The 104,680-nt window shown below is 47.8% G+C and overlaps 9 protein-coding genes and 1 long non-coding RNA gene across 18 annotated transcripts; 6 read left to right on the top strand and 4 right to left on the bottom strand.

The window, feature by feature from the left end:
• Positions 1-25,522: 25,522 nt before the first annotated feature.
• On the top strand, positions 25,523-29,423 carry tomm20b (translocase of outer mitochondrial membrane 20b). Its single transcript, XM_046376552.1, has 5 exons — positions 25,523-26,107; positions 28,156-28,202; positions 28,380-28,461; positions 28,569-28,711; positions 28,873-29,423. The coding sequence occupies exons 1-5, from the start codon at positions 25,984-25,986 to the stop codon at positions 28,915-28,917; spliced, it is 441 nt and encodes a 146-aa protein (XP_046232508.1). The 5' UTR covers positions 25,523-25,983; the 3' UTR covers positions 28,918-29,423.
• Positions 29,424-29,843: 420 nt separating this feature from the next.
• Positions 29,844-33,184, bottom strand: rbm34 (RNA binding motif protein 34). Its single transcript, XM_046376540.1, has 11 exons — positions 32,963-33,184; positions 32,550-32,709; positions 32,315-32,436; positions 31,973-32,180; positions 31,607-31,666; positions 31,477-31,520; positions 31,312-31,395; positions 31,171-31,234; positions 31,041-31,083; positions 30,842-30,960; positions 29,844-30,477 (listed from the first exon to the last, which is right to left on the bottom strand). The coding sequence occupies exons 1-11, from the start codon at positions 32,983-32,985 to the stop codon at positions 30,097-30,099; spliced, it is 1,308 nt and encodes a 435-aa protein (XP_046232496.1). The 5' UTR covers positions 32,986-33,184; the 3' UTR covers positions 29,844-30,096.
• Positions 33,185-33,240: 56 nt separating this feature from the next.
• On the top strand, positions 33,241-38,279 carry tbce (tubulin folding cofactor E). Of its 3 annotated transcripts, XM_046376518.1 has the most exons (18): positions 33,242-33,472; positions 33,791-33,799; positions 33,902-34,028; positions 34,140-34,224; positions 34,470-34,622; positions 34,720-34,805; positions 35,142-35,241; positions 35,322-35,424; positions 35,584-35,660; positions 35,760-35,852; positions 36,250-36,314; positions 36,399-36,463; positions 36,539-36,691; positions 36,764-36,902; positions 36,986-37,054; positions 37,149-37,208; positions 37,291-37,382; positions 37,578-38,279. In XM_046376518.1, exons 3-18 carry the CDS (start codon positions 33,911-33,913, stop codon positions 37,671-37,673), a joined length of 1,554 nt encoding a protein of 517 aa, XP_046232474.1. In that variant the 5' UTR covers positions 33,242-33,472; positions 33,791-33,799; positions 33,902-33,910; the 3' UTR covers positions 37,674-38,279. The 3 variants fall into 3 exon arrangements, with proteins under 3 accessions (XP_046232483.1, XP_046232474.1, XP_046232470.1); XM_046376527.1 differs by lacking the exon at positions 33,791-33,799 and having other exon boundaries at positions 33,241-33,472; positions 37,581-38,279; XM_046376514.1 differs by lacking the exon at positions 33,791-33,799 and having other exon boundaries at positions 33,243-33,472.
• A 1,278-nt stretch (positions 38,280-39,557) lies between these two features.
• LOC124052385 (nidogen-1-like) lies at positions 39,558-60,646 on the bottom strand. The gene is made up of 20 exons (XM_046376564.1): positions 60,273-60,646; positions 53,747-54,049; positions 52,682-52,911; positions 51,800-52,458; positions 51,553-51,693; positions 51,095-51,346; positions 50,718-50,918; positions 50,332-50,565; positions 48,955-49,092; positions 48,633-48,761; positions 48,268-48,411; positions 47,023-47,151; positions 45,028-45,267; positions 44,767-44,939; positions 43,648-43,774; positions 43,254-43,425; positions 43,004-43,161; positions 42,760-42,883; positions 42,385-42,497; positions 39,558-41,302 (listed from the first exon to the last, which is right to left on the bottom strand). Exons 1-20 carry the CDS (start codon positions 60,468-60,470, stop codon positions 41,178-41,180), a joined length of 3,990 nt encoding a protein of 1,329 aa, XP_046232520.1. The 5' UTR covers positions 60,471-60,646; the 3' UTR covers positions 39,558-41,177.
• A 2,531-nt stretch (positions 60,647-63,177) lies between these two features.
• Positions 63,178-67,457, top strand: gpr137bb (G protein-coupled receptor 137Bb). The gene is made up of 7 exons (XM_046376631.1): positions 63,178-63,699; positions 65,055-65,104; positions 65,268-65,490; positions 65,725-65,874; positions 65,964-66,092; positions 66,748-66,869; positions 66,980-67,457. The coding sequence occupies exons 1-7, from the start codon at positions 63,298-63,300 to the stop codon at positions 67,098-67,100; spliced, it is 1,197 nt and encodes a 398-aa protein (XP_046232587.1). The 5' UTR covers positions 63,178-63,297; the 3' UTR covers positions 67,101-67,457.
• Positions 67,458-69,282: 1,825 nt separating this feature from the next.
• On the bottom strand, positions 69,283-82,534 carry ero1b (endoplasmic reticulum oxidoreductase 1 beta). 2 transcript variants are annotated; one of them, XM_046376610.1, is made up of 16 exons: positions 82,070-82,534; positions 79,743-79,862; positions 78,890-78,973; positions 78,651-78,692; positions 77,445-77,527; positions 77,063-77,136; positions 76,718-76,838; positions 76,460-76,506; positions 76,018-76,029; positions 75,907-75,933; positions 75,647-75,739; positions 75,316-75,562; positions 73,968-74,037; positions 73,761-73,847; positions 73,401-73,534; positions 69,283-73,214 (listed from the first exon to the last, which is right to left on the bottom strand). In XM_046376610.1, the coding sequence occupies exons 1-16, from the start codon at positions 82,235-82,237 to the stop codon at positions 73,154-73,156; spliced, it is 1,470 nt and encodes a 489-aa protein (XP_046232566.1). In that variant the 5' UTR covers positions 82,238-82,534; the 3' UTR covers positions 69,283-73,153. The 2 variants fall into 2 exon arrangements, with proteins under 2 accessions (XP_046232566.1, XP_046232574.1); XM_046376618.1 differs by lacking the exon at positions 82,070-82,534 and adding an exon at positions 81,078-81,719.
• Positions 79,765-85,360, top strand: LOC124052389 (E3 ubiquitin-protein ligase TRIM39-like). 3 transcript variants are annotated; one of them, XM_046376588.1, is made up of 3 exons: positions 79,765-79,929; positions 83,168-83,355; positions 83,583-85,360. In XM_046376588.1, the coding sequence occupies exon 3, from the start codon at positions 83,592-83,594 to the stop codon at positions 85,230-85,232; it is 1,641 nt and encodes a 546-aa protein (XP_046232544.1). In that variant the 5' UTR covers positions 79,765-79,929; positions 83,168-83,355; positions 83,583-83,591; the 3' UTR covers positions 85,233-85,360. The 3 variants fall into 3 exon arrangements, with proteins under 3 accessions (XP_046232544.1, XP_046232553.1, XP_046232535.1); XM_046376597.1 differs by lacking the exon at positions 79,765-79,929 and having other exon boundaries at positions 82,669-83,380; XM_046376579.1 differs by lacking the exon at positions 79,765-79,929 and having other exon boundaries at positions 82,669-83,355.
• Positions 85,361-87,203: 1,843 nt separating this feature from the next.
• Positions 87,204-94,613, top strand: LOC124052435 (E3 ubiquitin-protein ligase TRIM39-like). The gene is made up of 3 exons (XM_046376673.1): positions 87,204-87,374; positions 87,757-89,318; positions 92,321-94,613. Exon 3 carries the CDS (start codon positions 92,330-92,332, stop codon positions 93,992-93,994), a length of 1,665 nt encoding a protein of 554 aa, XP_046232629.1. The 5' UTR covers positions 87,204-87,374; positions 87,757-89,318; positions 92,321-92,329; the 3' UTR covers positions 93,995-94,613.
• LOC124052442 lies at positions 89,954-92,030 on the bottom strand. Of its 2 annotated transcripts, none has more exons than XR_006841997.1 (3): positions 91,661-92,030; positions 91,146-91,231; positions 89,954-90,095 (listed from the first exon to the last, which is right to left on the bottom strand). It is a non-coding gene; the product is annotated as an uncharacterized LOC124052442 (long non-coding RNA). The 2 variants fall into 2 exon arrangements; XR_006841996.1 differs by having other exon boundaries at positions 91,610-92,030.
• A 216-nt stretch (positions 94,614-94,829) lies between the features above and the next one.
• Positions 94,830-103,940, top strand: gtpbp2b (GTP binding protein 2b). 3 transcript variants are annotated; one of them, XM_046376651.1, is made up of 12 exons: positions 94,830-94,951; positions 96,138-96,164; positions 97,254-97,438; positions 97,709-97,820; positions 98,549-98,746; positions 99,071-99,245; positions 100,046-100,265; positions 100,911-101,046; positions 101,135-101,193; positions 101,294-101,465; positions 101,693-101,857; positions 101,957-103,940. In XM_046376651.1, exons 1-12 carry the CDS (start codon positions 94,892-94,894, stop codon positions 102,149-102,151), a joined length of 1,704 nt encoding a protein of 567 aa, XP_046232607.1. In that variant the 5' UTR covers positions 94,830-94,891; the 3' UTR covers positions 102,152-103,940. The 3 variants fall into 3 exon arrangements, with proteins under 3 accessions (XP_046232607.1, XP_046232600.1, XP_046232616.1); XM_046376644.1 differs by having other exon boundaries at positions 94,833-95,266; XM_046376660.1 differs by lacking the exon at positions 94,830-94,951 and adding an exon at positions 95,277-96,007.
• Positions 103,941-104,680: the final 740 nt, after the last annotated feature.

Raw genomic sequence — 104,680 nt, forward strand, 5'->3', positions numbered from 1 at the left:
CTCGTCCCGCCGCTTCTCTGATGATTACTGCTTTTTATCATCTTCACGCATGAGCTCGACCTCGGAGCTTCTGCTGCCACGTTCATGAACATCGAGATGTGGTTTTGGAGTCCGACTCAAACCGACTCCCGGCTTGAGTCCCTCGTGTTGGTGGATCGCCAGCCGATGGCGGCGTGTGTGTTTGCCCTCTGAGCTTCCACGGGATGCTGTTCATCCGTCGTCATTATTTGGTCTCCTGATAACACGAGCGAGTGCAGCGTTGTGTGAATGTGAGCTCAGTGAGGTTGTGATGGAGGCCGAGCAGCAGCTCCGACGGACGCCAGAGGACACAAGACGGTGAAACCGAACCCAACGGCCGCTTCCTCCTCGTGCGCCGTGAACTCAGCTTTCTGTCACACTGCGGTTTGAGGAAAAAAAGCCCAACGCTAACCAACTTCTGTCTCACTTCCTGTAGTAAAACGGTCGCCTGCTCAGCCGAGCAACAACAACCAAAACAGGAAGAGAGAGCCGAGCAGCATGACAAGGCACATTAATGAAGCAACACGCCTCCAAATGTCAACAACACGAGAGGGACGTCGTCTGAGCTCGCCGAGAAGGTCCATGAACACTCAGCTTTTAGCATTTGTGTTTAGTCACAGGTTGAAACTGCCCTTCGTTTCCTGTCTTCGTGATGCTTGACCGACTTGTTCAGCTCTCAGAGGGATAATCTGAGCACCTTCAGTGATGCGAAGTTGCGGTTGCTCGGTTGCCTTGCAGTGCTGCGGCGTGACGTGAAGCTGGACCGGGACGTGTCCGACCGCAGCACCGTTCGATCAGGCTGTTTTGCTTTTGATTCGTCCCTGCTGGACGGATTAGCTTCAGCAGCGCCTTTGCTCAGCGTTATCCTCCGTAAGCCCTCCTGGATTACCTGCCGCTGAGGTCGGCCTGAGGTCAGTCTGAGGCAACACGGGTCGGAGGTGAGCCAAAGGCCGGGAATCGATCCCCGTCTGTCACTCTGGAACGAGTGGGGAAAGGACGAGCGGCTCCGTCTTAAAAAATATAAACTCAAAGTCCACTGCTGTTAACAGGCAGTGCTGAACCCAGAACAGGGACTTTCTGGGGCCAGAAACTTTGGCAAAGGAACTAAATTTAGTTCTTCGTTCCTCAAAGTACACATGAGGTTCCTGGCAAACAGTGAAAAAATAAACAAGGACCAGCACGCAAACATTTCCAAACCCTGACTACTCCAACTACTACACCCGTGTACCCACGCACACCCGTGTACCCACGTACACCCGTGTACCCACGCACACCCGTGTACCCACGCACACCCGTGTACCCACGCACACCCGTGTACCCACGCACACCCGTGTACCAGCCTGTGAAGAAGGTTCTCACTAAACACATTTTTCCACCTTGACTCGGTGCTCATCATGCTTTCCTCACAGGTTTTGTGATGAGTAACATAAAATCTCTTTTCTCGGGTTAGTGCATAATTAATAATTGAATAATAAATGTCGTCCTCCGACAGCTCAGCACCTCTTGACAAAGTTATTTAGTAGCATAAAGTCTTCAGCGTGTTCGTGTGAAAGTGAAACAAGAAGTGAGCTCACAGACGTCTGCAGCTGCTCCACTGACAAGTAAAGATGGCCGACGCGTCTTCACTTCCTCCTACTGTGCAGAATGAAGCCAAAACATCCCTGATACGATGCTATCTTGCTCTGGTGATGTCATTTGGAGCCAGAGTGTGTGAGCCGCGGCGTCGGGTTCCCGTCTGCACTCCTTTCTGAACACCTGAGCGAACCTCAGCGTGATCAGAACTACCGAAAATGACAGGAACCACCTTTGAGTGCTTTGAGTTTTAAGTTTGGCTCGTGTCCCATCTGCTAACATGGAGGGGGAGGAGCTTATGAGCTGTACTGCAGCCAGCCACCAGGGGGCGAGCAGACGTTTGGATTTCACGTTGCACATGTTCACATACAGCCGATGAGCTGCTCCTCTCTGCTGCGGGCCACATTTTCCTGCAACTCTATTTTAAGTATATTTTAATGCTAAAACTTAAGTAACATTTTAAATGTTTTACTGTCCACAGTGTGGGATTGCTGCTTGTGGAAAAGCGGAGTACTTCTCCCCCCGCTGCACTGTAGTACCGACTGTCTGACATCCATTTTATGCCCGAGGGCAGAGTGAATATTCATTGTTAGCTGTAAGTCAAACGTTTTAACCTCTCTGCGACAAACAGGATGTCGTCTTCCTCCTCCTCACACTCGTCACACAGAGGAAGTGAGAGACGTAGTAAAGAAGTGAGAGTGTTTCAGAGGTGAGTCCATGACTTCAGCTCAGGCTTGACGGTTGCAGGGTTTTCAAATACGGAAGGAAACGTCAGTGTTGTCAGCAGATGACAGTGTGGTCGAGGTGTGTGTTACACACTCTGTACTGCATCCTGTACAGTCAAACCACAGCGAGCGCGGTGGACTTGCACAACAACGACTGCAGCTCAGCGTGCAGCCGCTCAGCTTCAACCCCATCAGCAACGCGAAAGAGGAAGTTTAACTGAATAAAGTCACGCCGTGTCCACAGCTCAGACTCTTTACTGACGACAGATTCAACAGCACAAACAACATGCTGGTGATGAAGCTGTAGGTGGACGTCTTGTCTCGAGGGGTTCACCCTCTGGAGACCAGGTATGGCCTCAGGATGTTTACAGACATACAACACTGTATGGACAAAAGTATTGGGCCAGCTGCCCATCACACCAACAGGGACTGTAATGACGTCTCATTGTAAACACACAGACAGCTTTGCAGCTCTAACAGCTTCCACTCTTCTGTGAAGGCTTTCCACAACATGTTGGAGTGTTTCTGTGGGAATTTGTGCCCATTCATGCAGTAGAGCATTTGTGAGGTCACACACTGATGTTGGACCAAAAGCTCCCGTGTGCGGCGTCGCTTCCTGAATCAGCTCAGCTCTCTTATTACTTATTTTATTTATTATGTTATTGATCGATTCAGGCTGTCGACTCTCTCGAGTTTGCTTCCTGGAAAGACGGCGGTGGGCGCTGACGGAGAGGAGGTGACCCTGAGGGCGTTGACTCGAGAAGTCCACAAAACAAAAACAAAGACCTTAATGTGTTCCAGTGCCTGAGAAGAGCTGCTGTCCAGGTCTACAACTGGAGTCCTGTTGGTCCTGCAGGAATGAAGCTGTTAGCTGATGATTAGTGTGTGTGTGTGTGTGTGTGTGTGTGTGTGTGTGTGTGTGTGTGTGTGTGTGTGTGTGTGTGTGTCCTGACTGGACATCAGGAACTAATTCAGGAGTCTGAGTCAGGACAAGATTTGCTGTCTTTCAGATGTGGTTGTTGTGGTTGTTGTGACAGTAAAGAGCAGAGAGCTGATTGGTCCGCCCAGCGTGTGATGTCATCATGATGCAGCGCGGTCTCACGTGTGTCAGGCCGTCTCTGTTTTTTCATTCGCAGTGCGTTTCGAATCGGAGACGCCTGATGAAAGTGTGATGCAAACGCAGCTCAGCGTCCTGCTCCAGGCTCACCTGGCAGAACCTCACCGCCTCCACGACGTCTGAGGCCGACACGCTTCGCTCGCCGTCTTCTCGTTTCACATCCACTTCCATCCCTTTGAGGTTTGTCTGACTGAAGCTCGCTCTAATCGGTTCTGTCAGACCTCTCGGCCTCGTTCACTTCTGTTTGTGTCCAATCGGCCGATTCGGTACGTCGGCATCAAAACGTTTCTAAAAGAGCTTCTAAGAAGAGCTCGAATCTGAGCTGAAGACAAGACGAGCGGTCGATGGACGAGTGGGTCGGCGGCGGCGGCGGAGGAGTGTCATCCGCGTGAGCCGCCCGCTGACTTCCTGTGACACCAGTGCAGTTTGTAAACTCAAAGCTTCATTCAGAAAAGGAAACCATGTGCAGGCAGGAAGTAAAATGAAAATGTCTGCCGGCCTGTGGATGACGCTCACATCACATGGGGACGTGTCCTCCAGGTGGACACACTTCACTCTGAGGGGACAGTCGGGTCTTTTCTCATCAGTGAAACAAATAACATTTTACTGAGTCACGAAGAGGCTGTTCAGTGAGACACCTGTGAGGTGTGTTTGTCCTTGTCAGACTTTTAGTCCCTCAGAGGGGGACGCCAGGGGAGAGACGGGGGACTCAGACAGTCCCAGACTGCAGTGTGGCTCACTTCTCCCAGCTCTCCCACTTTCCTCACCTCCACCTCCCTCCTTTTATCATTCGTCTTCTCTTCTCCGTCCTTTCGTCTTTTGTTCAGCCATCATGTCCTTCCTTCCTGTCTCTCTCTGTCGTCCATTTCCTCCCGGCCTCCGTGTCTTCATCGCTCCTCCTGCCATCTTTTCATTCCTCCCTCCCCTCACTTTTCCCTCTGTCCTCCTCCTCCTCCTCCCTCCATCCTTTCTTCCCACTCATGTTTTCAAAGTGAGGACCTTCCTTCAAAGGCCTGTGTGTGTGTGTGTGTGTGTGTGTGTGTGTGTGTGTGTGTGTTTGTTCAGATGTAGGGTGACAGCGGACATGAAAGTCCAGCTGGACGCCTCGATGAACCCATGACACCAACCTGCTAGTATCACCGAGCTGTGTGTGTGTGTGTGTGTGCACTCAGCAGGTGGTTTGTGTGTCACATTCCCAAAGAATATAAAGTCTCTGTGTGCTTACCGTGTGAAGTTAGTGGTTTGTTTGTTTAAACCTTGATGTGGTGCGTTCAGGGTCAGGCTTCAGGCTGGGATCTGAGTCTCTCGACACAGAGACAGGAGACATGATGAACCAGGACAAAACTTACAACCGGGACGCTGAAGCCAGTAAAGCGACTTGTGAAAGGCGGCTCAGCAGCTGCAGCCGAGTCGTCGCCGTTACGACCGATCGATCAGCAGCTCGTGTGCGGCAGTAAACGTGACAGATGTTTCATTCAGACTGTTAACGAACGAGCGGTCAGTGAAGGTGAACGGCAGCAGGATGAATCTGGTGTGCTGCACCACAGACGGTTTAAAGATCAGGACTGGAAGTGTGACGGATTCATGTGGTTTATTTGATGTAACTTTGTGTTTTAATTAGTGGCAACAAGGTTATAGAAAACTGCAACGTTTCTGTCGCTCGGGTGCCTCAGGGAGCCCGGGGCCACGTACCCGCTGAGTCCGGCCCTGCGTCAAAGCATTCAAACATTGATAGAATCTTTCTGGGCTGCTGGCGGTTTGGAAAACGCGGTCGTGTTGTCATGGTGACAGCTGATCTTTGGCTGCTACAGTGGAGCGCTGTGAGCTGTGGAGGAGGAGGAGGAGGAAGTGGAGGTGGAGGACGTGGAGGAGGAGGAGGAGGAAGTGGAGGTGGAGGAGGTGGGGAGGGATGGAGGGGTTTAGTGGCGTCCTCTGGCCGTCCTGCTGTTCATCAAATTTAAACGAGCTCATAAATCTGAACGACAGGAAGTGACTTCGCAGTGTTCGAGGTCCAAGCTGGTCGGGTTTAAGCGGCGGGGGACTTAAGCGATGAGCGCGAGCGGTCGGCGCTGTGGGAGCACTTCGGCGCTGGCAGGTTTACGACCCGGCTGCTGCGGCCTTCTGTTGGAGGTCTGGACGGGCGGAGGGCGGAGTCCATCAGCGCCGTGATTGATGCCTCAGGAGCAGTTTGGACCAGCAGAGCTGCAGTTCACCTTGACTCCGGGAGAGACACAGAGACAACGTGTCACTTCCTGTGTGGTCAGAGGGAGAACTGGATTTTTCTGTTTTTTTTAATCTCACAGTCGTTAAGGTCATTTAAGTTCTGCTCGTTTGACGCTGATGCACCAACTTGCAATGTAACTGCAGAAATACTCCAGTGAAGTACAAGTACCTCAGGTACAGCACAAACGTATGTGCTTCCATTCCATCGCTGGCCCAGAAACGCAGCAGAGCACACGGAACGAAATACGTTTAATAAAATACGGTTTTTAAACCTGGCCTTGTTTTGTGAGGAAGGAGAAGCGTTCAGCTCATCCGTGAGACTTCAGTCCGACGCGTCCACTGTTCCAGGACTCATGGGAGATCTGGAGCCCGAGCCAAGTGAGCGTTTGGACAGAGTCCACGCCGCCCGCCGGAGAGATGTTTTCTCTCGGCGGGGCGTTCAGAAACACGACACAGTTCCCGTTTTGTTTTTGTTTTGCGGAGAGAAACCGAAGAGCGGCGGGCTCGCGGGCCGGGTCAGAGGTCAGCAGGCCAGATAACGGCGCCGTCTCTTTGACAAACACAAACACGAGGCAGATGGAGATTCGTTTCTCTGCTCTCAGGAGCCAGGATCTTTTCCAACGGCGCTCCATCGGCGGGACTATAAATATCCCTGTTATTCCAGTTATTATACTGTTGTTACTGGACGCTCTGAGCGCAGAGAAAAATGTCCTTTTTTTATCCTGCAGGACTGTAACTCATTTCTCAGCAGAGCTAATGAGGGAACTGTGGGAACTGAACTCAGACCAGCATACGGACTGATGTTAGAGGAATCCATCACACACTCTGAGTCATGTGTAAACTCTGCAAACGCCGATTGTTCCTCATCACTTTAATGTCTCTGTGGGACGACAGGAAGCTGACTGATGTTTCCTTCAGTCCTGAGCTGCTAATCAGTCCCGGTAAAATAAATTATTATCACTTTAATAGAAGTGAAAACATTTGGAGCACGTAATCATTTTCAACACTCAAGTTACCAGCAATAATTCTGTCTCAGGCCACCGTCTGGACTGGACCCTGAACATCCGCCCTGGATGGTGGCCTCTTCTGGCCTGACTTCTTCTGTACGCCACACTGACTCGGTTGCCAGGTTATTAGCTACGGCTAAAGCTAAGTCAGACTGACCAGGCAGTAAATCCTCCTTCATGAAGCCTCCCACGTTCAGTTTGTGTGTTTGCTCGCTGAAACTCCTGCATGCTAGCTGGCTAACACAGCAGAGCGCCTGTCAGACTGCTATACGCCGAGCTAGCTAACCGATTATTCATTTCCCGTCCTTGTCAAGTTCCTAGCGAACAACAAGGTGCGGTTAATGTGAGGGGCAGGGATGTTTGAGTCTCCATCCAACAGCACAAACCTTCCGCTGAATGAAGTTTGGATGTTCTCTTCACTAAAACCCGTTGGTCAAATGGCCCCAAAGAGGCCCCACCCGTCTGCTGTCGGACATGTCGCTCCTGCGGTCACAAACAGCCGCTCGCCGTCCGTCAGCTGGCGGCAGGTCGATGTTGCCATGGGGACGGCATTGATTTCACTGGCTGTGTTGACAAGATCCTCGTTTGCTCAGCTGTTGGAGACGTGCAGGACACGTCGATGACGTCTCCGTTTCTGTTTATCAGCTCTTGATAAGATCAGCACTCAGCGGCGGGTCGCACGAAATCATTTCTAAATGTAAATGTTTGATTCTGTGAGCCTGCATGAAAGAAAACATTACGTTCACCTGAGACACTGAGACACTTTATCATCTCATTATCATAAAGATGTGCAATATGATAATGAGATAAGACGGAAAAGCACTGAGTGAAGAGTGAAACACGATAAAGCAGCAGATAACACTGAGCTAAAACACAATAATGCAGTCGAAACTGCAGTGCAGCACCCAGACGAACAGTTCAATAATATAATAATCAATATCTGATTTTAAAAAGCGGAGAGAAAGGAGACGTTTGAACCTTTTTGAGGTCCTCATGTTGTGTCACGGTTGGTTTGGACCCGACAACACAAACAAACGACACACGGACATGACTGCTGTGTGTACAGTTCAGTGCTGCAAACGCCATCAGAACACAAGTCAGCTTCACACCTGGACGACAGGTGAGCAGACAGTAAGAAGCAGGCGTGTTTGGGTGAGTTTCCAGCAGATTGTGGGGGGTTGGGGGCAGCACAGGTCAAAGGTCAGCGTGTCAGCAGGTGAGCGTCCACATCAGACTCAAAGACGCTGCCGGTTCGTCCTTGTTGCCACCGAGACTCTCAGACAGCCTCCCTCCTCCTCACCCCGCTTCCTCCTCCTCCTCCTCCTCCTCGGGCATCTCATCTGTCTCGCGATTGGGTGTGATTCTGGCTGGTAACCATGGCGACAGTTGCCGGGGCCAGCCAGCAGCAAAGGACTGTTGAAGGACAGTGGATGGAGAGAGGAGGGGCACGTGATGCATTTGGGGTGGTGGAGGGCGGGGATGAGCATGCAGACAGCCAGCTGTGTCCTCTGAGGCAGGCCACAGGTGTGTGTGTGTGTGTGTGTGTGTGAAACAAATGAGATGATCCACAGGGACGCGTCACAGTGCTGCCGCTGGTCCCTCTTTGTCTGTCGTCCCCTCGTCTCCTAAAGCGCGTCCTCCACCATCACACTGGAGCAGATTTTCTATTTAAAGATTCTTATTTTCATCAAAGAGCCTGAAGTCACCATGCTGTTGGAAAAGAACCATGACTTCCATCCTCACACACACACACACTCACACACACACTCACACACACACACACTCACACACACACTCACACACACACACACTCACACACACACACACACACACACACACTCACTCACTCACACACACACACACACTCACTCACACACACACTCACACTCACACACTCACACACACACACACACACACACACACACACACACACACACACTCACTCACACACACACTCACACTCACACACTCACACACACACACACACACACACACACACACACACTCACACACACACACACACACACACACACACACTCACTCACTCACTCACTCACACACACACACACACTCACACTCACACACACACAGAGTTAATGTGTATTTTGTATTTCAGGGCAAACAAATGCAATCAGTGACGTCAAGTGAAAAGTCGTATTGAACTGTGAAGTCAAACGGACTCCTTTTATTTCCACGCTGAAGGCAGAGCCAGATGTCACATTTCATCATTTCCATATTGTTATCTGTGATGTTGGGCTCCTCAGAGAAGCCAGCAGCGACGTGTCCGTATTCGAGCTCTGGCACAGCTTTAGTGAGTGAGAAGTTTTGAACATTTTTTAATCCTCCAGGAAATGCAACGTCCGTCTGCTCAGCCGCCATTTTGTGTTAAATTTCCAAGAAGGTGTGTGTGCAGACATCACATTCCCCTCAGCTTTAATAACTTTGGCGTTTCTCTGACTTTTCATCTTTGGTTTCTGACCTGTGAGACGTGTTCCCGTCAGCCTGAGCTGTGCTTTGTGTTCAGGTCACTTCATCTGTGTGGATCAGTTAAAATGTCAGTGTGAACCCGGGACAGGAAGTCTGAGAAGTTAGCTTCAGGTCACCTTTCTAATGAGGATTCTCCTTCATCAGGAGCACAGACACTGACACTGACGCAGACACTGACACTGACACAGACACAGACACTGATGCTGACACTGACGCAGACACTGACACTGACACAGACACTGACACTGATGCTGACACTGACGCAGACACTGACACAGACACAGACACTGATGCTGACAGAGACGCAGACGCAGACGCAGACGCAGACACTGACACAGACACAGACGCAGACACAAACACTGACACTGACACAGACACTAACGCAGACACTGACAGACACAGACACAGACACAGACACTGATGCTGACCCTGACGCAGACACTGACACTGACACTGACGCAGACACAGACACAGACACAGACACAGACACAGACACAGACACAGACACTGACACAGACACAGACACAGACACTGATGCTGACACTGACGCAGACACTGACACAGACACTGACACAGACACTGACACAGACACAGACTCTGACACAGACACAGACACAGACACAGACGCAGACACAAACACTGACACTGACACAGACACAGACACAGACACAGACACTGACACAGACACTGATGCTGACAGAGACGCAGACGCAGACGCAGACGCAGACACAAACACTGACACTGACACAGACACTAACGCAGACACTGACACTGACAGACACAGACACAGACACTGATGCTGACACTGACGCAGACACTGACGCAGACACTGACACTGACACTGACACAGACACTGATGCTGACAGAGACGCAGACGCAGACACTGACACTGACACAGACACAGACACAGACACAGACACAGACGCTGACAGACACAGACACAGACACTGATGCTGACACTGACGCAGACACTGACACTGACACTGACACTGACGCAGACACTGACACAGACACAGACACAGACACTGATGCTGACAGAGACGCAGACACTGACACTGACACTGACACTGACGCAGACACTGACACAGACACAGACACTGATGCTGACAGAGACGCAGACGCAGACACAAACACTGACACTGACGCAGACACTGACACTGACCCAGACACAGACGCAGACACTGACACTGACACTGACACTGACGCAGACACTGACACAGACACAGACACTGATGCTGACAGAGACGCAGACGCAGACACAAACACTGACACTGACGCAGACACTGACACTGACCCAGACACAGACACAGACACTGGCACTGACGCTGACACTAACGCAGACACTAACACTGACGCAGACACTGACACTGACCCAGACACAGACACTGACACTAACGCAGACACTGACACAGACACAGACACTGATGCTGACAGAGACGCAGACGCAGACACAAACACTGACACTGACGCAGACACTGACACTGACGCAGACACTGACACACAGACGCACTGTCACTGTGAGCATGTTAGCATGTTCAGTTAGCATATAGCTGAAAGCGTCAGTGCACCTCAGTCTCACAGCTGGTGGTCCAGCTGCTTCATGACAAAACTCCCGAATCCGTCATTTTCTGTTTGAGATAAGCCACAGCACAGATTGTCCCATCACAGACACCGTACTTCTGTCTGCAGCACAGCTGGAGTGGGCCACAGGTGTCAGTTGACGTGCATCAGAGTTTGGAGTACTGACGCATGTCCAGAAGATTCCTCATGTTTACTAGGTTTACCAGTCTAAACAGGAACATCTCCTCAGACTGAACCCTAACAGCAAGCCGTCAGCGCTTCAGTAGAGATGCTGCGACACGCATGACGAGTCCGCTGAGACGTCACATCCTGACAGGCAGCCATCACTGAGGCTCGACATGATGAAAAAGCGTCTCTGCAGTCAGAAATGGCAGCTTGTGGCAGCTCGAGTCGATAAGTGATGGTCCACAGGAGACGGTGGTCTCTGAAGTCCTCAGAGAGCAGCAGCAGCATGTTAATGTCTCCCTTAAAACTCTTCATGCTTCAGTTTGACGCTCGATGGCGTTATGAGCACAGACGTTATGTGTCAGTGTCAAACTCAGCGCTCACAGCTTTGACAGCATGCTGGTGTGCGTGTGCGTGTGTGTGTGCGTGTGTGTGTGTGTGTGTGTGTGTGTGTGTGCGCGCGTGGGGGGGCTTCGCTGTATGTTTAGTCACATCATACCTTTAACTTTAAATGGGTTTGAATCATTCGTTTCATTTGCCACAGACACAGGTGTTGCACCTGACCCACTCCAGACACTTTGGTGCTGTCACACTAAATGAATGCACCTGCTGTTGGAGAAATCTGTTCAGCCAATAATCAATCTGTGTGAGCCAGGTACGTATATATTAACGCAAATAATCCATACACCATTTTACCTTTTAATCTGTACAATATATTGGTTTATGATGCCTGCAAAATGAATTCAACCAACAACCAGCAACACTGGCATTTAGCTGATGTCTGTCTGGCTACAGACGCATTTAGCACAGGTAAATCCAACTAAACAGGTGTGTTAGCTTGCTAGCATTTGTTGATTAGCACTCGTGTAGCGCTGATGGTGAAGGATGAGCTCATGAAAAATCAAAGATTTACCTGTCAGTTCGTATGACTTAATGACTTGGTGACTTCAGCCTGACGCGACTGGTGCTGCTCTGGGATCAGTTCTGAGCAGAGCAGCAGCATGTTTGTTTTCTCATTGACTGAATTTCTGCTCAGTCTCTGTGGGCTTTCTGTTTTGCTATCAGTGCTCAGAAGGGAAGAGAGCCCATCCAATCCCACACACACACACACACACACACACACACACACACACACACACCACTCCACCATTTACTGTTCCCACCGAACACTGTGTTCCCACTTCCACTGTAAGCGCTCTGTGTTTGTGTGGGAGTCCATTTGTAGACTTCTATAAATAGGTTGACTGTGGTTTCTGCTCCACTTGCAGTTTGGTGTTTTGGTTCCAACCAGAACACTTGGATGTAAAAGTGAAGAAAAATAATTTGGTTTTCATTCAGTGTCTCAGTGGCTGGTGGTACGTGCCAAAACAGTGATTTGCAATATCTGTATGCTAACATGTGATGCTGCACGTTAGCATTTTACTGTGTTTCAGTGAGTCTGAGCAGGAGGTTGTGCTAACATGCTAATGTTATCTTTATACTGACAGATTTTAACAAAGAGTTGTTATAGACCATTTAGCTATCTCCGCTATGCTGCCATAATGTCATAATCACCACTACAAAAAGCATAATAAATGGGACAGCTGGCTAAACCATCGTACAAATCTGTAATTGACCATTAGCTAGGTGGGCTGTGGCTAGCAGAATGATATGACAATGATCGGACAATGAGTGAAAGTCAATTTCACTGGTTGTTTTGGTAAAAAGACTGACTGCCGTGAGACGAGTCCTCCGTCACGTCACAGGCTAAACGCTGACAGTGGAAAATGGAGGCGGCTCAGCAGCTGCTCACGTACTGATCACATGTCCATGTTATGTCAGAGGAAACCCGAGGAGCCGCGAGCGGAGGGCCGACGTGGGATTCGTCACACCTGTCGGGGATCAGGTGCTTCCTCCCTCGTGTCTCATGTGTCCTGTGTGTAGCTGCATGTGGGGGTTGGTTTACCTGTCAGGGCGTGGTACACGTGTGCTCTGACCCCACATAGGTAGAGTTAGGTTTCACCTGTCATTTCAGTTTGTATGTCTTTTATTTTTTATGATTTGTGAGCAAAGTTTGCCCTCATTTTGTGACATCGACCTCCCTTTGGAGGCCCTCAACGATAACGTGGAAACGCCGTGATCTGATCCCAACAACGCGTTAGCATGTAGTGCTGTTCTGTATCGTCTGGGAGGCTGCCAGTAACTCAGATGTCCCACCACTTTAAAGAAGGACACACCTTCCCCAGTTAAATTTGTTAAATTCAGTTTCCCAAAGCTGAACCTCAGACTGTTATGACATCCTGTGTTTGTCGTTAGCAAGCCAGCTAATTGCAGGTGTCGTGTTACGTTACATTTCCGGACAATGAGTGTCAGCTTAAAGGCTTGGAGTTTCATCTGCTGGGGGAGCAACACAGTTTGTCGGGGGATTCGAGGACAGCCGTCGTCTCTCTTATCACACTTTGACATTAAAACTCATCTGAAAATGTGGAGAGGAATCCGTTTCCTCAGTGTGGCTGATGTGTTGCGACTGACAGCGCAAAGAAGATGAAATAAAGTCAAAAGCTTTTTAGTTCTGTAAATTAATCTTCTTATGAGGCACATAGAAGAAAGAGCACAGCTGGAGCAGGACAAAGCAAAAGCTTCAATGTACTCGCTTTCTTCTTCAAGGAAGAGGAAAGACTTCTCTGTCCTGCTGGGCCACACTGACGATGAGGAGACGTCGGAGTCTCGGTTAGGGGCCACAGGCCCTTTCAAACCAGTTCATTTAGTGATTAATTCTACTGCTGGGACAGAACAGCATATAAGCTTCAGGGACATTTGTCTTCAACATCAGCTGTTTATTTCACATGCTGAATCGGACAGCAGCTTGTTCTTTGTGCCTTAGCTCATATTTTAGCACAGTTTCCGTGCCAGCATGATGGATTCTTTGCACTCGTCCGTGGACTCGACACGCTGTTAACGAGGCATGTAATTTATCTCTTCACTGATGCCTGATACACACACTTGTTTGTTTTTTGAACAAATTAATAACTTCGCTTACAAAACAGGACAAATTATTTCAAGTTTCTAAAGTTTACCCTCACTGAACAACTCACATAAATTTTGTGCTTTTTGTAGGAGACGAGCTGATTTGCTCAGCCACAGGTTTTATTCTGGATTATGAGCATGCGTTGCTCGATCTTTGTCACGTTTTAAACTGTTCCCCAATCTTGAGCGTAGAGGAAGCGGATCAGAAAATGGTCATATTGATAACTGATGGAGGTACTGCCGAACAACAGGAAAGTTCTAACCGGACAGGTTGCTGTTTGACTGTTATCATTTCAGGATGCATCGCAGTCACAGTTAAATTCAGTTTTGGTGGCAGAAGTACAAGCAGTGTAAACCTCAGCTGTAAAACGGACACCGCTGAGGTTATTTTTAGGTTTTTGGTGAAGCGGCCCTTAAAATGATGAGTTTGAAGTGCAGAGAACATGTTAGTATGAAGTCAGAGTCTCGGAGTGTTCGTCCCTCGTGTTTCGTGACACACAGGCGGCCTCCCTGCAGACATCTGGGAACCGTTTGTTCGCGCTCGTGTTTATTTACGCTCGCTGACAAATGGATGTCGAGCTTTGATACGCCGCCGCCGTGTGTTGACCAGTAATGTACATACACATTCAGTGTGGCCTCTGGAATGTTTCACTGTGTGATTTATGTGATTATGGCAGCATTTATAAATCACAGAACCACCCACGTTTAATGTATGTTTTCACTGGTGCTTTGAACATTCATGTGCTCGCTATGTTGCAACTGAATTCTGCCACCTTAAGTTGATTTGTATGTAAGGGCGTTGAAAAACTATAATCAATACATTTTTTGTTTCCACATTTACATTCTGATATCCATATTCCAAACAATATGCTTATATTTGATCTCGTCCCTGTAGCTGCAAAAATGTCTAACAATTAATTGGAAATCTGAATATCTCTGTACAAAGCCTCACAGGTGAAATGTTGTATTTAAAACCATGATTATCAAACCTGAGTGAGTTTCTGATGAGTTTCTTCGTCCAGTCAGAAACACAAACTCTTTATCTTTGATTGGTGACGGTGAAGTCGTGTTGGAGCCGGCGATGAACACTGCAGGGCCTCGCAGATGCTGGTGTGCATCGATAAAAGCTGATAAGCTGGACGATAGCTGACGAGGTTTCTTTGACTTTGTGGTTTCTCGGTGTCGTGGCATCCGTTCTGCCAGCTTGACTCAACATGAGCATGACTCAGCGCTGAGTCATACAAACAAACCAAACTGTATGGCTTCGTGATTTGAGTTTATGTGCCACAGGACGACTTCTATAAGAACTGGCATCATGGGATTGCCAGTGGATGGCTAACAGCCCTGCTAACAACAAATACGGTCACAGGAAATGGATAAAGACTAGCAGAAGACATTCGGTGTCCGGGTTACCATTGTGGTTTTATTTTACAAGGTCTCCAAAAAGACGCCGCAGCTCAAGGCTGAACTAGGAAGGGATGTGAGTGCATGTGGCCCTCAGTGGGACGGCTGACAGTTAGCTTCTGGGCAAAAGAAACCAAGTATCTCACATGCAGCGCTCCAGAGATATTTAACATCAACAAAGTTATGTGGTATACAACAGCAGTGAGCCCAGAGTTAGCGTCTGTGGCGTCCAGACAGCGAGACAGTATGCCGTTGCAATAACCTTCTATTTCGCAAAGACTTTAGCTGTGGTGTGATTGCAAATAAAATCATTTCTTCAGCATCCTTTAGGCAATAAAGCATTGAAGAATGTTGCATGACACCACTTCATGGGGAGACGAGGAGGCTGAAGTCTGGACACAAGTAAGACCCTCACTGTGTTTCTGCAAAAGTGAACGGAGGAAACAAAAGGGTCCCTTTGATTCCTACTCTAACTTCATTTATTCTTCTATTCCCTCCTCTGTGGCTTCTCTTAATTTTGCTTGTTCCAGTTCAGTCCATCTGACTCTCTTTAACTGGGATGTTGCCTCCTTTTCATCATTACATGACACTCACAGCACAGCACAGACAACATAACAACTCAAAGCTGGGCTCTGCTGCCAGTGTTCAGGCATCATAAGCCGTTTTTCATGCTCCAATCAGACTGGCTGTGGGCGCTGCAGTCCAGTGAGTGTGGTCGCCGTGCCGATTGGAAGACTCTGTTTATGTGTGTGTACGTTTGTGTGGTTTGGTTGTGCGTGTTTATGTGTGCGTAGCAGGGGAATAACATTCCTCGGTATTACCACATGGATGATAAGTGCAGTTCAGACAGTCCACATGACCTCCAGCGAGCGCTGCCTGCCAGCGGTCAGTCATGAGGACGGTGGAGGCTCCACCAGAAAATACTACCAGAGACAGGAGGGAGCTGAAAAATCCAGATCCAGAGGAGGAACTCAAGCCACACATGCTGTAAATCTAAAGGAGACTGAACTGTACCTTAGCAGTCTTTGCTTCTCCACATGCTGATGGGGGAAATACTCCTGATTTTTCCACGTTCTTTTTTAATCATCATTTCAAAAGCGCAAGAGCACAACTGTAATGTAAGCTGTTAGCATAGTTAGAATTAACTGTATATAAAGATGGACAACACGAGAGCTGTCTAAAAATAGAGCTAGATCACTGGATCGCCCCCTGGTGGCTGGCTGCAGTACAGCTCATAAGCCCCTCCTCCTCAATGTTAGCAGATGGGACATGAGACAAACTAAAAGCTCAAAGAACACATCAAATGAATTTTTCCCAAAGATGGTTTCTGCCATTTTAGGTAGTTCTTATCACACTGATGTTTGTTCAAGTGTTCATTTTTCTGATCAGTTTGGTTTTAATTAGTTACTTGATGCTATAAAAAGGGGCTGAAATGTTATGACAGACAGCTCAGTGCTGCTCCTGATTGGCTCAGATGGGTGTGTGGACAAGAACTCGATACAGAAGCTTCACTGCTGCACAGACTCTGGCTCCAAATGACATCACCAGAACAAAATGGCAGCGCTTGTATCAGGGATGTTTTGTCTTCTGTTTTGTACACTGGGAGGATTTGGAGACGCCTCAGCCATTTTTATTTGGTATTAATGGTAGTAAACCACAGTGGGTAATCGAATGTTATTTCCAAAGCCAAGAGATCATTAGCAAACTAATGCTCCAGATAAAAACAAAAAACAAATGACTGTCAACAAATGAAGTCATGACCTCATATCTCAAGAGAATGGACCATATTCACACGGCGGCCATTTTCCTTCCTATTGCCAGATTTTAATATTGTAGGGTCTTTTTATGCAAACATGTGGCTTCACTGAATGTGGTGTACATACCCAGTGTACAACCTCCATTCAAATGAATGGGCCGCCATCTTGGAACACAGAATTCATGACACACGCCAGGGCATTCACGCTGCTCTGTTCCCCTCGTCTACAGTTATTGACGACAGAACGACAGAACAAAACCGATTCAAAGTCCTCGTGTTTCATAATGGCTCGATGATTTTACCCATCGACATGACCCCCAGACCCCTTGAAAACAAGCTCTTATTGTTCTGTCACTGAGCCGCGCCCTCGAGTCAACATGCTGACGTCTCTCCGTGAGACAAACTGCACACCTGAGAGGCATTATTCAGTGGCGGACTGTTTGCATAAACATGTCTGATTGACTGAATGTTGGCCGTGGGGTCGTGTTGGTGCTGCTGGTGCAGAGCCTGCGCTGCTCGGCTGAGGGGCTGCTGGGGTCAGCAGGGACACTGAGTAAAGCAGCCCGTGAACTCGTCTGACCGACAGCAGGAGGTGAAGCTCACATGATGGAGTCAGTGTTTATAAGAGGTGAAATATATGAGCTTATTGCAGCCTCCCGTGAAGCTTCGTGAGCAAACAAGTTTATATTCTTGTTTTGGTCTTACAGCAGCAGCTGGAAGGGTGTGATCGATAACCCCCCAGTGAGTGATGTCAGCGTACTGTTAAACACACTCTTTCTGGTGTTTTTCTCTGTGTGCAGCAGGTAAACAGGCTGCAGACGTCATCCATGTGTGTGTGTGTGTGTGTGTGTGTGTGTGTGTCCTCCCAGCAGACAGCAGCTCTGTGGGGTTTTCTGTGTCTGGAGGCAGCGGGTGAGCAGATTCTGCTCGGTAACCCGTCGTCATGGAAAAGACACGCGTGCTGTGATTGGTGCAGAGCTGCAGCTGGAGGTGTGTGGGGCGTCTTCAGCCAGACAGATGAGCGGGTCAGCTGTGTTATGTACCGGCTGAGAAGGTGCTTTATTAGCATGTTGAACAAGCTACAGTGGACGGACAGATGAAGGTGGCAACAGATCAGCAAAACCTTGACGTTTGCGTAACCTCCTGACCTGACAAACGCTCAGCCCAACTTCACGCTGTGATTTGCGATTGGTTCAGCTTTGTAAAACTTCTCTCTCTCAGCTCTGCCTTTTCCTTTTTCATTATGATTGCTGTCACTTTCATGTAAATAACTGAGGTCAGTGCTGTGAACGTTCCAGGAGAGACAGTCTGGAAACATTAGAACATCTCCTCCCTCTCCAGCAGGCTGTTTGAAACTATTTTAAACAGTTTCGATTTCCAAACCACTTCTTTTCTCATCTAACCACGCACTTATGCTCTCGTTTTGGTGTCATGTCTCTTTGCTCATGCTGACATCCCTCACTTACTGTGTCCTCCAGGATCGACCAGGGGAGCCTTTAATGCAATCACTGCTGCTGTAATTTCATTCTCTCTCTCTCTGTTGGTGGGTGGATGAGAGTGAAAGGGGGCGCCGCACCTGGAGGATCCATAATAATGTGAGAGTGTAGGTTAAAAATAGCCGAGGACAAGGACACATGACTCTGTCCTCCTGCAGCAGGGAGGCCTGTGGTTTACATTTAAACCTCCTGTTGCTCTGGGACACCAGCGGATGGTGTGGGTTTGTTCCCTTGGAAGACACCACTTTGAACCCAGCGCTGGATTCTTCGATAAGACGCGGCGGATTGAAGTCAGATGTGCGGCGCAGTTGGTGGTTCGTCAGCCCTGATGAATAAATGAGAGGTTTCAGTGTTTCGTAACGAGCGCCGGAGGATGTGGACTGGAGCGTTGTCTCCAAGTGAGAAGACCTTAAAGTGCAACAGGTTGAAAAGGAGAGAAAAAGAAGACGGGGATAAAAGACATAAACATGCACCCACTGGTCACTTGACCAGGTAATCCAATCAGTTTTCTATTTCTGATGTGCCTCTCAGGTATGTACAGCATCAGGCAGCCAGACACATTCGACGGTTTGCGTCTCGTTTGCGTAATTAAAGCATCGTCTTACTGTTCATTTCAGCTGATGCAGGCGTTTCATTTCAAGGCCTTGACTGGCTGATCCCAAGTCCTGCTGATCTCATCCAGGTGTAGCTTTAACTGAGCTTTGGCAGAACACAACCCCAAGTCAACTTTAAAAGGGGAAATTTTGCCAAAAAGCCTGATATGTTTCCTGTCTTCAAAAGATCTTTTTCCATTATGTGTTGGAGAAGAGCCATCATTCAGGTCCATCCTGTATTCATGCCGTCTCATGGGTTTCCTCACAGTTTGGACAGTTCATATGTAGTTCCATACATGACCCTGATAAGACTGACCCCCGTCTCTGTGGCTTCCACCACAGCAGGACATTTTTGTCTTATTTCTCTACCTGGATGAACGTCACAAGTCAGAAAACTTTCTGAGTGAAAGTGAAAGTGAAGACTCGTTAGCCTGCCTGGGATCAGCATACGTTCACTTTTAGATGAGTCTCAGCCTTCGCCAAAGACTGGAGTTTGGAGGGCGTCCCAGCAATGAAGGAAAAATCTCACATCCTGCCTGCCAGCAACCAGAGCTAACAGTCAGATTCCTCTTTTGTCCCTTTTGTCTTTAATAAATCTCCTCAGACCAAACAGAGTCCAAGAATTACACTTGGCACATCTGAGTCGGGCTGGAAAGGTTTCAGCTGTAGACCGTAAGCTTTCAGTCAATCTGACAGACCTCCCTAATCATCCAGATCTGAGTGCCCCCCGTCCCTCCTCCTCTCGCCCTCTTGAGGAACAGTTAACTCCTCCTGGGCTTTGAGTTTTGTGTGTGTGAGAGCTCAAAGCATTCGTCTATCTGGCCCGTAACAAAAACAGGACGGAGCTGTGTAATCGGAGAAGAGAGTCGCGGTCATTGAAGCTTCTCCATGAGGCCAAAATGAGAAACAAATGGCTGCTTCTCTGTTAGCCATCGCTGCTGGCTCGTATCCCGGACTCCTCGTCCTCTGGAAGCTGGCGTCTGTTCCCCTCAGCAGCATAAAAAAAATCTGCATCAGCACAAAGAAAAAACACAAAACTCCTCAGTCCACAAGCTTTCACATCATGTGTTCACCCTGCCTGATCGGGTAGGACCCATCTCGTCTGCTCCAGGGTCCTGCCGAGACCAAGAGGCCAGCGGTTTTAGAGGGCATGTGATAGATGGAGAAATGAGCTTGTTACACTTTTCTTTGACCTTTATTTAACCAGTCAAGTCATTAAGAACAAATTCTCATTTTAAATGGCGACCTGCCAAAAAAGGCAAAGCCGGTGCGCCGAGGGACGGTTGGGCTGGGCCTCAATGAGAAACATCAAAATCTGAAAAGCCGCAGTACACGTCCAGCCACTGCTTACGTCCAATCACAGCCGGCATCACACGAGACAACGAGCCTTACGTAAATCAGAGAGCAGACAAAAGTTTCAGGCAAGACGAAGAGGGAGAACAGCAAACACAAGCAGCAAAACATCAAAAAGTACGTACGACACGATCCAAGTCTGAACAAAGCACACAGAATCACACACTGAAACCTCCTGATTGCACCAGTACGCCTTCACAAGGTAACTATTTACTCTGACACATGTAAAGATGGCTGGTGACGAATGTTGGCTCGGTTTGGTTCCCTGACTGGCAGGAGAGCCGATCGGGTCTGCTGATCACAGGGTTGATTATGGAGTTGCTGTTGGCAGACTGAGGAGTAAAGCTGATTTGTGAGGCTGCAGGTACCGTCTGGTGGATCTCAGGGGGTCAGAGGTCACTGTGTCAGGCTGTCGTGAGAGGCGTGTGACTCACACAGCACAGAAGAAAGGATTTGAGGAATACTTTAAGCTTTCCCTGAGTCACTCGGGCCAAATAAGTCATCCAAGGCCAAAAAAAGGTTGATTTGTGGCGTGTTAACGGGTCGTGCGGGACAGGAAACCCAAACAATAAACCTTTGAAGGAAATGGAAGTGGACTCAGTCATGAGGAGGCGACAGTTCATGCTTTCAGTTTTTCCTGGCCGCGTTTCCTCCCTGGACGGCTGAATGAAACGCTTCCACGTCCGGCAGCAACTGCACAGCCAAATGTCCTCATTTCGTCGGAAACCAGCAGTGGAGGCGTGATGTGCGGCGCCTCAGGGTTTAGCAGTCAGATGGTGCCATCAGATTACCTGAGCTCCTTCACCTGGTTGTGTGCGGACGGGCAGGAGGTTCTGTACTCTCGCTAAGAGCCTTCCCTCGCCGTGACCTTTAAGGACAGGAACCCCCTGACAGACGGCTGGCAAACAAACACGTTAAGGTGCTTACGCTCCTCCGGCTTCTCTTCTGACACTCATTCAGCCGTTGAGCTGAACGACTCCTGACAGTCGCCCGGTCGCCACTCAGCGTGTCTCACCTCGCCGCCTGATAGCCTCGCTGATGGCTTGAGATGTGTAACCGTGGTAACCCGTGTCAGCGTCAGCGTCAGCGTCAGCGATGAGCTAGCAAAGTGATCTCGCTTCAGTGATCTCGCTGCTTATCATCTTCTGATATTATTGACGGAAACAGTTTGGCACCGTGTGCTTCTGGTTTCATACGAAGGTTTTGAACATCCTGATCAGCATGTGAGCTTGGTGTCCAGAACCAGCCGTCACTGGCCAGAGGACATCTTCCCCCGGAGATGGAGGGGCCACAGTGGGACTCGTTTCTCACTGGACCTGGACCTTGGTTCGGTCGGGCCAGACAAACAGAAGAAATGAGACGTTCTCACGTTCAAGCTGTGCTCAGAGCAGAACCAGTGAAGCTTTGAGCTCAGTCTCATCCTTCACTGAACAGGTGGGAACCCAGTGAGGGATCAGCTGACTAAGAAACATTCATGGAATAAAACAGAAAAACAAAATGAATGTCTTTGATTTCTGAATTCAGATCCATTCAGTTAAAGAGTGTGTGTGTGTGTGTGTGTGTGTGTGTGTGTGTCACAGTGAGGTCATTCGGGGTGGAATACTTTGTACTGGAAATCTGTAATCCAGTGTAATCTTGCTCAGGCTTGGAAGAACATGTTACTCAACAGAGCCTGACTGACTAACTGCAGACATTTTAACATGGGGGTCTATGGATGATTGCTTTGCTTTTGGAGCCAGTGACAGTTGGCCGTTTGAGCTGCAGTTTTTGTCTCTTCTTCACTGGCTTCAGTTCTCATGCCTACAGGCTGCTTCCCTCTCAGGCTCAGCTCAGTTGAACAGTCTGGACCCGACTTTGTCAGCCTCGGTTGTACTTACAGCTGAACTCTTGTGTGCACCTGTGCTAAAATTAGCATGTTGTCACATCTGCAGTATGCTAGCATGTACAATGTAAAATTATAAGTGGTACATGCACTGACAGATAAGATTTTTGGTACAGCGCAGAGTAAAGAAACAAGAACCTGAAAAATACGACGTTACAAACATGCATGCTAACGTGCTGAAGTTTAGCACGTTAGCATGAAACGCATGAAAAAACGTAGAATCTGTTCTTTCCTCCACTCCGTTCACCTGCACTTCATCATATCCAGAGTCCGGTTTGAGCCCATCATCATCAGGTGACTGCGGCCTAATCGACTCAGTTTATTGTGCACACGACCATGAAAATATTATTTGTTCACGCAGAATGAAGCAGCGACTGACCTCCTGACTGAACTGGTTTTAACTGGTACAAAGAACTGACCTCCTGACTGAGCTCCTCTAATCACTGCCATGTGCTGCGCACAGGTCAGAGGTCACAGGGATGCTAACATGCTGCACTAGCAGGTTCTCATTAGCCAGAAAGGTCAGCGTGGGCAGAGAAAAGGTCTGTTTTGTCCCAGAGGACTGTGGGTAGGGAGGAGGACCAGAGTCAGACGGTGACGTTGTGAGAACTGGACTACATGAATCTCTTTTTTACGTTAACGGCTAAAAAGGTCAAAAGTCAACCTGCAGGGAAACCGCAGGGACCACTGTATATTCTGCTGTCTCACACACACACACACTCACACACACAAAGTCTTTTCTCTGGCTAAATCTGGGTGGGAGGTTACGAGGTCAAACTCTGCATTCCTCAGCAGCAGTGTGTGGTTTAGACACACACACACACACACACTCACACACACACACTGTGGCTGGGAAGAAGAATTTGTCGTCCCATCGCAGACTCGTTGATGTGGATGAAGGCTGAACCATCGTTAGACACATGAGCTCACGGTAACTAACAGAGCCTACAGCTAACACAGCCTACAGCTAACAGAGCCCACAGCTAACAGAGCCTACAGCTAACAGAGCCCACAGCTAACACAGCCTACAGCTAACACAGCCTACAGCTAACAGAGCCTACAGCTAACACAGCCTACAGCTAACAGAGCCCACAGCTAACACAGCCTACAGCTAACAGAGCCCACAGCTAACAGAGCCCACAGCTAACACAGCCTACAGCTAACAGAGCCCACAGCTAACAGAGCCCACAGCTAACACAGCCTACAGCTAACACAGCCCACAGCTAACACAGCCTACAGCTAACAGAGCCTACAGCTAACAGAGCCCACAGCTAACACAGCTCACAGCTAACACAGCCCACAGCTAACAGAGCCCACAGCTAACGCAGCCCACAGCTAACGCAGCCTACAGCTAACACAGCCTACAGCTAACACAGCCCACAGCTAACACAGCCTACAGCTAACAGAGCCCACAGCTAACAGCGCCGTGAACAGTAGCTGTCAATCCGCTGCCTCACAAATTTTAGAAGTTACACAAGTTGTCAAACAATATGAAATGACTCCAGACAACACAGATTACAATGAGTGTGTGATCTGGTTTTGAACCTGAATAGAAGATGGTGAGATAGCATGTAGCCTCTACACACACACACACATGCAAACACGCACACACACAGAGGATTACACCAACATGGCAAATCCAAACAACAGCTTGTTTAGAGGAGCTCCATCACTTCCTGTTAACAACAATCCTTCACTTTAAAATCCCCCTGAGACTCTTTGATCCCTCTCTGCTTTTCACACCCAGACTGAGAGACCAGGACCCCCCAACACCCACAATCCTGCAGACTGAAGCTGAGACGGCTATTTGTGTGTGTGTGTGTGTGTGTGTGTGTGTGCGAAGATCCCACACTCTGCAGTGTGTGAGCCCACCCATACTCACTCACCCTGACATCATCATCATCATCCTCCTGATCAACCCCAGTTTGTTTGCGAGGGGCCTACGTTTCCCACAGTGCAAAGCGGCCCTGTTTGGTTTTACTTAATGGAAATTCTCATTACTTCAGACTGCTTGTTTGTTTGATCACACTTTCTAACCTTGAGTTCACATGTCAGTGTGTTAGTCTGCAGGCCTGATGACACACACCCACACACACACACACACACTCTTAACGCGTGGCCTGGCAGTGTTTGTATTCTCGTTGACGAGCTCCGTTCTGTGGACGCTGTGGCGCTCGGACTCTTTGTCTCAGCAGCTTCAGCCATGCTAACGGTCCTCAGTGGAGGCTTCACACAGAGAGCCGCCATCTGTGGAGAGCAGGACACTGCCAAAGCAAACACACACACACACACACCAGAACAGGCTGAAAGATACCTTCAGAGCACACTGACAGTGTTTGCTGAAAACAAAGGAATATTTATTATATTCCCAGTGTGGAATAAGATCTGTGTCCTGCTGTGCTTTGCTGGACCACCTTGTGCTGTTTTTCTGCCTGTGCACCCACAAACGTGTCCGAAGGCAAAAGTGTAACTCGTGTTCCACTAATGCGAAGGGAAAATTAATGAGGTCTTATCTTGTAATGATGATTTAAATGACATAATTATCACAGCTTCTTAAACCGGGTCTGATAATCCGGGTCGACGGGTTCTGTGAGCGCAGGATGTTTTCTGGCTTCAGTCTGATGCAGTGCGAGGGCTCTCCCATGATGCCACGGGACAGTATGGATGAAACCATCCAGGCGAATGTGTGTGTGTGTGTGTGTGTGTGTGTGTGTGTGTGTGTGTTCATTCATGCTGCTGCACGAGCTGCTGACTGTCTGTTTGAGTCTTTCACACCATCAGGCCTCCAAATATCAAGACATTGCAGCCTGACAGGATGCAGACTCTGCAGTGTGTGTGTGTGTGTGTGTGTGTGTGTGTGTGTGTGTGTGTGTGTGTGTGTGTGCACTGTGATGGACCAACAGCTACCCCTGCTGGCAGACAGGAGTCCCTGCAGGCGTCCTCAGCCTGCTGTACCCATAATGCCACAGGGCACAGGAACATATGTAACACCTTGACTTGAATCTGTGTCCATCACCTGCTGCAGAAACAAACTGCAGACCAGTCCAGGGTCCAGTCCGGGACAGGCTCCAGACCCCCCTCGACCCTGACGGATCAGCATGTGTACCAAAATGCATGAAATATATGACTGTTGTTTTAAATGGATTTTATTTATTTAAAGAATCAGTTCAGCCAAGTGACAAACATTTTCTCACATAGTTTTTAATCACACACGATCAGGTTTCTGTGTGCTTCTGTGATGTTGGTGCAAAGAGACTCGGTGTGTCCGAATAATTATTAAATTATAAATTATGTGAACTGCAGTCATTTTCAGGGTGAATGGATCAACTTTTCACTGAAGTGTCATGATTGGGTTGATACTGTGATAAAGTGATAATGTTGGCTGTTTCACAGCTTCTTTAATAGTGAAAATATTTTTAATCCAATTCACATTTCAGTCAGGCAGTCGACAGACGGCTACAAGCTGTCAAACGGCGGGGGCCTTCGGGGTCCTTCCTGCTCTGAGCCGCTGCGCCAGCCTCCTGACATAAACCGCCCGCCGGAGGAAACACGATAAATTAAGCCGAAATCGTCCTGTTGCCGAGCGGGTCCAGCAGTCATGATGGACGGCAGGACGAGCGCGATAGCCGCGGGGGTTTGCGGGGCTTTGTTCGTCGCTTACTGCATCTACTTCGACAAGAAGAGACGGAGCGACCCCGACTTCAAGAACAGGCTGCGAGAACGTGAGTGTTGACCTCTTCTTCCTCCTCTCCCTCACCTTCATCATCCTGCGGCCCGGTGTGGTGCGGCTCGGCTCGGTTTAGCCTGATGGTTAATGCTGTCACATTACGTTGTCCCGGTGCAACCCGTTTTGGCTTGTTTGATGAAGCGCACATGGCGAACCCCGTTCATTTGTCAGACATGTTGGCGTCCTGTCAGTAGATGACTAATGAACAGACTTGGTGGTAATGAAGACCTCACACGAGTCCACAGGGTCCGCGGGTTAATTCGGCTTCAGCTCCTCCAACCAAGACCCACCAGCTAAAAGAGGCTGAGCTGTGCTTCAGAGGAGAGTTGAGCGCTCGCCTTATGTTAAAACATAAAAAGTCTAAATGGGATTTGGAATGTGTGGTGAGCGCTGGGTGTAGCATTTGGTCATTTTCCTTCGGCCCTGTAGGAAAGAGTTATAAATGTTTATGAAATAAATGAATGGCTTTGCCATCTTTTCTAGCCTCCACACTGTCTGCTGCAGTCTGTCGTGAGTTTTATTGTCAGACTGAGTGATAAAGTGAAGACCTACTCATCAATATTCTCACATTAGGCGACTTCGTGCCATGTTATACTTGCTGTTCACCTTGTACACGCTGACAAGGTCGCGTTAAACTGGCAGAATTTTCACTGGAGTTTGGTGGGACTTTGTTTTTTGTAAATCGTGTTTATCCTGGGTGGATTTGCTACTGTTGTATTGTTTGTATTCCAAACACTGTGTCTAACTCGGTTACATGCCGTCACAGTGTGAGCCTTGCTTAAGGGCACTTTGGCAGACCACACACCTGACCAGCACAGTCAGCATTGCCGCTCCAGGCGTCCAGCCAATCAGAGATTAGGGTGTCACTCAGGGAACCGTGACAGTTCAGGCTTTAATGAGGGACCGTAAACACGCCGGTCTTTGTCGTCTGTCGCTTTGAACAGAGCCTCCAGGTCCTGAAGGGCTTGTGGTTTCTGGAGTATTTCCACTGTCCGGTCAAAGCAGGTGACTCATGAACAAGAAGAGTCCATCCTGGTGTTGGATGGTCTCATAAGTCTCTTCTTTTCTTAACCACAACTGAATCACGCAACTTTACCTGAAAGTTTAAAGGTGCAGTCTGTAAGATATGACCAGAATTATCTAATTGTGATGCAGAAGCTGAGACCGTGTCTCCGTCCCAGTCTGGTGTCCGGCTGTGTTCCCTGACAGGAAGCCGGTCCAGCTAACAGTAGCTTTAGCTGCAGCTAAAGCTAACTTCAGCAGCTGGCGGTTACTCTGCTGATCTGCTGCCTCCCACATGTTTGGGGCAGCTGTGGTTGAGAGGTTGGAGAAGCGGCTTGTGATTGGAAAGTCGCTGGTTCGATTCCCCCACCGGACGGGCAGGACAAATTTGAGTGTGGTGGAGTGATAATGTCCCCACCCCCCATTAGCTGGCTGATGTACCCTTGAGCAAGGCACTGCTCACTGTGCTGCCCACTGCTCCTGTGTGTGTTTCACTGCATGTTGCATATCTCAAGGAAATTCAATCGAATGCAACTGGACTTAGTTATTTGTCTTTGAAGACGTTTCACCTCTCATCCAAGAGGCTTCATCAGTTCATGCTCGCTTGACTAGGCTGGGACTAGTCCGGACTAGCTGGTGTGGAGACCCAGGTATTTAACCTCTGTGGAGGCCTTCACATGGCCAGTGGTATCATAGGCTTGTTTAGTGCCCCATTGTGTGTCTTCAAAGACAAATAACTAAGTCCAGTTGCATTCGATTGAATTTCCTTGAGATAACCATGACCTGGATGAATGGGAATATTCACAGGCTTATTGCATGTTGCATGTGTGTGTGTTTCAGTCAGTGATGGGTTAAATGCAGAGAAGTCATTTCCCAGCTTGCGATTAATAAAGTAACTTAAATTAAAATGTTTGGTGGAAGTTGCTGTAAAGCAAAACAAAAACTAAAATCTGTGGTTGGAGCAGTTGTGTGCTGCTGAGTCGGTGGTGATTTTATGTAGTAAAACAGGAATATTTGAACTCTTTTGTGTTTGTGTTGCAGGGAGGAGAAAGCAGAAGGCAGCCAAAGAGAAAGCTGGCCTGGCCAAGGTGAGTCTCTTCACCTGAGGATTTTCTGCTTAAAACCTGGCTGGTGTCACGTGATGACAGTCTGCTTTGAATGTGTAATAATATTTCTGGTATTAATATTTTTAGGCTTTTATCTTTACAAATGAAACCTCTTTGAGTGTCAGATGTGTGATCGGCTGAATGTTGTTTGTCCTGCAGCTCCCGGACCTGAAGGACGCTGAGGCGGTGCAGAAGTTCTTCCTGGAGGAGATCCAGCTCGGGGAGGAGCTGCTGGCTCAGGGTAACGCCCCCGCACGCGCCGCACGCGAACGCGACTCCCAGTTAGCGGTGAACGTCCTGTCCTCGTATGTACTCACGTGGTGTTTGTGTCTGTGCTCGGCCCCACAGGAGACTATGAGAAGGGCGTGGACCACCTGACCAACGCCATCGCGGTGTGCGGTCAGCCTCAGCAGCTGCTGCAGGTGCTGCAGCAGACTCTGCCGCCGCCCGTCTTCCAGATGCTGCTCACCAAACTGCCCACCATCAGCCAGGTGAACACTTCATTGGTTTCTGCTGCTGCTCGCTGAGGGCTCTGCTGGATCCACCAATCCCAGACGCCTGCCTGAATCCAGAATCTGCTTGTGATTGGTTACGTCTTTCTCTCGCTGTTTGATTCAAACTGAACCGAAGCGTTTGTCTTGTGCTCCCGCAGCGTATCGTGAGCGCACAGAGTCTGAGCGAGGACGACATCGAGTGAGGTCACCCGCCGCCGCCTCTTCCATCACGACCTGCCAGCGCCGCGGCCTCCACCGCTCCGGCCGACGTCCATCACTTCCCATCAAGGCGTCCTAAAGGGAATTAGTTTTTTATTCCTGGTTTATCCTCGTCGGTAGTGTTTGTTTGTTTGTTTGTTGTTTTTTTTTTTTTTTTTTTACTTATGTGACCCCTTGTGGGGTGTGAATGAGTATCTCAGTCACAAAGCGCGGCTCCAGTCCGCCATCGTTAGGTACGTAGTCATTAACTGGACTGAAGACGGTAATCGGCTCCTCCGTCAGGGTGGAGCAGCGACACGTGACGCGAGCAGCTTCACGGCGATCACGCGTCTCTTCTCTGCTCGGATGCTTCAGTATTTATTGTTTTGTCGTCAGTCGTCTTTCTGTTCGCTCCAGACTCAAACGCTTTTTAAAAAGTGATGAAGTGTTTTGTTCTTTTTAAAGAGGAAGGCCCTCTTTAGGAAAAAAATAAAAACATGAACAAACCACAGAGTTGTCTCAACTTTATTTAAAAAAGTCAGACTTCAGGGCTTCCTGCCGGGTCACATGAAGACTGAGCCGGTGGTCCGGTCTGAGCGGGTCTCGCACAGGACCTTCAGTCCGTCTGGTTCACAAGCACCCGGACAGGAAGAGCTGACGTTTGTGTTACAAAGGGCTTCCTGGCAGAAAGACCTGAAGCCAAACTTCTCAGTCTGTTTTCCCTCCCACTTTTTGTGTTGCTGCTCAGTCCTACCAGGAAACGTTAGCTTAGCTTAGCATGAGGACAGGAAGCAGGAGAAGGCAGCCAGCCTGGTACAACAGCTTTACTGCAGTAAACTTGTGTTTACTGTAACTCGACCTGAAGTCGCTCACTTTGATTGATCTCTTCAGTTTGTTGGCTTTTATTTAATATTATCTGTGAACGCTTTGCACTCAGAAACTGCAGATTTTGACACTTTGATGGAAAATGTGATCTTTGTACCAAGTAATTCTGACACAAACAGAAAATCTATTTTAACACAACTGGAACTCCAGACAAAATAATCCAACATGACAGAATGGTTAAAAAGTTCTAAATGATGTGATTCACCTCGGTTTTGTTAATGATGGTTTTACAGACAGGAAGTCACCGAGTCAGTAATGTCCAGGACCTCCTTACATGTGGAGTCTCAGTTAAACGTGGATCAGATGTGAACATTCTTGTTTGGCTTCGGTTTCTTCTTCAGTCCCTTCTTTTTAGTCTTTTTGCTTGGATCCACCATCTCCCCTTTGAAGGAGGTGCAACTGCTGGTCTGCTGACCTGCAGAGAATTTCTTTTGAGACTTGAACCCTCCCCGACCGGCTCCTCTCTCCTGGCCCAGACGCTTGGCCGGGCCTCTGCTGGGGCCCTTTGCGGGGCCCCTGCTGGAACCCTTAGCGGGGCCTCTGCCGACCCTTCCTGCGGTTCCTCTGCTGTCAGTTTTATTCTTCTGCTTCTCCTTCTTCACCGACCTCTTCACCCGGATGGACCTGCCCTCCAGTTTGGTGCCGTCCAGTTTCAACGCCAGCTGCACCGAGTCGGCGCTCTGCGACAGGAAGTCAAACAAGTACAGAACTGAACTCTCACGTTTCAAATCACAGCCGCGTGCAATATGAACACACAAAGACCAGCTGGAAAACACCTGACCCTCATCGCTTCTGTTCCTGCACCACAATGAAACTTCCGTCACACACTTTTTACATGTACGACAGTCAAAGTGAGAACATGAGGTGTTGGAAAACCTGGACTGCAGTACGGATCCAACCGCAGGGCTCTAATAAACACGAGTCACTTCCTGTTTCTGGTTATTGGCTACCTGTGCAGTAAAAACTCTGTCGCACAGAGTCTGTCCAGCTACATCTGTGAGGTCAAAGGTCAGGAAGAGGACAGCGGGACTCGAGTGGTCGTACCTCAAACAGGACGTAGCCGAATCCTTTTCCCAGTCCCGAGTTCTGGTCTCGTACCAGCCGCACGGCCTCCACCGCGCCGCACTCCTCAAAGTGCCGCCGAAAAGCCAGTTCACTGATCTCTGAACACACACACACACACACACAGGTTAACGTCAACACCAACATGTCCGCTCGGCGTGGACACTGCAGAGAGACTCACCGAACGAAAGATTCCCCACGAACGCCGAGCGTTTGTGATCGTGCTGCAAGACAACAACGACGAGGTCATCGAACGCGTTTCAGTTTCACAAAAACTCGAGCAGATTTTCGTCAGGTGGGCTGAGACTCACCGAGGAGCTGCCGGTCACTCGGTCCACCCGGATGTGGAAGTCCTTCTCGATCTCCGTGCCGTTCCTGTCCGCAGAGACACGCGTATTAAACGATGGACTGGAATGACATGCAGATGTGCACAGCTGCTGCGGGTGTCTCACCTCTCCAAGGCCTTCGCGACCGCCTCCTCGTCTCTGAACACCACGTAGGCGTTCATGCTTTGCTTTTTGGGATGAATTTTGCGTCTGCGAAGTAAAGAGAAGCTCTTTCATCTGAAGGGAAGCTGACGGGAACACGAGGAGTTCGACACTCAGTGGGAAACTTACTGAATCACCGCGACCTTCCGGGACATGGACGGATCCTCTCGGACCTGCGGGGAGCAAACACATGGTGAGTGAACCTGAACCTGAGCAGAACCAGCAGCTTCTCACAGCACTGAGGTGAGTGCGTGTTTACCACAGAGCGAAACCGGATGGACTCGATGGCTCCTTTGTCCCTGAAGAGGCTCTGCAGGGTCTGACAAGCAAACAAACAAACAAACAACACGTTCCTGAGCTGTGCTGGAACAATCAATCAACAAATCAGGTTTAAAAAGGTTTTAAAAACAGCAGAGAAGCTGTGGGGGCGAACACCTGAACACATCTGAGACCTGCTCCCCCACTGAGGGCAGCGACGTCACAAACCAGCAGCAGTTTGACGGCTGATCCGAGTTCAGCGTCTCCACACCTTCATGAAGTGAACTCATGGAGAAGCACGAGACCAGCTGAGACCAGCTGAGATGTTTTGGTTTAAATGAAACCGATCGGCTCTCTCGTGTTCTACCTTCTTGGTGCAGCCGACGGGCAGGTTGCCGACGAACACGGTCCTCTTCCTCTTCACCGCCTCCTCCTGCTTCCTGTCCCTCAGCTTCTGCCTCTTCATCACCCACCGCTCCACGTCGTTCTCTCCATCCGGCTCCACCTTCTTCTTCCTCTTCTTCGCTGGTGTCTGCCGTGTCTCGTCCTCGTCTGCGTTCTGTAAACCGACCTCCCTGAAACCGCCGGACGAGCAGGAGACGCAGGAGACGAGGACGGAGAGAAATGAGACGAGTCAAAGTCACAACAACAAAGAGAAGACTGTGATCCAACAGAGGACAGAAGCTGAGGTCCGCTTTTCGCTGCTCACCTGTCCGCCAGCCTCAGGTCGGCTTCTGATTTCTCCCTGAGCAGCTTCTTCTTCCTCTTCTGACCTTTGACCTCTGGAGTTTCCTTCTGCGGCTCCTTCGCCTCGGTGCTCCTCTGAACAGGCTGCACAATAACCAAACAAACGAGCACACAGAACCGGTTAATGTCCGCCGACGTCATTCTGGACTCTGTGGTTCCACGAGGCCTCCGGTGAGACCGGAGACCGTGCGGCTCACCTCGGGTGCAGGCCGGAACAGAAGCGGTGCAGCCGGTGCGGCGGTGCTGAATAAAGCCGACAGCGAGGACCCGCAGGCCGCAGAGCTCTTCTCGGTCAAACTGCCTGACACCTGACCCACCACGTAGTCCGTGGACTCGGGTCCCGAAGACGCCTGTCCGCTGAGGACAGAAGGCGACTGGTGAGACTTACAGTAAGCAAATGGACTTCTGAGAGCCGAGATTCAAACCTGAACTGAGGCTTTGGAGTTGAGCTGCAGGACTGTGAACGACCCCGCAGCTTAAATAAAAGGTTCTACATGAACTGGGAGGCGACTTGTGTGCAGTGACCCTGAAGAGTTTGTCGTCCTGAACTTCTACCCTTTTGTTAAAATACACAAGCTTAAAAAATAATTTAACAAACGTGTAAACAAACCTCTGGTCACGTGTCTTCTTCATGGCTTCTTTCAGATTCCCCCCGCGTCACTCGGAGACCGACTTCCGGATTCTTCTGTACGTTGGAACAAATAATTTCTCAGGTTAAGTGCAACATTTACATTAGTTTATACGACTAATCCGTTTCATGAGTTACAGCACGTCCACACGTTGTCCTCCCAACACACAGCCGTCCCGCTGCCACTTGTTTCCCACGCTGAACACGGTCACAGCGGCACAAAGGTTCCGCTTACATTTCCTGGGGAAACGTTGACTTGCCCACCGGGCAGAAGGCTTCGGGTCTTTGACAGAATTATACAGACTCAAATTAACGTGTGAACACGAGTGTATATGGAACTTTGTTTTCTTTGATATCTGCGAAAGGTTCGTGGGACTTGAGTGCAACGTCGAAATAGGTCACTTCCGGTGAACCAGATACGTGACAAGTTTGGGTGCGGAAGCTAGCTGAGAAGCTGAAACACGTCTGGAGCTGCACCTTGAAACCGCACAGGTAAGACCCCCGCCCGTTTTTATTTTGATTTTCACATTTGGGAGGTAAAATGTTCTCCTGGTGAGAAATATCGCCACAGATTAAAGGTAAACAGTGAAGTGAAAAGCTAGTAAACAGCCATATGCTTACTCAGTGTGGGGTTTTGCCCTGGGACCTGTTTGTCTCTGATGCACACCTGTAAAGTGTCTTGAGATAGCTGTGTTATGAATCGGCACTTTAAATAAAACTGAATTGAATGGAATTGAAGCAGAACGTCACAAAAAGGCGACACGTGACGTCGGACTGTTTACTCATTTATGTTTCTTATTTATTGTACAGTCCAGTTTGGTGAGCGAGTTTTGGTTTCGTTGATGAGTTAACTGAGCTCATTCATGTCGTCGTGTTCAGATAAAACCTGAGGATGAAACGAGTCTGACTGTGTGTCAACAGGAGGCTTCGATGGGGGTGGGCCAGACGGATCCGGATCAGGTTCCGGCTGACGCGGTGGGCAGGCGGGTGTCCTGTGGCAAGGAGCGCGCCACGGTGCGGTACGTGGGCCCGGTGCCGCCCACAGCCGGTAAGACCGACTGCTGAACGCGCCGTGCCCAGTTTCAGAGAGACCAGGACCCAGCAGGTCCTGACACACTAACATTAACGTGTGTGTGTGTGTGTGTGTGTGTGTGTTCAGGCTTGTGGCTCGGTGTGGAGTGGGATCATCCAGAAAGAGGCAAACACGACGGCAGCCATGATGGAGTCCAGTACTTCACGTGCAGGTGAAGCCCAGCGGCTTTCACTTCTGTGTTTCATTTGGTCCGTTTGTTTTTCCAGATGAATATTTTAATCCGCGTTTATGTGATGGAGTACTTCAGTACCCGAACTTCCTTTTGCTGCTCATACTTAAGTACTTGTCCTTCCTGGTGTGTCCCTGACGTCCTCGTGGACTGAAATCAAACTAAACTCGAGAGCTGCTTCCTGTAAGTTGTGCCCGTGTGACCGGCGTGGACCCGTTTGTTCGCAGACATCCTACGGGAGGCTCCTTCGTCCGCCCGGCCAAGGTGAGCTTCGGCCTGGACTTCCTGAGCGCCATGTGTCAGCGGTACGAGGTGAGCCGGGAGGAGGTGCTGAGCGAGGCCTCCGGCAGGTGCGACTGGTGGGCGGTGGAGGAGCGCAGGTGAGTCGTCATGGCGACAGCGGGGCCAGAGGCTGTGAAGTGAAGCATCCTGGGTCGTCAGCGCTGCTCTGAGCGTCTGCTCTTCATGTCTCAACAGGAACGAGGAGCTTCCGTCTTTGCTGCTGTCTTCCTCCGAGGTGAACGGGCCCGGCGCCGCTGGAGACATCCGGAAAACAACGCCGAGTATCCTTTTCGCGACTGCTCGTGAGGTCTGATTGGTTCAGCTGGATTTCCGTTGTAGACGTAGCAGGCGACAGCACAGCCACGTGTGACGAAGAGCTGAAACGATCGGTTTATTAGTCGATCATCGATTTACTGATAATTTGAGTCATTTTTCAAGCACATAAAAAAGCCCCAAAATACCTTTTGGTTTTGAAAGATTGAGCCAAAAGCAGGTCCACAGCCCAGGACAGCAGCAGCAGAAGGTGAGGTGGGCGGGGCTGTCGGGTGGAGGTGGAGGTGGAGGTGCTGTGTCACTCTGTGACAGAGGTGAAGTCCTTCCTTAACGCCAGCGACCAGACGTGAAGTGGTTGGACCTGACGAGGACTCTGCTGTCCTGCTGGGACGACGTGGCTGCCATCAGCACACAGCTGGAGCATCTGGAAACACTGCATCTCAGGTGTGTGTGTGTGTGTGTGTGTGTGTCAGTCTGCTTCCTGTCACTCCACTCTTCTTCATGTTGTTGATTGTTTGTTTCAGCTTCAACAAGCTGCGTCTGCCCTCGGAGGTCGCCGCTCACCGCCAGGCGTTCAGCGGGCTGCGAGTCCTCGGCCTGAACGGCTGTGACCTCACCTGGCCACAGGTGTGTGTGTGTGTGTGTGTGTGTTTTCAGGGCTGATGATCCCATGCTTCTGTTTGCTGACATGAATGTTTTTGTTATTCGTCTCACTCTTTGTGCTGCTGAGGAAAGTCCAGACTGACAGGAAGTAAACCGAACTCGTGTGTGTTTCTCTGTGGTCAGATCCTGCAGTGCGCCCCCATGTGGCCTCAGCTGGAGGAACTCAGCGTGGAAGGAAATGACATCACAGAGCTGCAGAGGTAACGCCGACACCTGGGCTTCATGTGTGTGTGAGACGCGTTCACACACGCTGACACACTAACAGACGTGTGTGTGTGTGTGTTTTCGATGCCTCCCAGACCTGACGGAGTCCTGCAGTCCCTGAAGACCCTCAGTCTGTCCGGTAATCCGGTGGTGCAGGACTCTGTGCTGAGCCTGTCCGCTCTGCCCAGGTACGGCACACAGCTACACCCTCCGACACCACACACACTCCACACCACCCTGACGGCGGGCCCGGCGGGAGGCGGGGACTGAGGGAGGTGTTTAAAGCTTAGAGGAGACACGACTGATCTCAGCTGGTCCTCCTCCCTCATGAGTATTTGAAAACGTAGTTCTTACTTGAGCAGTTGAAGACGCCTCGGCTCGTTTGGCTTTTCTGAATGCTGGACTGCGATTGGCTTCTCGTCTGTGACGTCACAGATTGTGCTCGTAGGCTCCGCCTCTTAAATAAGCTGTGAGAACCCTGAACGTGTTTCGGTGTCGTGTCGTAAAGAAAGCCTGAAAGCCTGTTTGTTCGTCTCAGTTCGACTGACGTGTCGTGGTTTCTTGTGTTGGTTCGCTGACCGGCAGGCTGGAGTCCCTGAAGCTGTGTGAGACCGGACTGTCCGACCTTCGGTTTGACGACGCGGCGCCCGGTAAAGATTCAAGCACTCGAGTGACGATTGGACGATTGCTGAGCTGAACGTGTTTGATGACGCTGCAGGTGTTCTTGTGTGCAGGACAGCTGACGGCCATGTTCCCAGCACTGACGTCCCTGAACCTGGACTCCAACAGCATCACTCAGGTCAGTGCGTGAAGACCGAGTCTGTCGGACCCCCGAGGAGTCCGGTCCTGACCCTCCCGTGTCTCCCTCCCTCAGTGGTCTGTGGTGGACGAGTTGGCGAAGCTGCCCGCTTTGGTGAAGCTTTCCTGTCGTCGTAACCGCCTGGTGAGCCATGACGGAAACCCCGAAACGGCCACTCAGATGATCGTCGCCAAACTGGGACGGCTGGTCTTCCTCAACGGCTGCGAGGTGAGCTGAACCTCCGTGTGGGCGTGTGCGTGTGTGTCTGCGTGTGTGTGTGACTGCTGTGGTTTCCATCAGATCCACCCGGAGGAGAGGAGGGGGGCGGAGCTCGACTACATCAAGATGTTCGGAGAGGAGTGGCTGAAGGCGGGTGGGAGGAGTCAGCTCAGCAGCCAGTTTGTCTGTCAGCACCCTCGTTACCTGAGCCTCATCGACAGTAAGCCACGCCCACAGCTGTTGCTTTTCTGCTCAGTTCAGTGAGGATGACGGTGATGAAGGTCACCTCGTCCTGTGTTTCAGAGTACGGAGCTCCAGAGGAAAGCGAGGTGAAGAAGCTGAAGCCGTTTGCCCTGAAGAATCAGCTGTTAAGTTAGTCCCGCCTCCTGCTGCTGTCTGCTCTCTGATTGGTTCAGGCGCGTTCAGTAAACATGTTGATGTGATGTTTTCTTGTCCTCCCCACCAGAGGTCACGTTTGTGTTTCCCGATGACGCCGAGAGGAAGCCCATCGAGAAGAAACTTCCAGGTAAAACAGCAGAAACGTTTTCAGGATTTTCTCGCGTGTTGAGCTTGCGTCCGTGCTGAGCGCCGTGTGGTCTGTCCTGCAGCCTCCATGGACATCCAGAAGGTGAAGGGTCTCCTGCACAGACTGCTGAAGGTTCCTGTTGCAGATCTGAAGCTCAGCTACACCACCGCCGAGGTAAGACGTCCTGTCCCCGATGACGTTTGCTCCCTCTGCAGCCATTTTGGCGTCCTGACCAAACGGCGTTGGGCGCCTCCTGTCAGAGGAGCACGTAAATCAGCACTTTCAATAAACGCTTTCAGATCATCATCATCACTTCCTGCTGTTTGTTTCCACCGGCGAGCCGGAATAAAAGGACTCCTGTCTTTGCAGAAGGAGGGGACCGAGTTTGAGATCAGCAATGTCATGAAGAGTCTGCACTTTTACGCCGTAAAGGATGGAGACCAGGTGTTGGTCCGCTGGTCCTGACTTGGACCAGGCCCAGACCAGGCCTGGACCACAGCAGAAGCCTCCAGGACTGAACTTGAGCTGCTTCTGCTTTGGACTGAGGACACAGAGACTCACACTTCGTCTGAAGATCTCCAGTGTCCACCAGGTCAGGACTGAGACCTGCAGCTGCACAAACACAAACATGTAATGTGGATTGTTTTGCTGTGTGAACAGAAGTTCCACGTTAGCACTACAATCATTAAACTGTGCTGAACCGCCTAATCATCCAGCTCAGCGTCTCCTCGCCCTCGCCGACTTGTATTCAGCTTTCAAGATGGCGGCGTAGCAGATTGCTGAGCTGACGGGGTGATAAGTAGAGCCTGTTTCATGCTAGTGAGACCAACTAGCAGCTGAATGAGAGCAGGCCTTCAGCCGTGAACTTTGAGATGACCATGTGTGTGATACTTCTTAATGTTCCTGCAGGTGGCGCTGCACAGCGAGGAAGTCTAGAAAATTTAAAAGAAGAGAAAATCAGAACACTGCTTTATGTTTCCTCCATTTTGTCTGAAGCTTAACAGCCTTAATGCCAACACAACAAAAATAAAACGTGACTCAGCACACAGAAGTAAAGATGAATAAAACTGATGAGCACTGTTTGTCTCTCAGTCCTACTAAGAACCAGCAGGGGGCAGCAGAGCCTCAAACACAGTGTGGCTCAGAAAAGGACTACCGTAATTTCCAGACTATAAGCCCCTACTTTTTTCACGCGCTTTAACTCTGCGGTTTAAACGACGATGCGACTAATTTACGGATTTTGCCTCGAGACGAAAGTGACATTGAGAGCGACAACGAAAGAGAGACTGACAGCGTGGACACCTGCGGCTTATAGACAATTGTGACCTATATATGTACAAGCTTTTTTTCTTTTTAAATTTAGTGGGTGCGGCTTATATTCAGGTGCGCTCAATAGACTGGAAGTTACGGTAATTCACTTCATTATTAGCACATCATTTGTTTCTGTGGATCGGATTAACGTCATGCCTCTGCACCAGCACATCTCAGTGTTATACTTCATACTCAGCTACATGTGTTTCACACCTGTAGTTACTTTACAGTTTCAGGTATCAACACAACATATAAACTAACTCAATGACTCATGGCTCAACCTACACAGCAGTAAGTAAATAACAAGATGGTAAAATATTTCAATTAGTGACTTGTATTTAAAAGCCAAAATAGTCTTGAAAAATGCTCAGTTTCCTCCTGTTTGATCAGTGAGCTACCATTTGAGGAAATGCCTGAACTTTTTGAGAGCCACAGACAGGAAGACAAACACAACAGATTTATCCTTTTTAAAGTCACAAGGCACACGGTATATCAAAGTACACAATACAGTTCTTACTGTAACCCAAGCAGGCACGAGGACGAGAAGTTTGGGACGTTCCTCGGGACATTTTGACTCGTTTTTCTTCCTGTTGTGTGAACTTGCTGTGAATCCAAGATGGCCGCCGTCCTCCATGATGGAGCCAAGCAGGAGGATGAGCGTTCGAGACTCAGGACATGTTTTCATGTTAGGGGTGGACTGATCCCAGGAGTCACAGTTAGATGACCTCATGGGCTCATGAATATTCTCAGAAGCAGAGTACATTAAGGAATATTACGCTGCTTTTAACAGAAAGTACCACCATCAGGAATGATTTTAGTTTTTATCAGATCAAACCCAAATTCTGTGGTCTTGTACGTCCTAAATAAAGAAAACATGGAGGTTTAGATCGACAGAGCAGACTGAAGCCTCACATGTTCCCTCTGTGGTTAACGGATGGTCAGCACATCCAGAGTCTGAATGATGAGGTCAGTTTGACGACACCAGAACGTCTTTTTAAATCAAACGATTTCTGTATCTGAGGATTACAAACACAACAGTTTTGTTGTTGTTTTTTTATTATTAAAACAGTTTTATTTATTTTTGATGAGAACAGATTCACTTCAGTGACTGGAAGTTTTCACCGTCAAACTGATGTTTACATGAAAAGTCCATACAGGAGCTGCAACACAGTGAACGCCTGCAAACACCTTCATCATCATCATCATCATCATCATCAGGCACCAGTAAAAAAAAAAATAATCAGAGAAAATGGTCTGCATATCAGGTCATTATTTACAAGTTCATATAAAAAATACACTGTGAGCACAAACAACAGAATAAATCTGATAAGAATTAAGAAATTACTGAACTCGTGGATCAAACCAGGACGGGTCCCTGGCTCGGACTGGTCCACATACGAACGTATGAGTCAGCTTTGTGAGGAGAAAGAAAATGATTGTACAGGAAGGCTAAAATACAGAATAATCACAGATTTCGTCTTCATATGTTACGTTTCATATGTCCTTTTAAAATGTGATCTGGTCAGATTGTACCTTTTTCATTTTTCCTTTGGCTTCGTTAACGTCTCAGGTTTGACTTTCATTCACCACATCAACGAGTTTCACTGGATGAAAAGCTTAGACCTTTTCAACAGGCAGCGCCTGAAACCCTCTTTTACAGAAAATTAGCATTCGATTAGCATCTCTTAATATTCTGTAACTAATAGGAGCTTTTGTGGACTACTTCATCCAAACAAAGGAGCTGCTTTAATCTCAGAGAATAAACTGTTTTCCATAAATTTCCAACTTTAATCTTAATTTTTCAGTGTATTAGAATTTAGATCAGTATTTTCTCTTTAGCTTTTAGCTCAACAGTCTCCATGAGCCTCCTCTGCAGCACTTTGGATTTGCTGGCTCAGGATCTTCCTTCAAACTGTTCCAAAACACAGTTGGATTAACTGAAAAACGATGTCTGCGTTTGGGTTCCTGTAGGCGGCCATCTTGTATCTGTGGCCGCCCAACAAGATGGCAGAAGGACCGACTGAGTTCTCCTTCAGCAGACTGTGATCGTGCGATTGTCTGTCACTGTGAGGTAAAACCGCTCAGAGTTCAACATCTTGTCAAGAAATCCTCTGAGTTTTCTATACAACAAAATTTCATTTTCAGAAACCTTTAAGGCATTTTAATGTCAAACGTTTTCAAGGGTTTTCGAGGTTCCTGCAAACCCTTCGCTCAAGTACTGGAGCTTACAGACGTTTACGAGAAATAAATCCGATTGTTGTTCGCAGGCGTCCTTAACAAAACATAAGAAATCAATAAGGAACGACTACAAAAATAAAAACAAATCATTCAGTACCTTTTCAAAGATCTGATCAGCCAAAGTGTTTCTGTTTACCTGCCGTCTTTATAAAATCCACCTAAGTCTGAGTCGCTTTTTCTCACTTTGGAATGAGACTTATTAGAAACAGAAACAAACGACATCTGAATTCAAAAAGGAAGGAAGTTGATGATGTCACTGGAGGACCTGAAGTGTGACATCATAAACACATTGAGGTCTGAACAGAAAAATGATTGTAGAAACGTTCAATTCAAGTAAGAAGAGTAGAAAACACCAAAATTCAGTTAAGTGTGTTTTGTTTTTTGTCTCCCGGCGGCGGCGTTAGCGTCGCTGTGCACACCTCACAGGTTCCTCTCCTCACATCGGCCGCCGGCGTCGTCGCCATCCGGGCAGCGGCAGGTGAACCCGCCGAGCCGCGGCAGGCACAGGTGGGAACAGCCGCCGTTGTTGGAGCAGTAGTTGTAGGCTAACGGTGGAGAAGGAAACAATGTTAGCAAGTTTTTAATACGGTTCATTTAGAGAATTGACCTGTTAGCATGTTAGCATGCTAACAGGCCGAGTGCTGCATTCTTAATGTCAGCATGTCCGCGCCAGGCTCGATTTAAAGAGAAAGACGCGACAGCCATTTTGATAATTGGCTGTTGACATGATGTGCTGAGCTATGATGTCAAATATCGGATATTTTGAATCATTTTTGTGGTTTTTTTGGTGTAAATATGAACTTTTGCTCTTGTATCTCAACTGTCTGCAGACCAAAGGATTAACCAAAGAAATTACTGCCAGATCAAACAGACGTGAGCGGCAGCCCTGACGGTCACATGCGACCTGTGAGGCCAAATCTGATTTTTCTTTTTGTTCTTGTTAAAGGCTGCGTTCACACTGAGTGAAGTGAATCTCCGTCAGCACTGCAGCTGATGATTATTTTCAGCAGCGGTTAATCTCAATTCATCTCAAAGTCACGTCTTCTGGTTTCCTCTTTTGTCCAGCCAACAGTCAAAAACCCAGAGATTCCTCACTTACTGTCAGAAAGAAAAGCTGCAAGTCCTGACAAAAAGCTGGAACCAGAAAATGTTTGACATTTTTTCTTGAAAAATGTTTAAAGTGTTTACTGTTACTTAGAAAGCAGCAGGTGAACACCGACAGCCGTACAGCTCAGGGCTCAGAGCCAGATGTGAGTCTCCATATCCACAGCTGGCTCCCCTGAGGTCACATCACCACACAGTTCCCACGCTTATACCCAACCACACGCCGAACGTGTCTGGAACCAATTAGTGCAGCCGCTCACAACATTTTCTGTGTGGTCAAACACTTGGAGCTGCTTTTTCTCTCTCTTGAGTGAGAGGTGCTACAAATAAAACGTCTTCCTCTTCTTCTCCTGTTTTATCAGACGTTTGCTTCCAGTCTCTAAGCTAAGCTAAGCTAAGCCAGGCTAACCACATCTTGGCCTTCCTGTGTGGTCGTTTCCTACAGACCGACAAAGCTGAACACGTCTCACGATTCCTCGCGTCCTTTCTGATTTCGTTTCCCGCCACCGGATTGGAGTCGTACCTTGTGGACACTGCGCTGGCGTCGTGGTGATGCCGTACAGCCGCGAGCGTTTCTGCGGCAGAAACTCTTCGGTCTCTTTCTCTGTCTGACGGTCCACAGCGACCACCGCCTCCCTGAAGAATCACAAGCACAAACAAATCACGCCGGCGTTTACCCGCAGAGATCACACGGCCAAATTAACTCCGCCGTCAAACACGCTGAACGCTTTAATGTGACAGTCCAGTCAAACAGTTTATTTCACATCCACTCAGACTCCATTACTGTTTAGTTTCAGTCGTGGGGGATGTTGAGTTCAGCCTCGTGCTTTAACAACACTGTGTGTGTGTGTGTGTGTGTGTGTGTGTGTGTGTGTGTGAGTGTGTGTGTGTGTTTTACCTCCTCCAGTCGGTGTAGTAAAGGTTCCTTCCAAAAGAGACGAGAGCGAAGGGATACTGGATGCCCTCCACGATGGGCCTCCTCAGCCTGCGGTGAGGATCCATACACTCCACCTTACGAGTACCTGCAGAGCCATCAATCAGTCAATCGATCAGTGTCCATCAGTGAGGGACACATGTCTGAGAAGACACCTGGACGGACAACACCACACAGGTGCTTCAGGTTACTGCCAGGTGCGCCTCACCTGCATCGGCCCAGCACAGCTGCTGGTTGTCAGGGTCAAAGGTCAGACCGTTGGGAAGTCCCAGGTCGTCCTTCACCAGGACGGTGCGGTCCGTCCCGTCCATGTTGGACATCTCGATTTTAGGTCCGTCTCTGTTCCAGTCTGCCCAGTACAGCCGTCTGCACCAACAGGACAGAAGCAGTTAGAGTGAAGGTCCTGCTGCGATCGCTTCAACGAGCATCAAAAAACGGTCGGCCTCTCCAACACTCACCCGTACGCCGGGTTGGCGACGATGGGTCGGGGGTTGACCAGATCGGTGTCAAACAGGACGCGGCGCTGGCTGCCGTCCAGTTTGGAAACCTCCACGGTGTCTCGCATGGAGTCGGTCCAGAAGAGGAGACGAGACACGTGGTCGATGGCGATGCCTTCAGGACTCTGCAGGTCTGAGGACAGAGAGAAGACGGCTACTGATGGACCTTTGATTAAACCTTTAAAATGACGGTTTTCAAATCACAAAAGGGACGGCGAGCTGAGACTGGTGGATGTCAACAACTCTGTTGGACACTTGGCTCAGTGACAGCCTTGTTGTGTGTCAGTAACTGGACTCATGCCCACTTCCTGTCGTCTTTGCACTCCCTGTGGCGGTGGCTTGAAGTCTGCCGTACCTTTGGTGACGACCGGACTGATGTCCCCCCCGCTCAGACTGGCCCGGCTGATGGCCGGCCCGGTGATGTCGGTCCAGTAAACCGTCTTCTCCACGCAGTCGTAAGCCACGGCGATGACCACCCGATCCTGCGGGAAGCACGGGGAGAGACAGACGCTTTCATTCTTCTGGAAACGCTTTCAAAGAGTCTTTTGTCTGAATCGACAGGACGTCAGCGACCCGTCGGGCTCGAAGACGCCGACGCTGAGCTTTGTGTCCCGCTGCCAAACATCAACACCCCGAGCCTCATAACAGAGAAGAAAAAAGTCCTGAAATCCGTTCAGAACAATTAGAGGATTGTGTCAGAGCAACCAGAAGTGCTTCGACCACATGCACCACAAACAGCGACGCTGCGTTTAAGGTCCACACGTGTGAGGACCAAATGTCGTCAACAGGAAAAACTCTGCAAAGTCAAGAAACTTTGGCCGCTTCAGACTTCTACAAGGAGCTCGTCTGGGTTTCAGTTTGCTTGAGTTCCCAAATCTCAGAATTTAGACTTTCCTGAAAATGAATTCTGCTTTGAAATGAGCCTGCGGTTAAAGGAACAGTCCAACATTTTGGGATATGGAGTTTCATGTCCGTTTGTCCAGTATAGAGAAACACCAAGGACATGTTTAGCCTAGCTTAGCATAAAGGCTGCTAGCACAGCTCAATCACAAGGGAAACAAGCTAAAGCTGGTGGACTTTCCTCATGGTTAGCTAATGTTAGCATTTAGTCTTTGTTTAGTACAGAACAGCTGACTCAGCTGACGTCTTGTTTCTTTGTTTTTTCCGTCATTTTATTTATTTACTTACTCAAATAATTTGATCTGAATCTGATGAGGATTTGATAAGAAACAGAATCACTAATCAGAACCAGGATTTCCACTGACGGCTGACACTTCCTGTTAACACGTTTTAACACACGAAGTTCGTCCATCCTGTCGTTTTCCAGGTTTGACTTTATGTGATTGTTTTATTGTTAAATTTCCTGTCAGGAAAGAAGACGGTGCGTGTGAAACCTGCTGATGCTTTCCGGACGTTTGTTGTGGTGCAGGACAGATGTGGCTGTGAGGTGAAACCGACTCTCATGTTGTCTTACGGGGATGTGCAGCAGAGGTTTGGCCTCCTCCTTCTTCATGTTGTATCCGTCCAGAGGAACGTGTTCGATCTTCCCGCTCTGAGCGAACAGCAGATGTGTACCCGGAGCGACAGGGTGAACGTCAGGCCGCGGCGTCGGACCCACCGGGGGAGGAGTCACTGCCTGGTTAATACCTGAGCAGGAGAGCAGAGTTTATTGTTCAGGTGAGGCAGATGCGTCCCTGAAAAGACAAACTTTCTGATGAGGCCTGAGTGGACTCACACAGGGGCGTGTTGCCGGGTCCGGTGCGGGTGTTGGGGATCTCCTGGCCGTCGGCGTCCACGCACCAGCACTGCCGGATGCTGGTGTGGCACTGCGTGGGCTCGTAGGCTCCGTGCTCGTCACACTGAGGGACGTACTGACTGACGGCCGGCCGCGGGCGGAAGAAAGAGAAGAGACCGGAGCCGGAGGTGGCGGCCTGGGCGCTCTCTCTGTGCCGCTCACACGGAGTCTTCTCTCGCTCTGGAGACACAGAAGAAAAGTCAGAGTGAGACTTCATTAAACACATGAAGATCTCTGCTAAAGAGGACTAAAATGATTTACTCTTGTTCTGTGAGAGCATGATGAGACTGTGTCTGCGTGGACAGGATTAGCCTAGCTTAGCATGAAGACTGACGCAGGGGGAAACAGCTCGACCGACTCTTATTTTCTTTTTCAGAGATCCTTTATTGACTCATGTGGGAGGAGGGTTTACTCGGGACAGATTTGAGAAACAGAACTTTGTTTCGGAGTGGACAGGATTTCTGTCTTCTGCTGCTGAATCCCATCAGAACTCTGAACACGCTGAATTTGTCTCATTCTAACCTTGCAAAAAGCTGCCAGGATAAAATCGAACTGTTGCTGTGACGATCATCTGGTGACTCGTTGTTTTTGTGTTTAAGTTTGTTTCCAGTTTACTGGTGAACGTCAATGTGAATGTTAAGAATCACTTAATTTTAAAGACGAATCTGAAAATGTGAGTGACGGTTCAGATCGGTTGGAGTCTTGATAGTCCAACAAACAGCAGCAGTGCTGGAACAACAGAACTGAATTGTGGATTTGTGAGATAAAGGAAGTGAACAGGAAGTGTTCACTCAGCAGCTCTTATGACTGATTAACTGAGTCTTTGGGCTTTGGACAAGAAGCTTGAAGACGTCTGTTTAGTCTCTAGCAAACTGAAATGAGAATTTATTCTTTATTTCTTTATTCTTTATTCTATTTTCTTTATGTTTTATAGACTAAACAACTGGCCATGAAAAACTCGTCAGATTAGTTATTAAAGAAAACAGTCGTTGGCTGCAGGGACGTGACAGCACCAGTGAGAATCGTTACAGCACAGAAAACATTTGTTAGCTTCATGCTAACACCAGAATAAAAGCTGAGACTGAAGAGTTCAGGTTTATCCTGCAGCGTCCACGTCCTTCAGCCGCAAAGCTCTGATTGGTCGACTGCTGGGAAAATGGATTAATGATCAAAAGACTTTTGTGTCAAATGTTTGAGCCAAATCTTTGTTGTTTTTGTTTTAATGTCCTCTTATCACATTGTGTGTTCAGTTTCCTCCTGCCTGTGGACGGCTTTCTGTACGTGGCAGCTGCAGATAAATACGTGTCTCCGTCTCTGCGGTCTCATCCAGGGGCCACGGCGACTTCTGGACGAGCCTCCTGCAACCTTATCCTCAAGGCTATCAGCAAGACGAACCACAGGGCAGCCATAACAGTCTGACGGGCGGCGGGCGTCCTCGCCGCGCCTGCCGGCAATCAGCCCGGGAAAAACCACAAACAACGAGGAGCCCCTGAGAGCGAGACGGACGGGGATCAAAGACGGGACAGAGCGGAGTGCTCACAGGAAGAGAGACGCTGCGGCAAGTTTTGACAGGGGACAAAAAATTATGCCTTTCAGGAGCCAAGAAGCCATAAAGAGGACGAAAATATGACAAAACTTTGGTGCAGAGCGGCGAGCTGTAATTAACTGTGAGCTGCCGACACCTGCAGGAGTCTGAAGCCTCCAGTGGAGACCAAAGCACCAACACAACAACAACAACAAGCTGACGCTGTGAAACACACCTGCTGTCAGCCAATCGGCTGCCTGCGTCATAAACCTGACACATCACATCAACTTTTCAGTGTAAAAGCATCAGGAAGTAAACGTTCTACTGTAAACCACGTGAAGGGTCGCGTTACGCTCCCGTCCCAGCATCCTTCACTGCTCCACACAGGTGAGCGTCGGGCGGCGACTTACCTGAGGAGGTGGGGCTGCACTGGAAGCCGTCGCCGTGGAAACCAGGGCGGCAGTGGCAGGTGTACGATCCCTGAGTGTTGAAGCAGGAGGCGTCGCGGTGGCATCGGTCCTGCTGACACTCGTCCACGTCTGAACAGGAAGTGAACATTTAAAACCACACAAAATGCTCCTTTAACTGCACTTCAAGTCTGAACCGCTCGCCTGTGACCAGACTTTGGCTCGTTTTCATCCCGGGAACCAAAGTGTGGGACACGAGGGACACGATTAAACGCTGCAGGAAGACACTGAGGTTTCACAGATGAGCTGCACAGCTGTGAGGAGGGGCCCCACGTTTCCTGTCCAGGTGGGAACACTTCCTGTCCACGGGGCTGAGGGAAGACCCTGATCTGCAGTGCTGCTGTTTGACATGAATCCTTCAAACAGTCAAAACGTTTTCAGAAATGTTTTTGATCTGATGCTTCCTGTCGCCGTGTCCTCCATGACAGTTTTTATCTGAGCTCTTTCACTCTGACTCCCACACACACACACACGAGAGCAAGTGAGCATCCCTCAACACACACACACACACACACACACACACACACAGCTGTCAGACTCTCTCTCTCTCACACACACAGCTATCAGACTCTCTCTCTCTCACACACACAGCTATCAGACTCTCTCTCTCTCACACACACACAATACAAAGTGAGCATCCCTCAACACACACACACACACACACACACACACACAGCTGTCAGACCCTCTCTCTCTCACACACACACAATACAAAGTGAGCAACCTTCAACACACACACACACACACACACACACACACACACACACACACAGCTGTCAGACCCTCTCTCTCTCACACACACACGATACAAAGTGAGCAACCTTCAAACCTGAGTGCTTCAGTCACACACACACAGTGTGGGTTTTCATGCCCAGTGGGGACATTACACAGACTTACATTCATTTCCTGCAGACTTACTCAAACCAAAACCATAACTTGCCTAACCCTGACCCTGACCCTGACCTTTGACCTTTACCCTGACCTTAACCTGAACCTCAACCTCACCTTAACCCAAGTCTTCACCCTAAAGGTTAATCATGTCCCCATGAGGACTTGCATTTTGTCCCCATAAGGCAGGTGAGACCCCACGTGTAGCTGTGGAAACAGGTTTTTGTCCCCATGGGATAATAAAAACACACACAGGCACACAGACACACACACACACACACACTCGGACATCAGACTCACCCCGACACACTCGGCCGTCTCCCACAAACCCCGGCAGGCAGGAGCAGACGTAAGCCGAGCCGCCGCTGTAGCTGCAGCGAGCTCGTTCGGGAGCGTCGCAGTCGTGACTTCCTGTCTGACAGCGATCCACCGGACGCTGCTCCTCTGCGGGACGAGACAGAGGACGCGTTAGTGCTGCTGGCAGAGGGACACATGGACGCCCTGTCCACATCCGTCCTGTCTGTCTGTGTATCGACTCAGGATGATGACATTCAGTGCACTTTGTCATCAAAAGTACACGTTAATCTTCATTTTGTTGAACTGTTTACATCTGATGTCAGCTCTGAGAGCATCACACACACACACACACACACACACACACACACCGATGCAGGTCTTTCCATCGCTGGCGAACACGAAGCCGCTCGAACACTCGCAGCGGAAGGCTCCGGGCTGATTAGTGCAGACGGCGTTGAATCCACAGACCTGACGCGTCTCCCCGCACTCGTCGATATCTGCAAACGACACACCAACATGGAGGTGAGCGCCGCGCGTGTGTGTGTGTGTGTGTCTGACGCGTTCAGCTTCATTACTGTCATCTCAAAGACATTTTTCATTTCACCTCAACTTCAAGTCATTACTCAACAACTTCGAAAACGAGGCGCGGCCTGCACTCATGTCAACACATCCTGCTCACACGTTGGTTACCGTGGCAATGCCGTCCGTCTCCAGCGAAACCGGAGGAGCATTCGCAGGTGAACTGGAGGCCGTCGCCTGGTCTGCACACGGCGTTGATGTCACAGCCGTGTCTGCCTGTGAAACACGGATTCTGCTCCGGGACGCCACCTGTTGGGGACACCAAAACGCCTGCAGGTTAAAAACATCTCATCCGCCGTGTCTGCGGCTGAACGCAATCACGTGATTGGTTGGTGTTTGTGTAAAAGCAGAGCTGAGGAGCAGCTACAGAAGACTGCACAGGTTCACCACAAAGACCACAACCCACAGTGAACTGGCACCGACGTAACCCTCCAGACCAGCAGGTGGACTTTGGAGGTGAGTGGATAATGACTGAACTGTTCCTTTAAAGAAAGCCCTCGGCGCTGCAGCGTGATGGCGGGCTGTGGCGAACACGCCGACCACAGCCTCAGTGCAAACAGCAGGGACGACTTTAAGGGTTCACTGATTAACTACAGAGGAGTAAAATGACTCCTCGCTTCCTCTCGTTCCCATCATGCAGCTGGTGTCTCCTCCAGACCGTCACCTCCTCACAGGAAACGCGACCCAGATGTTCTGCTTCCTGCCAACAGACTCCAGCTGAGTCCTGTTTGCTTGTGTGACTCTGCAGAACCCGAGCGTCCCGTCAGCAGCCCACCTGCACTTTTACCTTTAACCCCCCTCCCCCCATGAAAGCCCCTCCTGATGCCCTTCCCCCGCTCCCCTCCCCGCTGTGGACTGCAGGCTGGTATCTCATTGGCCGCTGACCTTCACCCCCTGCCAACGCTCGCCGACAGCAGCTGAGGAAATACAAGCCGGGCTCAGATTACTGTTTGTCTTCCTCTGATGTTCCCTGCAAACACCAGCGAGGCACTAAACCGCTGGAGGCGTGTTTCAGCGCATTCCTCAGGGTAATAACACACATCTCTGCACTGCGAGCGTCCCCGACCGGGACACGTGGACGCCTCCTCTGCGAGACCCCGACCATCGGCTCCATGTAATCAACCTGAGCAAATGATCGGTGGTTCACGAAAAGCCAGCAGGTGTTTCATCACGTCTGCTCAGTTTGTGCATCCAAATGTTTACTGCTGCAAGACAATTTACACTGAACAAGGTTCAAACAGGTCTTTCAGGGACCAGGAGTTGAGGTGTCGTGATTGTTGCTGCCACAAACAGCTGAATGTCAGTTTAAGTTATTTGGCAACCTGTTGTGGTCTTTGTTGACGTGTTTGCAGGAGGAACTCGGTCCATCAGAAATGAGCTTCACTCGCTGTTAACAAGTTAATTTAGTTGTTTTTCAGGTGGATTTCTGACGTACACCTTTAGTCCACCTTGGAGTTTATTTGTGCTGGACTGAGTGTCAGGACTCACTGTGCACAGAGCCGATCTTGTTGCTCATGGCGTAGCGGATCAGATGGTTTTCAGTGTCAAACATGACAAAGATCTGGTCCACGCTCAGCTGCTGAGTGGGCAGCGCCGCCCTGGTGGCCTCGTCGTGCGAGCAGCTCTCGAAGGTGATCGTCTGACGCCACTGGTAGCTCCTGGTTTGGACGACGCCGTCAGACGATGTGATGGTGTAGTCGCGGTTGGAGGAGGAAGTGATCACTGGACAAGCAGAAGAAGAAAACACTTTTAAATCCAGAGGGATTAGGACTTTATTGGTTTGCAGATTCAGTTCAAAGTGATTCAGTTGTTGCTGATTTGACTCCCTTTTCTCCGATTCAGTTTTGTACCAGCCGAGCTCTGGTTGCGCTTACGGTTTCTGTCGTACTGGTACATCTCCTTGTAAGGGCTGATCTGGACGGTGGACCCCAGTGGGACGGCGGGCAGACGTCCCTCCAGTTCGGTGCTCACCACCAGGTGGTCGTGTTCGTCGATTCCTTTAAACTGCTGCTTGATGATTAGACGCTCGTTACCGGGCTGGAAGATCACCTCAGCCTGCCGGGAAAACGTCCCTCCTGCATGGAAGTGGGAGAAAGCATGAGAACAGGGTCCCGGTTTAACTAAATACAATAAAAACCCCATCTGGACTCAACCAGGGACATCAGGGTTCATGGTCATATCGACCGAATTATCCACATTATTGTGAACATTATATTTACAGCAACAACAATCCACCACAACCTCCGCTCACCAATGAGACTGAAGCCGTTCTGGTAGCCGGGCTGCTCCAGGGCGAAGGCCCAGCCGATGACTCCTCCCAGGGAGGACAGCGGCTGCAGGGACGGGCCCAGGCTGTCATCGATGTTGCTGATGGCCACGTAGGCCCGACCGTCGTTGGCTACCACGTACGAGTGCAAGTCCTGGTTGCCGAGCTCCACAGGCGAAGGCGAGTTTCCAACAAACACCTGGCCGTTCACCTTTCCGTTCATCCTCTGTGGTTTTCCTGGAAGAACAAGAAAAGTTCTGATGCAGGAGCAGCAGTTCAGTGCCTTTCATTGGTCTGCCTGCAAAGCTAAAACATTAAGTTGCTAAATGCTAAAAAATAAGAACCATCACCAAGATAAAAACACACAGAGGGGATATTTATGTGTTCAATAACGAGTACAAGCTGGAGCAAATGCTGCACCCAACACTGAAAACGCTTCTCACCTTCGGCGACGCAGTCCTTCCCGTTGCCGTAGAAACCAGGCCTACAATGGCAGCAGTATCCGTTACTGTAATCCCTGCAGTCAGCGAAAGCCGAGCACTTGTGCCTGTTGTGGTCACACGTCTCCAAGTTGTATGCAAACACTGTGAAAACCAATCAGCTTGAGTTCAGCAGAAATGAAACTCGAGAACTTTGTAAAAACTTGGCCTGACTGTTCAAGCATTAAAGTATTGCGGTGTTGCGATTTACCATTAACACTGAGATCTTCGTCTTCGTCTACCACGACGATCTGGGGTTGGTGGGGCTGGGAATAGGGCGGCACGGGTTGGACTGGTTCAGGGTTCGTGTAGCCCGGTTCGACTGGATAAGGGTCAGGGTAGCTCGGCTCCACTGGAAAGTATCGAGGCTCAGGTGTTTCAGGAACCGTGTACCTTGGTTGTGAAGGTTCAGAGCCGGGGCGTACAGTCTGGGTTTGGTCAGTGTAGCTCGGCTGGGATGGGTACCTCGGTTGAGCCCTTTCCGGTTCGGTGTATGTTGGTGTGACAGTCTCAGATTCTGGGTATTCTGACTCGAACTGGTCTGGTTCTCCATAATCCGGTTCCTCAGTCTCTGCTTCGACATACCCTGTCGTGGTGGTCTCAGTTTCAGGGTGACTGGTTTGGTACTCACTGGGAGCCTCAGTTGGGGACTCCTCCATTCCTTCTGTCACTACCGGGGGCTCGTAGGTTGTGAGGTCCGCCTCCTGCTGCTCATCGGGTTGCCTTGGCAGCATGGTCACAGGACCTTCTGTGGCCCCCCCCTCCGTCTCCTCGCTTACATCAGAGACCTGTCCTGGTGTGATGGCGGTAAAGAACGGCGAGGTGCCAATCTCGTACACCCAAACTCCTTTGCGTCCTGAGGTCGTCTTTCTGGTTGGATGCAAGAAGGAAGAAACGTGAGACTCTGTGAGAGGACACTTTCAGTACCTTTCCAAAGTGAACGCTCAAACCCTCATCACGTCCACGTTCTCCTCGCTGAAAAGATGACGCTCGATTTATGCACGTACAGGACTTTTTTACAGGATGTAACAATATAAGGGGGTCAACCAACCAATAATCAGAAAGCACTCAACCAGCAACATGAGATTCATACTCAGTAAGATCCCTGATGGAGGCCTCTTCACCGGTGGTGATGCGGAAGTACGTCCCCTGCTGGGTGTTCCACCACCAGCCCTGCACAAGGCCTTCATTGAAGCCAGCCTCGAGGAGCTTGGCCTCGCCCCCTACTGACGTGGAGTGAAACTGCAGGCCATCTTTGGGGTACAAGAGGATGGCACAGGAGGACGACTCCATGATGACCACAATCAGCTGGAAGGTGTTTCTCTGAAAGTACAAAGGAGGCGCTGTTGAGTAGAAGTTCTTAGCTTTTGTTCGTGGGTTGAGTTTCTGTGGTGGATAACAGTATCATGGAATGATACTGTAGGGTCCAATCAGACCAGCATTCATATCAAGTCTGACAAAACCAATCACTGTAATTTAGTTTCAGCGGATAAACTAATGGAGGCTGAAGGTGATCTGTGCTGCGATGCACCGAGTAAGTCTGGTAAACTTTAGCTGACCAAATGTAAAATGTCTCTACATGTGTTTAACACAGAGGGGGAGTCCTGTGGGGGTGGAGGGCGTCATGTTGTTTTAAGGCGTCTTCGACTGAGCTGTGCTGACTGATGAAAGGATAATCAGTTTTGCTGCTGAGGAGAGTGAAGTCATTTGTGAAAGAGACAAAACCACCTGTGGACTCTGTCAGTTAACATGAAGAAACCCTCAGATGAGACGCAGCCTCGTGGTGTTCCCACATTCTGCAGTCCTCCCTGCTCCGCCACATGTGGTCCTGAGAGGCCCTCAGGATCCACGTCGGCGTAACGAGCCTCTAACTTAAACGCAAAAGGCTTCTGGCAGGCAGAAATATCATCGCGAAACACTGTGTCGCTATGCTGAATAAAGATCCATTCTGGAGCTGCAGGACACACGAGCTCAAACAAAAAGTTTTATGAGATTAAATCACATGTTTCAGGGAAAAAGTGTGTGTGTGCTGGCAGCCTGGAGGCCAGCGAGGATCCTCTGATGTTAAACTGCATTTTCAAAGCCACACGTTTGTGGAATAAAAATCATCAGTTCCCATCCAAACGATGTAAAAGTTTATCTCCTAACATCACATTACCTTAGTGTCCAATCCGTCTCCTCGTCCGGAGGTCCCCGCGGCAGCCATGTTGTCCCAGGTGACGACGAGGGCACCGCTGGGCTTCACGCCGTCGTCTCTGGGAAACGCTCGCCTGATGTGCTCGGCGGCTCGGCTCAGCACGTCCGGGCTGCTGTCCTGCCTGAAGAAGACCTTCCCCTGCCCGTCGCTGTTGTCCAGGTCTCCCAGAGAGGCTGCGATCATTTTGAAACTGGCCGGCATCTTCCCCAGGTACTCGCCCTCAGCCGGGGGGGCGGCGAAGGCCACAAATCCGTTAGTGTTGATCTGCAAGAGAAGACAGACGCAGTTCAACACGAGACAATGGCGGCACGCGTCCTGAGGATCTCAGACGCGTTCGTACGGAGGTTCATCGCTGCCAGCTAAAACATGAACATAATTACGACTTTGCATCTCTTAGGGCTGCAATAACAATCATTACTGATTAATCTGTGTGATGGACCTGAGACGCCGCCGTCGCTTCACTTCCAAAGCCCAAGACGACGTCTTCATCCCACACACGTTCACTTTACTGTTGGTTCGTTTGGTGGTTGACAACTTAACGACTAATCGACTAACGGCTTTGACAGACTTCTCTTATGAGGTCAGGATGTGTGACGGGTCAGGATCTAACAGTTTGGAATGAAATTAATTACTGGTTATTGTTCAAAAGATTCCTGTCAGTTTCAGCTAAACAACTCAGTTAGTTTTTCATGCACAGTTTGACCTGCTGAGGGAAAGAAGATCCCAAACAGGAGAAGATAAGGAGATGTGGTTCGTCCTGCTTCACAGCTGCACAGTCCAGACTAAACCTCCAGCCTCCTGCAGCCCACAGGAATTCAACACAATAACTGAGCTTCTTAACATCATCAACTGAAATCCGCCTCGCTGAAGGGCAGCGAACGCCTCAGTCGCTGTTTGAAGGCCGCGAACTGCGACCGTGAGACGCGCAGACCAAACAGCTTCAGTTCGCTCGAGTCTCGAGTTTGTTTAGTCCGGGAAACGTCCGAGTTAACGCAAACATTCTTCACATTATCACAAAGTGACGTCCTCGCGTCTCGTTTTGTCTGAGCGACAGTCCAAAAGACAAAGAATGGAAAATGACTGGAAGGATTATTTGGTTAATGAAACAGCTGGAGGTTTGACTTTTCATGTGAAAGCTTCAATGTGATGCAGGAACTCAGAGTTGTTGGTCGCATTCAGCCGACGCCCACAACAACACAAACACACAGAGACACTGAGACATGTGAGGACAAGACATTCAGTAAGACCTGTGACACTCACGCAGGACCAGAAAACTCACTGCAGTAAGAACAACTACAGTAAAACTACAGTAATATCGCACAGAATCACAACTCGTATGTACATTTACAGCAGTCACTTGTGGTGTGTTCAAGTGCAACTCTGTGATTCCAACACAGGCGACATGAGATGACAGATCAGTCAGAGATCAGTGGGAGCTGACCACAGATCAGTCAGAGATCAGTGGGAGCTGACCACAGATCAGTCTGGGCTTTCACTGAGCAGACAGGCTCATGTCATTGACTGAAAGATGACGGGACCGTGTTTCCCTGAACGCCACACGTCTGACTGGTTAAGGTGTAGCTGTGCAGCAGGAGGCCTCTTAGCTCAGAGGACACCAAACCGAGGACAACGTCAACTGACTCCAGCACAGCCTGTCACGTCTGACGGCATCAGAAAAACCTCAGCCTTAGTGTGTTCACACAGCAGAGACGTGGACCTGGACTGGACTGAGACCTGGACTTTGTCCACTCCCTCTGCCTACAGCGGACACTGACTGTCCTCTGCTCAGTCACAGGAACATCCAGTCAAACTGCAGCAGGTCATCTTCATCATTTAAACGTGAAGTCAGCTGCAGACTGAAGGAAACTTCTCCTCCACCCAGAGTCAGCTGATGTTTGGCCTTGACCACATCAGCTGCTCCGGACATAAACAACATGTCCAACAGTCCGCCACCTCGTCTGACCGCGGACATGCAGGAAACCGCTGCTCTGAACAGAGACTCGTTCACTTGTTGGTACGGCTAATGCCGCCGCCTCCTCCTCCTCCTCATCCTGTCTTCCCGCCTGGAGGTCTCAGCAGACGTGTGAAAGACAGCAGCATGTGGGTGAAGCCACCGAGTCCTCGGAGGAGACGCCTGCAGAGCCGGAGACACTGGAGCTTCGTCACGGAGCAGACAGGAAGTCTTTTGTCTGAGCGAGTTCACAGGAGCTCAAACTGTTCCAGTGTGGAACATCTCAACAGATCACGTTAAGAGGAAAAATCAAGGATTTTAAAAGAACTGTACTGAAACTGCCTATCAGTCAGAGTATTTGGGTTTGGAAGAGAAACTTTTGAGACTTTCTGCTTAAACCCTGCGACAGGCTGAACAGGAAACTGAAAGCTGTGTTCACTGTCAGCTTCTGCGTGGGACATCAGAGCGCAGAGACACATGCAGCACATGTGGGACGCACATCGAGTCTCAACACGTCTCCAACACAAACCGATTCATCCTCCAAACAGCCTGGCCGTGTCAGGAAGCGCATCCAGAATGATGTCACTTCCACATTAATGACCTGCTGTCAGAGCGTGTCACGATAGCGTGTCACGATAGCGTGTAATGATAGCGTGTAGCGGTGGCACCTCACATGTCCGAGCCCTGAGGTCATCACCGTCAGTGTGAGAACGCACACACGCTGAGCGCTGCCATCTGCTTCAGGACGACAGATGTACTGCATCTATACGTTCCAGATGTGTCCACTATGGGAGGACGCGCCGCTTCCTGTCGGGGACCGAGCGCCTCACTGGAAACCCTGCAGCTGGAGCCGAGCCAGAGTTCACTTTACAATCCACTCAGTGTTTCCAAAGCTGACGTCAGTCTGAGTGGGAAGGAAGGCTCGAGGAGCGTCTCCGCAGCGCTCATAATTACTGAGGACCCAACAGACACTTAAAGGGGTGGGGGTGTTGGGGGGGCGCTGGGGGGGCGCTGGGGGCTTTATGGACTGCAGACTCACACTGTGGGAAAATCCAGCCGAGATGCAAACAGTGACAGCTGCGAGTCTGACGCTTTACTCTGAAAATCTCCCTCACTGCAAGCTGTTGTTTATGTTCGAGCGCCGATCAGACCCACACAGTCAGCAAAACCCAAACGCACCTGGTTTGGTTTTACACGTGATAAGAGGGACCTGGGTCCTGGTAGCGCCCCCTGGAGGCCGGACCACATACTCACTGACTGTCCTCACCAGGAAACCGACCTCACTGAAAGTAACCCACGTTTACGCTCAGAAGCACGACAGGAAGTAGTTGTGGCTGTAAGCTGTGAAAAGCTTCTGACTTCAACCCCGGAGACCACAGTGACGAAGACGAACCCGAACCCGAACTGAACCCGAACTGAACCCGAACGGAGGACACGGTCCATTTGCTGCGGACTAATTTCAGTGGCGGATTAAACCAGCTTCTTTGGGGTTAAAGCTGTGCTAGAAAAAAAATGTTGTGGAATCGTGGATTTCACAATAAAAGTCTTACGATTGTGTGTGACCATTAAACTTTGATTTTCTTGTGTTTGACCAGACCACCAGCAGCAGACTGCACGTTGGTCTTGTCTGGTCTGAATTTTGATTACTTGTTTTTTGATCAGTTGTGAACATTTCATAAATTTGCTTTTTTGTTTTTGTTCAGAAAAGTCTGTGGCCTCACGTCTTGTTTCGGTGCCTCCACAGAAACAAACGGCGTTGACACGAGTTTGCCCCGAGCTGGACGCCGGGTCCCAACCAGTCGACTCGAACACCAAACAATATGGCAGCGTGTGGGGTAAAACCAACAGGTCACCAAGCGGCCGTTCACTTCCTGTCCCGTATGTGACCACGACCCCAACCTTTAACCGATTTGTCCTCCAACAACAAACCTGATTACATGCCTGCGACCTTCGAGATGTCCCTTCAACTTCCTGTCGGGACAGTGAGGGGTCTGTGTGGCCCGGAGCTTGTTTGAACAGGGGGGGAAGGAAAACAAATGGTGAAGTGAGTGAACAGAGAGGAAAAACACTCGGCGTCGAGGGTTCAGGGTGGAGCAGAGTGGCAGAGCCTTGAAAGAAAATGTTCCATCTAATCGTCCTGAGTGAATTTGTCTCCTCTGGACAAACACCTTGTGAGGGTTTCGCATTTCGCTTTGTTAGTTTCTTTAGTTGTGGGACTAAATTGAATGTTTTACTGTTTTCTGGCTACAGGAAGTGATACAATAAGAGCACCGATGGACGTTCAGATGTGTAAAATATGGATTCAAAGGTGGCTGTGAACGTATGAAGAGCAGCAGAGTCACCGCCTGCTGCTGTTAGCTTTAGCTTTAGCTGCTTTTAGCTCAGTTAGCCGTGGAGCTAACGGTCCTACAGCCGACTGGACTGAGCCCGAACCGCCTCAGCTTCCTGCCACTGAACCCAGCCGGGCACCAGACCGGGACCCGGCCTCTGAGACCAGCAGAGGACAAGTTGTGAGGACAGGAGACACAGTACGGAGGTGACGGATGAGAGGACGCGTCAAGCGGGGACAGGAGAGACGTGAAGCAGCAGAAGACAGAAAGAGTCGAACGTAATTTCACGCCTGACTGTGTGGACTGAGGATTTACTGGGACCAAACCAGGAGTGAGTTTTATTTCAGTTTCTGTTGTCTCCGTTTCCTCTGATTTTACCCTCCCGCTCACGTCTGAAGTACGGACTCGGAACTGCTGAGCCCCCTTGTGGGCCCACCTCAGCCCACCCAAACCAGGACCACAAGTGTTCTGTGAAACAGTTTGTAATCAAAACACGAACCAAACGTTTGAGTCGAGATGCGAACACAAACAGAAGCAAATCATTCAGAAGAAGATTCTTCTGCAGTTCAAATCTGCACTCAAAGAAGTGAAAACAACTGCAGCGGACCAGGGGCCTCTGGGCCCCCGAGGGCTCTGGGGCCCCGAGGCCGTCACGCACTTTGCCTGTTTGTTAAAACCAGCTTTGATCAGAGACGATTTTATCTTTTCCTGCCGTCACGCCTCAAAACGATGAAAAAGCTGAAGCGATTTAAAAAAAACGTGCTAAACGTTTGTAAACAGGAGCAGATGTGATTCACACCGAGTGTGGACGCTCAAATCTGGATTAGCTGTCACATGACCTGAGGAATGCATTCACAGAGTGTGTGTGTGTGTGTGTGGGTGTGTGTGTGTGTGTGTGTGTGTGGGTGTGTGTGTGTGGGTGTGTGTGTGTGTGTGTGTGGGGGGGGGGCTTGTTGAAAGGCTTATCTGTACTGGCTTTTAATTGACTCACATTCCAGCCTCTGCTCCCACAGACTCCAACACCTCCACCTGTCCGATCACCTCTGAGCACATTCATTCACTTTTTAAATTAAATCTAAATGTAAATGAAAACATCCAACAGTTTAAACGAGTTCAGCTGGAAGGGCACACTTTACTGCAGTATTACTCAGTATTTACTCTGAATACTTCCTCCACCAACACGTCACCACAAATCAAACCTCTGCAGTCAGAAGGCAGCAGGACTGACGTGGATCTGAACCCGACTGCAGGGAAAACTCTCAGAGAAAAGAGGCAGCAGAACCTTATCAGGCGTCAACAAACAAACAAACAAACACGCAAACAAACAGGAGGGAGCAGACAAAGCGCAGCCACAAGAAGACTGGCTTATCAATCGAATCGATCAGGCCTGCGCTCACTGTGCTCGATCCGCATCTGAAAGAAGCTGATGTTGGAAAGAAAACTTCCAGGTGAGAGCGACAGACTGAGCTGAAGGACCTCAGGCCCACCTCAGTCAGCAGACCCGAAAACCTGAGACCTGCGAGGATTCAGGACCAAGACTAAGAGCTGAGAGGGGCTGAGCTGAGAGCAGATAAGAGACTCAGACTGAGCAGAAAACCAACAAACGCACAGAAGTGATTGAATGTGAACTTTGCATCCAAAGAGGATCAATAATTAAACACAATTTAAATTACTTTCATTATGGAGTCGATAAAGTCAAGAGGGGCCGAGAGGAGACCAAACGACCAAAGATCGTCTATGAAAAAGCTTCAAAACGTCCTCAGCGTCACTGCAGAACAACACGCTCCCACAGACTTCAACGCCAAATTCCATTCAAATACACGCTGATTTAACGGAGGCTCCTTTCACCTTAAATCAGACGGTTTGTACGTGTGAAAACCAACACGTTTTGTTTCTTGTGCCAACTTCTGAGATGAAAGTGCTAAATAACATAAATAAATACTAAATAAAACATCTGGAACATTTGAGAATCGAGAGAAATTAAGAGATTCGTGGCGAATCTCATTTAAATTTCAGCCATTTTAAGTTTAATTTGTTTATTTTCTGTTTGCTGAAAGTCAGTTCGACTGGAGGTGAACCTCCAGCTCAGTGAATGACTTTTGGGGGTTTTTCTGCTTTTTCTGACTCGACTGTGATGAACAAACTTCGAACAAATCGAATCGTTCTTTCTGGCACAGTGAAAAGCGTAACAGGACGTAAAACTCACGTAAACTTTGTCGAAGGTTTCGCTGAAGAAGAACAGGGACCCGTTGAGGTGCAGCTCGGCGGTGGAGTCCGAGCCGGCCTGCAGCTGCTGGTCTCCGGCTTCTTCTCCGAACTCGAACAGGTCGGCCGGCTCCAGAGTCCGGGTCGGGACGCTCAGGCTGAGCAGGCACGACCAGACCCACAACCAGGTCCGGCTCATCTTCTCTCTGCTGGTCTACAGACGCGGTCAGACCGGCGGGGCTCCGGCGGGGGGCAGCTGAGGGCGGCGGGCGACACGAACAGCCGATCCGGCGACGCACAGAAGCGGACTGAAGGCGAAGTGGAGGCGGGAGGGAGGGATGAATGGAGGGATGGAGGAACAGCGGGAGAGTGACAACCTGGGGGGCTTTTAAGTAACAACCACTGGACTTCCGGTCATTTTCTTTCAAAACAAAGGTTTCAACAAAACTGACTGGGGGCTTTGTGAGCAGCTGCAGCAGTGACTGAGGGAAGCAAATGTTCTAAAGTTTCTGCATCTTTTATTTTGATACTAAAGTCCGACCGGAGAACTTGAAATCAACTGATATATTTAATGTATTTTAGTGTAAATGTAAGAATTTATGAGTGGTAACTTTTGCAGAAGCTGTTGTCAGCAGTGACCATCACAAGCCAAAGTACCGGGACAAACTCCTGTTTCAGTGTCTTTAACTTAACACTAAGATTCCAGCAGCAACAAATACTGTGGTGCATCACAACACGGCCACTTTAAAAAATAAAGTATGTCTATGTTTATGTTTATTATGATTCCTCGGTTGTCTGTGCTTCAGTCCGAGCTCAACACTTTGATTCGTGTCGCTGGCGCCATCTGGTGGCCACACAGTCTAACTACACCCTTTGCTTTGCCCTCCTGCTCCTCCTCCTCTTTTTAGTCTTTAATTTTCTCTACATTTTCATCCAGTCCTCAGTCCATTTCCTTTATGATCTTTAATACTTTCCTGATCAGTGGTACATTATAAGTACACTTACTCAAATACTTTATTTTTGAGCATATTGAGGGGATGTGTTGCCTGTGTGTGTGTGTGTGTGTGTGTGTGTGTGTATAAATTTGCATCAACTACACTTAGGTTTATATCTAAACTACATATAGAAAGGAGTATTGCATGTTATCTATGAGCCACTGAACATGATGTATGAAACATGTCCGTGTGTCCACTGTGTGACAGCTGTTGTCAGTGACAGGTGTGTACAGTTTAATGTCCACTTTGAAAACCATTTTAGCGCTCAGTTCAAGTCGACGGCACCTCGCGGCGTGAAGCCGAGCGAGCCGCAGGAGTGTGCGTGATGAGAGGAGCCGCACAGCATCCTCCATTATCCAACAACCTGCCTGTTACATAAGACCAGAGAGGAACTGCGGAGGGGAGGGGGGGAGGGGGAGGAGGAGGGGGGAGGGGGAGGTGAGGGGGAAGAGGGGAGGAAGAGGGGAGGAAGAGGGGAGGAAGAGGAGCAGGAGCAGGAGGTCTACAGGAGGTCTATACTGGGCTTTGACTGCTGTCAGGGTCGTGTCGTTCACCCTCCAGTGTGACAGTCTGACAGGATGTTTCATCTCTGTTGTTCTGTATGTCTCGTTATCACATGTGCTAATATTTAATATTTAATATTTAGCGTTAAACGTTTGGTTTCCTTCAACCTGAGATGTGATTTCTGCAGGATTTCTTTTGACGCTGTGGACTGTGATTAAAATGCCTAAAGACCGTCTCATTCCAGAGTTCATTGATTAATCTGAGACGGTCAGCTCAGTCACTCATTCATTTATTCAGCTGTTTGTTCAGTCCTCCATCCATTCAGTCTGTTCATCGAGCACCTGACTGACTGCAGGTCAGCAGGTGCAGCCGGTTAGCGTTTCTTCACCCGTTCACTCACCTGTTCACTCACCCCTTCACTCACCTGTTCACTCACCCCTTCGCTCACCCGTTCACTCACCTGTTCACTCACCCCTTCACTCACCCGTTCACTCACCCGTTCACTCACCCGTTCACTCACCCCTTCACTCACCTGTTCACTCACCCCTTCACTCACCCGTTCACTCACCTGTTCACTCACCCCTTCACTCACCCGTTCACTCACCCGTTCACTCACCCGTTCACTCACCTGTTCACTCAGCCCTTCACTCAGCCCTTCACTCACCCCTTCACTCACCCCTTCACTCACCCCTTCACTCACCCGTTCACTCACCCGTTCACTCACCTGTTCACTCAGCCCTTCACTCAGCCCTTCACTCACCCCTTCACTCACCCCTTCACTCACCCGTTCACTCACCCGTTCACTCGGTAACTTCACTCATTTGTCTGCACTTTTATTTCTTTGGTGTGGTTTTCTGGGATCTTTTAATGTACGTATCTGAAATAAAATGTGTTAGTGTTATTATTATTCATTCGTGACTGTACATGAGTTCCACGTCAAAAGCTTTTCTAAAAATACACTTAAATAATGACGTCTGCCAGCTCGTCGACATCCATCAGGATCTGATGCTGACCAATGAAAACCTGCAGCCTGCATGATGCTGCTGTGTGTGTGCGTGTGCGTGTGCGTGTGTGTGTGTGTGTGTGCGTGTGTGTGTGTGTGTGTGCGTGTGTGCGTGTGTGTGTGTGTGTGTGTGTGTGTGTGTGTGTGTGTGTGTACTGGGATCCCACCTCTCTCTCCTTCCAGATCCATCTCTCCACCCTCCTCTCCTCTCTGCAGCATCCCTCCTCCTGCTCAGCCAATCAGCTGCCGGGGAGTGTGATCACATGACCAGCAGCCACCAGTGGTTCTCCACCAGGCACCGGCAAAAAGAGGGGAGGTGTCTCTCCCCCTCCTCCTCCTCCTCCTCCTCCTCCTCTCTCTGAGTCAGACGGTGTGTCTAGAGGAGAGTCGATGGATGTGAGGGATCCGTCTAACGCGCTCACACACGTTTCTTCTTCTTCTTCTTCTTCTTTTGCAGACCAGAGGCCGCTGCTCCGTCTTTAACCTCCCCTGCCTCCCTCCCTCTGCTGGGGAACACAGGGGGGATGAATGGGGAGGCGATGGAGGGGAACCCGGTGCAGGAGCAGCAGCATGCCGGTAACGGCTCCCACCTCCCTCCCCCTCCCACCATCACGCCAGCCATACCCCCCTACGTGAAGCTGGGCCTGACCATCGCTTACACCATCTTCTACTCGCTGCTGTTCGCCTTCGTCTACGCCCAGCTCTGGCTGGTGCTGCGATACCGACACAAGCGCTTCAGCTACCAGACGGCCTTCCTGTTCCTGTGTCTGCTGTGGGCCGCCCTGCGCGCCCTCCTCTTCTCCTTCTACTTCAGAGACTGCGTGACCGCCAACGCTCTCGGACCCTTCGCCTTCTGGCTGCTCTACTGCTTCCCCGTCTGCCTGCAGTTCTTCACGCTCAGCCTCATGAACCTCTACTGTGCACAGGTGAGGGGGACTCTGCTGCTGGTCCAGGTGGGGGGTGAGACTCTGGACCACAGTGTTCTTTAAAGAGTGACGTAACAGCTGCTCCAGTGCTTTGACTTCGCTCCTTGCTGCAGTGATGTCAGAGGGTACTCCACGGTGTGTCAGTGCGCCGTGACATCACTGCTGGGTGTGGTTACAGGTGCAAAAGAGCACGTCTGACCACAACCAGCGGACTCCTACACCTGAAACCCCGCCAGACATATCGGTGTGTCCGTCAATATGTCCTCAAGTCCTGAGGACTCGATCGGGATTCCAGTCCAGATCTGAAAGTCTTCAAAGACGCCAAATACGTCAGGCTGAAGCTCGGGAAAACGTTTCTGCAGCATCAGCCTGCTTTCAGACTCTGACGTGTTCAACAGTTCATTCTCAGCTAGTTCAGTTATTTAGCTACTTAGCTACGTCCATGAGAGACAACCACAGGAACATTAGGCCACAGCTGCAGGGTCACGCCTCCAGAACAAAACCGAGAAGTGAAAGAATCCTTTACAGTCATTCTTAAATATTTAAAAATCTTTGTGGACCCCCTCAGCCACCTGAGCTGCAGCCACTGTGAGGCTCAGCTGAATCATGTTGGTCTGGCAGCCACGTCAAATGTTCAGTCAGTCAGTGTTTTTCTGGCTTGATGGGTGTAGCAGCTCTTCCTCAGCCATTCATCCACGGCAGCTGGCAGATGCACAAATAGAAAGAAAGGAAGGACAGAAGTAATCCTCTTCACCAGCAGCTTTACGCCACGTGCTCCCGACAGCTGAGATGATTTTTCTTCTGATCAAACATCAAGGTGTCTCACTTCTTCAACGAGGCCGCCTTCAGTCAGAGTGCGAGTCAGTGAATGAGCTGCTGGACTCAAAAGCTGCAGACTGCTGGCTCTCGTATGGAGGACTGAAACTGCCAGAATCAAAAATAAATAAGGAAGAGAGAGAATAAAGTTAGCAAGGACAGCTAGCTGCACAGCTAACACAGCTAACTAGCTAATGACAGCTCCAGTTAGCAGCCGTTAGCAGTTAATTTAGCAGCATGTAAGGCTACCTGTCCAACAGCAAAATCTGTACATCACAATTATTTCTTCTGTTATTTATTATCAGATCCAAATGCACCAACCTCACCCACAGGTGTTGTCATTTACCTGTGGTCTGTGGACGTCCTTGTTGTTAATTCAACCCACAGACTTGTGATTGGTCGATTGTTTCTCCGTCGGGCGGCACAACACCAGATTTATTTGAAACACACGGAGCAAACCGGGATGAGATTCAGAAGTCGACCAGGCTAAAGATCAACTCCCTCCTGAAGGTGTTAATCTGTCTTTGCTTCCTTCACAGGTTTACTTTAAGGCAAAGTCCAAGTACACACCTGCACTGCTCAAGTACAGGTAACTTCCACCACCTCAGTGTGATGAATAACTCTCAAAGTCTGGAAATAAATCAGACTCAACATAAAATTAAACTTAGTTTTCCTGAAAAGTACTGATTGTTTTAGATTTTCCCAAAAGTTTAAAGTGCAGTTTTAAGACCAACTCCCCTCCCCCCACCCAGACTTCCTCTGTACCTGGTCTTCTTGGGCGTCAGTCTTCTCTTCCTGGTGGTTAATCTGGTCTGTGCCCTCCTGGTCAAAATGACCGCAGCTGATGTCAAGACCATCGTCCTGGTGAGGGTCACCATCAACGACAGTCTGTTCGTCCTCTGCGCCGTCTCGCTGTCCGTCTGCCTCTACAAGGTCGCCAAGATGTCGCTGGCCAACATCTACCTGGAGTCAAAGGTAAAAGCCACAGGTTTCTAACATTAGCAGGGCCGGAACAAAGTGTTTGGAGGCCCTCAGTGGGGCCCCAGAATAAAGAACTCAAACAGAACAGCCACAGATCATCAAGTTTCCTTTACTAAACTCCAGGTTACTCCAGGTTTTCCATCGGTGCGAGAAAGCTTTTGTAAATATCACTGCAGCACGGACATAAAATTAAAAATGAATGGTGACGAGTAATACCTGTGTGTGCAGGGCACGTCGGTGTGTCAGGTGACTCTGATTGGCATCACGGTAGTGTTGCTGTACGCATCACGAGCCTGTTACAACCTTGTGGTGCTCGCCCTCACCGACATCGAGACCATCAACTCCTTTGACTACGACTGGTACAACGTCTCAGACCAGGTGGGCTTTCGACTTAAACTGTGGTGATCAAACACACATCAGGAGTTTCATCTTTTTGCCCCTGACCTTTGACCTGTCCCTGTCTCCAGGCGGACTTGCGGTCGTCGCTGGGAGACGCCGGTTACATCGTGTTCGGGGTGATCCTGTTCGTCTGGGAGCTTCTGCCCACCTCGCTGGTCGTCTTCTTCTTTCGGGTCAGACGGCCGCCTCAGGAAAGGGTGAGTCGTCCTCCCGTGTCGGCAGGGTCAGGTGACCTCTGACCTTCAAGACATTTGATGTGATATTCATGTTCCTCAGAGGATGAACCCTAACCTAAACCGAAACCGCTAGCTGTAGACTCTCAGTCTATTAATGCATGTGAATTCAGCCATTTTAAGAGCCTTTAAAGCCTTTAGTGGGGAATCACATGCACTTTGAGGCACAAAATAAGACTACAGGTGCATCATCGAATTAAACTTGTGTTAATTTGCTTGGATGTCCAGAACACAAATCTGAACTCAATCTGACCACCTACATGTACATTTGTCTTTCCACTAGTCTGGAAGAAGAATCACAAAACTGCACCAAACATTACGTTTTACACTTGTGGCGTTTCCCCTTAAAGGAACAGTTCACCCATTTAATTTTTTTGGTGAACTGCTGATTTAAACACATTCATCAGATCTGCAATGACGTGACATTTTAGCTGAGAGACTTCTTGACTACAAGGCTGCACCACAAAAACTGAAATTACTCACACGTCAGAGCCATCATCCCAGACCACCTGATACGTGAACCAGTTTTTGGTGTCGGATGGTGGATCCAGTGAGCTCAGCGTCACAGCGGAGCTTCTGTGTTTACTGTTTCACTGATGAAGACTCTCGGTCTCCGCAGAGCACCGTCGGGATACCAAACCACGTTCTCTCCTCCAGGGGTTACTTCTTTGACAACCCTCGTCGGTACGACAGTGACGACGACCTGGCGTGGAGCATCCCCCCCCAGAACGCATCAGCAAGGTACAAAGTCACTTCTGAATTCATTCAAGCAGTGCTAATCAATACTAACGATGGACCAAATCAGATCTCATGTCCTGGTGTGATGAAACAGGTTCTCGTCTTTCTCTCAGTCTTTCCTCCGACTGCTACGACTGGGGCAGCCGCCACAGCAGCTTCACTGTGCACACCAACAGCGACGAACAGCGCCTGACCGCCGCCACCGCCGCCGGAGAGCTCCACCCTTACCCATAAGCCCTCTCTTCACTGTACAGCATCAGTCTGCACTTTGTGATTGGTTGTCGTGTTTCTTATTATCACTGACATCCAGTTTGTAGAGTCACAGAGAGAATTTAGGGAAAACACCAGAACGTCCAGCAGGGTTCCTACACAGGTTGTAGTAATACTGTAGTGTAGTACACCAACGCAGTAGCACTCCAGTAACTGATGTGGAAAATGTTTGTTAAAATACACACAGTGAGAAAATATCTTGCTGAAGTTTGGAGACGACACAAATCCACTGATCAGGTGCTCAAAGATAAATTGTACATGTACAAGAACAACAATTTAAATGCCACTTACAGGTGAAACAAAACAAAGCAAATGCACACAGGAAACGTCAGATGAAAAGTCAAGCGTGAACGCAGAGCTAGTCATTTTGATAAATGACACTATAAATGATATGATCTATTGATTTCACATCATTTTCATGATAATGAGAAATTGTATTAGTATTTAACTTTCAAAATCAACTTGATTACAGAAACACAACGTACAGAGCAAACTTGATGAGCAGAGTTGACTTGCGACGTTAGCAGCTAAACCTTATCAATGCTAACGCTGATGCTAACGCTCACACAAATGGACATGGAGGTCGACTACAGGAGGTCTGCATAGTTTCATTTCAATTCAATTCAGTTTATTTATATAGTGCCAATTCACAACAAAAGTTATCGCATGACACTTTCCAATTTGAGCAGGTCTAAACCAAACTCTTTAATTAAATTGTAAATAGTAGTGCAAACAGATGGCGCTGAGGATCAATTACTTAGCTTAAAAATTCAGTGAATGATCTAAAATATTTGGCCAACCGGACCCCAGCAAACCATCCATCAAACCGAATGAACGAGGACGTTAGCACGACGTTAGCATGAGAGTGTAAATATTTTCTGAAAACAAGATTAGTGACAGTATGAAAACCTTTTCATTCAATACATTCAAGTCTTTTTGATCTCAACGTTTCTCTTCAATAAAAATGAACCAAGCTGGACTTTTTCCAGGCTAACGCTGTGTAGGAGTCCTGCTTCAGAGATGCTTTTACAGTCATTAATGTTTTAGAGAAAGTTTTTCAGCGAGTCAGTCAAGTGGAACAGGCACAGTCCTTCATTTTGTTTGATTTAATTATTCACACAAACAGACACCTGATGAGTCCGACGCTCCTCCAGACAATCTGACAGGTTAATAAAGGTTCACTCAGTCTAGTTTTTAACATTAAAATGTCCTGTCCTGAGCAAACTTTGAAAAGCTCCTCAAGTCGTTTTTGGATTTTGTGGACTTTAACAGACGAAACCATCGAATGTTCGAACACTCGTGCACTGTTTGTTGATTTAACCTGATCAATATGCTGTAAATATCAATAACCAGACAGCTGAACACCTCTGTGTTGTTTTGATGTTCACATGTTAATAATTAATTTAATCCTGGCTTGAGCTTTATTTTGACTTCTTTATAAACAAATTCAATATTTATTAAATGTGAAATTGAGTTTTGATAAATTTCTGAAACGTTTTAGAAAGTTTTGCTGTTTTTTAGTAAGAATCTTTTAAAGCCCGATAGTCATGAAAACTGTTTTGAGATTTAACCCGTCGGTACCTTTTTCTTCATGTGGACTTTGTTCTGCACTGTTGACAAGTCTGTAATGTTCAGAAAAAGAAGCTTAAAGTTTATATTTCTAACAGACGCAGGTTTTCTAAGTTATTTGTGCAGCCGCGGGGTCTCACTGAGACCACACATTTTGCTGTTGAGCTCGTTTTGTGTTTGTGTGTTGGTGACATGTCGACACGAAAGGTAACACTTCAATAAAATGACCGTCTGGTTGTAATCACAACAAAGTTAGAATTTATTGGACAGTTCATCTGAATTAAAGGAGCAAGTTGTATAAACATGAACATTCAAAGCAGGCAGCAGAGTAGCTGTTCTGCTTGGCCGTAGCTATCGCTAACCACAGCTCGGCAAGCCATCAGCTAATGGTCCTCTGGCTGACTGGGCTGGACCTCATCCTCAGTCACCACGAGGCTCAGCTGAGGATTTATTTAGGAAAAAACGAAGTGATTTAAACTCTGAAAGAAGAATGACTTTTGTAAAACATCTGATTACACTGACTGAAAAAGGTCAAAAAGTTCAAACTCATTTTAAGCAAAAACCAAACGGAGGTCAGTGATGTCCACAAATATTTAATCCTCTTTTCAAATAAATACACTCAGCAGGTACACACATGGACATGGTGCATGTTTATCCATACAGCAGAGATCTGAAAGCAAAAGAAAGTAAACCTCAAGCTGTGCCGCCTTTTACAAACTGGACAGGTTCAACATGAGGAGCGTGAAGGTCTGAAGCTGAGCTTTAAGGCTGACCAGTGGACTGTGCAGGACGTCCTGCTGCTGGAGGACATGCAAGGCTCAGAGGAAGGCACACACACACACACACACACACACACACTCATCACACACACTGAGCAGGCAGACTCCCTACGGAGGCTCCAAGGTAACACTAAAATAAATAAAATCTACTGAAAGATTCAATGAGAGCGACTTGATTTTATGTCTTCATTTTTCAGATCTGAAAACAACCAGCTGAACTTAACTAACATGTTTTTGGAATATTGAAAAAAAAAAGTTTCTAAAATTGCAGGACTTGATTTTTTGTTGTTTTTTTGGAAAGTAATTTTCATTTTAAGTTTCCAGTTGTGTACATTTTTAATGTTCAGGTTTCAGACTTTAATTTTACTTTTGGAAATAAACGTTAAATTAATTATTTATTGTATATTTATTTGTCTATATATTTATGTGTAATTATGTAATAATCTCTTTAAATGAAATTTTACAGAAGTAATTTGTAAAATTATTTTTCAAATGTCTTTTAATCTTTACAAACCGTATTTATTATGTCCCACCTAATAATTAAATTTATTTAATAATAAATTTATTAATTAAATGAACCAAAAGAGACATTTTTTTTTACAGCCTTTAAAAACTTATTTTCCAAATCTCAGTGGGGAAAAACGGGGGGCTTTCATTTGTCACACTAAGGCCTCCGTACACTTTACCTCACGGTTTTATCTTTTGCACAAAGAAACACAAACTGTTTCCTGTTTCATGAATTCACAAACACAAACCTTCTGTCTCATTAACGAAGTTTCCTCTCCGAGAGGATCAGGATCTGCAGATCTGTTTGATCTTGCAGCTGACTGGTGATCAGGTCAGGTGAGTTTTGTCTTTTAAACATCTTAAAGCGATGCCATTTGGCTGCAAAATGGGATTTCTTGTAGTAATTACTGATCATTGTGAACCACAAGGTATTGAAGCACACAATAGGACTAAACAGAAAGTGAAATTTTACTTACTTAAAATATGACTTTTTATACTGAAACATTTATTTCAATCATATTTTGTATTGGTATCCAGATGTCAAATAATTAAATATACAAGTGATGTATCAGCCTCACATCACACGTGTATGATCAAAAACAAAAGCTCAGGCTCATAACTCATCGTAACATCACGTCTCCAAACAACACAGCCGAGTTAAACACAAACATCAAAAAACCAACTAAAACACATAAAAGAAAAGCAGGTGACTTAAACATCTTTGGTCCAATCAAACCTGACTAAATCTTTATTTCCAGGTTGTAATCTAAAGAATTATTGTTCCTTAAGGACTTCAGGCTCCACGGGGCTACAGAAAACCAACCAACCACAGGTGACGTCCAGTCCAATGACGTCCTTTGCTTGTTTGACGTTGCTTATTGATCGTAACAGGTGTAATCATTTAAATCTCTTAGTGATGACTTTGTGTCTCTATAAAGATTAAAAACTGCTTGTTAAAGGCGAAGTCTGGTGATATTGTGGTGGTTTCTTATCGTCAACAAATCTCTCTGTGCCTTAGAGTTCCTGCAGTCCCTCCAGTGTCCAGCAGGGGGCAGCTCCACTGGTTCCAAACGCAAGTCCGACTGTATGAAAGCTTATGAGAAAACGAGTGGACTTCTCAGTTGATTTATGACCTCAGTGAGCAGTTTCCTGGTGTGATTCTGGTCTCAGTCTCTGGTTTCAGGTCTTCTTAACTGCAGCATTATGTTCTTTTTGTAAGTTATTGTTCCGCTTGGAGTCAAACAGACCATAAAGCAGAAACACTTTAGGGCAGGACTACTTTGTGATTGACAGGCTGCTACCATGGCGTGTCCTCAGGTTTCCAGTTGGGTCCCATCAGGTCACTTCTGGCTCCAAATAACAAGATGGCTGTGATGCCAAAATGGAGGCTTCAAAAATGTGGTCCACAAACCAAAGGGTGACATCACAGTGGGGCTCAGGCGTGGGATTTGTTGACAGTAAGAAAAACAACAGATTGACCCTTTAAGGAGAATGTTTTTCACACTTTCCCATCAGCTGCTGCAACAAGACCTCCACCCTCTTCAGTGCCACCACACCCCTTTTTCACTTATGAGGAAGTTTACAGAATGAAATAAAACACCTCAGCAAGAATCAGTCTGAAGACAAGATAACGACTCCTAGCTTCACTACATCTGTCTCCATTTAGGCTGCGCTTTAAGACAACACGGTGGAAGCAAAGAGAGAAAACCAGACGCCACTTTTACAAAACACACGGCAGGCAGACGGACAGACGGACAGACAGACGACCCATTCATCCAAACAAACAAACAGAATTATTTGTTAATTAGCAAAAATCTGCTACTGTATCAAGCTTAGCATTAACTGTGGAATCAAGTCATAGTCCATTATTTTATAGCTGCAACTGCTGATGGTCTCACACACACACACGCACACCAACAAACTGTTCCAACTCACCACAACGTGTTCAGTCACCTTGTTAAACGAGTGACATCTATTGCTTTGTATGAGACGTGAAATATCACGACGCGACTTCAACGTGTTCACCTTCCCTGAAGCGCTCGCAGATGAGCTCTCACGTCATCGTCCAACAGCCACAGCGGCTGATAAATCTGCAGCCAAGCGGCCGTCAGCTTCACGTGGTGACCCGACGTTTCCTTCTGACTGAAGCTGGTCTGATAATCCTGTTTCACACAGCCGAGTCTGCTGCTGGACGCTGAACAGCTGGACAGAACCTCTTCAAGAGGAGCTCAGCTTCATCTGGAGGAAACCCTCAGAGTCACGCAGGCCACGAGACACGGCTGGAATCCACCAACATGTGGCCAGTGGAGATGTACGTCTGTCACACACACACACACACACACACACACACACACACACACACACACACACACACACACACACACACACACACACACCGCCTAACAAGCTGACATAAATTAGGCCTGAGATGATAAACACGAGCTGATTGGTCCAGATCCTCAGGCTTTGAGCAACAAACTTCTCCAAAGACAAGAATGTGAGAGAGAAGAGAAAAACAAAGAGGCAGCATCAGACAAACGGCGTCCGCTCGGCCGTCCGTCTGTCCTCAGTCCTCCGTCAGGACAGCTCATTTCTACATTCTAGAAGGAGGTCTGACTCAGGGTCACGTGAGTGGAAAATCCAACGGGATGTGATGTCACCAGAGGGCGGGGTCAGCGAGGGGGGCAGGGCGAGTGACATGACTGTTTTTAAACTCAATCAAGCTCAGTCACTTCCTGTTGAACACCACCTTCACGTGGCCATCAAGAGTCCGTCAACGGCCGCCGTCTGCTTTGTGATGTCACTTCCTTCCAAACATTTGGTTTGTTTCATCAACATCACAACCACCCTGCTGATTCCACTGGCCGACTTCTCAGAAGAGACCAAAAAATAACTTAGAAGAGAAACGGTCAGAGTTCTTCACTGGCCAATAAGTTTTACAGCAGAGAAAAGAGGGGGAGGAGGAGGAGTTAACATTCATCATCTGCCACACAGAGGAGGAGGAGGAGGAGGAGCAGGAGGTACAGAGGGGAAAGAGACAGAGCGTTAGTCAGGGTGTTCACTGCTGATCCTGATGAAAAAGTCCTTCCAGGTGAGGATTAGACTATTGCAGTTCTCTGTGGGCTGGCGCCGCCTACTGGCCAGGTGGAACATCACCTTCTGTTACCTGCTCTCCTTCAGCAGCAGGCGGAAGTTGTGGAGCTGATATATGCTGGTGGACAACCTGAGAGAGAAAAGCGAGACAAGAAACGTGGCGTGACGTTCGTGTGTTCGGAATGAGGGGTCGAATCTCCAACTCCATTCAGCTTCTTGTGACAACCCAACCCATTAGCACAAACATTAGCCACTTCCAGCTGCACTGGTCCACCCAAACTGTTACGGAGCTGCTCAGGCGCAGGTGAAAACTTACCTGCCGAAGGCGTTCAGCAGGGCCACGATCTCCTGCCGGGTCAGCTGGAAGCCTTTGGAGGGGCTGTGTTCAGGAAGGTTCTGGATCTCCCTCTCAGAGAAGAGGACCTTCAGGGCCGTACCCAGACCCTGAGTCTGCACACGACACACAGGACAACCGTCAAGGAGCTCGACAGGTTCTCTAAATTCAGCAGGTATAACCGCGAACACGGACTCTTCACAGCGTATTCGGTTAGACCGCGTGCAGGTGGATTTTAAAAAATGGATCACATGGAACCAGTTTAGTGCACACGTCGTTACTGCTGCTCTGTTATTAATGAGATCAATAATCAGAGTGTGGAGCCACAGCCAAGAGGCTCACCTGCAGCTTCCCCCACAGGCGACATTTACTGCAGCCCACGCAGTCCATGATCCTCGAGATGTTTTTAAAGTGGAGGCGGAACTCCTCCTGAAAGACACGACGTCCACTTTGGGTTACGCAGCCTTCATACATGACGCGTCCCCAAACAAACACCAGAATAAAAGACACACAGACGGACTCGTCACTGTTACAACACTTTGGCTTCACCTTTAATGTTTTGGCTTCCATTTTGTGTCCGGCGAACATGGACTTCTCGTCAAAGTGCATGGGGAAAGCTCTGCAGGACAAAAGGAGCAGTCAGCTTTCTGATCACTTCTTACAAATGAACTGCACAACATGAGAAACTCAAACTCACGTCTGCGTTTAAACACACCTGTGCAAAATAACAGGCTTCAAAGGTGCCCCGTTAGTTGTTGTTGTTTTATGTTATTTTCTCAGCACTTTATTTAAAATCATAACCGCTGATCTCTGAATCACGTTGGACAAAAACAAGTTTTATTTATGTGAAAATTTAAATTCAGAGGAAAGCAGAGGAAAGATGCTGCTAACAGCAGACTAACATGCTAACATGCTAACACTTAACATGTTGTACCACTATTTAGCATGTTAGCATGCTAACTGTTAGCATCAGACTGGAAAAAGGACTGTCCAGTACAGACCTGAGTAAAAAGTGTTTTTGTTGTATTACGACTAAAAGTCTCATTGGGTTTCTAACTTAAGTTTGTTCATTCACTTTTATTGAAAACTTTTCTGTGAAAAACTGATCTGAAGCTCAGTTCTGAGGCTGTAATAAAACTTAAGGCTACCTCTGCCCACTTCCTCTTGAAGCCACGCCCATATCTGGTTAAGATCCACCCATTGAGTACAAATACATGATGTACTTGGTTATTCCTGATTTGAATGTTACTACATTAGGTGTATTATCAATTGATCAATTCTTTGGCTTATACAAAGTCATAAAGAAGTGAAAATTAAAATTTGAAACTGCAATAAACAAATGAATGTTCCAGCAGTACATGTTAGCATGCTAATGTCCAGCTTGTAGCGCTGTGTGTTCGCACCTTCACTGACCAGCACGCCGGGCTTCGATTGATTTCATTATCCATAAATCTGCAAATTATTCTCAACATAAATCAATTAATAACTTGTATATAAAATGATAAAAATGTGTGCCAGAGACCAAAGTGACGTCTTTAAATTACTGTTAACAGTCCAAGACCCCAGAGACTCTTCACTTATGGTCATAACTTACAGAGAAAACATTTAAGAAGTCGCCAGCAGCAAACGTTTGACATTTTGGCTTGAAAAATGACAAATGATTAATGAATTATCAATACAGAAGGCAACCACTCTTCTTTCGACTGACTAACTGATTAATCAATTAATTGTGGCAGCTGTGGTGAGGACTCGTGTCCAAGTTTTTGTCTGCTAGTGAAGAAGACATGAAGCAGATGCTGACATGAACAAATGTGGATGTTTAAGGTTTTTGGCGACTGAACTGCACTTCTGTTTCATCACGTCTGACCCGAAGGCCTGAAGAACAAACCCGTCTTACTTGATCTCATTGAACAGCTGCAGCAGCAGGTCCTTGGTGGCCAAGTCCTCCTGACCGTTTCCTGTGTACAAGTTGACAAACGCTCGCTCGAAGTACGGCGCCACCTTGTAGAGCGCGCGCAGCTCGATCAGGTACAGGAAGTACAGGTTCTTCAGCCGCCGCGTGCCCTCGCCTTTGGTCTCTGCCGTGTCGAAGCGCTGCCGGAACTCCTGAACGTTGGGGCCCCAGACCGAGCGGCCCCAGCCCTCTGAGGAATCAAACAGCAGCAGCACTTTAGCGCCTGAACTCACGTTTCACGGACTGAATGAGCTTCGGGATGAGCTCGGCGTACCGTCCAGCAGGTACTGGGCGCACAGGTGGATGTTGATGCTGCTGTGGAGGCCCGAGATGAGTCGGTAGAAAACTCGCTTCTCCAAACACAAACCTGCAGACAGGAAGCGGAGAGTCCGCCGTCAGCTCGAAGACGACGAGTTTCGTTTCCACACTGATGGATGTTTTTCATTCATCATCACATCACCAGACTGCATCTCAATCAGTTTGTTAAATAAACGTGAGAGAAAAACATCAACGAGGACGTGAGGACGACTTTACCTTCGAGCCACGTGTAGAAACCTTCACCTGCAAGGTGAGACACGACAGCTGATCAGCTTGTCAGCACGCAGATAAAAATAAACTCATGAAGATCGTTTAGTCGTTACTCACCGTCATCGTCTCCTGAACGCAGACAGAGAGAGAACAAAGCTGTTAGATCTGTGCTATTAATACACACACACACATCACCGAGAATCACTGGAAAATATTATGGGATGTCCACTGATCATAGAAAAACTGACAAAGTTGAACCAAAGGTTATGTTGCGTTTCCTGTGAGGGATTCTGGGTAAAGACGTTGAGGAACAGCCTCCGTCATCAGGCTGAGGTTAAACAGGAAGTCACATGCCTGCTCTGACTCCCTCAATGGTCTGAGCGTCAGCTGAAACGTTTCAACACTTTGCTTTGAGACTCTGACATAACACATCATAACCTCGTTCAGACTGATCTGAGAACAGCAACATGGCCGACAGCTCAGACATCAGCGCCCACCAGGAGTCCTGATGACAAAAAGCTCAAACCAAACTGAGCAGTCAGTGACGTTCAGGACTCACCTCTGCTCGGAGCCAGAGGGTTCAGAGGCCGGTACACTGATCTGGGCCTGTCCACACACACGCACGCACACACACACACACACACACACACACACACACAATCGTCAGAGGTTACAGTGTATATCAGTATGTGTTCTGTCAGACTGCAGAAACACACAAATAAACACACATTCCTACCTACAGCGTGTGAGTGAGTGTGTGTGTGTGTGTGTGTGTGTGTGTGTGTGTGTGACTGTGTGAGTGGTGTGTGTGTCTCACTTGAAGCAGTTCTCCTCATAGATGCTGTTCCAGACTCTCCAGGCTGAAGGACCCTTGTATCCGGTGTATCGCTCCGGGTTCAGCAGCAGATCCACATACTCAGCATCTGGAGAGGTTTCATCTGACACACACACACAGAAAAGCAGACTATAATGGACTGAACAAAGTGCACGAACAACACGCTGCTCGTTGATCAAACCCCTGCGGGACCTCGTGAGGTCTCATCTGAGGTAACGGGATCCCAGAGATCGCACGCAAATCCTCCTGTGTGGCTGCAGGGTCGTGAGAACCACCAGGACTCGTCCTGGGGCCTGCAGTGGTTCAGGTCAAAGAGTGAATCCTCACCGTCCAGCTCACAGAAGTGGTCCTGAGCGTCGTCGTGTCTCGCCCAGTCAGCGAACGCCTCTTTACTCTGGTTACTGAAATAAAGATGAATAAATGACCACATGAACATCCTGAAGACTCCAGTCTGAAGGCTGAATTTGAGGTTCAAGTAAACCTGATGGTCCCTCTGGTCTGTTGCCTCCACCAGCTGAGCAGGTTTTAAAAAACACAGCTTTATCAGATTCTGCTGCCGCCTCCACCCGCGACGAGCCTCCACCCGTGACGAGCCTCCACCTTTACCACGAGGGCCAGTGAAGTGGGCTGAGAGCAGCAGCTGCTGGTTTATGTTTGACTGCTTCCTGTCAGCTGACGGAGACAACAGGCAGTCAGTCAGTGGCGTCACCTCAGGGTGCTGTTGATGGCGCCCAGCTCTTTGGCCTGCTCGCACTCCGTCATGTCCGACATTGTGTTGGCTGCCTGCGAGTACTGTGGACAGAAAGACAGAGAGCGGACGGATGTCACCTCGATCAGACTCTGATTGGCACTCGTTTCCTTCTTTCGCTTTGCTGCAGCTGAGCGAACGCTTCAGCGCAGGCATCATGTGACTCTCATGTCTGTCTGTCCGTCAGCGGCTGGTTAGCTTAGCTTAGCACAGAGACAGGAAGCAGGTGCAAACGGCTACTGCGTTCTCTGCTACAGTCGCTGTGGATGTGGCTTTCAGGTGGATGAGCGTCACTGTGGGCACAGGTTGGTGTTTCCTGTTCTCCACCCGACTGATTTTAACCCTCCTGGCTGACGGTCAGTGAAACAGACTCGACCTTCACTGAGACGAGTGCAGATGACCAAACATTCCTGCCAGCCAAGAGCTGGCAAACACTCAGTCTCTACATGGAAACTATCAGAGCAGATAAGCTGAGTGCTGTGAGGGTTTACACAGTGTGTGTGTGTGTGTGTGTGTGTGTGCGTGTGCTGATGAGACACAAAGTGCTGGGACAAACACAGCTGGTCCTGAACTCCATTTGACCAGCAGCTTGTTGTCAGGTCTGAAGTCAGTTCAGCCCTGGGACTGCGTGTCATTAACGAGTCCCACACACTCGGTCCTGCTACCACAGACACTCACTAAAGCACCAAGTGGGGATCCCTCCGCTGCTGAAAATAGTCCCAAACAAATGCAGCTGTTTTTAAAAGGAGCGACTGTTGTTATTGCTGGCTGTAGCTGCAGCTAACGTTAGCTCAGTCATATCATTAGCATCTCTTAGTTGGTACCGTCAGAGCATCAGAGGCGGATCCGAGAGTCTGGTCGCATTCAGACTCCTGTTGACGTATTCTTAAGTCTTGTTTACGTTTAAATTATTCAAATTAAAACTGCATTCAAACAAAGTTCCCGTGTTTACTTTGGCTTCAGTCTAAACTGTTTAACTATTTGTAAGTCAGGCACTCAGAAAAAGACCTTTCAGCTAACGGGACAGGAGCCGTTCGACATGTCGGTCAAAGCCCTGAGCTGCTGCGATAAACGTGACAACAAAAACTCAAATTTTACGACAATCCGTTGAAGTCCTGTCGCTGACCTGTTGTGTTTCCAGAGCAAAGAAAAACGTGTCGCTCTCACCTTGTTGTAGTTCCCGGACTTGATGCCCACTGGGATTTTACTCTGTGGAACAAACAAACAGTAAGAGACAGCAGAAAGCACAAACTCTACATCATCTCAGGACCACAAAACTGTCTCAGCGACTGTTTTCAAGTGGACACATCTCGTTGTTGACCTAAGATCAGTCAGAGACAGCAGGCAGATGTTAAAGCCGCGTCAGTCAGACTATCATGAAGCAGCTGCTGTTGGTGACCTCTGACCTCTGGACAAGGCTCCACATGGCAGTCTTTGATGGCACAGTGTCCGTCGTCGGGCCAGAAGGGACACGGTCGCTTCAAGTTCACCTGGAGACAAAAGACATGAGACTCGTGTCTGAGAGATTTCAAGTCCATCACCATCACATAAAGTCAGTTCATCACATGAAGCACGGTGTTGACAGACAGGCGTGTCCTGAACCTGTCATGTTAGCATTCGTGTCTGTGATGCTAACGTTAGCTCGGGCAGCTACAGCGCAGAGCACGTCCAGCTTTACGTGCTCCCTCGCAGCAGCAGAAACGAGGCTCTGAACGTCACCAGGGGTTTGCAGGGTTCAGGGAAGACGTCTTCCTCTTACTGCATCTGTCTGTGGACAGTTTGACTCGTCCTTCCTGTGGCATAACAGCCGCTTCACAGGAACAAAACCATGAGGAAACACTACAGCAGCTGCAGGTGCAGAAGTGTGTGAGAGGCCGCCTGAAGGAGGCGAACGTCATGCCAACCGCCACCACTGAGAAGGAAGGCAGGAAATCGATTCTGACAGACAAACACATTTTTCAAAAGCAGACAAACTGGTTTCTGCTTCCTGATTTAAAACAACAAGCACCTGCTCAGCTCAGGCTCAGGCAGAAACAAGGGAGAACAGGCGATTCAGGGCTCGCGCTGAATTTTCGCCCCTTCACAGACCTAAAGAAGCCTGGAAGGTCATTCGTCCAATCGCTCACTCACGGCGGTGACGGTGAAGCTCTGCCTCGAGTGTAACACTGCGATTACACAACACAAACCAGCAGAATAAACAATGGAGCCAACATGTGCTCACACTGCGGGGCAGAAACCTCCACCGGCAGCAGCTCTCACCCTGTAGTATCTGAAGTAGTCCTTCTCCGTCAGCTTCTTGATGCGCGGGTAAACCTTGAAGTTGTTGAAGACGTCGATGCTCTCGACGTCGCAGAAGCAGTCGTCCAGGACTCCTGTGAGCTGCAGCGGAGACAAACAACACGTCAGCAAAGTCCCGTCCAATCACAACAACGCAAACGCAGCTCAGGTGAGCCACCGGGAGAAGAGTTCAGGGCGGCTCACCGCCGTCTATCAGAGTTCATCAGCTTTGGTCAGCTTTTCATTTCAGCCTTTCCTGTTCCACACTGCTGTAAACGGGGCTCAGACCTTGACGTTCTGTCATGTTACACGTTAAAGGACCGTTTCATAAGAGTAACTGGAAGTTGGAGCGAGTTTTTAGATGACGAGATTTAGTTACTTTGCACATTCAGATTATGAGTAAGAAACATGAACACTGTTACATATTACTACGATTAGAAACACTGATATTTAAATCAATCTTATGGCTGAAATCCACCCTGTGTATTTTCTTGGCTATGATTATTTTCTTGAAAACCACATTCATTTTACTGACACAAAGTTTAAGTTGACTCATTAAAACGCCCGACAGTCCAAACCCCAAAGACACTCGGTCTGCTGGGAGTTTTGTCCTCGTGGCTTAAAAAGACTCAACTGATGAAGTGACAAATCCCTTCAGCTTTAAAGTAAATATGTTAAGACTTTACGTGACCACCCAGCAGACGACACGCCTCACGTTCTGCTGAGGAGTCACTCAGAGCGTATTCACAGCTTTGTTATCCGTCGGGTCTCTTTTGGATAAATTTGCATTTGGCTGCTGTGAAGCGACCGCGTCTTTAGCCGTGTTTACATTAACAGAAGACATTTTAACTGAAAACCGGTCACTGACAACCAACAGAAACAACGCTGTCACGTCCCGATGATTTCTGAGGATGTTACCAGAGAGGAACTGGGAGATTCATTATTTACAATTAACTGTTAACAGAAGGCCAACTGAACCTGCACAAATGAGAAACTCGTTAACAGGACGAGCGTACGTGTGCTCAATTAGGTTTCCACTAATCTGAGTCTGAACTTCCCTTTCAAACACAGAAGTTCCTATTTCACCAACATTTAGTGCCAAAATGCAGTTTTTTTCTGCAGAGGGAATTCCTGAATACACAAAATCACGTAAACATGTAAAATAAAGTGCACCAAATTTAGATTAGAGCACATTCAATGAGACTAAGTGGACGGAGCCAACTCATTCTGGTATTTCTGATACTGTACCAAGTGCGGAATTCGTCAGAAACACCTGGACGGACTCAAACGCATCACATGAACCAAACCACAGCTGACCTCTGACTGTAGCAGTCCGCCGAGAGCCAGGACAGGCAGGAGGAGGCCGATTCCCCTCAGCATGTCGCTTTTCTCTCGCGCTCCTCTTCACTGTGCTTTAAAACTAAAACTTCCTCTCAGCAAACGTTGGGCCTGCAGCTCTTGTCTGCGGGCTGAGCTGTCACTACAGACACCCAGTCCCATGCCCGCCCGGGGACACGCCTCCAAACAACAGGCTGTCAAGCTAAACCCCGCCCCTCCAAGTTTGTAGTCCTCTTCCTGGTTAAACGTCGTTAGGAGCGCCTGTTGTTTGCGGCTGTAAAGACTACAACTCCCACGAGAGGACAAGAGGCGGGAGCTCCGCCGCAGCCAATCACAGGACACCACGCTTTTCTACTCTCCAGCGGCGATAATAGCAATTCGGCTTCAAGGCGTGTAGTTTTACACGTTCATCGTCAATACTGTGTAAGCTTCGAAACAACGTTAATATTCAACACACCAAGAGAAGGAAGTTGGTTAGTTGAAATCAGGAGCAACCCAGTAAAATGTTTTAAAACAAATAAATAAGGTGACAGTAATGAATGTCAATTGTAAAATATCATATTCAGCTAATAAGTCTCACTTGAAAACTCAAAACGGTTTTCATAACCGCCACACAGACAAAAATAAACACAGTGGACATTTCACTGTTTATACGTGCCGTTTTCAGCTTCGAACACCTTACTGACAGAAAAGTGAAAAAATTTGTTTTTTTTTTTTTAAAAAAACCCCACACAATGTGACTTATACACACACACAGACACACACACGGAGAGCACTGCTGCTGCTAGCTAGCATCACACACGGTGACGTCAAATTAAGACGACAGTAGAAAATGCTAGAAGATTTCCTGAATGGTGACTGTTGTCGTGTCGTGTCGCTTCGTTTAAAGCTCCAAGTTAAATTACAAAATCCGCAACAACAACATCGTGTTGACTTTACGGTTGCACAAGCACAGCGCCGGGGCGACTTACATGGCAGAAGCAGCTCTGGTCCTGGCTGTCTGGAGCTCTGCTCGGATGTTGTTGGCTCTGCTGCGTTTGAGGTTTTACGTTGTTTTGTTGAAACCAGCCCAGAACAAAGTTCCCGAAGAACCAGGCCAACAACACAGCGCAGAACGCTCGTAAAGTTACTTTCCACATCACTCACTGTGCCGGTAGAGCTCCAGGGGGAACAAAAAAGAGCCCGGAAACACCGAGACTTCGGTCAGCTCAGCCTGTTCGGCGAGTCGGCGGCTACGGTAGCTTCGGGCTAGCTGAAGTTAGCATCCGCAGGCTACAGTGGCTCTAGAAATCTGAGCGGCTGGGTGAAGTGAGCAGCCCGGTGTTCGAATACCTTCACACGGACGTTTAAGGTTCTGCCGCCTCTAACAGAACCGGGGTCACTGTTTACAGACGGCAAGTAACTCGGGAAGTTCTCATCCACCAGCGTCCACCAATTTACTGTCAAGTTAGCAAAACAAAAAGTAGTTTTATTTCCGGTTACAATCTTCAAGATAAAATGCCCGCGATAATTTGCAGTAAATGGATAAAAAAAATCCCACAGAAACAAAATGGTGGAAAGCCTTCCCAGAAGAGTGGAAGCTGTTAAAGCTGCAAAGCTGTCTGTGTTTTCAGAATGTCTCAAGGGGTCAGGTGTCCCATTACGTTTGTCTATACAGTGTATTTTATTTTGAAAGTGGGTTGGATGGGTTTCCCTCTGTTAGAGGTTAGAAGGAGGAGATTTTGAGGGGGGAGATTTTCTTAAGGCCATGGACAAACTGCAGCTCCTTCCTTCTTTCTCTGATTCAGTAGGAGCTACAGGAAAGAAGCAAATACTGTGAGAAGGTTTGAACTTTACAGGACAAACAGCAGAACTACAGACTGACTGTCAGACGGATGCAGAGCTGTAGAGGACTGTGAACTTACTGTTGACCTGCTGACTTTAAAATACATTCTGTGGGACTGACCTCTTTTTGAGAAACCTGGCTGCAGAAGAACTCACACAGCAGAGGAAAAGAGAAAAGATCGTCACAGACATTAAACTTATCCTGTGCCAAATGTATGTTATTCTAATCACATGTAAACCTGCAGGAGGAGACACATCCTCACAAACAGAAGTGCAGGAAGAGGCGGAGCAGCACTGGACAGCTTCAACGTCACATCACTGAAATGAAACCTAAACTGTCAGAGCTGCAGTCAAGACGAGTTTCTGTGTTTCTGACTGAAGAAGTAATGAACTGAGTTCATCAGGTTTTTCTCAGCAACTGACGAAAACACTGGTGAGTGCAGCTGATAATATTTAAGGTGAATGCACACAAAACTTACAGCACCAATCAAACAGGAAGTTACATTTTTTATTGTGTAATGACATGTCAGAGAGAAATCTCAGTTAGACGGACCCATAAAATGTAAAGTTTTAAAATTGCTGTAATCATACTTTGACATTTTTATAAAAATGATATAAAGGTATGTACCAAAACATGTCATACTTTACGTTTGTTCTCAGTGTGCAGATATGTTTGCTGCCAGCAGTCTGCTGTCTGAAGACCAGTTTCTGTGCTCCATCTGTCGGGATGTCTTCACTGATCCAGTCACCACATCATGTGGACACAACTTCTGCAAAACCTGCATCACTGAGCACTGGAACACCAATGATAGGTGCCGATGTCCCATGTGTAAACGGGTTTTCACCACCAGGCCCGACTTAAAGGTCAACACCTTCATCTCTGAGATGGTTGCTAAGTTCAGACAGTCAGCTCAACAGGAAGCCAGCAGCAGCTCAGAGCAAGAAGTTTCCAATCCAGGAGAAGTTCCCTGTGACATCTGCACTAGAACCAAACTGAAGGCCCTGAAGTCCTGCCTGGTGTGTCTGGTCTCCTACTGTGAGACTCACCTGGAGCCTCACCTGACATTGTCAGGCCTGAAAAGACATCAGCTGATTGACCCTGTGGAGAACCTGGAAGACAGGATGTGTAAGCAGCATGATAAACCTCTGGAGCTCTTCTGTAAGACCGACCAGATGTGTGTCTGCACTCACTGTCCTGCTTTAGACCACAAGACACATGAAGTTGTTCCTCTGAAAGAAGGATATGAAGAAAAGAAGGCAAAGCTGGGGAAGACAAACACTGAACTTCAGCAGATGATCCAGGAGAGACGACTGAAGATTCAGGAGGTCAAACACTCAATGAAGCTCAGTAAGCGAAATGCACACATGGAGGTAGCAGAAGGTGTTCGGGTCTTCACTTCTGTGAAGGAGTCTGTGGAGAGAAGCCTGAAAAAGCTCATCGATGGAATCCAGGAGAAACAAAGAACGACACAGAAACAGGACGAAGGCTTCATCAAACTGCTTGAACAGGAAATCTCTGAGTTGATGAAGAGAAGCACTGAGGTGGAGCAGATCTCAAACTCTGAAGACCACGTCCATCTTCTCCAAAGATTCCCATCTCTGAAGGTTGTCCCTCCCACTATGGACTGGTCAGATGTCAGTGTCCCTCCAGCATCCTATGATGGGACTGTGACGAGAGCTTTGGTTCAGCTGGAGGAGACACTCAGTGAACGGACGAAGAAGCTTCTCGCTGAGGCTGAGCTGAAGAGGGTCCAGCAGTATGCAGTGGACGTGACTCTGGATCCTGACACGGCACATCCTGAACTCATCCTGTCTGATGATGAGAAACAAGTGACTCATGGTGATGTGAACCATCTTCCGAACAACCCAGAGAGATTTTCTCATTATAATTTTCTTTTAGGAAAGCAGAGTATCTCTTCTGGCAGATTTTACTTTGAAGTTCAGGTCAAAGGGAAGTCTAAGTGGAATCTGGGAGTGGTCAGAGAGTCGATAGACAGGAAGGGAGAAGTTACAATGAGACCTGAGAAGGGTTACTGGACAATATGGCTGAGAAATGGAACTGAGTACAAAGCTTTTGATGACCCTCCAGTCCGTCTCTCTCTGAAGTCTCAGCCCCAGAAGGTGGGGGTGTTTGTGGATTATGAGGAGGGTCTGGTCTCCTTTTATGATGCAGAAGATGCAGCTCTGATCTTCTCCTTTACTGGCTGCTCCTTCACTGAGAAACTCTTCCCATTCCTTAGTCCCTGTAGGAATGATGGTGGTAGAAACTCTGCACCTCTCATCATCTGTCCAGTCAATCAAACTGTCTGATCTTTCCCTTTCATGCAGTAGAGCATTTGTGAGGTCACACACTGATGTTGGACCAAAAGGCCTGGCTCACAATCTCCGTTCCAGTTCATCCCAAAGGTGTTGGATGGGGTTGAGGTCAGGGCTCTGTGTGGGCCAGTCAAGTTCTTCCACACCAAACTCATCCAACCATGTCTTTATGGAGCTTTGCTTTGTGCACTGGGGCACAGTCATGCTGGAATAGAAAAGGGCCTTCAACAAACTGTTGCCACAAAGTTGGAAGCATAGCATTGTCCAAAATGTCTTGGTGTGCTGAAGCATTAAGATTTCCCTTCACTGGAAGTCAGGGGCCGAGCCCAAACCCTGAAGAACAGGCCCATAGAGAGGGGTGTCTGGATACTTCTGTCTAGATAATGTACAGAGTCAGCCAAAAAAATGAAAACACACATCAGGAAAAAATAAACATGCATAAATATTTCAATACCAAAATTATTCTGACATCACGAGAAGTTACCTTTGGCCTCTACAATTACAAGAGGTACTCAAAGTGGTGGCTTTGAAAGAGGTATCTATATGTATATAAGTACTTATCAGAATCAGAATCAGAATTATCTTTATTGCCATGTAAGTGAAGAGGTTTCACATTACTAAGAATTTGTCTTGGTGATTGGTGCACATATAGAGCATAAGAACAAGTAACATATAATAACAGAGTAAATTAAAATAAAATAGAATAAGGTAAAACAAAATAAAATAAGATAAGTAAAATAAATATGGTTCTGGAGGTAGTACAAAAGTGAGGTAGTACAGGGTGGAAGTATAGTGCAAGTAGGTGAGGTAAACAGTGCAAATGAACAGCAGGTGGATCATGACATGAGCAGAAATCAGTTCCTGTACTGAAGTAACTAAAGTGCAGAGCAGCATGTTAGTCAGTTGGTGTTCAACAGTCCAACAGCACAGGGGAAGAAGATGTTCTTGTGGCGTGAGGTTTTGGTCCGAATGGACCATAACCTCCTGCCTGAAGGGAGTTTCTCAAAGAGTCCATGTCCAGGGTGAGAAGGGTCAGCTGTGATCCGACCTGCACGCCTCAGAGTCCTGGAGGTGTACAGGTCTCTGAGAGATGGAAGGTTGCAACCGATCACCTTCTCAGCAGAGCGCACAGCACGCTGCAGTCTGTGCTTGTCCCTGGCGGTGGCCCCAGCGTACCACACAGTGATGGAGGAGGTGAGGATGGACTCAATGATGGCCGTGTAGAACTGAACCACCATCTTGGTTGGCACCTTGCGTTTCCTCAGCTGCCGCAGGAAGAACATCCTCTGCTGGGCCCTTTTGATGAGGGACCATCAGCTCCCACTTGAGGTCCCGGGTGATGGTGGTACCCAGGAAGCAGAACGAGTCCACCGTGGAGATGGGGGTGTCTGTCAAGGTGAGGGGGAGCGATGGAGCTGGCACTTTCCGAAAGTCAATGATCATCTCCACTGTCTTCTGGGCGTTCAGCTCCAGGTGGTTGTTGTTACCGCACCAGGACACCAGACGGTCCACCTCCCTCCTGTAGGCGGACTCATCCCCGTCCGAGATGAGACCGATGAGGGTGGTGTCGTCTGCAAACTTAATCAGCTTGACAGACTGGTGGCTGGAGGTGCAGCAGTTGGTGTAGATGGAGAAGAGCAGAGGGGAAAGTACACAGCCCTGGGGGGTCGGTGCTGATGGTGCGGGTGTCCGAGACATTCTTCACCAGCCTCACATGCTGTTTCCTGTCTGTCAGGAAGTCAGTGATCCACAGGCAGGTGGGGTCAGGCACGTTCAGCAGGGACAGCTTGTCCTGGAGGAGAGCTGGGCGGATCGTATTGAAAGCAGAGCTGAAGTCCAAGATCCTAACGTAGGTTCCCAGGGAGTCCAGATGCCGCAGGATGAAGTGTAGAGTCAAGTTGGCTGCATCGTCTACAGACCTGTTGGCTCTGTAGGCAAACTGCAGGGGGTCCAGGAGGGGGGTTGTGATGGACTTGAGGTGGGACAGAACCAGGCGCTCAAATGACTTCATGACTACACTCTGTAGTCATACAAATACAAATTAAATATTTATGCATGTTTTTCTTTTCCTGATGTGTGCATACATTAATTTGTCTGCTTACTTGTAGTTTTCACACAATATTGGCACTGCAGGAAGTACTAGGAGGGGCGGCACGGTGGTGCAGTGGTTAGCACTGTCGCCTCATAGCAAGAGGGTTCCAGGTTCGAATCCCGGTCTGGGCCCTTCTATGTGGAGTTTGCATGTTCTCCTTGTGCCTGCGTGGGTTTTCTCCGGGTTCTCCGGCTTCCTCCCACAATCCCAAAAACATGCTCATTAGGTTAATTGGCTACTCTAAATTGCCCCCTAGGTGTGACTGTGAGGGTGTGTGGTTGTTTGTCTTTGTGTGTTGGCCCTGCGATTGACTGGCGACCAGTCCAGGGTGAACCCCGCCTCTCGCCCGTAGTCAGCTGGGATAGGCTCCAGCTCCCCACGACCCTGAGGGATAAGTGGTATAGAAAATGGATGGATGGATGGAAGTACTAGGATACCAATGGCTGAGAAATATAAGAACTAACCAAACAATGACAGACTGAAATTAGAAAATGTATTGTCATTTACTGTTCAAATGTATATATTCATGTGCTTTTAAAATCTTACCAATTTGCTATAGGCTATAAGTTACTTGGCTGTGGGTATAATTTTACTGATCCCTGTAGAACAGCCAACCAATAACCAATGTGAGAAATAAAATAAAAATACTCTCATTTAAATAAAAACTTTCTCTAAATAATGATTTTGTATCTCAAAATAAAAAGTTAGTATCTTTAAAAAATGGCACTTTCTCAAAGTTATAACTCAAAATAATGACTTAATTCAAAAGTTTGGAGGCTTAATGATGAATACCAGGAAATAATGACTCAGTTTCTCAGAATAACAACAAATGTTCTCAAAATTTGCATATTTCCTCATATGCACCAAAAGCAACAGAAAAAAGTGCGTGAGACAAACCTTTGGAGATCGAAATGTTTACCGCCATAGGGTCCCGAGTCTTACTTTCATATTATGGGATTCTTTCCTCCAGAATTTCTAAAATATCATGCTTTATGAATCCACGTCAAACAATATTAATGACTTACAGAATTTAATTTCTAAAATAATTTTAATATGTTGATCAATCATTGTGGTTTATTACCTTTCATAACAATTTATCTTAGGCCGTACAGAGTTTAGGAGTATGAAGCATTTGAAGATATTCCATAAATGACTTCACAATGAACTTCATTAGCTGCATCCCTGAAGAGGTGCGTTTAGCTAGGTGGCCAAGAGCGGCCTCAAGCAATAACAACGTACAGCAATGTGACAAAAGAGACCGCACTTAACCTTTAAATAATGACAAATACGTAACTTAATGTTCGTTAAAATCTCTCGGCCTGAGGGGTGAAGAGATTTCTGAAGAGTTTTGGGACAGAGGCAGGTATGGTAACCTTAGCTAGGTAGTTTCTGGTGCCATCTACGCTCAGCTTATTTTTCTTTATGCTTCCTTGTCATGTTTTGTTTTATACTTCCTGCCTCTATAATTTCCCCCTCCTTTATGATTTGTGATTAGTTTCTATTAATCTATTATTAGGATTTCATCCATAGTGTAATTTATGTGTGTGTTCCTCTCATTCTTTGGCAGTTTGTCTCGAGCCTTGTGTATCGAGCGTCCAGTCGTTTCCTCGTGAGTATCCTGCTTGTTATTTTGGAGTCTTTGCTTTGCTCTTTGCTTACTCCCCATTTGTTTGTTTTATTGGACAGCTTCTTTTTGTTGTGATCCTGGTCTACTGCTTCCTTCTATATTTTGATTATTAAATTATTATTCTTGCTTCAGTTGTCTGTACTTCCTTGTGTTCTTGTTACACAATTGTGACATCAGTGATATCTTGTCATTATGAGGCGGGCCTGAACTGGAAACACAGGAGCTTAGGTGTCAGTATCTTTAAATGAAACAACATTTCTTAGAAAGCTAAAGGCTGCAGTTATGACAAGTCGTTAGTTTTTGTCCTTTGACTGTTCAGAGGGCCTTTCTCAACAATCCAGCAGAACCTTTGCAAACACTGGTGAGTACAGAAGTCAGACTTCTAAAATATAAGCTTTGTCTCGACCACCTGTCCTGCTTTGGCACATACAACACATGGGGCTATGCAAATGTGGAGTGTTATATTGTGTTTCTGTTGTTGTTTACAGAAAACTTCGATTCTTGTGACACTTGTCAAAAAGACAGTTCTGTTATCATAAATGTAGAAGCGTATTTTGAGTATACTCAATATAGGAAAAGAAATCTGTAAAATAACCAAAGAAGTACTGGCAGCTCATTACTGGGACTTTGTCCCGTAACCAAAAAACTGAAATTTTCTGTTAATTACAGAACACAGAAGAAATTCAGAATGAATTCTACAGTATAAAAACTCAAAGTTGTTCATAAATGCACAAAGTAAAAAAAAATGTAATCGGACTTTGTACTATACATAAAAAATGAAGAATGTCTGCTAACTTATGTTTTTTCTACAGTAACATGACATTTTTTCAATATGTTACCTAAAGTAATTTTAAAAAATACTTTACTATTGGGTAACTTAAAAAAATCAAACGAATCTTCTGTGATAAAAACATATTTTTTCACTAACTTAAAGACCTTTCACAATTTTGTAAAAATGCTGAAGTAAAATACAAAGTCGCAATCCCAAAGAGTTAACGTTTGCTAATTTATTACTTTTTCTCGCTACCAATACAAAAAACGACTTTACAACAATCACACTCAATGATGAAATTATTGCAAAACTTGCAAGGGAAAAGGGATGGAGAGGTTTGCTTCTCGTCTGCAGGTGAGATGAAGTCTGTTAAACAAATAGTAAAATATTTTACTGAACTTCACTGACATACAGGAGGGCCAAAACAACAAAAAACTCTGGGGAAATAATCAGCTTACTGTTTGTTGAAGAAGTGGTATCAATCTTCTCAGTCAGAGAAAATGTCTTGAGCCATCATCACTCTTTTTTAATGATATTATTTAGGGGATACTACAACATGTTTGAAAAAAACCTGCACTGTATTCATTCCTGTGCATTTGTCAAGTACGCGCTTCAAAGCTCTTTATGGAGGATGACAAGGTGATCTGGCCAGGCACTCAACAAGGAAATGAATGCAGCACAGAATAATACTTAAAATACTTTTCAGTATCAGCCGGAGAGTCGCTGAGCCTGCTTTCTGGAAAGTGTGAATGGTGCAAGCAGGTTGGAATGCGTAGGCCACGTGCTGTAATTCCCCGGCCCTGTGATTTCCCAGCATGGGATCAATAAAGTAAATCTATCTATCTAGACAAGCGGGACTCTTGTCAACTTTGCAGATTTATTTTTCAGATTCTGAAAATCATTTTCAGTCATGAATGATTTTCATTGTAATTGACAGCAAAATGGAAGATGTAGCTAGTCCTGGATTAGAAGATTTTCAACCTCCAGAAAATACTGCTTAACACCATAATTGAAGACATATTTAAAGTTTTACTTCCTGCTTGCTATATTAATTTCCTTATTAAACTGCCTGGCAAGGCAAAGCCTAACACTTTGAAACCCCCTCTAGATGAACACACAGGAATGAGTACAGTCTGGGCTTTTTTCTCAATTTGTAATACCCTAAATAATACATCTCAATAGTTTACATTTTCAAAGACAATTGGACATTATTCCTTTAACTTTCCATACATAAATGGCGGTAAACAAAATCCCCCAAAAAACCCAATATTACATTACAACTTTGAAAGCACAGGGATGCGTTTACGATTGAACAGCAGTTTCTAAGGCTGTAAGGAAATTACTAGTTTTAACACATGCTAACATTACACTCGAGACAGAGTGAGTAGGTGAGAAACATAGCTCGAGATGACTTACCATTTGAAGAGCTGAGTGTTTCCCTGGAGGTGAGGACTTGGCCTTGTAAAGCTCTAGGCGCCATCTTGGAAAGGCAGTGCTAGCTTCTGTAACGTTAGGCAAAACAGAAGAAAAGAAATATCTAAATCAACACACCATATGTTAAATGATGCATTGATTTTTTCAAATTAAATTTAAAATAAAGTAAATCTCCTCTTTCTGAACTCAAGCAGTCAGTTTGCCTCAAATAAATAATTTGCACTTGGCATACACCATACCAATGAACTAGAAAAACATTTGAACATATAAAATCATTTGACTTGACCTGACTTAAGTTGTAAAATTTAAACATGTTTGAGTATGATGGGATTAAGCTTTTCAAAAGACACCTAGCTTATGTTTTGTTAGCTGAACACAACGTCTTCTCGCGACCAAACAACACAACGGTCAAGAACGTAAAGTTTTAGCTAATGTTAGCTACTTACGTAAATGCTAAGAAAACTGCAACTTCTTCAAGAGCTCCAAAAAGTAATTACCGTTTACAATCAAAATGGAGCTGGAGGAGGTTAACCTTGTCAGTTCACAGCTAGTGGTTGACAGACACGCACAGTGGAGATGGAGGGTATTGTTTCACGTGTGAGCTCCTGCTTCCATTAAAAATACTGGCCATAGAATCTTAAATTCCCAGATGCTGACCAACTGTCACAAAGGCTGAGGCAGGATGGAGTAACCAAATAACATAACAGGTGATTATTTGTGTTGATCTAGCATAACAAAAATCTCTACAAAGCTGCTGAGTTTGTAAGGAAAAAATAAATTCTTTAATATCCCAAACCAAGTGATGGCTAATAACTTAGGATAAAGCTGTGAACAAAAGCAGATGTTATTTCTTTTTAAATTTACATTATTAATTCCAAGCTGGGAAATTACTTCATCATTATTCAACAAATATTCACAGTCATACTTTAAGTATACACGACCAACTGCTGAGGCATCATTCATACAGATGAACTTTATGGACCATTTGTGAAGAATTCTTTCACCACAGCTTTTTTTTAAATTGTATTCTCAGTGTTTAGATATGTTTTCCACATCTATACAATTTAAAGTTTTAAAATCGCTGTAATCATACTTTGATATTTTTATAAAAGTGATATAAAGGTACCAATAATGTTATACTTTACGTTTGTTCTCAGTGTGCAGATATGTTTGCTGCCAGCAGTCTGCCATCTGAAGACCAGTTTCTGTGCTCCATCTGTCTGGATGTCTTCACTGATCCAGTCACCATACCATGTGGACACAACTTCTGCAAAACCTGCATCACTGAGCACTGGGACCATCATGATCAGTACTTGTGTCCCATGTGTAAAAAGGTTTTCAACACAAGACCTGAGCTGTACATCAACACCTTCATCTCTGAGATGGTTGCTCAGTTCAGACAGTCAGCTCAACAGGAAGCCAGCAGCAGCTCAGAGGAACAAGTTTTCAAACTAGCAGAGGTTCCTTGTGACGTCTGCACTGAAACCAAACTGAAGGCCCTGAAGTCCTGCCTGGTGTGTCTGGTCTCCTACTGTGAGACTCACCTGGAGCCTCACCTGACAGCTGCAGGCCTGAAAAGACATCAGCTGATTGACCCTGTGGAGAACCTGGAAGACAGGATGTGTAAGCAGCACGATAAACCTCTGGAGCTCTTCTGTAAGACCGACCAGATGTGTGTCTGCACTCACTGTCCTGCTTCAGACCACAAGACACATGAAGTTGTTCCTCTGAAAGAAGGATATGAAGAAAAGAAGGCAAAGCTGAGGAAGACAAACACTGAACTTCAGCAGATGATCCAGGAGAGACGACTGAAGATTCAGGAGGTCAAACACTCAGTGGAGCTCAGTAAGGAAGGTGCAGACAGAGAGACAGCAGAAGGTGTTCAGGTCTTCACTGCTCTAAAGGAGTGTGTTGACAGAAGCCTGGACGAGTTCATCAAGACGATAGAAAAGAAGCAGAAAGCAACAGAAAAACAGGCAGACATTTTCATCAAAGATCTGGAACAGGAAATCTCTGAGCTGAAGAAGAGAAGCTCTGAGGTGGAGCAGATCTCACAGTCTGAAGACCACGTCCATCTTCTCCAAAGCTTCCCATCTCTGAAGGTTGTCCCTCCCACTATGGACTGGTCAGATGTCAGTGTCCCTCCAGCATCCTATGATGGGACTGTGACGAGAGCTTTGGTTCAGCTGGAGGAGACACTCAGTGAACGGACGAAGAAGCTTCTCGCTGAGGCTGAGCTGAAGAGGGTCCAGCAGTATGCAGTGGACGTGACTCTGGATCCTGACACAGCACATCCCAGTCTTGTCCTGTCTGATGATGGGAAACAAGTGACTCACGGTCATGTAAGGAAAAATCTCCCAGACAACCCAAAGAGATTTTCTTACTGTGTTTTTGTTTTAGGAAAGCAGAGTTTCTCTTCAGGCAGATTTTACTTTGAGGTTCAGGTCAAAGGGAAGACAGCGTGGAATCTGGGAGTGGTCAGAGAGTCGGTAGACAGGAAGAGACTAATCCCACTGAGCCCTCAGAAGGGTTACAGGGCAATATGGCTGAGAAATGGAGCTGAGTATGAGGCTCTTGCTGACCCTCCAGTCCGTCTCTCTCTGAAGTCTCAGCCCCAGAAGGTGGGGGTGTTTGTGGATTATGAGGAGGGTCTGGTCTCCTTTTATGATGCAGAAGATGCAGCTCTGATCTTCTCCTTTACTGGCTGCTCCTTCACTGAGAAACTCTTCCCGTACTTCAGTCCTGATCTTAACCATGGTGGTAGAAACTCTGCACCTCTGGTCATCTGTCCTGTCAGTCACACTGATGATATTCAAATGGAAAGACTGTGATGTAAAGGAACAAATATGCAGTTATTTACTCTGGATTTTTCTTTCTCTGAGCTACTTTAAGCCGAAATGATTCATCAACCAATTGTTCAGTCAGTCATAATGATTGTTAGTTACAACATTACAATATTTATTCAGTTTTTTAAAAAAACCTTTTCAGTTGTTGTTGGGTTTTTTTTTTATTAAAACCAGCAACAACAACTAATTAAATGATGAATGGTAAGTAAGTGTTTAATATTCTTCTCTCAATCATTCAGTGATTTATTGACTCTTTTTTTTACTTGTAGTTAAAGTCTAATAATACAGTCTAAAGGTCTAGCACAAATATTTTTTCAATCAAGGTAGAGATAAAAAGGATATTAAAGGTGCAATTGGTAAAATATGAGTATATATGAGTATCACTTTTTTCTTGATGGTGTTGTTCTTAGTTTAGCTCTTTTCATATAAAATGATAGTTTATAGGTGATGTTTACTACAGTAGTGGAGGAAATATGTAGATCCTTAAGTGAAAGTACCCATACCTGTTGTTACAAGTAAAAGGCCCACACTGAAAATGTTGCTTAAGTATAAACAAGTAAATATATTTGGGGTATTTAAAAACAATAAAAAGAAATTAATTAACTGACTGATTATGTATCCATTTTTCTATGTGAAATGTTTGATTTCAGCTTATGCCATGTAATTACAGACACAAAACAAAACAGTGTATCAACACTCAAATTTGTGCCTGACAAAATGTATTGTTACTTTAATTCCTTCACAGCAAACAAACATCAGCACTTCACTTACTTTTACTTTGAAATGTCATCTCTTTTCCCATTCGGAAAACCTGAAGGTTGAAATTATTTTGAAAGTTCCGGAAGCTGTACTGTGTGTGCGGAAGCGGACTTGACGGTGCTGATGATGCTGAAGAGAGCATCCTCCGCTGCAGGTCTTGAGCCAGACAGGCCCCGTGTTTCGGTAGATGTGATGTTTGAAAGCGCAGTATTGTTAACTTTATCTCGTATGACGTCATCACCGTGAGCTCAGGCGGCTCCCGGGGATCTCGAGTTTCAGGCTGCCGCGCACGTCCTGAGCTCAGCGATGGTGGATTTGTCCGAGAGTGGCGCAGTGTCGCCCGGACACGGCAGACACGGACAGGGATCTGGCTCCGGGAATAACGGGAAGAAAACATCGAAAAAGTCGCGAACGAGAAGAGGCAAACGCGGCCGGAGAAGAAGGAATAAAAAGAACAACAGGAACAGCAAAACGCCGCCACCGTATTTTCCACCGGAGGTAGCTTCCGTGTATCCCGGGGATTAACGGGACATCCAGCCCGCTAAAGTAGCCAGCTAGCTAGTGGTACTGCAGCAAACCTGAGCCAGTTTCAGGCTAACTTCTGACGACATGTATCTCAGCACGTCAGTAAATATCTGTAGCATGCTGTGACAGTACTGTTGGTGTGAGATACCCCCACCCGACACTGACTGCTGTCCGGAGGAAACGTCACACCAAACCGCACTTAAATATCTCACAATTTAACATTATTTGGACCAAATGGTGAAGGCACAAGTGGCATAAAAGTTGATTACGTATCTTTTCTGAAATAAAACAGAAAAACTAACAATTCAGCTTATGCTTCAAGCATAAAAATGAGTGCTTGCGTTTCTATATTTATCTTCCAAATCTCAGCACTGTTTAACACAAAAATCTACTGTGGACTTATTTGGTGGGAGAATCCTGGGGAAACAGCTGTGAAAAGATATTCAGGCAATGTGATTGTATGCCGAATAGAGACTTTCATCTTTTAGATATAGGAAAAGGTCAGAGTCGATCTTTATATGGTACTTGGAGCTTCTTTGGTCCAAATAAACGTTAAATTGGCAGAATAGTCAATGAAAATGGGCGCGCGGATGCACGTTGCCGCCCACGTAAGGGAACGTAAGGGAACGTAAGGGGTTGCGGTGCAGTCAGTTGAAAACATAATGTGTCAGCGCTCACCACCAGGCATCATCATCCTCATCCTCATCCTCATCTGTGAGACACACAAACAGGGACAGACAGCAGCGTCCACGTACTGTAGCACATGGACTGTGTGGTGTGAGTCCGTCCATTTGGACACGAGTCTGTCTTTCAGTGTCCTCATCCGTCTTCTTTCTGTTTTCAGGCTGAAGAAGGAAACATTGAGTACAAGGTAACCAACTCAATAAATATTTATTGTTAGTTATTTTCTTCAGCTATTCAGGTCCAGGTTGTATTTAATGATTAATTATTGTATAGAAATGATGTCGTTATATTAACCTAATTAGTAATTAGTTAATAATTGTTAGTCAGTATAAACACACATAACTTTGTCAACATTTTGCTGGTGAAGTGTGGAGGACTGAACCTGCCAATAACCAAACAAGTAAACAAATTACTCAATAAATACATTAACATACCTTCAATGCACCAACAATACCTAAAAAAATACTGGAATTAATTAATTAATTTGTGAAATGTGACTTAATTTACATTTATGTATTAATTCACAAAGCCATTTGCTTTTATGCTGGCAGACAGGAAAAAGTACCTGCAATATAATTTGTGAGTTATTTTTATGTTTGTGTGAATGTTAGTTTATTAGTTTCTTACATTTTTGGTGTCTTAGCGTTTTTGTTTATAGTAACAATTTTGACACCAATATGTCAATAAAAATAGGATTTCTGAACATAAAACAGATAAAAACCAAATCCTTTTGCGATGGTGATGACAGCCTGCAGTCAAACATGTCAGCGTTAACATGAGTTCATCGGCGCCCCCTGGTGGACAAACTCACGCAGTCACAGCGTCTGAATGACCTTCAGCGTTTCTTTCACATTTCTTTGCTGTATTCAGACAGTTTACTTCAGTACTAATACTGCACTGCGAGTAAAAGTTCAGCGTTGTTCGGCTGTAAGGTTCCCCACCAGCTGCCGTACGCTCGGAGAGAGATTTATTTCAGTTTTAGTTCAACTGGCCACTAAAGTTGTGTACATAAAGCTGCAAGAATTTAGCGATTAATCAGTGAATTGGCTTACAGAAAGTAAACCAGCAGCCATTTTAACAGTCAGATGGTTTAGTAACGTTGCACTGTTGGAAAGTTAACAGACCTGTCTGTGTATTTATTTCTATTTCCTGGACAAAATGTTTGCAGAAGATGTTGAGCAAAGCGTTTCTTTGACTTGTGGTCTGTCTGGCTGTGAGCTCTGTGGACGTTTTCCTGTTCATCCGTCACGTTGCTGTCCCTGTGCTCGTGTCGTAGCTGAAGCTGGTTAATCCCACGCAGTATCGCTTCGAGCATCTGGCCACGCAGCTGAAGTGGCGTCTGCAGGAGGGCCGCGGCGAGGCCGTCTACCAGATCGGAGTGGAGGACAACGGCCTGCTGGTGGGCCTGACCGAGGCCGACATGAAGGCCTCGCTCAAGACCTTAAAGAGGATGGCAGAGAAGTAGGTCACCTCCTCCGACAGGTGATGCTACACCTGGAAGACTGCTGAGGCAGCTGTCAGAGGAGCTGCTGAGCCGTTCTGAAACGTGCCAGTACAAATCATGAAATTTGTTGTCATGTGAAACATTTGTTCACATTAGGTGACATTCAGACTCACTGGCCGAAGCCGCTTCACTAAACGAACGTGAACGTAGTGATGGAGTTGACTGAGTGCAGCGCCGTGCTGTGAGCTGTTTCAGTTTGTTCAGGTTTTCCTTCTGTGTCTCATCAGGGTCGGCGCTGACATCACTCTCCTCCGAGAGAGGGAGGTGGACTACGACTCGGACAGAAGCACCCGCAAAATCGCAGAAGTCCTGGTTCGAAAGGTTCCTGATGATCAGCAGGTGAGATGCTGCTCATGCATCACACCTTGAGTTCGATCGTTCAGGTCTCAGTTGAACTTGTTGGGTTTTCCTCTTAATTTAGTTTCTTTTCACGTTGCAAAAAATGCAAACCGGAATGCGTCACCGATGACAGTTAAGTCCACATCAGGCAGGTGGGAGTGCAGCAGCTGTCCTGATAAATCCTGAGCTCCGTCACTGCTGTCAAAAAATATTTATTTTATTTTAGAAGCTAAAAAACGTTTGATGGGTCCTGAACCAATGACCATCACTGGTCTCGGTTCATTGATGTGTCCGAGGGTTTTGTTAGCAAATGCTGTAGAAGGAAACATGAAAATCTCCTGAGCTTGTGTTGACCGCAGACGTCATTCCAGGCATTTTAACAAAAGCATTTAAGAAAACTTGTTGACTTTGAGCCGAGGAACCCTAACTGGAAGTGCAAAAGTGCTGACTTCTTCCTGGGGTTTTCGACTCCTTCCTACAGCACTTCATGTGAAATGAGCTGGTTGAGGTCCGGTTCGGCTCAGATTTGAGTCCCCTTCCCCTAAAGGGTCACCATGAGTTGTTTGGGTCCAAACCCAAGTACGATTCCTTTGTTCAGATCTCAGGTTGTTCAGACATTAAAAAGGATGACCACAAACTGAGCTCAGCTGCAGGCAGCAACAGGATCCTTTTTAAACAGACTTTTATCTGTTCGTTACCCTCCATCATGTTGTTTTGGACTGCGACAGTTCCTGGACCTGCGGGTGGCGGTTCTAGGGAACGTGGACTCGGGGAAGTCGACCTTGCTGGGCGTCCTGACGCAGGGCGAGCTGGACAACGGCCGAGGCCGAGCGCGGCTCAACCTCTTCAGACATCTGCACGAGATCCAGACGGGTCGCACGTCCAGCATCAGCTTCGAGATCCTGGGCTTCAACAGCAAAGGGGAGGTGAGCACCCCGAGAGAGCTGAGCCTCGCTTAGAAATACGGTCATTGTGTCACCACGCCGACTCGCAGGTGAATGACGTGACTTGGAGTCGCATGTTTTCGAGTTACATTGTAACATAAAGCGTTTATTATGCTAATTAAACATACAGTTTAATATAATGTAGAGATGCAGGATGGCATCAGCGTGTTGTCACCATCTGCCTTAAAATGAAACGTCGGCCCGGCGTGCACCTTTTTGCTAATACGAGAGGCTGATAGGCTGACGCCGTGATGACGACCACAGAAGCTGCTTTCTCCGCTTGTCTGCTTTCTGAATCCAACGCAGGTGGTGAACTACAGCGAGTCTCGCACAGCCGAGGAGATCTGTGAGAGCTCCTCCAAGATGATCACCTTCATCGACCTGGCCGGACACCACAAGTACCTGAAGACCACCATCTTCGGCCTCACCAGCTACTGCCCCGACTTCGCCATGCTGGTGGTGAGCGCCAACACGGGCATCGGTGAGCTGCAGCGTCACACTCGCTCCACACAGGAAGCCACAGCATCAGTTCAGTTCAGTTCAGATCGTTTATGTAGGATCAACTCACAACAAGTGCTGTCACATGACGCTTTGCCATCAGAGCAGAGACTCAAGAGACTCAACAAAACCGCCGTGAGCAGGCGCTTGGCGACAGTGGGGAGGAAAAACTGCCTCTCAGGACGCAGAAACCTGAGAGCAGACCCCGACTCGATGTGGGCGGCCATCAGACCATAAAAGTCAAAGTCCCTCATCACCCTGCTGAAACAGTCCTGTTAAAAGCTGCAGTTGACAGCTGTTTTTAATCTTCCACTCATTTATCGATTATTTGTTTGGGTCTAAAGCTGTGGAAGAAGACCCAACGGTTCATCAGAGCTAATTGACTTATTGTCATAATTGGTGGAATAAATTTTCTGTCAATCGACAAATCAGATTTTAAAGAAGTAAAAACAACACAGTGAAGTCACCACTAGAGGTCAGGAGTGAGCAGCGTTGGCCGTTCAGAGTCACAGCTGGTTTACTGTGCGACCTGTAGTGACCTCACACACACTTTGTTTACTGTAAACATTAAGTGAAACATTAAGCCTCCGCAGAACTACGCGGTCTCAGACTGCGCAGGACCACAATGCTGATTCAAGACAGAAAAGACAAACGGACAACAAACAACACGCAGTCAACCTGTAGGAGATAAAAGACTGAATGAGTGTTTCTCTCCTGAGACCTGCCTGGTGCCTTCTGGGTAACCAAGTCTTTTAATCGGTTGTGTTCCTGCGCTCCGTCCAGCTGGCACGACGCGGGAACACCTGGGCCTGGCCATGGCGCTCAAAGTTCCCATCTTCATCGTGGTCAGCAAAGTGGACCTGTGCTCCCGCGGCACCGTGGAGCGAACCGTCCGACAGCTGGAGCGAGTCCTGAAGCAGCCGGGCTGCAACAAGGTTCCCATGGTGGTGTCCACCCCCGACGACGCCGTGACCGCCGCTCAGCAGTTCGCTCAGTCTGCCTGGTGGGTAAAAATACGACTAATACTGCAACTAATACTACTGCTACTTTGAATACTTTGAGTACATTTTGCTGATGATGCTGCCTTACTTTTACTGAAGTAACATTTTCAGCACTGGACGTTTACTTGTAGCAAAGTATTTTTCCCATGTGGTGTTAGTACTTTTCCTGTAGTAAAGCATCTGAGCTCCTCCTGCGCTGCTGTTCACGTGATCTGAATGTGTCAGCTGTGACGGACGTGGAGGTCTTCAGTGGGACTGATGCTGACGCTTCAGTCAAATCTGCTGGTCCTGCTGAGAGGATCAGATGCTCCTTCAAACTGGATTCGACTCGTCGTTCTCTCCTCCCGCTGCTCCGTCTGTCCTCCTCCGTCTGTCCTCCTCCGTCTGTCCTCCTCCGTCTGTCCTCCTCCGGCCTGTTTTTGTTCACAGGTGATTGATCGTCTCCCTGAGGTGGAAAAGGGCTGTTCCGTGCATTTTCTTCTGCCCTTTGTGCTCCAACCGTCCACTTTTCTGAACTGTCAGACCTGAGCGAGAGAGTCCACAGTGGACAAAATATTAGAAACACCTGTCAGCATGATTAACGTTTCCACTGTGTGTGTGTGTGTGTGTGTGTGTGTGTGTGTGTGTGTGTGTGTGTGCGCGCGCAGCATCACGCCCATCTTCACCCTGTCCAGTGTGTCTGGAGAGAGTCTGGACCTGCTGAAGGTTTTCCTGAACATCCTCCCTCCACTGAGCAACAGCAAGGAGCAGGAGGAGCTGATGCAGCAGCTCACCGAGTTCCAGGTACACACACACACGCACACACACGCACACAATGAAAACCTTCTCTCACTCATGGTGTGTGTGTGTGCGTGCGTGTGTGTGCGCGCAGGTGGATGAGATCTACTCAGTTCCTGACGTGGGGACTGTGGTGGGAGGAACTCTGTACAGGTGAGATGATAGAGGGTTTGGGAAGTCTGAAAAGTTTAAAAGTAGTAGTATACGAGTACTGCGTGTACTGCAGTAGTGACGCTGGCTGTGTGTCTTTCAGCGGAGTGTGCAGGGAGGGCGAGAGGCTGGTGGTCGGGCCCACCGACGAGGGCCGCTTCCTGCGCCTGAAGGTGGGCAGCATCCAGAGGAACCGCTCGGCCTGCAGGGTCCTGAGGGCCGGACAGGCCGCCACGCTGGCTCTGGGGAACTTTGACCGCTCGCTGCTGCGTAAGGTCAGAGGTCACATGACTTGAGGTTCTACCTCACCGATGGTGAAGGTCTCATGGCGGTAAAGTTAATCATCCAGCACTTCTGTTCTCAGGTGTGTAGTGACTTCGCAGGGCTGCTACTCTGACTTTAGACCGAGAGAGGAGATGAGAGCTTTAAAGGAACAGCCCCCCCCCACACACACACTCCTCATGAGCATGTCCTGACCGTGTCGTCTGATTGGCTGTTGCAGGGTATGGTGATGGTCAGCCCTAAGATGAACCCGACCATCTGCTGCCAGTTTGACGCGGCCATCGTGCTGCTCTTCCACGCTAAGACCTTCCGGCGGGGCTCACAGGTCACCGTGCACGTCGGCAACGTCAGACAGACGGCCACGGTGGAGTGCCTCCACGGGAAGGTCGGTCCGTACATCCTGGTCTGTAGATGGTGTTGAGCTTGTGAGCAGTGCGCCCTCTGGTGGCTGCCTGGTGTAACTGCGTCCGTGTCTCTGCTGCAGGACGAGCTGCGTACAGGCGAGCGAGCTGTGGTTCGCTTCCGCTTCATCAAGCACCCCGAGTACCTGCGACTGGGCGCCAAGCTGCTCTTCAGGGAGGGCGTCACCAAAGGCATCGGCCACGTCACCCGCCTGCTGCCGCCCTCCCAGAACCAAGACCAGAACCAGAACCACGACCAGAACGTGCAGGAGCATTAAAGACTTCGACCGGTCAGACGTCAGCTCTGATCGGGTTTACTCTCCCGCCACATGGCGGCACACTAACTCTCCCATCCCGGATCTATAGTTCTGACCTCATTCGCCCCTGCTGTGATGTCAGAGTCCATCATCATCAGCATCATCATCATCTTCCTCCCAGCAGACGTTCGTGTCTGGAGTTAAAGCTGGCTGACCTCAGTGGACTTAAGCCTGGACGGTTAATCTGATGTTGTGCCACAGTTTGCTTTAAGAGGCTCCGCTTCCTCGTGAGGAGGCAGCGGGATTGTCTTTGGGGGCGGGTTGGCTTTGAGGATTGTGGCCAACACAACACGGGTCCACACACGCACGGTGCGCACGGTGTGTGCGCAGTGCGGCGTTTGAAGAGGCCCGAGGTGGATCTCATGGTGCTGGTTCTGCCTGTTTCTCTCACTGCGGGAGGACGGTGGCTGACCAGGGTCAGTTTTAGACAGACAGGAAGCTACAGGAGAACAAACCAGAGGGTGAAAGGGACGAAACGTGTTGGCTTCACTGGCCGGCTGATTTCTCGGAGAATCTGACGTCCCTGACAACGTAATGACGTTATGCTAATTTGTTAGCTCAGCTGAAGCTGGAAGTGAAAGTTTGAATTCTCACTCTGAGGTCAACTTTGGAGAAATTTGGTGTGAATTTGAGAACCAGTAGATAATTTAATCACATTAGCTCGTGTGCTCAGTGGGTATTAATGACTGAGTTTTCAGTGCTGATTAGCCGATTAGGAAAAGATATTTGGAATTTGTACACATTCGCAGTAAAAATAAAAAAATCTTAGTGTGAGAATTTAGAAAGGCCAGTGATGAAGTGTAATGAAGTACATTTACTCAAGTACTGTGCTGAAGTACAGTTCTGAGGTATTTCGTACTTCCACTCCACGACGTTTGGAGATAAATCTGCTGCTTTTTACTGCTCTGCATTTGTGAGAAAACTGGAGTTAATGATTCACTCAGATTATTAATGCAAAAGATAAACAGTTATCTATCAGACGACTGCTGTTACTTTAAAACAAATTGATTTTACAGGCCGTCTTAACAATAAAACCAGCCAGGCCCTTTTGGTGATCAGAAAAATGTTTGGCTTTCTTAAATGGATGAGTTTTGCTGCGTGCTTCATTTCAGCTCACGTGTTTACAAACGAGCGCGTGGGATTCGTTAACCTGAGAGTTTTCTAAGGACGCCTCTCGACGCCTCCGGGCCTCCGTACGTACCGAAGGAGTTCAGACTGATGCGATCTGACTGGATCTTCATGCTTTTATTTTTACACCACTCCCTGAAAACCAGCTGACTTCCTGTCGTTTATTCCAGCCCCTCGTGGGGTTAATCAGCCGTTGGACGATGACACTCGGCATTTCCAAATGACTTGCATCTTGTTCTGTCCGTGTTTGCTGAAGACATTAAAGGTTTGTAGGTTTGATGTGTCAGGCAGCTCGCTGCAGCTAAACATAACCTGCATGCTCTTTGACTCTAAAACATGAAGTGTGTATCCAGTGCTGAGACGGATTTTAATGTCATTTTTTGGAGATTCTGTGCAATTTAAAACCTAAAAATATCGAATGTACTTTCCGTGGAGTTTGAATTTGCTTACTGTTTGAATGGAGTTACTGTTGAGTGTGCATGTGTGATGATGATGATGATGCCGGTGAGGAGATCTTCATCGGCTCATCGTGCAGAATGATGACGACATTAATGAGTGGATTTATCAGCTTGTTTTTCCTGACCGTCCTTCAAGCTAATAAATAAACAGTTACAGTGAAAAATGACTGAACAGGACTGAAATCTGTTGCTCTGCAGAGTTTTTCTTTTGATTGTCTTCCACAAAGTCAGACAACAACATGGACGGAGTGTGTTTAGCTTAGCTTAGCACAAAGACTGGAAGCAGGTGGAAACTGTTAGCCTAGCAGATACAAAAGGATACACCTGTGATGAAAAAAAAAAAAAAAATCAACTAAGCTGAGTAATCAAGTGTTTCCCCTGTATGCATCTAAAATACGACTGCTGCCAAAAGTGAAGCCAAAACATCTGATCGCCCCCTGGTGGCTGGCTGCAGTACAGCTCATAAGCTCCTCCCCCTCCGTGTTAGCAGATGGGACACGAGCCAAACTAAAAACTCAAAGTACACGTCAAATAAATTTTTCCCAAAGATGATTTCTGTCATTTTACTTTAGTTCTTATCATGCTGACGTTTGTTCAAGTGTTCATTTTTCTGATCAGTTTGGTTTTAATTGGTTATTAGATGCTATAAAAAGGGTCTGAAATGTCATGATTGACAGCTGAGTGCTGCTCCTGATTGGCTCAGACAGGTGTATGGACGGGAACTCGATAATGCGGCTCCTCCTCCTGATTGCTACTGCACAGACTCTGGCTCCAAATGACATCACCAGAACAAGGTATCACCGGGGAATGTTGGGTTTTCTGTTTCACAAAATTTAATTAGTTTAATTAATTTAGAGTTTGGCTCAGACCTGCTCTAAAGTGTCATGAGATAACTTCTGTTGTG

Source organism: Scatophagus argus, chromosome 2 (genome assembly GCF_020382885.2).
Source record: "Scatophagus argus isolate fScaArg1 chromosome 2, fScaArg1.pri, whole genome shotgun sequence".
NCBI lineage: Eukaryota > Metazoa > Chordata > Actinopteri > Scatophagidae > Scatophagus > Scatophagus argus.

Coding starts and splice junctions, on each gene's coding strand:
- gpr137bb (XM_046376631.1), top strand. CDS start 63,298: ATGAATGGGGAGGCGATGGAGGGGAACCCGGTGCAGGAGCAGCAGCAT. Junction 63,700..65,054: donor TGAACCTCTACTGTGCACAG/GTGAGGGGGACT, acceptor CTTCCTTCACAG/GTTTACTTTAAGGCAAAGTC. Junction 65,491..65,724: donor ACATCTACCTGGAGTCAAAG/GTAAAAGCCACA, acceptor CTGTGTGTGCAG/GGCACGTCGGTGTGTCAGGT.
- LOC124052389 (XM_046376588.1), top strand. CDS start 83,592: ATGTTTGCTGCCAGCAGTCTGCTGTCTGAAGACCAGTTTCTGTGCTCC.
- tomm20b (XM_046376552.1), top strand. CDS start 25,984: ATGATGGACGGCAGGACGAGCGCGATAGCCGCGGGGGTTTGCGGGGCT. Junction 26,108..28,155: donor CAAGAACAGGCTGCGAGAAC/GTGAGTGTTGAC, acceptor TTTGTGTTGCAG/GGAGGAGAAAGCAGAAGGCA. Junction 28,462..28,568: donor GGAGGAGCTGCTGGCTCAGG/GTAACGCCCCCG, acceptor TCGGCCCCACAG/GAGACTATGAGAAGGGCGTG.
- LOC124052385 (XM_046376564.1), bottom strand. CDS start 60,470: ATGAGCCGGACCTGGTTGTGGGTCTGGTCGTGCCTGCTCAGCCTGAGC. Junction 51,694..51,799: donor CGAAGATCTCAGTGTTAATG/GTAAATCGCAAC, acceptor TGGTTTTCACAG/TGTTTGCATACAACTTGGAG. Junction 42,498..42,759: donor TACTACACCGACTGGAGGAG/GTAAAACACACA, acceptor GTGATTCTTCAG/GGAGGCGGTGGTCGCTGTGG.
- tbce (XM_046376518.1), top strand. CDS start 33,911: ATGGGGGTGGGCCAGACGGATCCGGATCAGGTTCCGGCTGACGCGGTG. Junction 36,464..36,538: donor ACTCCAACAGCATCACTCAG/GTCAGTGCGTGA, acceptor TCCCTCCCTCAG/TGGTCTGTGGTGGACGAGTT. Junction 36,903..36,985: donor TTACCTGAGCCTCATCGACA/GTAAGCCACGCC, acceptor CCTGTGTTTCAG/AGTACGGAGCTCCAGAGGAA.
- rbm34 (XM_046376540.1), bottom strand. CDS start 32,985: ATGAAGAAGACACGTGACCAGAG. Junction 31,235..31,311: donor GTCGCGAAGGCCTTGGAGAG/GTGAGACACCCG, acceptor CTCTGCGGACAG/GAACGGCACGGAGATCGAGA. Junction 30,478..30,841: donor TCGGCTACGTCCTGTTTGAG/GTACGACCACTC, acceptor TTCCTGTCGCAG/AGCGCCGACTCGGTGCAGCT.
- LOC124052435 (XM_046376673.1), top strand. CDS start 92,330: ATGTTTGCTGCCAGCAGTCTGCCATCTGAAGACCAGTTTCTGTGCTCC.
- ero1b (XM_046376610.1), bottom strand. CDS start 82,237: ATGTGGAAAGTAACTTTACGAGCGTTCTGCGCTGTGTTGTTGGCCTGG. Junction 76,839..77,062: donor CCACTTCTGTGAGCTGGACG/GTGAGGATTCAC, acceptor TGTGTGTGTCAG/ATGAAACCTCTCCAGATGCT. Junction 75,563..75,646: donor CGCCCAGTACCTGCTGGACG/GTACGCCGAGCT, acceptor TTGATTCCTCAG/AGGGCTGGGGCCGCTCGGTC.
- gtpbp2b (XM_046376644.1), top strand. CDS start 95,075: ATGGTGGATTTGTCCGAGAGTGGCGCAGTGTCGCCCGGACACGGCAGA. Junction 101,466..101,692: donor ACCGCTCGCTGCTGCGTAAG/GTCAGAGGTCAC, acceptor TGGCTGTTGCAG/GGTATGGTGATGGTCAGCCC. Junction 101,858..101,956: donor TGGAGTGCCTCCACGGGAAG/GTCGGTCCGTAC, acceptor TCTCTGCTGCAG/GACGAGCTGCGTACAGGCGA.